This window comes from Larus michahellis, chromosome 6, assembly GCF_964199755.1.
Source record: "Larus michahellis chromosome 6, bLarMic1.1, whole genome shotgun sequence".
Taxonomy (NCBI): Eukaryota; Metazoa; Chordata; class Aves; order Charadriiformes; family Laridae; genus Larus; species Larus michahellis.
Genome location: NC_133901.1, coordinates 14,961,142 through 15,070,592, shown reverse-complemented (window position 1 = coordinate 15,070,592; position 109,451 = coordinate 14,961,142). Strand labels below are relative to the sequence as shown.

At 47.0% G+C, this 109,451-nt stretch overlaps 2 protein-coding genes across 4 annotated transcripts in view; both read right to left on the bottom strand.

The window, feature by feature from the left end:
* Positions 1 to 21,238: 21,238 nt before the first annotated feature.
* On the bottom strand, positions 21,239 to 85,362 carry RYK (receptor like tyrosine kinase). Of its 2 annotated transcripts, none has more exons than XM_074591348.1 (15): positions 84,900 to 85,362; positions 66,002 to 66,123; positions 64,171 to 64,270; positions 62,885 to 63,019; positions 60,517 to 60,573; positions 58,459 to 58,603; positions 54,781 to 54,881; positions 51,736 to 51,870; positions 48,185 to 48,271; positions 32,746 to 32,815; positions 30,694 to 30,826; positions 28,780 to 28,889; positions 27,324 to 27,483; positions 23,242 to 23,378; positions 21,239 to 22,310 (listed from the first exon to the last, which is right to left on the bottom strand). In XM_074591348.1, the coding sequence occupies exons 1-15, from the start codon at positions 85,216 to 85,218 to the stop codon at positions 22,199 to 22,201; spliced, it is 1,923 nt and encodes a 640-aa protein (XP_074447449.1). In that variant the 5' UTR covers positions 85,219 to 85,362; the 3' UTR covers positions 21,239 to 22,198. The 2 variants fall into 2 exon arrangements, with proteins under 2 accessions (XP_074447449.1, XP_074447450.1); XM_074591349.1 differs by having other exon boundaries at positions 51,736 to 51,861.
* Positions 85,363 to 108,776: 23,414 nt separating this feature from the next.
* AMOTL2 (angiomotin like 2) overlaps positions 108,777 to 109,451 on the bottom strand; it is a 7,497-nt gene continuing 6,822 nt past the window's right edge. For both annotated transcript variants that reach the window (XM_074592304.1, XM_074592305.1), the window contains exon 10: positions 108,777 to 109,451. This exon is cut by the window's right edge and continues 488 nt beyond it. The gene's annotated coding sequence lies outside the window, so the exon portion shown is untranslated.

Sequence of the window (109,451 nt, the reverse complement as noted above, 5' to 3'; positions counted from 1 at the left end):
AATTTCAAGCAGGAGAAACTCCCTGCATACTTCTGGATGCCTCATCTGTTGGGGGCGGGCTGAATCACAGTATTTGACTAATCGCACCAAAGAATCCAGCTTTCTCCAGAAAAACTCACCATGGCACAACCTCTGTTATTTTCCCTTCACCAGACCAAAAAAATAGTCCATGTATTTCCCTGGAGATGTGAAAAACTCAAAATGCTTTGCTAAAACCTCTCGCCTGGTGCATCATGTCCAACTTTCAGTTTCCGAGGCCTCAAAATCATGTAGCCAGGAAGGAAAACAGAGCAACGCCGGTGGTGCAAACACACCGAAAAGGCAACCTAAGGCAAGGCTTTAAGTAATTTGCTCCAATGGCTACTTACATGCTTTCGCACTGGGGGGGGGATGGGCAAAACGAAAGAAAACAACTCAGTTTGAGAAGTCAAAGCAGCAGATTTACCGAATCCTTCAACCCTCCTGGCCGTGGGCTTTCAGCTATATGCACAGATCTGAAATGGCTTGTGGGGCGTCCACATCCCAGGGATGATCCATGCGGAGCTTCAGGACAGTTTAGAAACTGTCTAGTTTAGCAACAAGTTGCTTTCTAAGCCAGGAAAGAAAAGAAAAAAAAAAAAAGGAAGAAAAAACACCCTTCAAAGCTACTTATGGTAACTCCTGGCATCCTCTTCTTTTGTCTCCTCACTCCCCGCTTTGCTTTTTTTTTTTTTTTTTGAGGAAAAATATTTAAGGACATTAAAGCTAGTCCTGCCAAGCCCAGGGAGCGGAGCAGCTGGTTCCAGAGAGGTGGCTGCCACCGAGCAGCAGGGCCAGAGTCATTTCCCTTGCGGGAAGGGTCGACTGCATTGACCCAAGACCTGGAGCTGCTTGGGAGCAGGAGTCCCGCAGCAGAGCGGACAGGATTTCCAGCTCGGAGAACAATTGCCATCAGGATGTGTCCTTAAGGTCACAAGTGGAAGCAGAAGCGCCGGCGGCTCAGCCTGCAAGCTGTGGTCTCCGTGCCAAGGCTCCCCAGAGAGCCCTGCCCAGGCTCCAAAGCTCGAGCGAGGCTTTGTGTGACAGACACAGAGGAGCTGGACCTGGACCATTCCTGCGAGCGGATTCAACATTAAGGGATGATCAGCTTTCCCCGGAGCGGTGAGCGCGCCTGCTGATGCACAGAGGAGGGAGCAGTCCACAGGAGACCTCGGGTGCTGCTCCCATAACTTACCCTCTGGGAGAAGAGCAGCAGAGCTGAGCGTTAAGTTGGCTAACACCAAAAATGACCTGGGCATGGCTTCCAGGGAGCATCCTGAAATGGTCCCTTGGGGCAGGACAGCGATGTCCAGAGCTGGCGTGATCCAGACGGGGCTGAACAGCTTCTTTAATGACATATAATAAAGGAAGGGACAAAACCACACCTCTACCCTAAGCCTTGAGACAAGAACAAGAGGAGAGCAGCAGTCACCCAGCAGTAGAGACAACATCCAGCCGCCCCCGTCGGTGGTCTCAGCTGGCTGGAGGGGATCAGGAGAGGGATCACAAAGGCAGGCGAGATGCTTAGGGAGCACATAGGGACCCTCAGCACGGGCGGGGGAACTGAACTTCCCAGCACTTCCCAGCAAGCTGGATGAGTAAGGTGGCATTTTCACCCCCCGATCAGGGATGCTGCCCGACCAGGCGGACCTGGGCATGAGTCAGGCCGCAGCTCCCGAGGCTGGGCCACTGCTGCAAAGGAGCGGCGTCCCTCGGAGCTGTGCCCCCCTCTTCCTTTCTGCTTCTTTTCTCCCCCCTCTCCCTCTGTGGTTTCGGCACGATGTTTTTCTGCTAAGCCTGCAAGCACACGTGTGCGGAGACTTGCCCATTCCTCCCCAAAAAGCCCCCTGAGCCATGGGATTGACGTCAGCAGAGCGCCAGCTGTCAAACAATGGAGATTAAGGCTTGGCAGGCGGCGCCCAGCCGTGCGAGCACGTGTGCCTCCCCGGGCAGGTGAGCAACATTCCCCACCAAGCAGGAACAGGCACATTGCATCAACCCGGCTGCCTGCACCTGGACACAAGACCTAACCTGATCCCCCGGCTGGGCCAAGTCGTGCCCAGGCAGCCGACGGGGCTCGGCGGTCCCTGCTCTGCATGCCCAGCAGGACACCCCCCCCCCCCCTTCCCCGGGGCGAGGACACCCCTGGGCTGGGAAGAGGCAGAGCCCTGGCGCTGGTGGCTCCAGCCCACGTGGAAGGTTAGCCGGCATGCCAAGAGATGTACAGTGCCGGGAACAGGCCCGGGGCGTGAACCCTCCCTGCTCTGCCCGGCACAGGGACAGAGGCGATGACATGCTGCCTCTTGCAGAGGTGCGGCTCAGCCCGAGCCCAGTCCTCGCTCCACCCAGACCACAAGGGATTCAGCCCCAAGGTCTGGACTGGGGCTTCTCCTGAGGCCGAGGGATGTCCGCAGGACCTGCAGTCCTGACCCACAGCAAGAGCCTGGGCATCAGGGAAGGCAGGGGACGTGGCCAGGCTGGCACCGGCTTTGGGGAGCAGCTGGAGCCTTGAAAACGGGATAGGAGCTGCTCTTATTTGTGCTTCACTGTCCCACGGTCCTGGCTCTGCAGGCTAAACCTCCCGTTCCCACCATGGGACAGGGCTACCAGGATCTGTCTTTTGGCACAAGAAAAGGCAGGAGGTTGCCCAGCACTGCTGGTGGTAACTCCTTTCCTCAGCACTCAGCTCCCAGGCTGGTCTTGACCTGGACCTGGCCAGGGCTGGAGCTGGGAGTCCTCGGTGGCTGGGACAGAGGACATGCAGAAACATCCTTGCAACCAAAGCCAAACCCAAACCGAAGAGCAGAGCACCAGCCTTCCTCCTGACCTTAACTCCTAACCAAACAAGCAAACCCAGGAGGGCACCTGAGGTTAAAAGAAATACGTTTTACAACGCCCAGAGATATGAACACACAAGGATTTGACAGTTCTACGTGAACTACAAATCCTGCTGGGCTGGTGCCCTGCTTGCTGGGAAAATGTCCCAGCTTGGCGCGTCTGCAGCGCAGGAGGTGCACCCGCTCCTGCTCCAGCAGCAGGAGCCCTCTGATGAGCTGCATCTCGCCAGGTACACAAGAAAAGGACCTGGGTCACCCCAGCCTGGGGACAACAAGCACAGCATGTCTGAGACAACCCTGCTCTGGCAGGGGGGTTGGACTAGATGATCTCCAGAGGTCCCTTCCAACCCTATGATTCTACGGACACAGACAGCCAGTATCCTGTCCCCTCCTGACGCTCCAGGCTGTGAACCCCCAGAGCCCTGGGGCAGCAGCAGGAGAGCCAGGCCTGCCATGTCTTCTCGCTGGCTCTGGGCAGGGCTCCCGTAACTCACGTTACCCACGGGAACACCCTTTGATGAGGTCCTGCCACTAATGGTGGTGACATCGCAGAGTGACGCAGGCTGGCCCACGCTTCCCCTAGGAGGAGGAGGAGGAGGGAAGGGCGGTGGGGCAGAGCCCATAGCAGCGCTCAACTGGACCAAACCCCGAACATCCTGCCCCAAAGACCCCAAGCTCTTTAGGAAGGAGGACATGCCCTTCAAGAAGCAGCCCTGAACGCCACAGTGCCCTTCCACCACAGGGTTTAAGGAGGCACACACAGCTTGGAGGAGCCATCGGTCGGTGGCTCGTTGCTCTCTATGAGTTCAGGTTGATCTGTGGGTCTCAGGGGATGCACCCCTCTCCCAGGCTTGCTTTCCCCAGCCCCAGAGACCAGGACAGGTATGAAGAGGTCAGGCCCAATCCAAACTGGCCACGTTTGCTGGAGTCCCTGCCCTACAGCCCAGTCCAGCTGGGGTGGGCTTCAGGAGGTCCACCAAGAGCAGAAAGCAGAGGTGCTCGCCAGGGCAGCAGCTGCTCCAGGGGCAGCAGGATGGGAGGGACAGCAGTTTCTCATGGGCTCCATTGACTTCTCCTTCCCAAGACTGGTCCTTGGTCTGGTGGGATGCAAGAGGCCCCTACTGCCCTGCATGTTGCACCTTCTCACGCCCTTCAAGCCAAACCTCCTGGCACACTTTGCCTTTCACCCAACCTTATCACAGGGCCTGGCCCAGCAGAGCCGGATGGGAGGGGAGCAGATGGCCTGTTCAAATCCTTCCCATTTCTTCTCCCTCAAGACACTCTCAAAGGAAAACCCTCGAGGTCATTGTTCTATTTTCACAGGGGCAAGCAAGGGCATCCAGCACGACTCACGTTAGGAAAGGTTTTGCTGAAGGCAACCACTCAAGGAGAAACGTCTGACCAGAGAGGCTCATATGGAACAAGCAACCCAAAGTCCAGACAACCACAACCACATCTCACCCACCTGCCTGGAGTACCTGCCAACAGCTGATGGGACACTGTTAATACTTCACATCATCCCCACCAAGAAGAAAACAACAAACCAAGCCAACCACCCTGTATTTGCCCTCTGCACCCATCCTGGTAGAACCCTCATCAGGAAAGGTGCTTTGCAAGTGTCAGTGGTCAATGGAGATGGTGCTGGAGTGACTCACACATGGGTGGCCTTGCATGGCGCTCTGCTGTGCCCCAGACACATCAGGACCGGTGCGTACCAGTAGGTCAGGCTGCCTTTGCAGCCCCAGACGCGGTGGCCCGGAGCATTGCAGTGTGCACGGGCAGGCAGATGGCCAAACCTCTGCCAGCCCCGCTCCCCCACCACGGCTGTCACCACCCTCCCTGCAGAAAGGGCTCAGACAAGGTCGTTCTGCAGATCATCAAGATGGCAGTTTCAACACCACGGTTTTTGGTCCTGTGCTTCTCAACCAAGGTGCTGCCAACCTGTGCCAGGAATGTCCTGAGGGCTTTGCTGAGACAACCAACCTGAAGTGTCCGTATTCAACCCCAACTTCTTTAACTGCTCGGTGCTGTGCTGCTCCTCTCCCAGGGCCTCAGTCCCATCAGGTTCCACCCAGGAGGCGGGATGGCAACAGAGATGGACGATGCCATGAGTTAACAGCCAGGCCTTCCTCTCTGCAGGACCATCACCAGGGCTGCCAGCCACCACCAGAGCTGAAGGGGTGGAAACAGCAGAGGAGCAGAGCTGGCAACACAGCCAGCTCTTCCTTCAGCCACAGAGGCAGTGCAAAGAAGCACCACGCATCTTCTGGGGTGCCAGCCCACCAGTAGCAGGTGACCACTGATGAGATGCACGATAAGGACGCCACCACCAGCACGGCAAGACATGCAGCTGCCACAATCGGCCACAAGTGGGAAAACTCAACAGGGCCATAAGTAGAGGTCCCAATAACAGATACATAATGGCAAAAAAAGACGTGGGATCAGCAGGCCTGCAGACCGTGTCACCTCTAGTGTAGGGAAGAGCAGCAGCTGCCACCAAAAGCCCAGGGCGAGATTTTTCGAAGAAGGATGCAGTGAACATGCCAACCCATCACCAAAGCAGAACTGCAAGTAAAACCCACTGTGCCCACAGAGCCACCGAGCGAAGCCCAGCCCAGCCCAGCCATGCCCTCCTGGCTGGGCTTTGGGTCATCACAAGGTCCTCAGCACCCCAAAAGACCGTCTTCCACCATCACCAGTGCATCTCAGAGGACTTTTTGTGCTCCTTGGATGGAGGTCCTTCCTGTAAAAAGACAGTGCAGGGAGGGACCAGACGACCCATCCTGACACAGCACTTCAGTAAACACAGGGCTCCATCTGGGGCGCGGTGCGGACAGGTGGCAGACAGACACCCAAACGCTGGCGCCATGTCACACAGGTCAGACATTTGGTGCTCCTCAGCCCTCCCAGCAGCTCCTCGGTTCTACCTGAACTTCTCCCAGGTCCAACTCTGTGCTTCCCTCACGCGTTCCCCACTGGGTTTGCTACCCTTTAAAAAAAAAAAAATAAAAAAATTCATCTACAAGCATTCTGTTCTCATTCAAGTTTTCCTCCATCTTCCAGGCTGAAGTTTTCCTGCTGGCCCCAGGAGATGGATCTATTTCAGCCCTGGTCAGTACATACCACTGCTGCCTCCTGCGAAGCACCAGTGCAGAGCCCAAGCCCTCACTGGGCATTCCTTCTCTTCCAAGGGCACAGCTTTCCAGGAAAAAGCTTAAGTGAAAGTCTGTGGTAACACTGACTTTGGGGGGGGGGGGGCGGGGAGTAAATAAAAATATTAATCAGCATTTCCACTAAATGGTACAAACAGGGGCGAAAGAAAGAGGAAGGAATTAATTTTGGTTTGATTCACAGGGGAGTTGCGCAACCGACTGCTGTCCTGCGCAGCTGTAGAAACCCCACGTGCGCAGCAACACCTCCATGCAGGTGAGCTCACGCTAGGCTCATCCTCGTCAGCAAATACAAGAAACCGTCACCAAACAATTTAATGGGGAGGGTGTTCTCCAGCTCTCCCTTATCCTTGAGCACAGAGTGAAACCACCCCGCTCACGCGAGCCCCATCTCCCTCCCACGGGCACACCAGGAGAGCACGGCCTCTTGTGGGCTACGTACCTCCGCAGGATGACACTGCCATGATGCGTCGGGAGGTGCCCCAGGCCCAGATGGGTGATGGAGTTGACATCTCCCAGCTCTTGCTAGCCCACATCTGACTGTCCTCGATGCTACTGGGCAGGAGTATCCCTCTGCCAGAGGGAAAGCTGCTGGCCACTCTGCGTGGTGGGGTGACTGCTGTGGTGTCTCCATGCAGGCTGTCCCACTGCCCCCTCCTCTCTCACAGAGGTTTCTCAGGTTATGTTCGCAGCGTAGGGGACTGCACCCAGCCCCCAGCCGGCCGCGGGGAGATGCACAAGGTGGTCCGGGACCTGACATGCAGAAGGTGCTGCTACATCCTTACTGCTCCAGTCCCGATGGTCCTGGAGCAGCCCTGGACACAGCAGCGGGGACAGGATACCCAATGCTGTGCTGGAAGCCTGGGGGAGATTAAGGAAGCAAAACCAGATCATCCTCTACTCTGCTTTTGTGAGACCCCCACATGTAGTAACGTGTCCAGCTTTGGAGTCCTCAGCACAGGAAGGACATGGACCTGTTGGAGTGGGTCCAGAGGAGCGTACAAAGATGCTCCGAGGGCTGAAGCACCTCTGCTATGAGAGTTGGGGGTGTTCAGCCTAGAGAAGAGAAGGCTCCGGGGAGACCTTCCAGCCCCTTCCAGTCCCTAAAGGGGCTCCAGGAGAGCTGGGGAGGGACTCTGGATCAGGGAGGGGAGACATGGGACGAGGGGGAACGGTTTTTCACTGGAAGAGGGGAGATTTAGAGGAGATCTGAGGAAGCAATTCTTTGCTGTGAGGGTGGTGGGACGCTGGCCCAGGTTGCCCAGAGAAGCTGTGGCTGCCCCATCCCTGGAGGGGTTCAAGGCCAGGTTGGACGGGGCTGGGAGCAGTCTGGGCTGGTGGGAGGTGTCCCTGCCCAGGGCAGGGGGGTGGAACTAGATGAGCTTTACAGTCGCTTCCAACCCAAACCATTCTGTGATTCTATGATCTCTGGGGACTCCCTACACCTCTGCAGCGGCAAACAGAGGGTAATGCAAGACAAGCTTTGCTCCTGGTTGTGACAGCCCTGGGAGCATAGAAATGAGGTGCCTTCAGCCTGCAAGCCCTCTCATCCTCACATCGCCCTCCTGCTGGCTCTTATCTCAGATGCTTCCATGTAGGTGGTGCTTTGTTTGGCCAGGGCACGCGGCACCATCCTTGGGGTGTGGTGGACCTGCCCCGTGGGTTGATGGAGCTGTGCCAGCTGCTCCGACCTCTCTCCAGGACCTGCCCAAGCTTTAGTCTGGCCGGCAAGCTGTTTTGTTTCGGGAGGCCCTTACCATAAAGGTTACAGCTCCCATCCCTTTATTTTCTTTAGATTGACCTCTGAGCAACATGAGCGCTTCCTTCACCAACCACATTAGCCACCTGCCTTTGTTTAAACAGGCGAGACAACGAGGCTTGGCAAGGCTGGAGCCTGCCGGGCTGGCACATACCACCCGAAGGGACGGCCACTTGTCAGAAACTGCAAAGGGGAAGTAAAATTTTGAAGACGTCAAGCAAGTTCACGTGCCTTTGGTGACACCAAACCCTCTGCAGCAGGACCAGGATGCAGCCCAGCAGGGCAAAAGTGCCCTGCATGGCCCCAGGGGAGCACAAGGTACACCAGGACTTGGGCATCCCCTGCTCCTGCCTGCTGTCCTCCCCCAAGGGCAGCCAAAGGGCTCAGGAAATTTTGTATCTTTTTGAGGCATGGGGGGGAACCAAGGGCCCAGACAAGCAAAAACTGTTTACAACTCATTTGACGGCTTTGCATGGCTCAATTACAAAATCATTTACCCTGAAGATCCCTGTTGAAGTGAATCCTGGGGAGGGTGGGCTGCCCGCAGTCAAATCCCACAGAGGATTCACAGGGTCCGGGATAAGAGACATGGCTTCGCGCCACCTCCCATCAGCCCAGCAGGATTCACACGTGGGGGCCGCGCACGCCAGCCCCTCGCTGTGCAACATGCTTTCACGGTGGGGTGGGAGAAAGGGGAACCTTGTCCAGCCTTTTCCCCCCGCCTTCATTTACCTTTAGGGACCACTTGGAGCATCCCCTGCCCACACCAGGGCAACAAGGGCTTTGCCTTCCGAGGCACAGTGATGGCGAGCTGCTGCAGGGCATCCCTTCCCCATGGCATGCGCTCAGCTTGGCTGCTGGCAGCCTGAAGCATCCTCAGGGTGGATTTCCCAAAGCAGCAGGGCATAAAGTAGCTCCAAGCCTGTCCTGAGAGCAGAAATCCTCTGAGAGGAGAACCCCGGGACACGCAGCCCCCCCAAGGAGAAGCAGCCTCTGCTGCAGGCAAGGAGACGCACGGACGCTTCTCCCACGAGTTCTGAGCTGCACCTCGCAGCTCCCGGCTGGGCTGAGGGGTTTTGCAGGGACAGACGGACACAGCCAGCTGAACCAAGTGCCTCGTAGGGAAAAAGAATGAAAACTGGAAACTGGGAAATCAGAACGGTCAAGACCAAAAAAAAAAAGTCTGAGCAATTAATCGACAATTAAAACCACTTCCTCCCACCAAATGGTATCAAAAGATTACAGTATTTTCGCAGTTCAACACCGAGCAGTAACAATCTCCTCATTTCCTGTGCTAGTGCTGTCCAAGCAAGCAGGGCCATGCTAAAGGATTTACGCGCTACCGGTATCTACTCCACATGTGACCAAAACCACTTTTCCTCTAACATGGAAAAAAAACCACCCCAAATTAAAGGGTGAAATTGAGATGTCTCCCTTACTAGAGCCCATTTTCTTTCCAGTTTTCGGCACTTCGGGGCTAGAATCTTGCTGTAGTACCTTGATGAGGTGTTCACACAAGGACAGGCCTCCAGACCTTGGGATTTTTCAGAAAGCAGATTGGAAGAAATGCTAGAAAGCATCATTTGGCAGCTTTACGCTGCGTAGTTTCCCTTCTGCTCTTGGCAGAGCCACCGCTGATGCTGTGGTGGCCTGTCACAGGTGATAACACCGGTTCACCAACTCCGGGCTCTGTCCCTGGCCCGACCTGACCACACAGGGACAGGAGAGCCAGGAAACCCTCAGGTTTCTGAGCCACAGACACCTGCCAGGAACCAACGTCAGATGAAATTAACCCAAATTGATTTTTACGGCGGTAAAAGGAGATGCTGCTCCCGGCTGAGGAGTGAGCAGCGGGTTTCTGCCTGGGCCAGCACAGCCAGGATGAACGGGGAGGAGACGGTGCATGTACCAGCCAAATACCAGCTTTGGGCATGGTCCAGCCATGGACTTGCAGCCGGCACAACAGGGGAGCCTGGGGTCTGCACCGGGCACAGGAGAAGCCCTACAGCTGCTCCACACCAGGGCTAAGCTCCGGGGCACTTGACCACCAAGGTTCCCGTTGCACCCAGGTCAGCTGGAGACACGTCTTCACCGATGCCGGCAGAGCAAGGGAGGGGGGACAGTTTCTGCCCCAGGGAGCTGTAGGAAAACAGGCCGACGCCAATTAATGTCAGATGAACTTTGCCAGGACGCAGGAACAAGCTAAAAAAAAAAAAGTGGCAGCAGTCAGGCTTCCTGCAGCTACACGGCATCTCACCGACGGCTTGCGAAGAGGAAATATACTGGTGGGAGGGATAAGTGCTTAATGCGCTCTCCCACCCATCCCTCCTTCCCAAGGCTCCGAATCTCCCCGCTGGGATTCAGCGTCTATTGAGCAGACGCACTGAGAAAGAGGATATTAATCCACTCTAAAAGCTAAACACCAGAGTTTTTCAAAACTGATCCAAATCAAGCAGAGATTTAAGGAGGGAATAGTGGTAAAAGATTCCTGCTTTTTTTTTTTTTCTTTTAATGTAGTGACGACTGTGTAAGGACAGAAACTGTGGATTCTGTAGCCAGCCATGGAGTCTGGTACCACGCTCAGAAGCGCCGCTTAAGAATACATGTAAAAATTGTTTTAATTAACTTAATTTTTTGCCTTAAAGCTCACAGATTCCAAGATTAGAGAAACACACCCAGAATGGCTCTTGCTATCCAAAGGAACAAAGGAGCTTTGAGAGAATTATGTGTTTCTATAGTCTCAAGAGACAATATCCGCAAGTCCCTTCTTGTAGAAAAACTTAGAGCTCTGCATGTACAACCCAGGCCATTAAACTTTTTCATTATTATTATTTTTAAAGGTGTCTTTTTTTTTTTTATTTAAACTTGTTTGGGAGTCATACTTAAGCTTTCCAGTATAGGTAATTGTTTGTGATGAGATGCCCTCCGCATTACATGAGCGTTACACAAGGAACAAGGGGCAACAGCTCCGCAACCAGGTGTTAGAAACAGCATTTTCGTTTCTGCCCGAAGACTTTGCCTACTTCCGGTGCTCCGAGAAACGGCTGGCTTTGCCCCTTAGCAGGAAACCGAGTGGGAGGTGTTGTGCAGAAAGGATCGGCGCGGGAAAAAGAGACAAGTTTTATCACGCTGTTAGGTAAATCCATAGTTTACCCACAGCAGGAATTGCGTGCGCATTTCTAGCCGCCCTGGTCCTCGTAAAACAGGTTGACTTACAGGGAATATCCAGAGCTCTTCACGCTCGAGAGGGGACTGCGTTCACTGCCTCCTCCGATACAGCTGCCCCAGGGCAAAGGAGATGAGAAGGCAGGTCTGGAGCAAAAAAGAACACACAAAAAAATAAAAATAAAAGAGATGGTTCCTCACTCAACAGCTGAGCTGCAGAGCTCCTCACTGCGGGACACCAGAGACATTAAACACCCGCAGGGTTTCAAGGGAAGACAGGACAAGATAAATCCACATCTTAGACAGAAGCGTCATTTGGCTTGGAAAAAAATCACCCAAGCTGGAAAGGGCTGGAGGCTGCAAGGACTCAAAAGGCTGCGTTGCACAACCCTGCCCTGCTCTTCCTCCTCTCCACCCGTCTGCTTTGACCAGGGCTGGGGCAGAAGACCTGGACCCTTGAGCTGCCCCAGTATGGCCGCTCTAAAATCTTTCATTTTGGGCAGTAATTTTTAATGTACAAGGGAATGGGATGGCATTTGGTAAGTTAATAAGAAGAGCTGAATAACAGCCTTAACTTCAACATTCACCCAAGACTAATATCAAAACTGTAATAGGCCAAAGTGGAAAGGTAAATTCTTATCACCGAGTTCTCCCAGAAGAATTAGCTCTCTCTTTTGCCAAGACTCCTTGCATATGCATAGGGCTGATACAATTTGCTCACCAAAGCCAAACAATAAAAGGAAAGATATTCCAGGGAAAGCATCACAGCACCTGTAAAGGTGAGCTGGCACAAGCCCCACTGGGAAGGGGGGAAAACAGGCAGCCCCACCACTGATTTAAAATCGAAATTCATGCAAAGGATACGGCACCAAGCATCTCTTCTGCAAGGCCACAAATCACACTGGGGGTCCACGGTGCCAACTGGAAGGAGAAGTCAGCCACAGAGATGGTCCCACCCTACGTGAGCACACCTCTCAAGATCTGGGACATGAATGTGAGGGCGGTATGTCCTGACCTAGGGAAGTCCTCCTGTTTCTAGGAAGAAGTGTTCCCGTTGCTCCCAAGCACGCCCTTCTGGCTGAGAGTCCTCGGAGATGGCAACCGAAGACCCGAGACCGGAGTTGCATGCGCGGTCGGATTGTTGTGCGGAGTTGGCACCCGCGGAGGCAGCGCGAGGGGCTGGGGAGCAGCCAACCCACCCCCCACCCCGAGCCGCACCGCTACGGAGGAGTCAAGCACACACAGCGCTACAGATCCCCCGAGGCGCAACAACTCCCCGCAGAAACCCCAAATTGCCTCTGACGTATGGTAATATTGTTTTCCCCAAATGCTGAGCAGAGCTGGAATTCGCAGTGTTTTGTTTGTTTTTTTTTTCCCAGAACCCACATTCTTTGTTATATCCCAACATTGCCAAAACAAAGCTAGGAACAGGCTCTGCAGATAGGACCGAGATCTCCCCATTGAAAATAACACGGGAGGAGGAAAAGGTGACTGACCTGAAGTAGCCTGAAGTTTAACTTGTCCCCCAAGAACAGCAGCCACAGGCAGCTGGGATTTCTGCTGGACATATGGACACCGAAAGCACCTTTGGTGATGGGGATGGCCTTGACTGACACACAAGTTGCAGCCAGCATCCAGGCTACAAAGCAGCTGGACCCATCACTCAGCTGCCAGCATCACCCTGCCCGGAGAGAGGATGATCTCAGCTGACAACAGTTTTACTAGCAAATCTCTCGGTGGGTTTTCATCACCCCAGTGTGTTGTTATGAGTTCAAGGCCAACGGTCTCCGTCTCCTCAGTCCCTTTAATAACCCGCTCCTTTGTTTCGGAGGCAAAATTTGGTAATTAATTTATGACAGCACCCTATGGCAGGGCCACTTGGAGATGCAGCACAGGTCTTCCCCCTCCCACTAGTCCCAAAGAAGCTGCCAGCAATTCCCTCTTCCCATGTTTTACTTCCCATGCGCTATTACCAATTAACAGACAACTCTACCCGATTAGAAGCTGGGAGCAACTACCAGTTTTCTTCTATTTTTCCTGTGCACAACAGCCCTGCGACAGAGGCCAGCGCTTTCTGAAGGGGTAACCACGGTCTCAAGAGTCTGAGCGGGGGACTTAACATGGCAGGAGAAGCGCGGAGCAGAGCACCAAAACGAATCCCGGTCTCCAAATCCCAGGTTAGCTCAGTTTTTTCCCCTCCTTTGCCTAGAGCAGACATGGAGTTCCCCCTCCCTGAATACCAATTTTATAGCTGATGCACTTTGCTGTCAGCTCTGCCCTTAGACTTTGCTGTATGGCCCAGGCTGCCTCACAACCCCACCATTCCTAAATCCTTCATCCAGTCAGCCTCAGCCACACGTTTCTTTCTCTTATTATGTAAAATAATTTAAAAAAAAATATATATTTTTACAGAACTTTGCCCTTAGTGATTACTGCTTCTTGGGAGCCTGAATATTGCAACACAGCTTGTCCATCAGCTGCCGGCACTTTGTTCCTGCTCAAAATCCTCCTCCTCAAAGAAAACTGGAGTTTTAAAAGCAAGAAAAAGTAAAACTAACACTATTTAATCTGCCCGAAAGCCTGCCTTTGGCTTTACAAAGCAGACATCACCAGCATGTGATGCATGGTGAAGCGCAACAACTAAACGAGCTTTACAAGAAGAACAGGGGAAGGAAAAAAAAAAAAAAAAAAAAAAAAAAGGGCTGCTGCTCAGAGCAGCTCCCAGGAAGCAGCAGCCTCCTCTCCTGCCTGCACTCCCTGCCTTCTCTCCTGCCTGCAGATGCTCCTGGTTGAGGGCAAAGGGCTCTGCTGCTTCTCCGTGCCCTCCGCCTGTCCGCTTCCCTCCCCGCTGCCGTGGCCCCAGCATCGGGGCACCCCGCCACCAAAGACTCCTCCTGGCACTCCAGCACCGCATGGTCCACACCATAGCATGGGCTGCCCTCAACTCCAGGAACATCTCCCATGTGCTTTTATCTGTTAACAGGCAAATCTCTGCCAGCCGAGAAAAAAAAAAAAAAAAAAAAGGGCATTTAAAGCTTGGATTTTAGCCCTCCGGCCAGCATTCAAACCAGGAATGAAGTCCTGCAAGCAGAACCTCGGAGCACGTTGCCCTTTTGACAACCTTTTCTTTGTTTTCCTTGAACTGCTTTTGTTTTTACACAGTTCCCCTTTTCAAAATTAAACGCAGTTTTAGTTTGGTTTGTTTGTTTTTTAAGTTGTGGGATTTTTTTGTGGGTTGGTTCCTCCTCCCCAGCTTTGCTCTCTTGTATTTACTGCATCAGCAAGGCCGGATCTCAACGCGGTGCGGTCACTGGTACAGAGCAGCTCTCCAGTAGTTTTACAGCTGTTTCTGCGCATCCTCCAGGACTGAGCCGAACTGCTTTCTTTCTGGGGGGTAGGTGTCCTGTCCAGCTGCTCCACGAAAACAGCCACTTCTGCCTCAAAAAGAGAAACTCCAAACATGACATTTACCCAGCACAAAAGCCTAAAGCACCCTGTCAGGTCAAGGTACCCGTTTTTCACTTGCTATTTGACCATCTCACGGTTCACGTACCATCCTTCTCATGCCCATCCTATCGATATTCTCATTCAAAGCCAGCTTGCTGTCTCCCCACTTCCATTTCTGCAGCGACATGTTTAGTCAGTCCACTTCCCTATTCCTTCAAGCTCTGTTTCAATCAAACGCTATTATTCCGTCTGTTCTTCAGAATCTCCTAGGGAGGTGTTGCCAACCTCAGTCCCATTTGCATCACTGAGGACAGAGAATACGTTTATTTTTCCTTCTAGAGCATGAATCATCCTCTGCACAGCGCTTTCCCTATCTTGTGGCTTTCTCTGAGCTCAAAAACAAAGCTGGGAGGACAGTTTTACTTCAACTCTCACCAGCTGAGCTCCCTTTTGGTTGAGGGGAAGGCCACAGCTGAGGGACAGCCTGCTTCTCTGCAGGCAAGGGAGCCTGAAGAACCAAGAAGTGCTCACAGCAGCGACAGAGCAGGGCTGCCTGGACAGAGATGTGGGACACAGAGGGTCTGGGCAGCCCCAAGCAGGACCTCTAGGACCAGGTAAGCTTGAAGACAGCTTTTACATGTTAGCAACAGAACTTGACTTGCATTCCACACACATGTCAAGCACATCCAGAAGAGACTCCTACCTGCTTTCACTCCAGCTTTGCAGCAGAAATGCACTCAGCATGGGGGGCTTCAGCTTCCAGCCTCCTCCGAGTCTATTCCACAGGCTGAAGCATCACAAACACATTGGAGCCACCTCCTCTAACCTTCATTTCTCTAACCCTCACCCTTGGAGGGCTATCAGCTCTTGTTGGGCAAGCATGCCTGGGACCTGCACAGAACTCTTCAAAAATACAACTAAAATACCAAAACCGCTTCTTTTGAAGGCAGTGGGCAGCTCAGCTCCAGGAGGGGAGCCCCAAGCAGGTGGGCTCTGCTGCAGGTCCCTCCCACGCAGCTGCACAACACCATAGTTCTGCAGTTCTCAGCCTGCCGCAGCAGAGGGAACGCCTGACCCGTGGGCCAGGGGACCACAAAAATGCAAGGGGGCTTTTGCCGCGGTCTGAAGAGGGGATCCGAGGAGGAAGGGGAGTCATTCTTGTGTCTGCAAGCAAGAAGGATTCCATCAGAAGCAGGCTCTCCTGCTGGAGGACAGGACGGGATACGGGGCACATGGCTGCAGGCCAAGTGACGTCCATCGGGCAAGGTGACAGGGAGCCACTGTACATACCCCCTCCACAGCTGCGTATGACTCTGGACATAGGTGTCCACGTACATCAGGACATAAATTACAGCCATTTCCATTGTCATCTACAGGATGACATGAGCTGCACCACACAGGTCCTTCTCTTACAAACTACAGTTTCAGCGAGATTAATCTTGTCTCACTAACAAGCCTGAGTTCTCAGGCCAGGGGATTGCTTGCAGGCAGCGTCAGGGTTTCTGGTTGCTTGCAAAGCGTTTTGGCTCCACATGGATGCAAGGCACGGGAAGAGTTCTTGGATCCTGGAAGGTCACTCCCAGAGATGACCCTGCTCGTCAGGGCAAAAGCTCAGGGGACGGGAACACAACAGGAGACAACACAAGAAGCTGATCTAAAACTTCCTAAGCAAAAAAGAGCTAGAATAAACTATAATGAAGCGCATCACGCTTCAGCAGGAGAAAACAAGGTGGAAGCTGAGCCTACAGATGGGACTGAGCTGAATAAGAAGCTGGGGGGCAGGAGGGAGGGAGGGAAGGAGATGGGGTTGTTTGATGCATCCAGCCTCTCCCACCCTAGGAATGCACAGAAGCCAATAGCTGAATCAGAAATACACTTGGGATAGTTATGTTGTTTAACTTCGCATTTTTCTTGGGTTTTTTAGTGGAAAAAGTGTTTCGATTTGAAGCTTTCGTAGAGCTGACATGCATGGCTGCTTCAGCTGCCTTGCAGCCCCGAGAAGGGATATCTGCTGAGTGGAGCATCAGCCTTGAAGCGAGCGCTGGTCCTGGAGCGAGTGAGCCACAATTGGTTATGACTGAGGACGGCTTCTGTGCCGTGAAAGGAAGGAGACAGAACTAACGTTACTGCCTTTTCCAGCCAAGGGAAGCGCTGACAGCAGATGGCTCAAACACAGGACAGAGCAATCAAAGGAGCAGTCAGCTGGTGCAGGAGGACACCAACACAAGACCGCACACGGGAACACACACCAAGCTTTCCTGAGCCCTAAGCCTATTATACTCAGCCCCCACCAGGCCAATAACTGACCCCCAAACCCACTGAATCTTACAATCAAACCTTGCCTTCTCCTACAGAGCCTCTTCCTGTTATCAAATAGGCAACATTTAGCAAGTGCTTATAGCAGCACTACCCATGAGACGTTGCTCCAAGGCAAGATACAGTTAGAGGTCAGGGTAGGCAAACTCCACTCCTTAAAGGAGCGAGATGAGCTATCAGAAAAAGCATGTTCCCCCGCAACCCCCAAAATATTCCCTCCCTGTAATGCCATTTCAATCTGGTATTTGCAAGGCGGCACCCTACAGAGAAGATTTGTTCTCCACATCCTTAGCAGGGAGGAAGCAGCAATTACCAAGGGCATCACCACGTGGAGCACCCAAACGCCTGCAGGAATGTCCTTATCTGGCTGCAAGAACCTGGACGTGCAAGGACAGAAAAGCCTCACTCCCGCAGCAGAAGCAGATTTCAGCTGCCAGTTCGGTTCCTTATCAGGCACTCTGTGGTTCTGGTAAGCTATTTGGATCAAACCTCACTCACATCAGTTCTCAGGAGGCTGCTAGCCTCAGTAAGCAGCCTGCCCTTTTTCTTATTTTAATTAGATTTCTTCTATTTCTTCCAATGGCTTCTCACTAAAATTCCTGCGCTGAGATCAAAGGCTACGGCTGGACTCACCTCACACCCTGCGGTAACAATCCGCCAACACCAAGAGGAGTTCATGTGACAAACAGAAATTTCTTAAACTGAGTTAAGCCAGCCTTGAACACGCGCAATTCAGCGGGCACAGACCATTTCCACTGCGAGTCACATGCCACGTTGAAAAAATACACCATGCATTAGCTAGAAAACACACCAAGGGCTGCTTCCCAGAACACTAAAGCAAGGCTTGCGTGAACACCCTTCATGCAGGTTCACTTTCACGTCAAGGTGTTATGGGCTTTTTTGGTGGGTTTTTTGGTGTTTTTTTTTATTTGGTTTTTTTTTTTTTTTAAACACTGGCATTTGTATTTGTGTGTGGCATGTGCATTTGCCGGCTCTCAAAGGCAAGCATTTGGGAGCTGGCACCATGGGACTTTGGGACAGCCAAATTTATACCTGGCCCCAAGTACAGAGTTACCCACGAGGAATGTACTCAAGCAGTATGCGGTTGATGCACTCATACCGCTCTTTTCACAGAGGACTTTTTTTTTTTTTTAAATCCTCCCCTTCTTCAAAATGATTCATATCCATCAGCTACCACAAAAACGCTCAAGACTCAATACCCTTACACAAATTCCACGGTCTCAGCAGTATTTCTACTCACTTCTGAAAAGCGCCAGCTGAGTCAAGCCCTTTCCACGCACATAGTTTAGAGCACACCACACACGTGTCTTTCCAGAGCAAATAGTTGAATACCTTCTCCCAAATCCTAGCACAAGGGCTGCCAGACAAATGCTCTGAGGTGGGGTGTCGATTCGTAGTGCCAAACTCAAGCAAAAAAAAAAAAAAAACACCAAAAAAACCCCACTTCAATAAAATAAGGTCACCTCTAGTAGAAACAAATGGCATCATCTTCACCTGCACCTCCGTTTGCCATACCAGGCTCCCCCTTCACTGAAAACCTGGAGACAGCTGCAGTGGGAAACAGAAGAGAACCTGAACTTGAATGCTGGCCAAGACAGCCAAGGAGAGTGCTTTGATCCTCCAAGGCATCTCTTGCATTCCATGGAAAAACTGCCCATGGAGCAGCCATCCTCTTCACATTGCTTCCCAGGTGCCCTCCATATCCCTTATTTAGCACCTCCACAGCTCCCAGCCCATCACTTTTGATGAATCATCTGCTCTCAGCCTTCTCTCTTACCCCTGTTCTTCCTCTCCATGATTTGATCCCCTCCTTCACTCTGGAGCCCTACTCCATCATAAGTTCTCCCAACCAACCTCTGCCTCCGTGGGGAGTCCCATGACACCCTGCACTTAATACTCAACACCTCTTGCTTTTTACCTCTTCTTGCCTACTTTTTGTCACCCAGCATCACCCCATCCCCCAAGAAAAAAAAAATCCTGGAAGCCACAATCTTTCCTGTTTCCTCTTTCCTATGACCACAGCTTTCTGGTCTTTTACCTCCTTGACTTACCTACCTGTCATGCTCCATCTAGCTCTCTCAAGGGTCACTCTCATACTGTTTCCTTTACTGCCTTAATCCTCTTTTGCTTTTCCTTAATACAGGAGCACGATAATTTCCAAAATCCACTCTCAACCCACATAGTTTACTCGTTTTTGTCTCTAAGCCCATCGAGAGGGTTACTGACAGCTGCTTCCCCAGCCCTCTCCACAACACCTCCCATAGAGTTTCAACATCAGCGCTCTGAGCGAAACAGCTCTTGCACAGGTCTCCAGTGACATCAGCAAAGAGCATTCATGCTCCAGAAGGTTGGGTGCAGAGAGGACTGGTCCACCTCCACCCTGTGATTTTCCCCAGAAACGTGATTAGGGCTTTCTCAGCTGTTTCTTTCTTCTTTAGCTCCCATCTCCTGGCTCTCCCACACACAAAACATTTTTTTCTACATGTCAAGTCCAGAGTCTGTACCTCTTTGCCAGACCCTGTTACCTCCTGTTCCGAGCCAGACATGCGGAAAAAAGATTAAAAAAAAAAAGACCATTTGACATGTTTACTATGACCAAAACAGCCATTCTTCTTTTGTCCTCTTCTTGTCAACACAAAATACATCTCCATCCAAGTCTGCCACTGGAGCTTGTATGCCTGAGGACTATCATCAACACGCTCTTGATGCCTCTCAGCCTGAAAACACAATGCCATACATGACCTTGGTAAGAAGGGCTATATTTGTATTCAGGTAACAGGTATTGATCAATCCAAACTTCAATACTGAAACTTTTCTGCGTACTTTAAGAGTAGAGGCTACCGATAACATTCTCCTTCCAGAAAGTCTGTATTTTCAGTCTTCTACCCCAGTGACCTGCTCCTCAACAGCTTTCCTAAAAGGCCATGGAGCTAAGATATATCACGCACAGCAGTGAAGAAAAATGCCAGCGTGAAAGCTACTTGCAATCTTAGATACAATAACTGCCTGCAAGGCATCTACTCTAGGTAGCCCTGCTATCAGCAAAACGCCTATCTTAGCTTTAACCCCTGTAGGTGAAGCGTGCTTAAATGAAACTAGAATTTCCAAAATTGATAGTTGTATCTATACCTTAACACCACACTAAACCACTTCTCTGTCTCTCCTGATGCGCACACTTATCTGGGAGCAGATTAGAAATAGATGGGAAAAGCTGAGATAGTTTATCGGTCCCACAGCTCATGCTGATTGAGCAGAGCCGTTTGAAGTGCAGTACATCCCTAACCCACCATACATCCCTAACCCACCTTAAGGCCACAGCGGTTAGATGTCCCTTCAGATACATACCAGATGTGAACAGATCTTGCAAGATACACGTCTTCTATGTGACAACTACAGTGCACCCAAGCGAAGCATACGCTACCCTGTGAAGTACATACAACGCACGTACCATTTTCACCCTGGGCTCATTTCCCATCTCACAGCTCTGTAGATCCCATCGTAACACAGATCTGGACACGAGTAACTCTGCCACTGATGGCTTTAACAACCAAGTCATGGTAAACGAGTACTGACTTCACGTAGTTTTCCTAGGTCAGAAAGGAAAGAGATCACAGAAGCCCACACAACCAAAGCCTTACTGCTATCCCCACCACGCTCGGCGACTCCAAAGCCAACCAAATGAGATCAGTTTCAATTCATTCAAGCAAACACAGCCTATCACAACACGAAATTTCCTTCTAGGATAAAGCAAAACTGGGTTCACTACCCCCAAATAACTAACACCAAAGGACAGAGACAGGAAAACTCCTGCCTTTTAGCTTGGCAATGCAAAAGCGCAGCCTGCGAGACTGAGAACAGACAGCACAAAGTTCTGCCTCACGTGGTACTAATTAGAAAGGATTAATTTTCTTCAGAACTCTGGAAAGAACAAAAGCTGCACATCTGCATGACACAGCCAAATCCAGCTGCTCGTACTTGCAGCCCAAAACGCTACGATTGCCACGGAGCCTGTCAGGACAATGCTCCCAACCATGCAGTTGCACAAGCTCTCCAGGTTATGGGTGCTTTACTCTGAACTGGTGTGAGACAAAAGGCAATTTTTTATGTTCCACACTGTGATAAAGTGCAACCTGCCTCCTGGTGCCACCGTGTAGAGGATGCAACCTACAGTTCATTTGGAGAACTGGAAGTTACTCTACAAGTAACTTTGTTCATATATAGAATACGAAAGTTACTGAGGCTGAATCAACGGATCACCACACGTTTTCCTGAAATACCTTGTTCAGCCCTCTTAAGTAGTGTTCAACTCAAAATAACCTGTAGTGGAATGAATATTTGGGTTGAAGAAGGCAGCAGGGCAATATTTCAAGTCTCAGGGACCAGTTGCTGCAGGGAGGGAAGCAGACAATCCACCTTGTCTTCATGCCAACTCCAGCCCAACGACAACCACCGACATGCACGTTTAATACATGGGGCAATGTGAGGGACCAAGCTTTCACATTAGATGTAATAGAAAAACATTCTTTACTCTGCAAGTGTCTTTACAAATATATATTTATATATTTAAGCCCATTTCAGGCCGTAAAAGCCCATAAAAAACAACCAGTACCTTTCTGAACAAGAGAAACTGCGACCTAGAAGTCTGAGGTGAAAGACTCCCACACGAGGGCTGCTTTGGCGCTTCTCTGAAGGCCTCTATTTAGCACATAAAACCGTCTCAAAAATCACATCAGCCTTTTATCTGCAAGCAGGGGCACCATTTTTACCCCACCTTTACAACTCTCTGTATGAGGTAAACTGGAATCACTTTTACATAATCATTTACCAGTTTAAAAAGGGGATATTGTGTCCTGAAGACCAGCTTTTCCAAAAAACATTCGTGAATGGGTTAAAAAAAAAAAGTAAGATGCCGCTTGTGGATCCAACCACAATGTGCTGTTGTCTCAAAATAGAAGAAGTTGATACTAAAAAGCTATTCCAGATACATACAAGTACAAACACTAGAGCTGGTCGGAAAGATTCAGTTTCAACATTTTTAAAAAATGGGGAAAATTTTCCTGCAGTGTGGCTTTTGCATTAATTTCCCCTGTCCTCACTTTTCTACCAGTTCCATATACCCTTAAAAAAAAAAAACAACAAACACGTGTCTGCTTTAAGAGTGCAAAGTCCATCCAAATCTCGTGTTTAAGTTCACTATCACTACACTTTAAAAATCCTGATGGCAAATAAAAAGGTCTCGATTTAACTTAGCAAAAGTGATATCTAGAAAATATTCAACATCAAGAGGTCTTACAAAAAACTTCAGACTACTAAAGCATTCTAAGGCACAGTGTTTTGGAAGAAGTGCTTTCTCCCTTTAGTGTTGCTTTATACACATCACGTGTGCGAGTCCGAGTGATGCATGGAGCTGCAGATGGATGCCATGCCTTCTCCCAAATCCGTGAATCGAATCTTCTGCTGCAGTTTCAGACATAGGCTCCCAACGCTGCATGAAATTCAGTTAGACATTGCACCAGCTGCTGAAACTTGGGTCTTTCTTCAGGATCTAGGGCCCAACAGCAGGCCATCACAGCAAACCTGCAAGGCATGAGACAGATGGAAGACGTGAGAACGTAAGCCAGGCGACCATGGTCCAAACCTGAACGTGAAAAACAGCATTTGCCGCTAGGAAACCTGCTGACTAGAGAGAGAAAAGGAACCCCGCATCTTCTGATACACGATGCTCAACAATTCCTTCAGAAGACAGACACCTGAAACGATCAGTGTATGTGCTGCAACTGAAAGCGCTGGTTTGATTTAGGACACGAGTCAGAGGCAAGCCAGGAAGCAGCAATACATATCTCATCGGAAATTGCTCTGCTATCGTAAAAGCATAGTTCAAAGTGTTTCTGTGGTAGGTTTATGGGAAGGGGATTTAGAAGAATACATGAGGCAGAAAGCAGGGCCTGTGCTCTCGCATTCTCCTGCACCGTTGGGATGACGAATAAACACCTCAAGCACTTCCATTTAACCCCATTACACACAGTACTTCTCCACAGTCTTGCTGTGAGAAAGGACATTCCCTCTACCTACAAACCTAGTGGCTTCCTCCACTGTAGCAGTCCCACAAACACTAAGCTGTGTGTCCCTGCCCATGGAACAAGATGATCTTTAAAGGTCCCTTCCAACCCAAATCATTCTACAATTCTATGAAAACCTCCAGCCCTTTGCCTCCGTCCTCCTCCCATCCCAATCAACCGCATTTCTCCCATGGGTCAGAATAAGGAAAAAGAGTTGGGTCAGGATTAAGCGAAACTCAACAACGAGTTGCATTTAATTTTAGCCTGAGTTCCTTGACGTAGGTCACTGAAGCCAAACAAATACTTTCACAAGGGTTTGTCTAAAAGGCAGAATAAACAGGCAAGGGAAGGCAAACCCGGCTCTTTCATTGATAAGGCTGGCTCAACATGCCAAAAATTACAAGTTACAAAACAGACATTTTATTCTCTTTCCAAAAACATGCACTTACAGTTCATCAGGGCAGTTGATTGGCTGAGCTATTCGATAGCCGTCCTTTAAATAAGCAGCCATCTCAAAGGGGTCGATGTCGACATACGGGGTCTGTCCCAGAGTCATCAGCTCCCACAGTGTTACTCCGAAGGCCCACTAAAAAGAAACAGCGTACAGCATTAGCAGAGCACGCCGAATTTTGGGAGCTCCTTCAGACATTCCACAAACATCAGTCATAAATAAGACTACGCGGAGTAAGAAAGCTTTATATAAATGCTATATATATACATCCACATTCAACATGACAATACTTGGTCTTGAATAGGAACAATTCAGAATCACAGAACAGGTGTTAAGTTGAACTAAAATTAAAATCTTAATGCATTAAGATTTAAGAGCTAAAAAAATCATGTATTTACCGAGTTTTACTAGTATGACATTTCAAAACACTTGACAAATCTAAGGAGTATTAAAGACTGTTTTGAAAAAAATTAATAATTTTACCTTTTCAAAACACTACAAAAATTCCTCAGAAAAGGTCTGTGAAATCCAGTTTCAGAAGAGCAGACTGAATGAAACCTTTTTTTTTTTAAATCGAAGTCAACTACATATTTTGAGTATATACTCACAAGTCGGACTCACGAGAAAAATAAAGATTTCATCTAAGTAAACCTGACAGCTGGATTAGCATTCAACACATTCAGCCGACAACACTTGCCAAAAGGAGCTGAAGGTGATGAAAAACCAATCAATCAATTCATGTGCAAGTGCAGTACAAGTGAAATGATTTACTAGCTGGTATCAAGAGACCCAAGAGACAAAACATAGATGGTGCTGATACTGCATGCTGATGATTCAACTGCTGAAGTTACAAGTGCTGCAAACATCATGATTTATTAAAAAGGGGCAGAATTCTGCAAGCCTTAAAAGATTCTTAGTTTTAACCCAAAGAAGTCCCCAACCCCTGAGCGAAGCTTTAACTAAGGGATGCTGTCAGCGGGTGCTGATAGGAAGGCTCAGAGCTAGAACAGCAGGGGCACAGATCATAGAATGGTTCGGGTTGGAAGGGACCTTAAAGCCCACCCAGTGCCACCCCCTGCCCTGGGCAGGGACACCTCCCACCAGCCCAGGCTGCTCCAAGCCCCGTCCAACCTGGCCTTGAACCCTTCCAGCGATGGGGCAGCCACGGCTTCTCTGGGCAACCTGGGCCAGCATCCCACCACCCTCAGAGTGAAAAATTTCTTCCTGAGATCTCATCTAAATCTCCATCTTTCAGTTTGAAGCCATTACCCCATCCTTCCTATCACCAGATGTGGCCCCACTCTGAACACCCATCTATTAGCAGTGCGAGAAGGAAGGGGAAGACATCCTTCTAATCTGCAGTTAAGGAAAACACCAAGAGACAAGTGGTGGTGCACCTAGAACAAAGGGTGAGTCAAGCAAAACTACTTTAAGAATAGAGCTATTTCTAATTCCCTAAATAACTGCATAAAAATGGCATAAAGAGATGCAGAGCTTCATATCCAACAGAGAGAAAAAAACCCCACAGAATTAAAATTCAACAGGAATCGTGTCTTGTTTTTCTACGCTTTGGCTGACGGATAGAACTGTTGGCAGAGAAGGAACACATTAGGAATGTTTCAAGCCAGCAAAACCATTTTGAAGAAACGCATCCAAAAAGCAAGCCCAGAACACGTGCCAATTGCGTCTGAACTGTCACCACCTCAATTGTGTGTAACAGATTTCACAGCCGATTAGAAGTTACACGCAATTGATAACTTAGATTTGGTCCTAGCAAATAGACAAAAACATATTACACCGTACTTGTGAAAAGCACCCAGGTAAAGGCAAAGAGGACATTGAGGGCAGACAGTATTTTCTACACCCAGAAAAACTGTCCATTTTTGCACCCTGCAAAACTCAGGCAGCTACGTATGCGAAGATAAGAACTATCTATTGGAAGGCGAGTTGGATTTATCCCTACATAACGCAAGAAGGAGTTCTGTGTTACAATAGCGTGGAATATATGCTGAATTGCACTAGTTTTCTGAAATGGTGATGGTACTGAGGTGCCTGCATCCGAATCAAATTCTACATCTCACTGCCAGTGTTACATAAGCTTTGATTTCCAAGTCCAGTCTTTGCAAACAGTGAACACTTTCCTGTTCCAGATTTAAAAAAAAAAAAAAAGAACCAACATTTAATCAATCCCATTTAGTATTATAAAAACACGCTTTTACAGGAAACTTCTATTTCCTGTTCTGTCTTCCAGTTGGGTATAACACAAAACCCCACACATTTTCCAGTGAGTACTGAGGTATTTCTGGAGCAGAGCTGACTCCTTCCCTTCCTTCCTTTCCCCCCCCCCCCTTTTTTTGTTTATGTGGCTTGAGCACTCGTACGGAGACCATGGCAATGAGGAAAAAGAAAACAACCAGAACTTTTCAAGAGTTTTCTGAACTAGCACATTTTAAGATGCAGATTACAATCCCTGGATGTGGCCATGTTTAGGAAAGCATCCTTACCAAAGAAAACATCCCCTTAGCAGGAAGGCACAGATCATAAGGGCAAGTGGTTTACCATTAATTAGTACTAATTATCACAGGTCTATCTTCAAGGACAAGCTCCTGTAAGCACAAGAACAGTCCATTCTGGTGCACAGGAAGTTGAGCAAGCATGGTAGAAGGCCATCATGGATGGACGGACTAAGGTCAGGCACTAAGGAAGGGAAGAAAGGGTGGAAGCAGGAGAAGGCTGCCTGAAGAGTACAGTGAGAACGCATCAGCATGCGGGGATGGAGCTTGGAAAGCCAAAGCTCAGAGTTAAACCACCAAGAAATGCCCACAGAGGAAAACATTTAGGGTGCACCACACAGACCAGACCACTGTACCAGACAGGATGCATCCAAGGGCACCAAGGGAGCAGGCTGAAGTCACTGCAACGCTGTTATCATCATCTTTGAAAGGCCACTGCAACTGGAGGAAGTTGCTGACAACCGGAGAAAAAGCACCCTCTTGAAGAGGGGGGATCTGGGGAACCATGGGTCAGGTAGTCTAACATCAGGTCCTCCTAATGTCAAGGAGCACTTCCATGCACATGAAGCATAAAAGGTGTCTGCGAACAGCCAACATGGATTTATCAATGGCAAACTGTGCCTGACTAACCTGACTAGTTCTTTGCTGAGAAGAACGTTAGTGGACACAGGGTGAGCAATGGATGTTCACCTTGACTTCAGCAAGGCCTTTGACATCATCTACAGCACCCTTATACCAAATTAGTGAGATGTTGACATTAAAGTGGCCACACTGCTGGACTCGAATTGCTGTAGTGGTCCAACTAGCAGCTGTCTACAAGCGGCACCGCTTGGGAATCACTACTCTTATCTTCAGTAACGACCTGGACTTTCAAGAAGCTTGTGGATGATACCAATCTGAGCAGAGTGGTTGACAGGCTGGAGGACAGGGTTCTGCAGAAGGACCTCCAGAAGCTGGAGAAATGGGCTGACAGGAACCCCAGAGTTCAAGGAAAGCAAATGCAGAGTCCTGCATCTGTGAGGGAATAGCTCCATGAGCTGGCTGGGGACAACCACCTAGAAAGCGGCTTTGCAGAAAAGGACCTGGGGGGCTTGGTGAAGAAGTTGAAAGCATGAGCAGCAGGCCCTTGGAGCAGAACGCACAGCTGCATTCTGCACTGTGTTAACATAAGCGTAGCCAGCAGGTCAAGGGAAGCAATTCTTCCCCTCTTTTCTCTATCTGAGAGGCTCCAACTGAAATACTCCGCTGTGGACTCTGGATCCCGTTCATTCAAATAGCAGACAAGTCCCAGTACAGATTGCTCACTGAATTTAATTGCCTTTTCTGCTAACGCTACCAAGGAGAACAGCACGCGAAGGACAATTTTGCCATGCAAGAACAGCCCGCTCAACCTTTGAAACATCCACCACCAGCGGCCAGTGCAGGAAGCAGGGCTGTAGATGCTGCTCTGGACAAATCCCTGTCAGCTATTCAGTCCCACAATTTTCCAACGGCTAAAAAAAGGGAAAGTTATCAAAAAAATACATTTACAAGATGTAAGAGGGAAAAAACCAAACAAACAACTTACCACATCACTAGCACTGGAAAATTCATTGTTAACCAGGCTTTCAAGAGCCATCCATCGAACTGGTCTGTTTTCATTATCTCCCAGGCAATGGTAGTCCATAGGAAATAGGTCTCGAGATAGCGCGTTGTCTGTAATCTTAACCTGAAGTGCATCGTCAATGCTAATTTAAAAGAACAGAAGCATTTAGCAAACTTGGCATTACAGTTTTACAGAAAATATTTATGCTCAACCATAAGTTTCAGACCTGGGATTTAGTTGGGGAAGGCTAATCACGCTAGCCACATTTCAAAGCGCTAGCGTTCTTCTAGATCAAGACACGGTTATTCTGTGATTATCAAGTATTATCAAAGAACGTATTTATTCTCCGCTAACAGATAAGCACTAGAAAAATCAGCAGTCTTAGATTAAATAAAATCAAACATTTACAAGTGCATAAAAATCCAGTTAAAGCAAACAAACTCCTTCAACTAATTCCTCCTCCTTTGGAGATCTATCAGATCAATTAAACAAATTTTAGCTATAGTACCTCTGTAGCAACAACGAGCCAAAGACCTAAGCAAAGCAAGGTCTAGTAATACCTTGCTAAAGCAACCAATATTATTTGTGGCCTAAAAGCTTGTCTCTGATCAAGCAATCTGGTCAGATATTTCTTCCCCTCAACAAGGGATACTCATTATGACTCTTGCCAGAAATAGGATACTGGCTAAGGGAAACTTCATGTTAATCAAAAAAAGATGACTCAAAAAAGCACATTGAGCCTACTGATTTTTCTCACACCTCTGGGGTGTTAATTCATGCTCTTCTGAACTTCAAAAAGTGTGTACTGAACTTCAAAAAGTTCAATGTTCTCATAAACAGCTAACCAGAACATGAGTAAGATGTTTGCCTTAACATCTGATGACAAAAACATAGGAATAACATTGTAACAAAATGGTGTTTGCTGTTTTTTCATCTTGTCAATTATTTCTTCATTTTGATGAGAAAAAATAAATAGAAACGCTCAATTTGCGTGTTGCCTGCTTTGCTGTCTCACATACCTTCTTATTTATGACATTGCTATACACTTTCATGGCAGTTCATTGCCCTCAAAATTTATAGACCAGGAAATTTCATCTCTAATCACTCTGAAGAGTTCAGAGAAATTCCTAGAAGACCTCTGCCTCCCCTCTGCTCTGGGGAGACCCCCCTGAAGTGCTGCCTCCAGCATCGGAAGGACATGGACCTGTTGGAGCGGGGCCCGAGGAGGATATTCTGCTTTCTTGAAAGCCACGCTCTCTGGTTCACCTTATTTTTAGAGAAAAGTAACTGCACCGACGATTCATCCTAACTTTTGTAAAAAAAAAAAACCCACCCAAACAGCAGTATATTTTGAAGTGGAGATTAGGTTAATCGGAGAAAGCTTGAGCTACTGAGGTAACATGGCCTGCACAATGACTCCATCCTGTCGAGTACTTACACACAGTTTCTAGCAGCCAGGTCTTTGTGAATGACCTCCCGTCTGGCCAAGTAACTCATTCCACAGGCAATCTGAATGGCCATATGTACAAGGTCCTGCTGGGAGATTGCCTGCAAAGGCACAGAAGAAGGATCATGGCAAAACTGCAAGCCCAGCGCCTGCTAGGGTCATGGCTTTGTCCTGTTCTAGTGCCCCCCGCCTCACCTTTAGTGGCTGATGCTTTCTAGCAGCTTATTACAGACACTGTTGAAAACTTAGAAACCCTCCTTATTATAAATATTAATTTTATTATTTTTTTTTTTAACATGCCAGGGCAAACGTTTCCAATGTACAACGGCCTCACTGCTCCACGGCTTGTCCTTTGATTAGTGGTGAATATAGGCAAACCCAGTCAATTTTACCCTTCTTACCATACTTTTATCACTTTCTATTTCTCTGGAAACCAGCTCATTTTCAGGCAGCAGGGCACAAACAGCGATCAAAACTCTTGTTGCTATCTACTGCTGAAAACTAGTACCAAAAGCTCCATCAACTTTTACAACTTCACAGTCCTGTATAAATTAAACCCTTGAAAATATTTATACGCCGTGTTCACTCTTCTACAGTGTTTCAGAAACTTCAGTGTGTAGGTGGCCACATTGAAGCCGCAAGACTGGGGTCAAAAATAAATCAAATACTAAATTAAAAAAAAAAATAAACTGTCTTCTTCGTTAACATGTTCTTACTAAGAAAGATACCCATGTATTATTTCAGGAAACTCAAGAGTTTGCTTTAGGTATTTGTAGAAAAGTTCCATCTTAAAACAAGTATCTAGGACACCAAACGTCCCATTTTTTGATAGTTAAGTACAGTCATAACTAGTTATTGAGAGGCAACTCCTGTTTGAAATAATACAGATTATAAATACCATTTCTGCCTAAATGCTTGGAAAGGGATATTAGTGCGTTGCATAGGGATTTATAACTCAGATAAAGCAGCAAAACAAAAAAAATCAAAGATCCTAACAGTTTATCACAACTTGTAAATTAACAGGCAGGGGGCCCTTGCTAGTTTGAAATCTGCTACATAATAGGGATAAACGCTGACCTCAGGAATGAGATTTGCATTTTGTGCTTGATTTAGTCTAAAGACAGAAGCCAAATCAAGGTGAAGTTGAAAAAAAAGAAAAGACAAGGTAATCCTACCATGAGGGATAGTTTTAATGCATATACACATCCATCACTAAACACTTACTCAGATTTTTAAAATTATGCAAAATATGTTCTCATCTAGAAACATTTTCCTTCGCACTTCTCCTAATACATATATGCAACAGGTTCCGTGAAACACAGTAAAGTTATAAACGCTAAAGGGCACCCACAGCAGGGAAAAAAAATGAAATAAAATCAGAGTTCACTTCCTTTAGCATCTAAAGTTAAACAAATTACTTAATACAAATCTACAGCAGCACCGTAAAAGTTAGACAGAAGTGCTTTATGCTTACCGTAAAATAATTAACTGCAGTAATTATAGGGATATTAATTATATCCCCAAAAAATAAACTGTAAATCTGAAATTTCTCCATACACAATTTCCCCCTGCGTATTCTGACTTAAATCCACAACTACATACCACCTTCTCTATTTTTTAATTTTTTTTTTTTTTTTTAAATAAGACGTATTGATACACCAGCTACTGCCCGAATCAGATTTTAACTCAGCTTCGTGCCCTCTGAACGTCTGTGATAACACAGGCAGGAATGTTTTCCTTGTATGAATCAAGACAAGCCCTTTGCTAGGGAACCTGCTTGCCAATTCTTTCATTATCACAACAGAACAGGTGACTACCACGACGATTTCTTTGAAGGCTCACACACACGGATGACAAACCAAGTCTAAATTTAATGGGCAACGAGTCACAGATTTCCACGCATACCTGAGGATTGTTGGCCTCCACCAGCTTGCACTGTCGCAAGAATAGTTTAAGGTTCCCCCAGTTCATGTATGGCAGCAGCACCATTGGTTTCTCTCCCTCTTCTATACAGACGTGAGTGATAGGTAGCAGATTCCTGGAAGACAGGGAGAGAAATTCCCAATTTTATGAAACTGGAATTTGATAAAAATCTTCTCAATCCCTAAAAACATTAAGTGAAAGTAATTCAACATCGAAGAAAAGCATTTAATCTTGCATTATGAATTGCAGTGCACAAGGTCTCCAAACAACTGAAGACGTAAATATTTTTTTTGTTTTTCAAATGAGATATTTGAGTACTTTCCCATTAGGAAGAACCCTCCAATTTTTTCCCCTGGTCCTAATGGGCTGAAACAGGTTTCTGTGAATACAGGTCATCATTATTAAGAAGCGATATATCCTCAACTTGGAAGCACATCATTCTAAATGCAACCATAGATATAAAATATTGTAGCTCCATAATATAGTGGTTTTAAAAAAAAAAAGGTCAAAACATCATGTTTGATCCACTTCAAATTGAGAGCGCAGATTTTTTTTAGTTTTGAATCAACTAAACACGAAATTGCACTCTAAATGCAGAAGTATGCCAGGAGATCTATCCCAGATGTTTTATTCCTCCTTATGGCTCTGATAACCCCCACGCTGCATTGCTTAAACACCTTCCTAGAGAGTCAACATCAGAATTTGTAGAAACTTGAAACAAACTGTATGTAGTTTCAATTTTTAAAAATACTGTATATCCTGTTGAAAACATATTACTAAGTCTCAATGAGCTGTTACGATTTTTAAAAGGGAACTTTGCTATTTCCCGTTCTTCCTTGACAAAGTCTGATAGCCAGGTGTCACACCCATGAGCTCTACATACCAGCAGCTTTACCTTCAACCAAGATAAAGGTCCCAGCTCCACAGGCTGTGTACAGAGGAAAAGCTTTTTGGACTTTTTTTTTTTTTAAAAAAGTTTGACTCATAAAAGGGAAGACAACAACTGATTTGGAATGATGAGATTGGGTTGTTCCACTTTATTTCAATTTTAAGTATGTTTCCCCGAGAACCTGCTACTCCTCTTAATAAAATAATCCTGAATTTTAGGCAAGGTCTTAATTACACTAATTCTTAGAAAAGCAGATTTTAAATCCACTGTAGAACTAATAATTCTGCTTGAACTGTTCTCATTTTCTTCATATTAGTACTAAAAAAAGATCAATTACCAGTCTAGGGACTTGATGATGAGTGTAGGTTTCTTCTTACCCATGTCCTTGCCAGTAATGAACATCTTTAAGGCCAATCTCAGCCTTTAATCCAAGCTGCAAAACTGCCACCAGCTCAAGCTGTTTGGGGCACCAATTTAAAAAACTTAAGCCCTTACCCCAAAAATCATGCCATTAATTCTTAAGGAATTAATCCCCTCGGTGATGTTATGAAGCCATATATCAGGACCACACGTGTGCCAGAGTGCTAAAAGCATTTCCTCGTCTCCATGTGGGAGGGCACCCCATCACCGTATTTTTCTGTGCCATGTAGGAAATTACGAACAATACAAAACAGACTAGTAAATTAGCTAAAGTGATAATCAACCTGCATCTTACCCTCATCATCACTAAGATCCCAGCACATTTAGCAACTAGTCTGTGCAAGAACCAGTGTAAACCCACACATGCCTGCAGCACCTTTTTCTGTAATAACAAAGGATATACAAAAGGAATATCCACCCCAATTTCACTGCGAGGCTTGGAACGCCAAACCAAACACTTTCCCCATTTTCCCACATGCTGCTGCTATTTTATTTTACTGACTGTATGGCTAGAAAAAAAGCAGCATATCTAGAATTCTGTATTTTAAAGTGACACAAAACTACTTTCAGCTCTTTAAGGCTTAAAAAAAACCCTTCAAATGTACCAAGTGTTGCTGAATTCTGAAAAAAATTGTTTCCTCTTCCCCTAGGAAACTTTAAGCACATGTATTTTTAGCTGGCACAGATACAGCTTTTGCTTATGAACAAAACACTGCCTAGCTTACCTGTGATGAAGTCCTCTGAGTTTACAGCTTTCGGTCAGCATCATTGTCACCTGCACCTCTGAGGCTTGATCTAATGAAAAGAAATGAAGGAACCACAGATGTAACTTTGGAAACAAACCAACATATTAAGTAAAATCTGGTCCAGAACTGCAAGTCAGTCGAGGTTATTTGAGCACAAACTGAACTTGTTTGCTTACTTTTTTAAAAAATGGGAGTTTAAAAACGTGCAAGCAAAGTTTAGGACATATTTCTGCTTAAACAAATGGGGTGAAGCGGAAAAAGGCAATAAAGCACACTCCAGGTGTTGACAGCCCCCAACTGCCTGCGCTTGGCAGTGTGGGTCACATCCTGCGTGCGGGGCCGGTGCTGCTGGAAGAAGGGGAGCACGCCATGCACTTCCCAAAAAACACAGAAGTGCTCAGAAGACACTGGTTCGCCGCTGAATTACCGGTATAAGGTTCTGCAGTTTACTTTCACATTGGAACAGGCTGCCCAGGGAAGTGGTGGAGTCGCCATCCCTGGGAGGTATTTAAAAGCCGGGCAGACGTGGTGCTGAGGGACATGGGTTAGTGGTGGTTTGGGCAGTGTTAGGTGGATGGTTGGGCTCGATGACCTGAAATGTCCCTTCCAACCCAGACAATTCTATGATGGAGACCATTTATTTGTAGATTTACTCATTTTCTTGCTCTCGAAACACTTGACTCTCGGTAACCTTAGAAATGTTTACTGTTCTCTCCCCCACCTTTCAAATAAAGCAAACTCAAACCACTGCTGGCAGCTAAAATTCAAGCATCTCTGATAACTCCAGTATCCCCCAGCAACCAGAACACCTCCTGGGCAGCAGCAGAAGTGTTGCCTGTAACCCCTTCCCAACAAATATTTTTGTGCTCGGCTTCCCCCCGCCCTGCCCTGGTGGCAGGAGGCAACAGGGAAGCTTAATGCGATGTAAATCGGAGCTCGCACAATCCCACCCTCCTCATACCTGGGTGCATTTTCTGTCCCTCCTTCCTGCTAGAACTCGTACCAGTGTGCCCAGGCAGCAAGCTAGCACAGGAGAGCACCCAGCAAAGGCCAAGCAGTTTTCCTTAGGAATTCAGGACGCATTAGGATGAATTTACATATTGCAGATTAGTCAAACCAACATTTTACTACCCTGGGAGGAAGGAGAAGAGAGGGAATAGAGAACTCATCTGCTCTTCTCCCTTTTTCATGGTCTTGCCCTCCTCCCCGTACAAGCTCGGACACTCTTTCCTAACTGAACTTCAACCCTGCAAAAGAAAACATGACTTCTGACCGACTTAAGCGTGAACGTGGTCAGTGCAAATGAGCACAAGGTAGGGATAGAAAGCGCGAAGCCCAGAGGGAGCACAGCCTCCCCCTCATGGCAACAGCAAGCTAATAGATAGGCTAACTAATAGGCTCTAACTGTAATACCTGAACTGGCATTTAGCTTTCCAGATCTGCTGGAAGAGGAGACAGCTTCAGGCACCACACAGCTCCCGCCTAAGAAGGGCTCATCAAAAGAGAAATCGCGCAACTCAAGAACCTGCGAGCCACAAAACATGGGCTGGATTGAGAAAGTTCCCCTAAGCCAGGGCAAGGAACGATATCCCAAGGCAAACTATTTCAAAGGCTGCTTTAGCACCTCAGCTCCAGAGAGATTAAAAAGGAGACGTGCCTTCCCAAAAGCATACAGACACAAAAAAAAAAAAAAAGGAGGAGATCAGGAAATGGAGGTTATCAATGCAGATACAGGTCCCAGCCAGAGGCACTGAACCCTGAGCATGCTTGGAAACCCCTAAGGACCATCGCTGTCTGCACCCTGTAGAGGCTGGGAGGATCAAGACCACTAAAACCCAAACCACAGCAGACAGACACAGAGGTGCCATTACATCAGTGACAATTATGGCAGCAGTAAATTGCGGGGTGTAAAATGGTGCATTTCCTTGTATTTGATAACAAGTACGTATGGAGGGAGGGTATGAACAGGTTTTTGCAGCGCAGGAGACATTTAAGTAATGCTTAGCCAGAGCTTCTAGTTTGCACTCCAACACTCAGAGGCACAAGAAAGAGAAGGACCTACCTACTGGGCAACGATTGCACTTGAGCATTTTCTACATGATGAATATGGTATGTTGGAGACAGACTTCCAAAAGTTTGTAAACAAGTAAGGAAACCCAAGATACTACATTAAAATAAGTGCTACGGGCATGAATGGCTGAATCATCCGACTGTTATAAAGAGCAAGAAGCATTAACATTAGAGGTGTAAAAGCATATTGTTAAGAAGTCAGAGGAGCTGCCAGCAGGCTACTAGTACACAGCTTCAGGTTTAGACGCATTAATTACTAGAACTCAAAGACCACAACCTTTCCAACCCAGCATACGGCGGGGGGAGGAAAGAGCCGACCGGCTGTGAGTTTTAAGGTGATTAACTCACTTATAAATACTCTTTGGCCTTGTGCTTGCTTAACTGGTTTGCTTTTAATTATAAGAGCCACCATGTAATAATTCAAAGCTCTACATCAGAGATTATTTAAAATGGCTTTAAAATCTACAGAACGAGTTAATCTGGTTCGGACAATGGGTCTATTCATCTCTTCTTGCTACCCCTGCGAGAGATGACACTCTTCTGCCGATGCCTTTCCCTTTCCATCACACGGGGTGGTTTTCAGCAGGTCACTCTTACGTTTCATTGTTTTCTTTCAGCTCACAGACACGACGCTACAGGCGTCGAGCGCCCAAAAGGACGATTGACTCCCATTCAAGTATATACGGAAATCCAAATCTTATCTTGTGAAACAGTCCCAGCATCCGTATTGTGTTTTCTTATCAATATTATTTCCTTGTTTTCTGTATGGAAAAAACTTACACAACACCACCACATTCAACATGCTCAGAACAAACAATAACAGTACAAGGCTAATCCTCCTCTAGCTTAAACCGGTGCCAATTTACAACAACCACACAATTTGATTATTGTGGTTTTCCACTAGATATAATTCAAAACACAATATAAATCATCACTTCTTTCAGTTACTAGTCAAAAGCGGGTTAGAAAAATACCAAAATAATGCTACTGCAACAGTGCCCACTGCAATTAAGACTTCCTTTTATGGCCGTTTTCTTTAGTTACACAACAAAAAGTACATTTAAACAAACTCTTAGTCACATTTAGCAGATTATAACCACTTTTGAGCATCCAAGAGACAGGTCTTCAAAGATTACTAAGAAGGTGATTTTGGTAATAAACCATTTTATTGTAGAGGACCTGGTGAGTCTGACTATCCAGAAAGTCCACAGCATTTCTGGCTTTGATATGAGAAATACGCGGTCCCAGAACAGAGCCGGTGACAGCCGTGACCTGGCAATTCCAGCTTGGTGAGACATTTTTACAAGGACATACTAAGGTGAATCCTACAGACTTCATTTTCCTGCCTGGGCCAAAGCGTAATCCTGTACTGAAACCACATATCAAATTTCTAAGCATTACACCTAAGCACACAGACGCGGGCATTTTATTCACAGGACTGTTTGTGCAGCCACACGAAACGAGACCCGGGGAACGATCTCGTCAAACACACAAGCATGCCCACAGGCTTCCACAGCTCCTTTTTTCTGTACTGGATCCGTGAAGTCATTTGATATGAACACAGCCACACACAGAGCTAAAGAGGGGGGAATGGGAGGGAAGCCTCCCACAGAGATAGAAAGCTCTTAGATTAGAATAGCAATTTAAAGCCAGGACAGAGGCAGCCATAGCCTCCCATACATTAAAACTGTGCATCAGGAAACAGCCCCAAGTTTAAGTCAAACACTCCAGGGCAAGGCAACAAGGGCTTGTTGCACAACTACTTCAAAGCCCTAAAAAAAAAAAAAAAAAGCTAAACTCCCCCCTGAGATATTAACGCTATTTGTGATTAAGAATACGTCAGTGCTCAACTATTCATGCAGTCGCAGCCTGATGATGGTGAGGTGTTGCCAGGTCAGTGCTTCTTTGCCCTGAAAGAGCATCATCTATTTCCACGAGGCTCCCATGCACCAAACAGCCCAGTAACTGAACGGCAGAGATTTCAGGTCGCATGGGTTAAGAGAAAGATTTAACACCCAGTAGTAATTCTAGACATTCAATTGGGACCAAAAAGGCCCAACTTTCAGGAGGTGATTAAAAGAGAGCCTTCCACTCTCTGGAGGGGTTCAAGGCCAGGCTGGACGGGGCTTGGAGCAACCTGGTCTAGTGAGAGGTGTCCCTGCCCAGGGCAGGGGGTTGGGACTGGATGATCTTTAAGGTCCCTTCCAACCCAAACCATTCTGTGATTCTATTTGAGATAGATGTAAATGCATTCCAGAACTAGGAAGATGCTTTTAAAGCACTGGTTTTACCCTTTCTGTGCCAAGACCCTGGCTGTGGAAGTCTACCCTAAGGCACAGAGCAAGAACAAGCTGGGATTTCAAGAAGCTTTGATACGGCTGCAAGTTTATCTCATGATATTACGTTATTTGTGTACAGCCAGGCACAATGGGGCTCTTGGCACTACTATTTTTATATAATAGGCTAATCTCTCCACACAATTCTGGCAAGCGCGATACGTGCTGAGGCCCTTCCTGGTTCATGGGGAGAAAGAGCACCTATTTGATTTTTACAAACTTCTAAAAGGCCATCTGCAAAGCTGCATTTTAAATCTTTGTTTACCATCACTCATCCATCGCATGAATCATCGTGACACTCATGTGAAAAAAATCCCTGGCAAGTGTTGCGATGACACTGACATTGCAGCACTTTGCTTGTTGCGAGACTGGGCACCCACAACAACTGCGGAGCATCACGCTCTACATTCACTAGGTGGTAGCATGTCAGAAAAGAGTCACTCCACACCTCAAATTACTTATCAGAGATGAAAAGCATCAATTACCTGGATATTGCAGTGGGTTACCCGATTAGCTGGACGGCTTTCAAGAATAACATTTTAAGTCAGACCTCCTAGAACCTCAAAATAGCAAAGCATGGCATTACAACATAAAGACTTCAGATTGGAGCACAGTCACTGAAATCTGTTTCTTCAGACGGAAGACAAAGCAGAATCTTAAAGGCAATATAACCAAAGGTTTCAAAATTGAAACAAGTCATTCCGGAGCCCTTTCACAGCCTACTGCGTGCAGTAACGCACAGCAGTTTCTTTCAGCACTCCTATCAGAAGCAGCTTGGCAAACACTATAGCTAGGAAGTCTAAGGCTTCCGATAAACGCGTTTCCTGACAGCAATATTTAAAAAGATGTTTTACCTGAAGCTTTTCTCACCTTCGGACCATTTGTAACGTCTCGTTCCCATGTGAACTTCCTTCTGTCTCATATTGCAAGCTAATATTCCCCAACATCACAACATTTATACAACCCATTTTCTATATGGTTACCTGTTTTCACAAAGCTCGTATTACCCTCATTATCTTTCAAACTTGTGGGCTGTGACAAATACACTGTGACAAAGTCCACAAGCTCAAGTTATTGAAGGGTGAAAAGCATACAGGCAGGCACAATGGTCACAACTTCTGTGCCCACAGGAATTGCGAGTGTAGTATTAGAACTGCCCTGGATGTTCCGCTTCAGGTAAGAAACGCTCCCAGTATCAACACATCCTTTTTAATTACTGCCGCTTCTGCCCAGCAATTCATAATGTAAAATTTCTCCCAAGGCAGAATTCAATCCTGGTTCAAAGAGAATACATGCCTGAATACTGCTTTAACCCTTCTAGACAAGTCTTTGCTTTTTTGGAAGAAATTCAATGCTCAAAGACTGTCCTGATTTCACATCTGTTGTACATGACATTTTTCATGTTGCTAGTAGGTACTTTCAGAACTTTCCTTCAATAGAAGAATGATCTGCTCACAGAATGCAAGTAGTCGTGATCCAATCTACTTTTTTATAGGTAGAAGGGGAAGTACATACACAAAAACATTTACGCTTTAAAACTTCAAGAGGCCCTACGAGTTAGACAGTGACGAGTTACCATGGATGCCAACAGCACATCTGATGGCTTTCTGCCTACCGCAGAAGTGAAGGCAAAACCCCTCGCTCCTCTTCGGCAGCTCTGCTGCATGCACAAGGGTAGGTAGCTACGGAGCCGTTCAGGTAATGGCTAGACTTCCACGCACCAACATCTACCTGCTTTACAAGGCAACCATGCATCATCCTACAGAATTCAAGTGTACGTTAAGACATACATACACAAACGAGAAGGTAAGGAGGTTACGACATAGCGCATTCTGCTGAGTCTTGTAAAAACTTCAGTAAAGCGGGATTTCTCCTCCAATCTTAGTATCAAGGCTATTTATATCAAAATATTTGTTTCCACACCACAACCGCACAAGTTTATTTTCCAGAGCAACGCAGTTCGTATTTTCAAATTCGAGCCTCATTTTAATGTATTCTGGACGTGACACCGCTAAAACAGGGAATGTTCTGGTTCTCCTACATCAAATGCACGCGCAGTTTTCACCCACAGAAAAGGGCAGAGAGAAGTACGAGTTGGGGACAGCGCTATTTCCCTGCCTAACAACAGTGCTAGCATCCAACTAGCAGCAGCAAATAGCAACAAGTCAAAGGCTCTTTGCTCAGTAACCCATTTAACTTAAGATTAAGCTGAAAGCGTAAGTAAATGAAGTGAAACTGGGGAAGAGAGACGTAACTGATTTAATGTTTCAAAATCTATTGACTGATCAAGGGCAGCAGCTAAAAAAAGTGAAATACAAGTAGTGATTTTAACTGTATGTAGACAAAAGTGTATGTAGATTATGAATTATTTTTTTTCCTGCAGAAGTGTATGGAATAGCAAACCTTTAATAAGCACAGTACTTTGGACATCAGCCTCTGAGAGCTGCTGCTGAATATATACTGAATAACTGAATATGTTAGTGTACATTGTACTATTTTAGGTCTCTGAGGATACTTTCTTAATGAACTAGGACTGAATGACAAATATAGTGCACTTTTAAAGCTGATACTCAGAAATCTGCTACTTTCCCCTAATTCTTTAAATTCAAGCGTCTTCATTCATAACTTAAAAACTTAGCTCAGACTAGAAACAGCTCTTCTTGAATTTTTGGTCATAAACTTTCTTCTACAGAAACAGGATCCTATACTCTCATTTTGGGAGGTTAAATACTTTTAACAATTAACTTAAGTGCTATGCATTTAAGGCATGAACTTAAACTTGTAACTATTTTCACAAGGCTGAGCTTTAAGAACAAACCGCCCAGAAGAGTAAATTCAATGCAACTTAAAAATGGTACCTTGGGAACAATTGCGTATGCTCCAGGTATACTATATGTCTATTATGTACAAGAAAGCCTTCAACTTGGTTAACGCAAAGCTTATTATACACATTTAAGTCACCTAAGTATGCCTACTGCTTTTTTTTTTTTTTTTTTTTTTAAGTAGTCTTGTGTACTACAAATACTCTGAGTATTTGTAGTCCTGAGATGTACCAGATGACTTCATGGTAAGGTCCTGCTCCAAGGCTTCCATCATAATCCATATTGTGTACGGGGGTGGCCCTTGAGCAGCCCCCCCTTAGATTAATAATAAATACAAATTTTAAAAAGTATAATGTTGGAGGTAGCCAAGAGTGCTAAGAGTCCTTTAGTGACCTATGATGATGTGAACAAAAGCCAAAGCATTGTTAAAGTTAATAAAATAATGAAGTCTTAAATCTTCACTTACACTACGACCTTGTTTCCAGTGTTTTTCATGGGTGGTTTGTTTTCAAACACTCCTTTGTACGCCAGAAAAATTTTAAGTGGTTAGAAAACGAAATGGAAGCAGGCAGGTTATCTTGAACAGCACCATCGGTTGTTTTTAACAAAAATGTACCTTGGCCAGAACGCGCTAAATGAGTCAGGGCTCTGCACAACTCAAACTCACTGCGTATGTTCCTGGAATAATACAATTCCATTTGTTCTGCAAAGGGTTTTCTCCTTCACAGGAAAAGCACCGTGAAACAATGTGTTCTTTACATCAAAGGTGAAACCCATGTGTTTTCTTCCTTTTCTGATACAAGATGATCTGGAAGATTCACAAGAAAGTTTATTTCACACATATAAAGGCAGAAGGGATCTGTCACTCATTGGCAGGAGATGCAATGCCACCTTGGAGAAACATGCCAACCGAGACACTTCCCGAACCTAGGCGTGATTGGGAACCTCCTATCGGAAGGGAAAGTGAAGCATTACAACCGCCTACAACAATTCTACTGCAGAGCAAGAAACACAACGAAAAAACCAAATGCCAGCCAAGTCTCTCATCTTTCTGATGAAAAAACTTACCCAGGTTGTGTTGATTCCCAGATTCCAATATCCCAAACATAGTACAGATACATATTCTTGTTCTTACTGGCAATGAGACACACATTCTTAATCTTCATCAATGTCCGTTTAAAGAAAGAACAAAGGCGAATTATCCACAGAGAAAAGTCTAAACATGAAAGAAGCTAAAACTTTTACAATGACTAGCAAATTAATACAAAAGTAAAGAACAACTGGACAGCCAACATGAAGGATCTACAGAATAAGGAACTGGCTGGATGGTCACATCCAGAGAGTAGTGGTCAATGGCTCAATGTCCAGATGGAGAGGGGTGACAAGTGGTGTCCCTCAGGGATCTGTACTGGGACCCAGTGCTGTTCAATATCTTCATCAATGATACAGACAGTGGGATCAAGTGCACCCTCAGCAAGTTTGCCAATGACACCAAGCTGAGCGGTGCAGTCGACAGGCCAGAGGGACAGGATGCCATCCAGAGGGACCTGGACGAGCTAGAGAGGTGGGCCCTTGAACTTATGAAGTTCAACAAGGCCAAGTGCAAGGTCCTACACTTGGGTTGGGACAATCCTCGTTATCAATCCAGGCTGGGGGATGACGTGATAGAGAGCAGCCCTGCCGAAAAGGACTTGGGGGTACTGGTGGATGAAAAGCTGAACGTGAGCCAACAATGCATGCTTGCAGCCCAGAAGGCGAATTGCATCCTGGGCTGTATAAAAAGCATGGCCAGCAGACCCAGAGAGGTGATTCTCACCCTCTACTCTGCTCTGGTGAGACCCCACCTGGAGTACTGTGTCCAGCTCTGGAGCCCTCAGCACAAGAAGGGCATGGACCTGTTGGAACAGGTCCAGAGGAGGGCCACAAAGATGATCAAAGGGCTGGAGCCACTCTGCTGTGAGGACAGGCTGAGAGAGTTGGGGGTGTTCAGCCTGGAGAAGAGAAGGCTCCGGGGAGACCTTATAGCAGCCTTCCAGTACCTAAAGGGGGCCTACAAGAAAGCAAGGCCGTTTGCAAGGGCATGTAGTGATAGGACGAGGGGCAATGGTTTTAAAACTAGAGCAGGGCAGGTTTAGATTAGACATTAGGAAGAAGTTCTTTACACTGAGGGTGGTGAGACACTGGCCCGGGTTGCCCAGAGAGGTGGTGGAGGCCCCATCCCTGGAGACATTCAAGGCCAGGCTTGATGAGGCTCTGAGCAACCTGATCTAGTTAAAGATGTCCCTGCTCACTGCAGGGGGGTTGGACTAGATGACCTTTAAAGGTCCCCTCCAACTCAAAACATTCTGTGATTCTACAGAAGGTATGAACAACTGACACCTTTTGCCCAGGGCTCGTGATCTTTGTATTCCCAAAGTTATTAGAGCTTCCAGAAAGCTACCTCTAATTTTGGCAGCTGACAACCCATTTTTTCTTTTAAACTCTCCTCTTTGGCACAGAGCACTGCACATAATGGAAGACGCAGGCATCCAGACACACTCTAAAGCATTAGATGATATAGCATTAAAAAAAATAAATTACAAATTAATTTATTTCACGAACATGCAGGGCATGTTACAACTTTGCTCTGGACTGCCCTACAGTTAGGTGAAAGAAAAACCTCTTCTAAGGGACCTGGAGTGAACTTCTGGCACTCAGGGATGAATTCTGCCTTCAGACTATATATTTATAAAAGATGTGGCATTGAGATTTCAAGAGAAGTGTCTCCAACTTTTCAGCCATATCAATTTACAAGCTACAGAACAAGCAGTCACTGAATCGGTTGAAAAGCACTTCAAAGACTTAATGAATGGTTCAGATGAAAGACTCCAGAAAAACTCTGTGGCGCAAGAGAAACTAGTCAAATAATGCTCAACACACAAACTCCAATCTATTTGCCTCCTGCACTGATGTTGCTTTATTAGGATAAAACTTGCCCTTTGAGAGTCTGACCTAATAGGTCAATCCCAGCTTGAGAAAATGGGGAATACAATAGATTCCTCGAAACTAGTCTCACACTCTCTGAATGGCCTCTTTCATTTCAAGAGTTTCTCAGAACAAAGGTAGGCAGGTCCAGGCTTTCTCAGTTTTTACGTATTACCAATGCCTTTAACAGCAGATCATTTCAGAAAAGAAAACAAGTACTAAGTTCAGAAAAATCAAGGCGTCTCCGTTTCAGTTAGCACTCTTCTGGTTTATAGTAATGCTCAACACCTTACCAGAACGCTAGAAAAACCTCAGGGAAGGAAAATGGAAAGGGCTACTGCAGTTACTGACATAACCAGTCAACTATCTTTGTTTTTTGATCCTTTGGGGAAAACGATCAATCCCAGGGCAAGGTAAAAACATAGGAAAAAGGCAAACTGGCAAGGCTGCAATCGCACTCTGCTTAGAGCACAAAACACCCACAAGTCTAACTATTGCTTGATCAGCACGTCAGCCACAACGTTCATCTTCTCCAGGATATGAAAGGAGAAAACTGACAGCACGTTCTCCTCCGTCCACATTATTAGGAAGTAACCCATCCTGAAAGGTTATGGGTCTTATAAATACATTAATATGAAGAAGGGACACAAGAAAGAAGAGATCCATTATGATATACAGCTGCTGTTACATCTATGGCATGACCTTTCTTCACAGGTTTTCTTAATGAGAAGTATTCATAAACCATTATTTGAATGGCACAATAACTCTTCTTTGACACCTTTCCTAGTACAACAGAGGTCGTCTTCTAAAAGACAACGTACATGAGCTGCCCCTGGCTCAAGGAAGCCTTCCAGTCCCATACATACTACCCGTTCGGATTTCTTTGGCACATCCAGCAGATAATCATGTAATCCACTAAGCTTTACCACTCTGCACAACGCAGACTTGCTATGATCAATACAGCTCGCAATGGTAATGCCCAGCACAAAGCCACTTATAAGGCAGTACAGTGGTGTTACTCTGCAGGGGCAGAGGCTTACACCCAGTGACACAGGTCATGACTAGACAAAGTTCTCAGGTTGAGGGAGGTGATTCTGCCCCTCTGTTCTCATGAAATTCCACCTGGAGTACTGTGTCTAGCTCTGAAGGCCACAGCACAAGAAAACACGGACCTGTTGGAGCGGGTGCAGAGAAGGCCCATGAAAATGCTGGGAGGGCTGGAGCTCTGTGAGGACAGGCTGAGAGAGTTGGGGGTGTTCAGCCTGGAGAAGAGAAGGCTCTGGGGAGACCTTATTGGAGCCTTTCAATACTTAAAGGGGGCTTATAAGAAAGACTGAGATATATATTATTTGTTTTTACAGGACAAGGGGCAACAGTTTTAAACTGAAAGAGAGCAGATTTAGATTGGACATAAGGAAGAATATATATACACACTTTTTTTTTTTCTTTCCCCATGAGGGTGGTGAGCCCCTGGCCCAGGTTGCCCAGAAAAGCTGTGACTGCCCCATCCCTGAAGGTGTTCAAGGCCAGGTTGGACAGCGCTGGGAGCAACCCGATCTGGTGGGAGGTGTCCCTGCCCAGGGCAGGGGGGTTGGACTAAATGGTCTTTAAAGGTCTCCTCCAACCCAAACGATTACAATTTTAATATGAAGTTCTAGTCTGGGCATAAGTCTCCTGATGATATTTGCCATGTCCAGGTGTTCTCCTTCCAAAGAGTTTCCTCTATTGGTAATTCCAGATTTAAAGCTGTAGCAAATACTCTAATATAAAAACAGTCAATGCAATGTCTTAAGTTTCTCAAGCTCTGATCCTGCTGAGATGAGGTGTTTTTCCTCTCAAGAAGGTTATTCTTCCTCACAGCACCTGCTGAAACAATTAAATTCACATTTCTCAGAAGATCTGGAACACCCCCCCACCCCCTCCCCATTATTTTCTGTCATTCAGAGTACCACTGGACTTTATTTTATCAGAGTGCTTCACTAGGTAAAACAAGACAGTTCTGGAGTAGCCCATTCCTTCTGGGGGGGATAAATTAGCTACACGGATGAAGCCTTTTTCCCTTGTTTCTTTTCCATGACCCTCAGGCTCCTCTCTTGCCTTCAGCAACAAAGATACTGAAGTCAGTTTCATAGTCCTCATACCCATTTTGCTTTTGTGGTCCTGCCCTACTCCCGTGTTTGTGCCAAACCAGCAGTGTGTGTGGTCACAGAAAGAACTACATCAAGGAAAAAAAGTCTGGTTAAGAGAGAACTTTTGCAGGTTGTTTCTTTTCCAAGCAAATCAAATTCCCAACTTATTACATGACCTAGCTGCACACACAGCTATCACAGCCAGGGTATGTAGACGAAGCTGCTCAACATTAGCACTGCAAATGAACTGCTGTAAGAAGAAATGGCGATGTTTGTAGTTATTTCCTAGCAACGTTCTGCTGCCCAAACCAATATTATTTCACAGACAACTATCAGCAAAATCTATTATAAATTCTGTCCATATAGATCCTTTTAAAAGCTGAGAAATTCCCTACAGACAACAATTATGTGAATATCATTACTCCCTTAAGACCGTGCTCCAGTTCACTGCAGCCAGCAAACTTTTCACCACGAAGGGAGGGGCTACAGAAATCAGGAGGTGTGCTGCATCAGAGACACAAGCCACCGCAAGTGAGAAATGCAGCTTTAGGAGCGGATTGTAAAGCCCCATTTTTGTAAAGCAATTAGATAATGGCGATGGGAGGCAGCTAAATTAAGATCTGTTCTCACAAGTGTTGTCATTTAATCCAATGCCATAAGAAGTAAGCACGTTTGAGTAGTGCTATACAGATGTCAAACTGCCCCGGTCACAACAATTTGGGGGCTCACAAGAGCCACAGCATTTCTCAACTCTGAATCAGGGCAGAGAACCACCAAATAACACAGAGAAGGGCATCACAGATTAAGGCGACACTGGTGAATGACACCCCAAGCGAGACTGCCTCCTCGTACACAGAGGAGCGCCAGGCTCATGTGATATGGGATAAGTCTTTTGGAAACTACATCAAATAAAAGCAAAATCACTCAGAACCATTTGGCAAGGAGGGCAACAGAAGAGGGCAGAATTCAGGAAGAGTTCCCAAAATACTGGAAAGAAGCATGCTTTTTTTTATTTAAATAGACGACATTCCTTTGTTGCCTTTATATAAAAGGACTGTTACTTTTGTTAAGGCTATGGCTACTTCAGCAGGCACGGTTCTAGCTACCACCATCATGCTAAATGGTAGACACCAACATCCTCCAAAGGGGGAGCACATCTATTTTTCAGAAGTCCTCTCTGGACTCAACAAGGAGGAAAAGTGCTAGAGAATGAAAGTGTACCTCCTCAGAGGCGCTCCTAAAGAAATAATGGAAATATATCTTGTGACTATGAGAGCAACTGTCACCCTGAATCTAGGGATGCCCAAGAGGATGTGCAAGAGGAAAGAGCAGGAAAAGCGACAGCAGCAAATCCTCACTGTTCAACCCTCCGTGAATCCCATCGGCAGAGGCACAACCAGTTGTCCCAGAGCACAGATCAGGCTTTGCTGGCTGACTCGATGCTGAGACAGATTTACTCACAGGTTACCCTCCTGCTGCTCACAAAGCACCCCTTCACTGCTGGTACCCATCCCACCATACCAGAGCCAGCTGATTAGGAGGTGAGGATTTGTTAGGCAGGAAAGGAGGCTAATTTCACTCTGCCTCTGTTGATTACTCACAGCTGGTACCTGGCTCAGAGTACTGAAAGTCAAACCTTTTAAAGTTATCAAGCATTAGAACAGGCTGCCCAGGGAAGCAGTGGAGTCGCCATCCCTGGAGGTATTTAACAGATGGGCAGACGTGGTGCTGAGGGACATGGGTTAGTGGTGGGTTTGGCAGTGTGAGGTTGATGGTTGGACTCAACGATCTGAAAGGTCCCTTCCAACCCCAACAATTGTATGATTCTATAAGTTCAACATATTTTGTTGGAGCAGCAGGTATGGTGTGGGACACTGACCTGTCTTCACTGCCAAAGCACACCATCCTGCTGGGCCTACATCAAGAACAACGTGCAGATGAAGAATGCAAAAGCACCCATGCCACCCCCTTTTTAGCTACTTTTATTCCAAATCAAGTTGACTTTAGGAAATTCCTCCCCTTGAAGTGAGCATGAATCTTTTTCCAAGTGGTTTTCCCATAAACTTTTTTGCTATTATTACAAGCATCCAATTACCAAGAATAATAGGTTACTTTCTTTAAGCAATATGTTTTTCTTAAAAAGGTCCAGAATAAATGGGCAGCAGAAAGATTCAATGACAACAACAAAAAAAGTCAGCAGCTTCACCAATCCCCCCCTTCCTCTTTAAAATTAGTATCGTTAAAAATTACTAGCCAGGCAAAAAAAAAAATTTTAAAACAAGCTGACATTCTTATAGAAGCCTAATTTTTTTTTTTTTAAATTAAGGAAGTTGTAAGATGAAAAACCAGGCGCAATAATACAACCAACTGAAATGACAAAAATAACTGGTGAAGCTGTACAGCTGTAGTACTGTACAGGGAACTCAGCAGAACTGTTGTGAGCTACTAGAGAACTCTTAAAATTATGAGTGTACAGGAAGGGATATGTGTAGGATACACATAATATATATAGGATAACACAGTTTTCATCTATACTTAACTTCTTGTTTAAGTCCACCTATCACTATTTAAATCACTCCAAGAACATATTTCTTGAACAACAAAAATACATTTTATATTTGTATAAATTAAGCTCTAAAATGATAATTCTCATGTTTCAATAGCCAAGTTCAAGGACGGCAGAAACTATGCTTTATCTTTTGTACAGCCATGTAAGTTGATAGAAGATTTTTAAGATGTATTGCAGGTGCTTTTTTCCAGCAATTTGCAAGGGGAAAGGCTGGGGATGGAAACAACAATAACATGCGAGGAGGAAAAAAATTTTTTTTTTTTTACTTAGAAGAATAATAAGCAAAAGTATTCAAGACGCAGTAACTGAAGGCACTGGTGGAGAACACACACATTTTTCTTCCATATAAGATTTCTGTTCTCTCTGGCTGAAGGCAGCATCCAAATTGCTTTTGCTTTTTAAGCAGTAGAAATTTGCATGTTTTGGAGAGGAGGGGTTTATTTTTAAAGCCAGATTTGCTACACTCAGCATGCACCACAATCCAAACAACTGGACACAATACAACAAACCTCCTTTATGTAAACGTACCTTTAACAGTTTTGACAAAAACTTGTTTCTCTTTACTGGGGTCTTTTTCTTCTATTAGAATCCCATGGAAAATGCGCCCAAATGTGCCTACAAAGAGAACATACAATTAGTAAGTATTATATGGTTAAAAATACACTGATAACATGAACAGAATTTAATATCTATTAAGAAAACACTACCTTAAAATGATTCAGCACAGCAGAAAGTTAGGAACAACGGCCGTTAAGGAGTAAGTCCCAAATGCCCTATTAAACCAACAATATATAACCCAACCACCTCTCCAGTACCAGGTAGATTCAGAACTATTTGCAGTAAATGCTGAAAGCTTAGATAACTAAAAATTAAGGGGATAAACGTCAGAGTGAACTAATGACAGCAGCAGAATCCAGTTAAATTGAGTATCAATCCTGATGATGGGTTTATTTGTGGCATTTCAGTCTGTCAAATGTCTGCAGTAAAAAACTCCAGCTCCATCCTTTTCTCGTCCAGCAGATCTGGAATTGTCCAGTGGGAATGTTTCTCACAAAGATGAAATTTTTTTGGAAGTGTTCACAGGGAAATACTGGTTTCAGCCAACCAGTTTGAAAAAAAAAAAAAAAAAAAGAACACCACAAAACAGTATCTTATTATTGAAATGTTTCACCTCAGCTGGAAGGTGTTGGGTTTGTTGGTGTTTTCTTCCAGTCTCTCCAACATTTTTCCATTCACAAAGTTTTAACGAAGCTATTACAGGAAGAGGAGCTGCATTAAACAGCTGGAGTAAGAACAACTGCAGCATGGTAGCACACACAGAATTAACTTTTTATACCACTCAGGGTGGCAACGCTTTTCTGTCACGCTATTACTGTGGCACCAACATGTGCATCATCTTCATACAGTCTGTTCATACGTTGCAGCCCCTTCCCATTGATAAGGCTGAAAGATCTTTGATAGGGATTGCCTGAGCCAGTTGTACATCTTCTGGCATGAAAGGTGGGTCTCCTTTGGTTTCTGAATACTTAACTTGGTTTCTGAAGACAGTGCAACACTTCTATTGTCTACCCTGGGACTGCAAGTAAACTGCAAGACAGGGATCTTCAAATAGATTTAAATAATCAAATGTTTAAATAATCAAATAGATCAGACATTAGGAAGAAGTTCTTTACACTGAGGGTGGTGAGACACTGGCCCAGGTTGCCCAGAGAGGTGGTGGAGGCCCCATCCCTGGAGACATTCAAGGCCAGGCTTGACGGGGCTCTGAGCAACCTGATCTAGTTGGAGATGTCCCTGCTCACTGCAGGGGGGTTGGACTAGATGGCCTTTAAAGGTCCCTTCCAACCCAACACATTCTATGAGTCTATGAAATTGTAGTCTCATTAAGAAGCAATTTAACTAGAGACTACAGGCGACTATAAATACACAGCACGTTATTTTGCAGTAAACTAAAACCCTCCTGTCTTGGTTCCTGAAGACATCATAGGAGTGCCTTAAACACATATTTCCAATACACAGATATATGTAAAAGTCAAAAGGAAGATAGCATCTTGTACTGAAACATGTTATGGTATCAAGCTATTTATCAACAGCTGGAATTAAAGAGAACGGGGAAGCACGTGAAAGCAGTTATGACTAGAAAGTAATTTTCATGCAATCCAGTATTAGACACCGTAAGACTGTAACACAGCACTTCTGTATGGTCCACGGTTTAGGATTTTCGTTTTGATTGCTGTTTTTTCTTAACAGTCCCCTGAAAGGCTCCTATCTTAGCAGGAATTATACATCAGTGTGCTATAACATTTAGAGACAGCTCTGTGAACACACTACTTCTGCCTCGCTCTCCTCCGGGCTCCTTACAGATGATGCCGTTTGTATTCCAGACCGGACATCTAAGCCATTTCTTTGCTTCACCAGAAAACAGTAAAGGTCCACTCACTGTTAACATCTGCTCCATTTGCTAATGCGTTGCTATTTTGTTAGAAATATTTATTTTTTTTTTTTAAGACACCTACATTTTTGTCTTACATTTAGTACAATACGAGCTTGAAGCGGGTTCCGAACCAGGCACTGCACAAGCCCAGCAACACAAGAGGCCCCCACGGATCCCTCTTCCTTTGTGCACTCTCTGACCTGGTGCTTTGCATTTGCCAACCGGTTACACCACAGCAGAACCATAATCTCCTAAATTAAAGTTATTAGTTTATGTTATATTAGTTTAAGTTATGGAAGCTACTTGAAGCTTATGATGAATCTCTGGCCAAGAACTGTAAAATATTTTTAAGTTCCATTGCCAGCACTTAGGAATTCTTGCAAGTTTTATGCAAACCTTTCTATTACTTGCTTCTTCCTCTCTGAAGCTCATTTGTTCTTAGGTGACAGAAGTTCAGCTCCGCTACGATCCTGAAACTAGAACTGATGATTGTTCATCAGGATCTGTCTTCTAGTCCCCTGACTACCTTTTGAAGGTTTTGACAGACTCAAATAACAGCAGGAGGCCAAGAAATAAGATCCCAGCATTAATTGGGGCCACGTCGCATTCAACAGCCATTTAAGCCGCATCTCGCAGAACGGGGCAGCCCAGCCCTGTCAGTCGGTGCTAAACACCTAAAGCTGCGGCACTGAGTCACTTCTCGTCATCGGGTGACTCCTAACATCACAGCTACAGGCAAGAGACAGCACAGAGGGACACAAAGCACACCGCGCACGCGAAGGAAGCTTCTTTGTAGAACCGACGTTGGAGCTGAGCCCAAAACTACCCCCTTAGAGATTCAGAGGCACACATTAAATGGGGAGTGTTAGCATCCTCACATTGTTTTTCAGACAGTAACGCAAAGCATTTAGCAGTTCTACCTGTGAAGGCCGAGAACCTCACATCTCTAGCTTTGGGAAGTTTGATTTCTCATGAGCCTCAGGGAATACAGACAGTGTGTCAGCAGTAAGGGTAAATATTTAGGAGTTTTTGTCATTAAAGTCTATTTCCCAAATTCAATTTCAACAAGAACCAACTAATGTTGTGCAGGAACACTTCTAAGGTAAACATTAAACAAGACAAAAGAATCAGGTAATCTCAGAATTTTTCATATCAGAGCTGCAAATGTTGCATCTGATGATTAGATTTCCAAATCCGAAGCTATTAAATTCAGTATGTTTAGACAACTGAGGTTTCTGGGGGCTTTGGGAATTTTTTTTGATTTATTTATTTTTTCTTAAGAGAAGCTCTCCTGCAATAACTTACAGAAGTGAGTTACTTTGCCACTCACAGCCCCAACTGATTACCTCATTCCTTAGCCATCTAACCCTTTCCTTTATTTAAAGGATCAGATTATTAAGACAGAGAAGCTGAATGATTTACTGAGCATGATCAGCGACTCCCCGTTCTAACGAATTCTCAAACTGCTTTCCCCACCCCCCCACCACCCCAAATGCAAACATCATTCATCATTTTTCTCCTCCTCCAAAGTTACAAAGCTCAGAAACGTCATCCATGAGTAATTTCAGAAAAATCCAGCTATTAAAAAAAATAATATGTATATACACCATGTTGTAGTCAACAAGCATCCGAGTCCTGTACGTACCTTCTTGGAGCACATCTTTTAGAGTTATCCTCTCCCTGGAGATGGCTATGTCCTTCACTTTAGCTTTTGCTTCCATTAGAGTGACACTTTTAAGATCATTCTTCTCTATCCGTAACGTAGGATAACCTGAGGAGCCAGCAGAGCCAAACAAACCAATATAAATACCCTTACAATGAGAACACAAGCACATTGCTTCACCTCAGCACCACCTACAGGTACAAAGACACACAAGCAGCATGTACTTAAAAAGATTATAAAGATTATATATTAATCTTAAAAAGATTATAGTATTAAACAACAAACACAAGAGAAGTCATGTGAATATAACAATCCACAGCAAAAAAGTCACACAGGAATTCTAGAGAGTATCATGTAATCAAGTCTCATTATTAACACCAAGTAAATAAAACTCCTCCTTACGTAATGAAGCTGATTAACACGGCACTGCACTTCCCTGCCAACGCGGAAATAAAGATGACGGCTGGAGACTGTTAGAGAAGACCTGTTGGAGTGTGGAAGATGCCTGACCCCAGCAGCACAGAACCAAAACTACCAGTGCCCTCTTCTGGCACTTCTAGACATCTAGATACACTAATCTAGTCATAAAGATCTGAGTATTTTTGCACAAGTTTATGAATCACTAGAGAAAAAGCTTGAGAATTACTTTGATGATAGTTTTTTTTTTTAATCTAAACTTTACTGAAAACAAGATTAATATGATTGCGGAAGGACTAAGAATGTTCTTCCTGTTTGTTTTGTGCAACCTTTTTTCTTCTTATATTCGTTTTCCCCTGTGCTACTAGGGGTGTCCCATAACAGCTAAGAGACATTCTGAAACAACACAGACTGAACAGATCTAACAGGTCCCACTTAGGCATAGCGGCCACCACGCTCGCCCAGGTCAGGAGGGTTTAACCATCACTATGGGCTTGGTTTGTAGGCCACCTTCATGACAAGTCCTCCTCTCCCCTTTTGCCAGAGGCTCACTAATTAGTTTCCAGGGGTCATATTCAAATTAACCAAACAGTTAACAGGACATCAACAGCAGAATGTGATCTGGGATAAGAGATGGAAAATAAAAAGGCTGGGAAGGGACGTCAGGTGGCAAGAGGGAAAACCAGCTCAAGAATTAGTTGTATGATAAGGTCTCTTCCAAACTCTGTGGAAATGACTTTTTAAAATATATACATTTATTTATATTTTAAAATCAATGATTCCACTAAATAAATTTTAAAGGCAGTTTTTTTGCAAGGGAAAGATGAAATCAGGTGGAAAAAAAGAAGACACACACGCACCCTTTTTTTTTTTTTAAAGGAGACATAGTACAATTAGAAGAAAGCCAAAACTCTCCCAAAGTTGCAAGAGTTCAGTCTTAGGTAAACACCTGCTTCCACATGTGAGGAGGAAACAAGAAAACACAGTAGGGCTGAACAGTAATCACAACGTTTGTGCAGTGCTCCCTCATGAATTGGGATCCTCTGTATCACTACTTATTGGTTGCTTTAAATTGGTCTTATTGGTTGCTTTAAAAAGAAAAGTCAATTCATTGGGGTTTTTTTGTTTGGTTTTTTTTGGTTTGTTTTTTTTTTTTTTTTTTTTTTTTTACCTAGCTCTAAATAAAGGATCTACATTGACATTCCTACTCATTAAATCACCGAACAGTCTCTTCAGGCAATTAATACAAAACTATTGAGTATTATAGGCTGAGAGAGTTGGAGGGGTTCAGCCTGGAGAAGAGAAGGCTCCAGGGAGACCTTAGAGCAGCTTTCCAGTATCTGAAGGGGGCCTATAAGAAAGCCGGAGAGGGACTTTTTACAAGGGCATGTATAAGGGGTAAAGGCTTCAAACAGAAGACAGCAGACTTAGATTAGGTATCAGGAAGAAATTTTTCACTGTGAGGGTGGTGCGACGCTGGCCCAGGTTGCCCAGAGAAGCTGTGGCTGCCCCATCCCTGGAGATGTTCAAGGCCAGGTTGGACGGGGCTTGGAGCAACCTGGGCTGGTGGGAGGTGTCCCTGCCCAGGGCAGGGGGTCAGAATAAGATGATCTTTAAGGTCCCTTCCAACCCAAACCATTCTGTGATTCTATGATTATGGAAGAATAAAAATCACTGGTGGCAGATGAAAATAGGAGCCTTTTAATTTTCACTTTCTGAAAAGCTCAGGAGCACCAGGGTACTATTTCGGCTTGGCAGTTCCCCCTCTATTGAGAAAGACAGCAATTTGAGTTTAACAGAAAGACAGTTTGTTCCTCTGGCCAGGCTACCCATTTTTTCCTCACTTTGTGATATAAATCCTTACCTCACTTTAGATCTTTTAAAGCAGGCTCTTCAGCAGTAGCTTAAGCCGATTGAGTTTGGGAGTCCTGCCTCCCTCCGAGGCTCAGCCATGTAGACCCACAGCCTCTAAGCACCACTCTTGGTGTTCACAGAGCCAGGCTACCAGCCAGTTCAGAGACCAGAGGCAACCAAAAGCCCATCACTCTACCAAAGAGGGCGGTTTTGGGCTGGCTCAGCTCCCTGAATTGTCTTGCAGCGTAAGTCCCAGCACAAGGGAAAGGCTCATGCTCAGCCCAATGAGACTGAACTGCCAAGGAACAGCACACGTGCATCTCTACACTGTCCGGCTTCCCTACAGTCTAAACAATCCCATCCCTGCAGTCTCGCCATATGGAGGGATATGCCTCCATTAGAGGACAGACAATAATTTTTTGGAGTAAGCATTCTGCAGATAATAAATACCTCCAGTAATTATAGAATTAACACAGAACATAGCTAGCATCAGTCTATCACAGAGCATATAAAACACCACCACCTTTCCTTTTAATTCACTGCTCTTTTTAACTATTTAATGTTCTTTCAAGCAAAGCTGTGAATAAAGAGAAATCATGGATATATCACCCTTGTAAAGCTCTTTCCCCCCTTCATTTCCTTTGCAGGTTGAAGCAACAAGATGAAGAGACTAATCATTGAGATCTCTACCACCAAATACTCCAGTGGTGCCCAAGAGGGTCTGTTGCAAAGGTCTGTAATTAGATTAACACTTACTGGTTACTGGCGTTGCATTGTTTGGTGTGTCAGCTCGCAAGTACTGTGTCGTCTGTGTGGAAGGTTGGGATAAACCTTGTGAGCTACTGCTGTCACTAATGCTGTTTTAAAACAAAAATGGACATGAACATGACTGCTTGCCACTGTATAGATTCAAAATTAACGTATCGAAGTTAAAACCAGAAGATTTTCCAGGCTAGACTTTGAAAAAAAAAATGGCATTTTTAAAGTCTCTCACACATTAGAATGTATTTCAGGTAGCACAAAAATCTTATCACTTTCGAGTGTGCACAACTTCCTCCTCTTTGTTTTGCAGAATTTGCTCTGTTTTCCAGTATTTTTTCCCCACTTTCGAAAAAGTCAAGGTGACAAAACATTTATTGCAAGAACCACCCTGTCATGCCAGAAACAACAAAACTGTTATATTCCAGAGAGGATATTTATGCATTTCTTTCATGGTACAAACATCCCACTGACAATCTATGACTATGAAAGTTTGAAAGCAGCAGCCTGAGCCAAAAAAAGAAGGACCCGTAACACCCTGCAAAGCTGAACTAGCTGTTTCAGCCAGCCACCTCCTCTCTGGGCATGCCAGCCGCTCGCTCTGTCGGCTGCCCTTTAGTTCCCGTGCTGCAGCAAATACCCAAAAGATATTCCCTCACTCACTGCTGCAAACAGTTGTTTGCCCTATAGCACTGTACCTGTCTCGCTCTCGTTTACAGCCCAAACTGCCCTCACCTACTTTGTCATTCCTCTCTCCAGGGATATTTGTTGCCCCTTCCAGGGCCACCTACAACCTGTTTTTGAGATATTTCCTTTGGGTAGAAGGAGCTACACATGGTGTTCAAAAGACAGGGAAATCATAGCTTAAACTGTAGCAGGATGTTTTCCATCGTATTCTCATAGAAAAAAATCCTACAGAGAGAGCTGTAATGCCTAAGAAGAGGTGAGAAAGTTTGCAGGGACATGCAGTACCTGTTACTAGCCCAGATGTCAGGGCCAGAAGAAGCTTTTTTGATGTCCCTCCCAAACACATACAAACATCCCCTCCCTTTTTTGAAACTTAAAAGCTTCTCCACTTCTGCTGACTGCATCGGGAGAACAAAGAAGAGATTGTTTTGGGGTATAACCCTCTGTCTTGCCAAATAATCAACATTCCTTTTGCTTCTTGGGCTGCTATTGAGTGCCGACCAAGCAGCGCTAGCCATCCTTGTAGGATTTTTAGACATGCTTGGTGATGCCTCAAAAAAACCAACCTGTTAGTTTTGAAGCAAGACCTCCTCTAAAAAAAAAAAAAAAAGAAATCCAAGTCATCTCTTCCCCATCATACCATAATCACAGATGCACCTACTGAATTTATTCTTTAAAACAGAATCTACTAATTCTCACAAACCAAACATCAAGCTTACTGATTTATAGCTGGCCTCCACCTCTCTCTGGAAACCTTTCTGAAAGTCATTCCCACATTCACTGTCTTCCAGGTATAGCGTTCCAGCACAGTGTTTAGCACGAGGTTAAAAGCCACCGTTGGTGGTCTCACTACTCCACTTTAACTTCCTTTAGAGTTTTTGAATTCATATTCTCCACTGCTGCCAACTTGTTACTGCTTATTTTAACCATTCACACTATTGCATCTACAAGCTGCTTCAACACAACCCACTCTCCAGCAAATTCCCCGGGAAGAAGGGTCCTGGCACAGTCACCGCACCAAACAAACGTGGAACTTGCATTTCGTTTTCCTGCTACGTCTGGAAACTCCTTTTGTAATTTGATCACCTACTGGCCCTATAGATTTCCTTGGCTGGCTTCCTGCTGCAGGCAAGTTTGAAAAAGGAATTATTCTTTTTATGCCTGTTGCAAGTTTGAAAAACTACCTTTTTGGTTGGCTTCGTTCTGGTTTTTGGGTTTAACTTGCTCATGATTGTGAGCTTTCTTGGTTTTCTCACTTGGATACTACGTCAGCTTTTTGAAGGATGCCTTCTTGCTTTTAATAACCTCCATTATCCCACTGTTAAGCCACGCCAACTTTCTTTGGCACTTTTTCAAGGGCCTTTGATAGGAGGTATGCAAGCATTTGCTCTGAACTTTCAATACAATGTTCTTAAATAGTCCATGTGCAGCCTGTAAACTCAACTGCCTGGTTTTAGCTTCCATTTAACAACCTTCCTCATTTTTATTTAGTTCTGGTTTTGAAATTAAGAGCAACAGCAGTGGTTTTGTCACCTCTGTTGCTCCTGGGAGGTCGTTAAGCCTAATGACATCATCATCTTCAATTCAGAGCCCCTTTACAGCAATGTTTTGAGCTTGTTATTCAAAACCAAATCAAAAGTTGTTTCTCTCTCACAAGTTCCTTGACTAGTTGCTACATCAAGCAGTCACTGATCATAAGTAATGCTACTGCATAACACTGGGGCTAAATTACAACACTGAGTGAGTTTCTCAGCCAAGCACTGGAACGTCTCTAATACCCACAAACCAGAGTATTAACATTAGATTAATTTTTTAGCTTGTATCTCCACAAAAATCAAGTACAATGGAGTGGATGAAAGGACACTTGATCACACTGCTAGGCTGAGACAGTCTCTCAAAAACTCAGAGATGACACTATTCACACACTCTATAAACGTAACGCTTTTCCTTTCTGAAGTAAGGCAAGCTGCCCATCCTTTAACACCTCCTATTGATTAAAAACTCTCAGTAGACAACTAGGCACAAATGAATTGAGGGAAAACTGACAAGTCATTTGTTAGATAATCAGGCCTTGAGAAACCATTATGACTTACTACGCTGACACTCCCCAAAACCCAAGTGGTCTGGGGACATCAGAGGAGTAAATGGCAGGAGGAAAACCAGCAAGAAACAGATGAATGGATAGAGAGGAAGATGAAAAGACAGAGCTCCTCTGAGGGGCTGCAGGCAGGAACAGAAACGGTTCAAGACATCCTTTCAAGAGGAGTGACCACCCACAGGCCCGAATGTTTTCCAAAGTATTCAGTTCCAAAACTCCCTGCTGCTGAACAGTTGCACCTGATGCAGAGCCTTCACCCAGCCTCAGCAGAGCCTCGCTCCACCTGCTTTCTCAGCCCCCCTTCCGCCTCCGTGTTTAATCCCCACTCAGCTGACCGCAGTGCCCTTGGGTTCACATTACAAGTCCTTCTCACACGCATGTGGCCAATTTTGTTTTTCTGGATTGAAAATACATTTGGGAGACACCCACATTTTCAGCTTTATAACCAACCAGTTGTAATCCCCAGACTTTACCCTAAGGCCAAAGTGAATCCTGGTAAATCAATCAAAATAGAGAAAACTGAAATTCAATCTCCTGTACAAGTCAGTAAAAAAACAAGTATTTTCAGTGTGCCCAGTATCTATCAATTTTTCTTTCAACCCTGACAATCCCTATAGATCTGTCCAAATTTCCCCACTGTGTGTCCTTACACACAACTATTTTGGCAAAAACCCAACCACCACAACCCTCCCACCCCATAAACACCTAAGCACCTGCATGCCTTCTGCAGTATAGCACTTAGTACAACACTGGACAGGTAGTAATTGTTACAGCTTGACATCAAAAACAGAAATGGCAAGCTACTACGAAGTGCTCACTTTGAGACCAGAACTCCCACAAGTCTGGGTAAACGTCTCCCAAAAATGCACTTGAACAGCGTGAACACGTACCTGTCATCCAACTCTATCCTTTTCATGCTGTGGAGATGCAAGACAGCTAATATTATTGCCACCAGGAATATAACAGCACAGCACACGCCTACACTGATATAAAACACACGGGTAGAAGTGGTGGGAGCTGCGTTTACAGGATCGACTGAAATAGAAAGGTGAAAAGTTACTGAAACTTTCTCAAAAAAACACAAAAAACAAAACAAAAGAAAAAACCCACAAACAAACCCGACAACAAACCACATGTTCTTAGTTTCCAGCAGGCTGACACAGCAGGAGGGCAGTGCTGCTGTCCCCAGACTTGCCCCCATGCCCTGCCACCCAGGTCTGGGAGCAGGAGCCAGCCTGCCGAGGCAGACCACGGCAACCCCCAGAGTGGACACTGCAGCTCCTGCTGCAGCAAAGCAGGGCAAGGCCCAGCAAGCCACACCATGCCCCCTCTTATTTACTGGGACAACAGGAAGGTTCCTGCTGAAGGATAAAAGCTAACCAGGAATCTCCCCAAACAGTCTTGTTGTTCCTGCTGGTTCCACCTCACACAACCCCTCAACTCTCCTCCATGGCTCCCATGCTGCAGACACAGTAGGAACATGGACAAACGCAGCCTCCAGCTCAGCTGAGCCCTAACGCGACAAGTGGCACAGACTTGCTGGTTGGGGCTGGAAGAGCTGGAGTCGCCTGCACACCAGGACACACACCAACACAGTAAATAAAACGAGACTATTGCCTCAGTGCAGCGTGATAGCAGTGCTTACTCACTGACGGAATGTACCAGAGTGCACAACTTCAGCTTCTACTCTGCCCCGGTGAGGCCACACCTGGAGAACTGTGTCCAGTTCTGGGCTCCCCAATTCAAGGATGGGGAACTACTGGAGAGTCCAGTGGAGGCTACAATGATTATTAGGGGAATGAAGCATCTCTCTGATGAGGAAAGGCTGAGAGACCTGGGTCTGTTCAGCCTCGAGAAGACTGAGAGGGGATGTCATCAATGCTCATCAATATCTGAAGAGTGGGTGGCAAGAGGATGGGACCAGATTCTTCTCAGTGGTGACAGGACAAGGGGCAACAGACACAAGCTGGAACATGGGAAATTCCATCTCAACATGAGGAAGAGTTACTTTCCTTTGAGGGTGGCAGAGCCCTGGCACAGGCTGCCCAGAGAGGTGGTGGAGCCTCCTTCTCTGGAGATATTCCAAACCCGCCTGGATGCGTTCCTGTCCAACCTGCTAAGTAACCCTGCCTTGGCAGGGGGTTGGACTAGATGATCTCCAGAGGTCCCTTCCAACCCCCGCCATTGTGTGATTCTCCTCCTGATTTTTGGATGTGATGGGTGGATTATGGCCCCCTGACCTGAGCCTTAAGGCAGCAGTGTCATCAGGGCAGTTAAGCCTCTTTCTCAAGAGCATCTCAACTGCAGTGAGTTTTAGGGCAAAACTCTGCAGTTGCACCTTGGCAGCAGAGGGCTGTCTGCTGCACTGGCCTCCAGCGGGTGCCAAGAGCAACATGGGCAGAGGGACTGGAGGCACAAAAGACAGTAGCCCTTGCCATCCCCAATTCCAAATGATGCATTGTGGAGAACAATTACCCTGGAAGAGACAACAGGTGGTAAAGAGAAAACCAAGCAATGCGCTCCAAAAGTATTTTGGCAAAAATGTTTACATTTTGGGTAGTACAGAGGCCGAGCACAATCAGTCCGTGATATTTCCAGTTAGAAGAGGAGTGAAAGAAACTACCTCATTGTATTCACTCAATACTGACATGTTAAAACAGCAAACCAGACAGGTTCCAAAGTCAAGAAAATAGATCAGAGTCACGTACAGAAACCAGAGCCCCTAAGACATGATATAAAAAGTTGTTAGGAGACTTGGAATAGGTTTTTCCTTCTTCACTAGTATATATTCCCAGTTAACACAACTAATTACAAAAAATCCTACTAAAATACTGGGTAAAGTATAAGCTACCTAGGGAGTGTTTTCATAGGGAAAGCTGTGGAAACACAAAGAACGTCACAAGTTTTTTGTTTTTTACACCTGAAGTTGTATGCTCAGAATTACTTACAGAGAGCCTTGCTGCTGTTTTTATCAGATGTTGGAGATTTTACTTCTGGTTCAAGCTCTAAACAGATGAGAGAAAACCATTAAGTTTGTTACACATTTATTATTGTAGCTCATCACAGGAAGTCAATTGCCTCATTTGTGGAAAAACAAATCTGCTTTTCCAAATACATAAATTGACTTAAGGACTATAGCTGTCTCTAGATTTCCATTTTAAATACACAGCCACTGTATAATAGTAATCACACTTAGGACACACGGGTGAGATGTATTTCACCACTAATACACACGTCCATTGAGGCCACGATTCAACCCACTGAATCCACCTACCTCCAAAAACCCTCCAGCTTGTCCACCAAAGTCCAAAGCAGCAGACAGTAGGAAGAGGAGGTGCAGAGTATGTGAGTGTACACTAAGACACTAAACAACAAAGACCTCATAGAATCAGTTACTTACAGGACAGAAAATAATTTCTTGAATGTTCCATCACTACACTGACCTTTTGGAAGAAATTCTGGCTCCAGCCTAGTGCTACTCATCCTAGGAAGAAGTTAGAGATGCAGCCACAGGCAACTGTGCCTTCTCAGCTGATCTACAGTCATGAGTGGTTTAAAACTGAAGGATGAAAGAGGTAATGCCTGATTAAATACTCATAAACATGGAACAAAAGGCACAAGGATTATACTCAAGTCCGTGTCTGAAAGCAGTCCTTTAGAAAGGGGATAAATCTTTATTAAGCTTACTACAAGTCTGGTCACTAAGAGAAGGCGTGCAAACCAAGGGAAAGCAGGCTGTGGAGACGACTTGAGCTGAACCTCACTGAGGATTTGCAGGCAGTTGAGGCAACAGAAGGGATTTCTGTGGCTGCAAAGGTGCAGTCCCACCTGCACATCCCCCTTCCTGCTCCCAGCTGTGAAGAGCTGCTTCCTCCCCAGCACAGCCCCTTCCGACTCCTTGGTAAGCCAGTTCAGCCTGATAAACTTGTCAAAAAAGTAATCTGGAAGAGGGAAAAATCTGAGAGTTTTTCTTTTTTTTTTTTCCCCCTTCCTTTTTTAAACTTTAGGAGGAACTATTACGTATGCCTTGAGCAAAACCGCTAGCAAGTTCCTGCCTATTTTTAACTTATGCACTAAATTAAATCAGAAATCCCCGGATGCTCTATACCAATCAACACACAAAGAAAGCCATTGACATTTTTATGAACCCACAGAAACATGATCTCGCTAAGAATCACTTCTGCATAATTAAGGAAGCAGCTCACACACACACAGAGCAGGTAAATGTGTGGTGCCGATGGAAACATCCTCTGCACATGCACAGCAGCTCAATAAGCTACGAACGCATAAACAGTGCTGACTTCCCCCACTTCGAACATTTGAAAAAATACCTAGGAAAACATGAAATAAAGGTAAAAGTGTCTTTCTTTCAAAAGATTATCAGCAAGACCTCCATTTCCACTAGAAAAAAAGATACACTTCAAATTAAGAACAATCCTCCTGTAACATCAACGCAAGGAACAGGAGTATCACAACATTATGCGCTAAAAAGCTAGGCTAGCTCTTTCACCCACACCTCCCAGAAGTTCATCCTTAGACACTCATACTCAAGAGAAGTGATAACTCCCCTCTGAAAAGCCAACTACTGTCCTCAAAGGCTCCAAGTAAACTGAAAAGTGCCAGAAGGAATACGTCAATAGAGAGGTGGCCATCCTCAAACACTGCCCAAGAAGAGGATACCACAGCTATTTTTAAGGATGGTACAGTTCTTGGGATTTTCCAAAACGACTTTCTTCTGATGCCTATGAAAATACTTCTAGGAAGCAGCAACAGGCGCTAGTAACGATCCAACAGCAAATTGTCCTTGCAGCTTCCCAAATCAAGACACAGAAGAGTCAATCTGGGATTTCTGAAGTCAGCATTATCTACCAAGATCATTTTGTACTCCAAGTCTAAAAGACTAACACCCACTTACATTCACTAAACAGCCAATTTTCAGTTAATTCCTATTTATAAACTAAGTAGATCTTGTTGGTAATTCTTAGAACAATTCAAATATCCAGAGTGCTGCAGTTTTGAGGAAACTAGTTTCCTCCTTCCTCTCTTGCCAGCAGAGAAAATGCTTTTTGCTATATATATATATATATCTAAGAAGGTCAGTCAATGCAGCAGGACACTTGGGGAATTTGTTCATCCATCAGCTTCTGCTTTTACCAAAAGTCCCCATTCGTCTCTAAGAGCCAGAATTTTACCTGGTTTCTTTCTATCCTCTCCAACATTCACTCTCAGAAGCTGTTACTCACATACCTTCCCATCCTTTTTCCTATCATAGTTTAACACTAAAAGCTTTCTAATATTTGAAACTTAATATCTTACTCTTGTAGCACATTTTCCTTCGTTTGAAGTTTAAAACTGTGATGTTTTTTGATGAATTTGTTGTCAAGTTGAGCTGCATTAGTATTGTGACCTCAGAGTCAAGTCTACCAGTGCAGGAGAGTTCGACACGAAACACTGCAAACAGAAAACAAGGGGGCATTGCAATTAACTTTGAGCACTTCTCAGATGTTGTGGTGAAAGAACATTTAAGCGAAAGGGTCTTTTAAAATTGTTTATAATGTAAACTTTTAAACAACTTTAAGAAATGCTATTTTAGTCTTCATGCTTTGGAATTTCAGACAACTATTAAAGGCCATAGCTTTCAAATTAATTTATGCAAGTTATATTACAAGTTTACAGATTACTAAAACTGTATTTGCCAAAAAATGATCATTAGCTTTGGAATTAAAAGTGCTGTCACAAGAGAAAACGCCATTATCACAGGAAGCCAGAAAATTTTGTTTTCCCGTGTTGCCTTTTCAAATGTTATGAAGGTTCTCTCACAACCATGAAGTTTAAATATTTGGGTCTCTGCAAATCTTACTGGAAGCAAAGCTTAAATTAATATGACATTATTTACTTCCTAGCTTATATACCACTACTATTTATGCCAACAGAGCAGACACAACAAGCCTAATCCCCCAGTGTCTGCTTTCACAAAAGAGTGGTACAAAACCAAAACATCAATATATATATTTCATTGCCCTTTGACTATCTAACAGGGTACAAAGAACCACAGTTGAATGAGCAAGGAGCAATGATCATTTGCACATTGCCTGAAACAAAGTTTTCTGCTATAAATGCTATGGAGGAGCTAACACGTATTCAAAATAGTTTTCTCAGTTGTAAACTTGCCATAAACACTTTAACATATTAACAACTACCACACACTTTGAAATGTCATCTCTATAGGCTAGAGAAATTAAAAGGCATGGATTTTAAAATCCATGCAAATGCTAACAATTACTGTTGAAAGGGAATGGGAACCTCGCATGTGTACATACACATAATAAAATCACATTTCCTTTACAGGAAAATCTCTATCCTCCAGTAAACAAGGGGAGAAAAATACGACTCTCAGACTAATACTCTCAATCTATAATACCCTTTTAGCAGTGCCTTAACTGTTGCAGAAGGCCTGTGAACATATGATCTTTAATAGAGAACAAAACCTATTCTCTTACACGACACTACACACATTTTGGGGGAAAAAAACCCAAAGTACCATCAGAAGGCATTATTAGTATCAGCACTAGCTGTGCATTTTTAGGGGGTGGGGAGATTACCTGAAAGGGTGCGAGGAACTTCTCCTTGTAGAGAAATGTTGGCCTGGGGCATAGCCATAGCCATGGGATTATCTACCTGAAATCCCAGTTTATACTCAACCTGTAACAATAGTGGAGAGATAGAAAACACGTAAGAAATCTCTACAGTAGCAAAAATATATGCTACATACCTTTTCATAATTCGTCTTGAAATTAAAACACTGTATCTTATTTTAAAGAACGCTGGTGATTTTAGGTGCCCATATTCAAGGTTTCTTAGATGAAGTCTAAATATCAGACTTTTGTGGCAGTTCAAATTAAGAAAGCAAAAACAGAAGCCACTCTTGAAATCATTCTTGAAAATTTGGGGCAGAATTTAAAGTGCTACTCTATTAAAAAAAAACCACAACACCATAAACTTCACTTACCGATACTTTTAAACTTACTCGTTTAAAAGACAGTTTGTTAAAGCCATAGGAATTCAAGTAATTCTCCCCCCCTCTAGTCAGTTTTATAAACTACACAGCTAAAATTGCTTACAAACCGTTTATTCAACTATAGCCCAAATTCTGTTTCCACTTCAGAAGCTGATTCTGCAAATATTCGTTAAAAAAAAAATGTACAGGACCTATTGTAACTAAGTCAGAGACTCGTTTTGGAAGTTTATCCTATCCCTCCACACTCAATTGAATGAATTTGGTTTGACTTTGTTTGCCCCATTAGTTTCTTTTTTTTTTTTCTCCTTTCTAAAACATAATAGGATGCGTTTATGTTATCAATTTATTTTTCAGTCAAGGTGCTACGGGTAGAAACACAAGCCAGTTTCTGGGCTCCTATAAACTGCACTAGACCCATCCTACAGAGCTGGCAGAGAAGACGTCGAGTGGGGCAATCACGATAGCGGAAGCAGGGCTACGCAGGCTCAAAAATTCCTATTCAAAATTCACAGCCAGGCCCAAGGAAACCCAGGGCAGGGACGGTGATGCAGGCAGCTCACAGCTGAAGTTGTAACAACAAGGAAACTCCTTCAAAGGTCCTATTCAAATGGCAAGTGACTGAACTGCCTGTGAAGGTGTAATACAGTATCAAGTAGGACTGGTTTGCACTGTACCCTAGTCAGTTGCAGGCCAAATTTCACATCTTGTAAGAAGTTACACCTCAAAGGGAAGAACACTGACAGAAGGAATCTCCTACTGCAGTCTTTCCTACTTAAGGACAGAAGAATAACCATCACCCAAGTTTAAAAAAAAAAAAAAAGAATGAACATCTGGCAAAGACTAAACAGATCATTTCATACACAAAAACAAGTTGTTAAGTAACTGGAAATCCTTCAAAATGTAAGAGCATACACAATCTTTATGACAGCTGTTGCTGCATGCTCCAGCCATGGTAATTAAGTGAAATAAAAATCCCCTTCCATTTAATCAGGGCTTGGTAATAATACACTAGATGCTACTTTTATAGGTTTTTCTCATCTCCAAACATATGTTTCTAGAAATCTCTAGCATACAAGTGCTCTACATTTGATTTCCAGAGGCTTCAGTTCACGACTGCCCCTTCTGTGTTCAATGCACCACCAGCAGAGATTCCACAGCTTGTATATACATAGCTTGCATAAGCAAGAAGCATAAAACAGTTCAGAAGCAGCGCTTAACCTTTCCAAAACAGGAAAGGAACAGTTTGCATACATGCAATCTTAACTTACTGCCTGCAATCATATAAATAATTCTTTTGCACCTAGTATATGCTAATTTCTGCAAAGACAAAGCCCACTAAGTTATAATAGTGGGTATTCACTACACAATACGGGTCAAGTATAAAGTACTCAAACACCAAAGTCATGCCTGCTTACCTTGGATTTTGCATGCCAGCTGAAGTTAAGATTGTTAGTCTCGCTGGGTATCAAGAGGTTGAAGGACAATGCATAGTGATTAACCACATCATTCCTCACGTAAGACAGCTCTGCATCAAGACCTGTAATGAGAAAGAAAAGAGTAAGACAAGGAAAAACAGGACCAGCGGTAACACACCAAAACAAACAACTCCCAGTACCACCAGCTCCGCTTGTATTTGAATGTTTAAGCAAATACTTCGAGTCCATGAACTCAATTACAGGTTTGGAGATCAGTGCTTATGCACAGCAATGTTAACAAGAGTGCTTCAAATTCTTAAAATGCAACAATTTCAGAGAGATGCTGCAGGCTAATAAACAGGCAAAAGTTGGAATGCAATGGAAGGAAACACAACTTTACAGACAATCCTCCAAAACAGTCATCACAGACCCTCCCCTGCCTGCTTCGGGGAATTACAGGTCCAGTTTTGCTGTTATTTACAACTGTGTACACTCAAGCCAAACTGCTTTGGATTATCAGCTTGCTAATTGCAGGTAGATCTTCCTGGAACAGCTCATTTCTCGAGACTGAGACACATAAGCACTAGGGAATTAACTTCAAGGTAATTAGACCATAACACAAAGCACACAGTCAGATGAAGAATGACATTTGTATACCAAGTGATACTAATATTTTATATGTCTACCCTTTCCTTTCCGAACACTTTAATAAGTCTAAAGAATCAAAAGACCCACAAAACTATTTATTACAGAGCACTAAAGTGCATTTTCCTAATTGAGACACGTACTCTGACATTAAAAGTATTGAAGCTGCCATTATCTTTTGCTGCACATATTCCAAGGTCACCCTGAAGACAGGGTAGGACCCTACAGTTTGCCCGGGGTGTCATTAGCAATTAGTGGTAAAGGAAGCACTACAAGTTAAGCCCCTTCCCTGCAGCTGTAAAATTAATCCCACCTCCGTAACCTCAGGACAAAACCATATTGTATTTGTAATCAATCCCATTTTTGTCTTGTCTCACACAGCTTTTCCTCCATCGCTCCCAGGTAAATGCTATCCAGGCTCAGCAATATATCAACGCACTAAGAGAACAACTGGGCAAATCAGACACAGGTGCACACTCCAAGCTGATCTATGCAGAGGGAACTGAGTTCCGTTAAAAGATTCACTGTACAATCGGGAACGTAGACAATAGAGTTATTTTTATTATGGCTAGAAAGTCAAGAAAACTGGAGAGACTGTGACTGGCTCCGCGACGACAGCATTTAAGGTATCCTGAAGTTATTCCAAGAATCTAGGGAATCATGAGAGGTGTGGGTTTCGTTTTTCTTTTTAAGAAAGAAAAAAAGAAAATCAAAGATAACTATTAAACTGTGTAGTCAAGCTGCATTTGAAGAAAGGGAGAATTAGCTCAAGAGAAATAATTCTTCCTATTTAGTGCAAAGACTGGGCACAGATCAGTGCAAAGCGATAAGTGTTCTCTTATGCCAGAATGTGATTTAATCCACCTTGTTTTCACAAGATACAGAAACACAGCCAAGACATTCTTCTTTATTCTTCTTGCTGTTAACCACTTTTACTCCCTGCTGGCTCATTAGTGTCCTGAAACTCCATCAAAACCCAAGAGTGTATATAATCACAGATACTGGAGGGTGGCGAGGGGGAGAACCCTAGAGACTGGGTGCATGAAAGGAATCAACAGAATGGAGTAATCCCAGGGAGAAATGTTCTCACGCAAGGTCTTGAACAGAAAAAGATGCAGGTGATGCCTTAAATGCTGAATATAATCAGGCTGGGAGATTATATTAAAAAAGAGTTAAACCTTTCTTCTCCAATCTGTCCATATTTCCACTCAAAAATAAACAGCAAATGCAAAAGCCTATCCACCAGTAAAATAGGGAGGAGGGGGAAGCACACACACACACACCTTGAAACAAAATAAGACTTTGAATACACATAAAAGAACCAGCAAACTTCTAAAATAGCTTGCCCAGATAATTTTTACATGTCTACATGTTTACACACAAAATCTCCCTCAGATTTAAAAAACATGGAAGGAGCCCGGAGAAGATCTCACAACTATCAGACACGGGCCATTAGAGCCGATCAAGGAGATGGGAAGCTTTCTGGGTGTAAACTTATTAAGCAAAATATTCAAATCAAACCCAGTGAGTACAAATTATTCCAAAAAAAAAAAAAATAAGGAGGACAAAAGGATTAGCAGGTGTAACAATGAAATTGGAACAATGAAGGTTTTGGAATAAGAGAAACCTCTTGCTGATAAATGGTCACACCAATAATTAGAGGCTCACGAAAACACTCTCAGAACTTGTAACACCATGAAATTTTCAAGGTGATAAACCCTGATTTAATATAATCTTTGTAGAGAAAGTGGTCACAGAAAACAAACGGGTACACAGCAATAAAACTGCATGTTGTGAAAACTGGCCTTTATAAAAGTAACGTAAGAGGCTATCCTAGCTGAAGCTGTCAAACAAATAACTTGATGTGCAAAAATATCTAAAGGTGTACAAAACCAAATTACCCTACAGAAGATCAATCTTTAAGCTTGAACAGTGGTACAACACTAAGTAATTTGATTATACAGACCACTAATGTTTTAATGCCTGTACTGCCATAAAAAGCTGCACTCTAACAAGCATTGCTAATTATATGAATTTCAACAGCACCATGCAAGAGCAGCGTGAGAATCAATGTCAAGTCTTATTACTTCAAAAAATTATGCTCTAATTAAAAGACTGACACGTAAAAATAATTTAAGAGGTTTTGTAGTATAGCTCCTGACGCATAAAAAAAAGGCAGAAGATTGCCTGGCTTAGTATTCTGTTTCTATCAGGGGTTTACAGAAAACGCCTAGGGAAGAATATAAAACCAAAATACCCAGTGACACTTTACCAGTAGATCCTCCGTGCTTCTGGTATCGGTGGATCTTCCTAAACTAATAGATAGTATCTTCCAACAGCTTCTCACTAGATTTTCTTCTATGATTTTAGATAAATGCTTTCTCAACCCCCCGAAACTGATAGATACGTACTTGGGAAATGTCAGTGTTTGAATACTGTGTGGTATTTTTTCCTTTTAAAAAAAGCACAGCTAAGAACCTTTTCCGCACGAGACAAGCAAGCTCCCATCTCCCTACCTCCAATCCACCACAGTATAGTTTTGCTTCCAGACCATCCTTCCATCCTTAATTTTTCATCCCCTTGCTGCCTCCCCCGCCTCAATCACAAATTCCTGAAGCACTCTGTCTATATAATTTATCTCAATCAGGCCAGCAAAACACACAAAAAATTGCAGTTCAACCTTGAAAGTCAAAGAAAGCACTTTGCCTGTGCCGCGGGCAGGCAGCCAGGCAGGAGGTGTGTTCTGCCAGACACGAAGGAGCCCAGGATCCGATTGCCAGCGATGTGCTGCACCACATCCCAGATGTAAGGGAGGGCACTGGGAAGGTACGTACAGATAAGGAATAGTGCAGGACACCACAGCAACGCCAGAGATGTAGCTCACTGATCGGTCGCGTGATCCAAGTATTCTTGATGCAGGCTGCCATCGTTCATTCACTGCGTTCCTGGGCTTCCTCCGTTTTGGGAGTCTTCCACTTAAAGGAAGAGAAAATTCCCCATACCCACAAAAATTGCCTGGGCAATGATGCAGCACCACATGTGTTCAAGAGCTCCAGGGTGAGTGGACTCCAGATTTCTACAGTTAGTACACTTTAACCAAGATACAATACGCTTTTCTCAATGCCACGCAGGTTGCACATGCTAAATCCTCCCCAAGAGAAGCCATAGCACAGCCTGCCAGGCTCCAACAGCCCCATGCTGCTGAAGACAGGGGAGGAGTGTACACTGCAAACACGCTGGGCAGATATCACCCAACGCCTCTCTTCCTACAAGTTCGGATCAAGGGGACAACGATCAGCCTCAGTGGAGCATTAAATACTTCAGTTATGTTCACTGAGTATTGGCTGTGAGCTACCTCTATTCAATGAGATACTTCGTTCCTTGCTATCTACATACCTTTTTACACACAATGAAATTGTGCCTCCTCACTGCTCAGATTTCCAGACTATTAAGTGCTATTATTAACTGTTCCTGGAGTAGCCATTAAAATGTTTAAGGAGTTTGCAGAAAACACTTTAGTCTCCATTACCACGATGGTTTCAGTCTAACTCCAAATTGCTTTAATTCTGCATTTCACCTTTTTCTTCAGTCATGCATACTTACACTTGCCTTTAAACCTGCAGCAAGCCAAGTTCAAGGAGTCAAGCTGTCACTATGCAGGGAGGAAAAAAAAAAAACACAACAAAATATGGGGGAACACCCTTCAGTCAGTTGAACTCCCTGAATTAGTGAGGATGCTCAGGAGCACCCCATACGGAAGGCAAGACTGCAGCAGCACTAACTTCGATGGAGGTTAGGGGTTGACCTGCTGGAGAGCAGCTCGGTGGAAAGAGACCTGGGAGACCTGGTGGACAACAGGGTGACCATGAGCCAGCAATGTGCCCTTGTGGCCAAGAAGGCCAATAGCATCCTGGGCTGCATCAAGAAGAGTGTGGCCAGCAGGTGGAGGGAGGTCATCCATCCCCCTCTACTCTGCCTTGGTGAGTGCACATCTGGAGTGCTGTGTCCAGGTCTGGGCTCCCCAGTTCAAGAAGGACAGGGAACTACTGGAGAGGGTGCAGCAAAGGGCTACCAAGATGCTGAGGGGACAGGAACATCTCTCTTACAAAGAAAGGCTGAGGGATTTGGGTCTCTTCAGTCTGGAAAAAAGATGGCTGAGGGGGGATCTTATCAATGCTTATAAATACTTAAAGGGTGGGTGTCAGGGGGATGGGGCCAGGCTCTTTTCAGTGGTGCCCAGTGATGGGACAAGAGGTAACGGGCACAAACTTGAGCATAGGAAGTTCCACCTAAACATGAGGAGGAACTTCTTTACTCTGAGGGTGGCAGAGCCCTGCCACAGGCTGCCCAGACAGGTGGTGGAGTCTCCATCTCTGGAGACATTCCAAACCCGCCTGGATGCGTTCCTGTGCAACCTGCTCTGGGTGAACCTGCTCTGGCAGGGGGTTGGACTAGATGATCTCCAGAGATCCCTATCACTCTGTGATCTTGTACTGAAATAGTACTGTTACCTTATGCAGATAGTCTAGGCCTTTTTTCAAAGCATGCTTTGGGCACAGGTAGCTTTGAAAGATGGTGTCAAATCAAGCAAGTCACTGTCAATACACAGCCGAAACTAGCAACCTCAATTCTTTACTTCTTTTTAAGTGTGTAAGTCTCTTTCAAACACAGTAGCAGCATCAGATGTAATCAGCCTACCTAGCAGGTTGGTGAGGAAAAGAAGATAAAAACAAGGTTCTTTTTTCCAATTGTTTTGGATTTCAAGAATGCTTAGTAAACTCTACACTAAAGCCTACTGAATGGCAGGGGGAAGGAAAACGTAATTCTGCAAGACATCAGTTCCTCCTAAGGTTACCTCCTAAGGTGTTCAACACTTTTCGTCACCTTGCACTTTATGCAGGGCAAATACACCATCATCCTGGACCAAACCCACATTGGTACGTAATGTTTTATGTCACACATGGAATGATAAAAGCAGAAAACAAGTGGCTGTAGAAGAAAAACGCAGATGCATTACAAACAGATAGAGAAAACAGACAGGTCTTCAATAATCATTTTCTAGGCAAAGCAGTAAAACAAAGAAAGAAGTGGAGAACCTTACAAAGAAATACCAAAAAATTGTTGGGTTACAGAAACTGCAGAGGAGGAAAAGAAGCTTTTCAGAAATGCTTCTATTGGTTTAAGCAGTAATTGGCAATGAACAACGCAGTTTTAAAACACTGGCTGCAGTTTTGCTTTGGTGACCTTCCTTAAACAAGTCCATCTGCAGACAATGCACAACACTAAAGGATGTAGTTTCTCATTACTTGGACTTGACTAACCTACACCAACCCACATGAAAACAGTAAGACCAATGCTTCGCTTTGATTTCAAGGCAAAAACGCCACCCTTTTACCCAGGCAACCCCTAAATCTCATTATTAACTTCCACATCTCTGTGCCTCCCACCCTTGGATGCAAACTTGAAAGAATAAATTAAAATTGAACACAAACAAAAAGGTAAATTTAAGCAGCACCACAGAGAAAGTCTGTCATTCTTTGCACTGTTTAACATAACAAAACATCTGAAGAAGCTCAGAAAGGAAGGGGAGAGGCCAGTTTTCATTCCCAAATGCAAGAGATGCTGAGCAGCCCTTGTGTTCACGACAAAATTGGATCATGTCAGTCTAGCAGCCTAACAAAACACTTCTTTTCAAATGCCCTTGTGTAAATGCAGTCTAGCTTCAACTCTTTTTTTTTTTCTTTTTAAGCACAATCTACAAAAGAAACTTGCCGCTATCAGCATGGGAAAAATTAGATTTTATTCTTATGAAGCAAATCTACCCTACAATGTGCACTAGTAGTAACACAACCTCCTTAAAGACGACACCAGTATTTAGGCATCTGTTATCCCAGGTAACAGACTTCAAGTCATCATAACAATTCTGGAAGATTACGTCTAAAAATCAAGAATGAACATGCAATGTAAGAGTTGGATGAGATTGCTCTTACTGAAATAACTGCTGGCTGCAATATGAATACAAGCCCTAGTCTAATAGCAACCTGGTAACGATAGCTGACATAACTGGCTCCCACAGCTGCCTATGCAACCCTCTGGTAGACTCCTGTCTCTGTACAGAAATGACTGAAATTAGCGCCTGTTTTCTTAATACACTAGTCTGTAATTTGCAAGTGTTTCTTCATAAGCAGCTGAGAAATCTCTGCAGCACCACGTCAAACTGCCACAGCCCTCACACAGCAAGCCACTCCCGCTCCTAACTCACAGCCACTGAAATAAATTGAGAAAAGTTACACAGTTAAACAAGTTATTATCTTTATATAAATATTCTATTTGTTCAGAGGTTTATGTGCTCCAGAGAATGATGCCTCCACTCTCGAGCAGCTCATCTGGGTTAGCCCTCTGGCCAGACCAGAAGCTTCCACTCCCGGCTGAACATCCACATGAAAGAGCACAAACCTCAAGCTTCAACATTCCTTCACCACCATCCACTTCCCAGGTCCGGGCAACCCACCCCATAAACATACATGATTCTCCCAGCACTGGACAATTCTTCTTTGTTTGAGTGTATTTAATTAGTACAACAATCAGCTTACACAGAGCTGAAACGACAACTGGGAGTTTGAAAAGTGAGGAAATCAAATGCAAACTGATCCACATGTATCAATTTCATTTAGAAAATAGCAAAGTACTGGAAATGTAATACTAAGTATCTAAATATATATATATATATATATACACACACACATAAACTTATTTCTACATATCCAGTATATACAACATCGAATGTGAACTTTCCTTTAATAAAACAAGTAACAGATTATAGCCTTCTACTTGCAGTTTTACTTAAGTTTTCCACAATGCTACAGTCTGCCAGTTGTAGCTGTTGGTCAGGAATTTGGGCTGAAATACTTGCTTTTAAACGTCTTACAGGCCATGAGTCTCTGGAAAAGATGACTGATGAAAAATATCATGGGAAAAAAAAAAGAAAACTTTAAATCTTAAGTAACACAGAGATGATGAAGAAACAGCTTTTCACTCTTAACACAGGCGCCAGAGAACGTCAAAGGTTTGCTCAGCGTCAAGCTTGAAAGACAAATCAGCAGGCACAAATCCATCAATACTTACTAAAACGCTTTCTGCCTTTTGCTTAGAAACATTTCTTCCCCGAGTGTTGAACAGTCCTTCTGCTCAATGCCCACCTTGGGGGGGGGGGGGGGGAAACACCACCAAGAATCCCCCAATTTTTTTGGGGACAACTTCCTACCTCTACATGAAGTTCTTCATTGCCTACATGCATCTGTCTCGCCAAAGAGCTCTCTCATCCACTTTTCTAAATTCCATTCTATGCTCTGCTAGAAAGAAGTGTCTTATAATCCAGTACCATAGACCCTGAAAAGGAAAAAGCCAAACCACAGTACGGAGTGCATGGAAAACAGACTAGAAATAAGATCACAGTTTGACACATCACTAAAGCCTACTGGAACACGCAAACTCTGTGGCATTGAATTAAATCCATTCTCACCTCCACAGAAAACCTCTCCCACCAGAGACTGATGCCTCATTGCAACAGCACGGTTGCTTTGCAAGCTGCCCTAAATCCCCCCAGCAGCAGAGAGCACACGGACTGTGATTATTTACACAAATGGCTTTGTTACCTGTGCGGAGATAACTTTTCACGAGCTGGAGAAGGAATACAATATGCAAGGCATTCAATTTGAGGAGATACTCAACCTAACTTCAAGACGATGACGACTACATCCTTGAAAACCAACCAAGACTCCCTGCCAGGAAATCTTAGTAGGAAGCTTCCCAACATTTAGCAAACAAGAGGAAAAACTCTTAGCTGAGACCTCTCATTAAATGCTCATGAATCTTCACTGACGCATCACCCGCAATTCACCTTATTGATGCCGTTAAATAGAATTTGCAAGTTCAACACCACAGGCAAACGGGATTTTTCTCACCGAAAGCCTTTCTGAAAGTCACAGAACAGACTTCTTCCCTTTTACAGGAAGAAGCTTCCCCTAGGAGGTGGCACTTGCTGAAATAAAAGCGTAAGGAACTTTGCAATATTTAACTCCATCCATGCTAAAAAGACGATGTTCATTGTTCCTAGGACCCAACTGCTTACCCTTTTGTTTGTCTCTGAACAGCAGCAACAATTACATTTCAACAGCCTGCCCGCTTATTCTTCTCTCCTTCAACTACAGAAAAAAAAAATCTTTGTTTTTCTGATAGGTAGGATATAAAGACTGCTGTGAAAATGGTTAGATGACACTCACCTTAACGGGGGGGGGGGGGGGGGGTGGGGGGTGGGGGGGAGGGGGTGGGACGGGAACACGGACACAGGACACCAACAACACATGTCTTACCCTAGAGCAGAATACAAGTAAACTCCGCTCCTGAGAACACCACCTAAATGAAATTTAGAGAAGGCTCCCAACAAAACCAGCTAAGTTTTATGAGCAAATTAAACAACTTTATTCTTAGCACAGGGAATGGTTATGTTCAATTTTTATTTCGTAAGTATACCTATCAGTAATGGCAAATGTCTCTTAATTATTGTAACGTGAAGTTTGATGCTCCTTTTGAATTAGAATGAAAGTAAAACATTGAGAATAGAAAACAAAGGTTCCATCCACACAAACCACAGTTGCCCAAGAGCACACACCTCGAAATAAGTAATTTCAGATGAAACACTTACTAGCATCACAAAGCTTTTGAAGTGAACTGCTGTAATCTGCCCAGCCAAAACTCAATCATCTAAACCAAGATATGTCAGATATCACTTGGACTTGCAAATAATGAGAATTTGCAGTATTTTAGTATCACCTACCCACAGAAGTGGTGCCACTAAAACAGGTCTATTCGCTTCTGTGGCAATCTCCGCACTCAGGAAAGCCACGGGAGCTCAGTATGTTTTTCTTTTATTAGGAATTACTCTACAAGGCCATCAAGTAACTTCATAAAGGCTAAAACAGTTTTGAGAAGATAGCCATCTTTAGTTTATCAACCTGCTCAGCTTCACTGGTAACGCTAGCATTATGCATTCTGAGCAGCTGCAGCTTTTCAAGCCTACTAAGCCGCAGATCCAATGCTTACGTTACTGCGCTTATCTTTCCCAAGCAGCACGGTGAAATCAATATACTGGTTAATTTAATTACAGCTATTCAACACCCAGTAAGTGGCAGCAAAATTCTAAAGCATCACATTAGTTTCATGCTGTTGCTTCCGCTCCCAGATCTCTAAAGCAGTCAGTGCAAATATGTGAGTTATCCGCTTGAAAGAAGGACAAAGGCAGAGATGGAAGAGAAATAATGCATTTGAAGCCTCTACCATCGCGCCCTTTGTACCGCCACAAGGCATCTTCAGAGAGTGTTAGCATTCATTCTTACATGGGATCTGCTGGTGCCGCTGCCATTCAGGGGGGAAAAAAAAAAAAATCAATTCATCAGGCACAACTCATTAAACGCACTTCACCCTTTACACACTCCCTGCTTTCACAGTTGAATACAATTTTAATACTGCACACTAAGTTATTAGAGGAATAACTGCAAGAAAAGTAGGAGCCTTGGTGATATTTCAGCATGTATAGTTTTGGGCAGGAATTAGTCATCAAGCAATACTGTTTTGCTAGAGCTCAGAACAAATATGAGCCAAGATACATTTGGAATTTGCCTCATTAATTCAGCTTTTCCAGTATCCAAACACAACTCTGAATAGCAGAAGGGGAGGAAAGAAAACATAAGACTTCCCCAAATGCTTTATCTTTTAACGTACCCACAGACCAGTGTACAGTACATAGCTCCCATTCTCAGGAAAATGCTACCCAGGAATTTTTCATGCCTGTAAGCGTGATCCTTATCACTTGTATTTTCCCCTGCCTAGACGGTGTTTAGGAGCACTTTCAGTCCCTGCCTTCCTCTCGGTACCGTGAGCCCTTCTTGCTGGCTTTTCTCATGCATGCAGGAGCTCTCTGCCTCCATTTCCTCTCTCTTGTTCCCATTCTGTCCACACACTGGAGGGAGAAAGAGAGCATGTATTCAAAGAGGCCAAACAATCAACAGTGATAAATACGATGCTGCCAGAGAGAACACAGGTGTAAAGTCAGAGCAGTGAGGAATGCAGCTTTGGGATTATTTCCCCACCCCCCCCCCTTCATCTCAGTCTCAGAGGTCAGATTTCTTCCAAGTCCCTGACACATAAATGTTACAAGAGCCACAAGCATTTATCACTAGACAGACCTTGGCCTCTGGGGAGCTGAAATGGCTGCTTCCTCCCAGGGCTGAGCGCAGAAGAGCCACAGGAGGAAACGAAGCCGCCTGCTGCCCATGCAGGCCCTCCTGAGCGGCCAATTTGCAGAGGCAGATTGCTTTCTCGGGGTAGGATTCAGATGGAGACCCCAGCATTTCTAAACGGTGTGATAAAGCAGGCTGCAGAAATCAACCACCCACCTCAGCACCGACAAGTGGGTCAATACACACAAGGACTTAAGTATTTCCCAGACTTCCCTCTTAAGGGCAGTCACACAGAATCAATTATTCCAAAGCAATCCTCATCCGGGCTAGAGGCTGCTCCGCTGGCACCACTCTTGATGGCCTTCCATAGGCTATTTCAAACTTCTAGAAGCATATTCTTCTGTGGGTTTGCAAGCATTACGAATATTGCAGAGGATTTATATGACTACACGCATCTCCGAAGAAACAGCTATCCACACGCTATTTGAACTTTGCAAATTAAAAGTGAGGTAATAGAATGGAAAAGAGCAGAGGAATCCCAAATGCAGCTTGTTCTCATAAACCTCCAAACAATATTGACATGAACCATGGTACTTGGTAAATCAGACGGACAAGCATCCAAGCACACTGAACAGCCCCAAAATGAAAACAGATTGCTCAACTCCGCCATGCAAGTAACTTGTCACAACCTGCCGCAGCTTGCAAGCAGCCAGGTGTTGCTGCATGCGCCCCCCAAACGCCCCGCCAGTCAATCCTGTCCTTCTCCAAAGCGGACCTGAGCCGACATTCACCTGAAATGCTAAAAAGCCCATCTAAAAAACACTAGTCATGCACTATCATTAGACTAAAGGGCTTTACAGGGCAAGGTAATAAAATAATTATCCTAAAATCAGCACTTCCGATTAAGTGGAACATATCAGAATATTTTCAGGCCATCATCACCTAATCTAAGTCCCTTTTGAATGGTAAAATGAAGCATTAGCATGCAGGTTTTTGCACTTCTGCAAAGACAGGCATGTGGCGCACAACACCACAATACTTATTTTTGCATACAACGTGCAAAAATTCATGTTTTTCAGAGTCTAGAAAACAAAGATTTAAGAACGTGTATACAACAGAACCAGATTCTGAACGCACCACATAGGTCACACACCACATCGACACTTGCGTCGAGACCTTAGGGTAGCCAAACATCTCTCTGCTCTTCAGTGGACATCTCATTCATCCTCCTGCAGCTACACAGAGGCTCTTTGCTGTATTTTTTCTGTCCTAAAGAGGTACCATGTACAAGCACCTGTCACAGTCACCCATCTCACATGGAAATTTATCTTGGGTGCTCCTAACAAAGCACTAGCTCGCTGTGGTGGTCTAGGTAGCGATGCTGTCAGACAGGCACAGATAGGCTTCTAATAAGGCCCTGAAGCATTTCAGGAATCACAGCCTTTCAATAATGTGAACATCCAGCTCTTCCCAGCACACTGATTTTCAGCTCCCTTTCATAACAAGGACAGCTATTTCATAACAAGGACAACTAACCAGGTGACAAACAAAGAAATAAAGAGGATTTCCAGTCACTACAAGCGCAGTGCAAGTGCCATAAAGCACTTTTGACATGAACTCCTGTTGCTACCTCCCCAAAATAGTGACATTAAGAAAGCTGAAAATTCAAACACCACTTGATCAACCGCTGCATTAAGTAGATGAACAGTCTCCATCTGAAACTCACAAAGCTGCATTTGGTCTATAATTTATCAGGGCTCTGCTCAGCCCTGGCAAGGGCACACTTGGAATACTGGGTCCAGCGCTGGGCCCCCCAATACAAGAGACACGGAGCTACTGGAGAGAGTCCAGCAAAGGGCCACTAAGGTGATTAAAGGGACAGGAGCACCTGCCCTATGAGGAGAGGTTGAGAGAGCTGGGGCATTCAGCTCCTTGGAGAAGAGAAGGCTCAGAGATGTTATCAATGTACGTAATGATCTGAAGGTGTGTGCAAAGAGGACAGAGACAAGCTTTTCTCAGTGGTGCCTGGTGACAGGACCAGAAGCAACAAGGACAAACCAAAACATGGGAGGGTCTGTCTGAACATCAGGAAAAACTCTTCTACTGTGACTGAACACTGACACAGGTTGCCCACAGAGGTGGTGGAGTTTCCATCCTTGGAGAAATTCAAAAGCTTTTGGACATGTTATCGGACAACAAGCTCTAGGTGGCCCTGCTTGAACAAGGGGTTGAGCCAGATGATCTCCATTGCCAACCTCAACCACTCAGAGTCAGCAGTATGATTTAAAAAACAAACAACCCTATGCTATAATAGATTTTGCATCAGTTTTGCATCTTATGACCAGACAACTCATTTTAGTAAGCTGAACACTGGCTTCAAATTAAATTCTATAGAACATGTAAGAGTCACACAAGTGTTAAATTAGTTTAGCTCTGTAATTAAGCAAGTGCAAATACAAACCTAACAGAAGATGCCATCCAATATGATTACTCAGAAGAAACTCGGCCAAAGAATATTAAGTTCACAAACTCAATGCAAACATTGTAGGACTTCGAACTTCAAGATTCTCCTGCAATTCTAGTTTAGCCCCGCCTTATATATGCATTACGACAGCCCTTAGTTATGTGATAATAATACAGCAACTGACATCATTTACCTGGACCTGAGCAAAGCCTTTGACACTGTCCCACATGACATCCTGGTCTCCAAGCTGATAAAATATGGGATTGATGGACTGACAATTCAGTGGACGAAGAACTGGCTTGATGGCCATACCCAAAGAGTGGCTGTCAATGGGTCCATGTCCAAGTGGAGGCCAGTGACAAGCGGAGTCCCTCAAGGATCAGTACTGGGACCTGTCTTGTTTAACATCTTCGTCAGCAACATGGACAGTGGCATAGAGTGCACCCTCAGCAAGTTTGCCGACGACACCAAGCTGTGTGGGGTGGCTGACACACTGGAGGGAAGAGATGCCATCCAGAGGGACCTTGACAGGCTGGAGAGGTGGGCCCATGCCAACCTCATGAAGTTCAACGAGACCGAGTGCAAGGTCCTCCATCTGGGTTGGGGCAATCCCAAGCACCAATATAGGCTGGGCAGTGACTGGCTTGAGAGCAGCTCTGAAGAAAAGGACTTGGGGGTGCTGGTAGACAAGAAGCTCAACATGAGCCGCCAGTGTGCACTAGCAGCCCAAAAAGCCAATCGTATCCTGGGCTGCATCAGGAGAAGCGTGGCCAGCAGGTCGAGAGAGGTGATTCTGCCCCTCTACTCCACTCTCATGAGACACCACCCGGGGTACTGCATCCAATTCTGGGAGCTTCTACTACAAGAGAGATGTGGACATGCTGGAATGTGTCCAGAGAAGGGCCACGAGGATGATCAGAGGGCTGGAGAACCTCTGCTATGAGGACAGACTGAGAGAGTTGGGGCTGTTCAGCCTGGAGAAAAGAAGGCTCCGAGGAGACCTTATAGTGGCCTACCAGTATCTTAAGGGGGCCTACAAGAAAGCTGGGGAGGGACTTTTTAGGATGTCGGGTAATGGTAGGACTAGGGGGAATGGATTAAAACTAGAGATGGGACGATTCAGACTGGACGTTAGGAAGAAGTTCTTCACCATGAGGGTGGTGAGACACTGGAAGAGGTTGCCCAGAGAGGTGGCGGAAGCCCCATCCCTGGAAGGGTTTAAGGCCAGGCTGGACGGGGCTCTGAGCAATCTGATCTAGTGGGAGGTGTCCCTGTCCATGGCAGGGGGGTTGGAACTAGATGATCTTTAAGGTCCCTTCCAACCCTAACAATTCTATGATTCTATTTTTTCCACCCGGGACTAAAGTCTCATTTAGCATCCAGGCTAGGCCTGTCTCTAAAAAGAACAAGAGCCATGTGATGAGGAGGGCTATTCCACAGCTGAAAGGCATGTAGTCTACAAAAATAAAAAAACCTTGAAAGAACAGAAAGAATTGTCCTCACTGCTTAAGCACCTTGTTGCTGCTGTGAACAATTAGGTGCTATCTCACGAATGCTGCAAACGAACTGCCTGCAACGCAAGAAAAACTGCTTAAACCAAGTTTTCACAGGCAGCTATTGATTCTGGTTCTTGTATGCAGAGGGCATAACCCAAGGGCTCCTGTGAGGCTGAGCTGTAGAACTGCCAGGAACTCGCAGCTGAAGGTCTAAGAGATACACCATGAATGCATTAAGTGCTAAATAATGTTATGTACTTTAAATAGACCAGATCAAATCCTTAATTATTAAAACTAGCTACCTAATATTAATGGATATGTTTTACTTTATTTTTTAAATCTTAGTTCACTACCTGCAGAGCAGGGTGTACACGTGCCTTTATATCACAGGATCCTGTGAAAAGCAGATCAATGGAGCATTTCATCATTAGGCGAACACCACACACTGATTTCACAGGAAAATTTGAATGAAGTCACTAAATCAAGGACAGACCTTCTACTGAATAACTCGTCACTGATTTAACACCACCTGCCCTCTGAGTTTAGCATCACAGGGCAGTCGCTGGAAAAAAGTGATATGATAGGTGGTGTTATCATGCCTATATAGTTAGCCGCTCCATAAGACTAACACTTCCTTCAGATTTATGGACAATCTTTTTTGGGCCTGCGCACGTGAACCAACTGCAAAAAGCTATGGATCATGGTGCCGAGCGGGTTCGCAGACACCCCTAAAAAGGGGTTGTGGTGCTCTGGATGTCTCTCCCCAGCAAGGTGCACTTCTCTCCCTCCTCCCTATCACCCTGTACCTCATCCCTGCTCTCACTCCAACACCCCTGGCTCCCGCTGCCATCACTGAATTCATCTTAACCAAGCCCCCTTGACCAACTCCTTTCTCTCTTTCTACCTTTATCCCACCTATCACTGAATCCTGCCCGGTGTGAGTGCAATCTGACACATCCAAGTATATGAAAACCACAATTTCAACACCACCGGCTTATAGTTTGGATGGCTGTGAACATTTTCCATGGGAATGGCAAGAGATATTTCTGACAGAGGCACCATCTGCCTGCCACATAGCGAATTCTGCTTTCAGACAGAACTCTGCAGCTTTTCAAAATAAAAATCCATCTCACACGACAAAATGAGCCAGTTTTCTCTAGTTTTCTTCTCTGTAAAGTTCTGAAGATTTCAAAGCAATTTCTCCTAAGGCAGACACATGGTCGGAATCACACAGCCTAACGGTGAAAATCTGGCATACAGGAAAGTAGTGGGCAGTTTTCACTATAAACCATAGTATCTGTCCTGCTTCCACGCCACAGAAAGAACAGCAGCCACAAATAATCTTAAGCAAGTCACTATTTAATTTACAAGAGCCACAACCTAATTAAAAACACAGGCCACGGTTCTGCAAGACATCGAACTCTGGTTTTGAGGAGAGGAGAAGCTCTGCAATGTGCCACTGAACTGGCTCAGCCTCACTGGTGGAGAGACCATGATGGGCACGGCCCTGCAGACCTTACACCAGACCCTGTGTGGATGCTGTAGGCTTGCACGAAGGATGCACCATATTACCATCCATGGCTGATTCAACAACTCACAATCGCACACTTATGTTGTTCCAAATCAAATTTGCAATCTAAAGATGTATGGGGGCGATATTAAGAAATGTGAAAACACAACACAGGCTGTGGTAACTCTGTGTAACATTTGGGTTTATGAGCACTTCAGAAAGCCTCAGAGTTTTCTGTTCAACCACAGCAAGACAGTAGAGGAGACAGAGTTTGTTTAGAAACAAAAGGTGAAGGAAACTAGCTGCTAGGTTTATATTAGCACCTTCACAAGCAACATCATTTTCCTATCCGCTGTGAATGACTATCCTAGCATCTTCTGCACCACAGCCTTCTTCAAAGAAGTAACAGAAGCTGAAACACCTCCCTGCTCCTTGAAAGTTCATGCACACCAATACAAGTGCTTAAAGCATAAACTTGATTGTATGTAAACACAATTCAGATACTACAAAACTGAACATTTTAAAACAGGGTTTTTTTGTTTTCATGTGTGTGAAGAACTGTAACAAACATGTCTCCCTTTGGACTTTATTCTGCCAAAGGAATATATCGATTCACTGGAGATTTGATTGCCTGTGACTAGGTGCCTCACTAAACTACACCTTACCTACAACAGCGAATACATGTAAAGGATATCCCTAAAGTTAAATCTGCTCATGGCAACAACACAAGGTAGATCCTGGAAGCTCAGTTTACAACAGATTTCTTGTGATCTGAATACCACCAACTGAAAAAAGTGCCAGTTTATCTCTGCATTAGATGCCAGTTTATCCAAGCCTTTGGGGTCACAGAACCAGAACAGATCATTAAGTGTCAGATAGATGAAGTGATGTAAACCAGCTACAGACGGTTGAGTAATAAGTGACTTTAGCCACGTTAGCAACAGACACTCATAAGGGAAGTTACAGGAATCGATTTAACTTAAAAAATTATAACAGCAGATCTTCCCTCCTCAGTTGCTACTTAACGGTGAATAATTACACTAGTGGACCACAGAAGTCTAAGCAAATCCAACTAATACAGATTTCAGGCACTAGACTCGGGACAGCTCAAACCTCACCATTCCGTATTTCCAAGATTAACTATTTGTTTAGAAACTCAGCTAAACAGGAAGCCCGACATTTTTATCCTCTATCTATAACGGAACATCAGGCAGCAAGCACATGCAATGTAAAAATGACAGCAACAGAACGCTAATCACCAGAGCAAGCCATAAGGGAAAAAATGTTTACAGAGTTATTCAGTCCCTAGTCCCCTGACTTCAGTCAGCTACGTGTACAGAGTTCAAATTATTTTTATTTTGTCCATTTGATGCAAATAAAGTCTTTGTACTGCTTGTTTTTCAGCCTACAGTGATATAGGACACTTGCTGAAAAACAAATCACTGGGGATACCAACATACTTGTTTTGAGACTCCAGTCACTAACTCTAAACAAGAGCCTAAGCAAGCCAAAACCTACGGAAAACAAATCTGTTTAAATCAGAGACCTTCCAAACGCTAAACTACTGCGAAAGCCTTCCGCAGCGGGCCAGATGGGGGACTTCATGAACTGTCTCCAAGTACTTGCGCAGCAATTGTCAGCCTGCCTAGAAATTAAGATTCCTTTCACACACGCACCCAATTATTGCCAGGTCTCCTCTCTGCCCTCTGAATGTCACTCGCCTCGCTAATTAAATCAGGGGCCTGAACTCACCGCTTCCAGGGCTTACCCTGCTCCCACGGGGCACCACCCCCAGTCACATGAACCAAGGGAACCCCTCACCATCAGGGTAAAGCCCTTTTCTTCCCTTAAAACCCCAGCCACACACACATGAGGCAGCACACAGGCTCTTTCCCGAGCCCTCAGGCTCCTCCTTTCCACCCCAAGACCAGCCCTCACCCCGCAGCCGCTCACCCAGCCCTACAGAATCCCACACGGATCCCTGGATTCACCCAAGCCCACCCCGGTACTGTCATCCCCATCCTCTCCTGAGACCCAGGTCCTTCATGCCCACTCGCAGCCCTCTCCATGCTCCCCCGCGCCCCCAGATCTGCTGCCCTCGCACCAGTCCCACAGACATCCCCATTGCCTCCTGAACCCCCACAGTCCTTCAGTCCCGCTGACAGCCCCCCAATCCTTCTCCAGACCCCAAAACTGCCACCCCAACCCCACAGCACTCCCCTCAGACCCTTCTGAGGGCCCGGACCCCCAACACCTCCTCAGTCCCACAGACCCCACACCCTCCCCCGGCGCTGCAACCCCCTCCCAGCCCCACAGACACCCCTCCATCCTCTTCCAGACCCCTAAACGGCCACCCCAGCCCCACAGAACTCCCCTCGGCCCCTTCTGAGGGCCCGGACCCCGAACGCCACCTCCGTCCCATAGACCCCCCTCCCCTCCTCTGGCCCCGCAGCCCCCCACCCCCACAGACCCCCGTCCCACCACGGCCACCGCCCTCCCAGCCCGCCCCGCCGCCGGGCCCGGCGCGGCCCCGGCCCGCACTCACCGATCAGCCGGCGCACCTCCTCCTCGCTCAGGTAGAGGCTGAGGCTGGGCCCGGGGCCGGCGGGGGGCCAGTCCGGGGGCCCCGCGGCGTGCGGGCCGGAGCTGGGGCCGGCCTGGCCCTCGGCACCGGCAGGCAGGAGCAACAACAGCGGCAGGAGGCGGAGGAGATGGCGGCGCGGGCCCCGCACCCGGCACCACCACGACGACGGCGGCGGCGGCGGCCGTCCCGCGCCCGCCTCCCCCGGCGCCGAAAGGGGCCGGCCCCGCCGCCGCCGCCGCCGCCCCCCGCCGGGCTGGCGGCCCCTGCGCCCTGGCACCATCGCTCCGCGGGGAGGGCGGCAGGCAGGGACCGGGGGTGGAAGGCCGGGCCGGGAACCCCCCGCCCCGCCGGGCCCCTCACACGCCGCCGCCACCCCCCGCCCCGCCGCTCATGGCTGCGCGCGCCCGACGCCGCTGGCGCCGCTTCCTCCGCCGCGCCGCAGGCCCCGCCCCGCGCACGCGCGGCCGCCCGGCCCCGCCCCTCCCCCGCCGCCTCGGCAGCCCCCTCAGCCCCGGCGCGGCGGGAGTGGGTGGGTGTCATCGCCTGTGCCGGCTGTCGGGTGTCCTGCCCGGCGTCTGGTACGTTCTAGTGCCTCCCGGTGCCGTTGCCCGATGCCTGGAGGGCCTCCGAGCCCGTCCTGAGGGAAGGCTGGAAGGGGGTGGCCACCCACCCCCCCTGAGGTAGCCTCGCGCTCGCCTTTGGCCACCTCCACGGTCCCCTTCTGCTGTCACCCCTGACCTTCCAGCCCTCACGGGCTGTCCCGGCCATCGACCGAGGCCTGTCCCACTCACCCACCGCCTGCCCGGCCGGGGGCAGGCCCGGCGGCTGGGCCCGTGGGGTCTCCGCCACAGGGCTGGGCAGCCTCTGCCAAAACATCCCAAAAACAGATACCCTGAAATAACTGGTGCTGGTCAGAAAGTTACCCAACTGGAAATACTCCTGGAACAGCATTTTAACTTAATAAAATCTCTCTTTTTGGTAATATTTTTTTTTAAACTTCACATACTGATGTTATACTTAACGTTTTAATCTGCTTTTCACTTCTATCTTGCACTTACACTCCTTTCAGAGCTGAGGAATAGCAGCAGCGTTTCATTTTGCTGTGACAAAGGAGGGCCTTTGATCTACAAAGGATGGCTATTCCACTCCCAGCCAAGCCGTTGCTGCCTATAACAATCCTAAAGTAAAATCTAAACTGTAAACACGTCTGCTGTTTCGTTATAGTATGAAATGCCAGCAGCAGTGCTGTATGACAGCTGATGCACTTTGAAAGAGTGCAATAATAATCAAGTCAAATGACAAAAACAATGTTAAATTCCAGCATGAGACTTCAAATCTCCTATACAAACATTCCTGACCTTTTCCCAAAATCCTCCTCTGCGCAGCATTTCAAAAGTGAGTGTTTCTGGTGCAGTTTGGCGCAAAATCCCCGTTTCAAGGTGTCCACCTTTCCCCGCAAATGCCAGACCTCTGCTGCGATAAGCTCAGCTAGTGGATTTGGTTTTTTCAGAACTGATGTCCAATATAAATGCACCTGGTCCCTCACCCCTCCGGGCTGGTGATGGATGGAAGAGCCATCTCCATCACCACCTTCCTACCTGCTTTCCAACCTGGCTGCTTTGCATCTCCTCCGGACTCCCCGAAGAGCAGCAACGGCTTCGGTCTCAGCAAATTCATCGCTGGCAGCTGCCTGCTTGATTGAAATTTTCAGCAGATGTTTCGCAATATTCATTTACGACCGTTAAATCGGTTAATAGCTTTGAATTATACGCTCCCTTCTGACCTGCCAGGAGGAATTTTGTACCTACGCGGGACACCGTGACAGGAGGACACTGCAGGATAATTGGCCAGGGAGGGTTTTTAATCAGTGAGTCTTTCAGCTCACTGATTAAAGTAACCATAAGAATGGAAAGCGTATAGGAAGTTCTGCTCTTCTAATCACTGTGGCGAAAGAGAAATTGCTTGCACACCTCCCCACAATAAACATCACTTACTTAGCAGCGTGAGGTGTGAAAAAAATAAAACGGCAAACTGAAAATGCAGTTGCAAATTACATGTAAGTCTTTAGTTGGGAGGATGTGGACCAGCCTGAACAGCGCTTGTTCCTGGGGGGGAACCCTCCGTACCACAGGTTCTCCACAGACCATTTCCTCAGTCTCTAAACACAGAGTCTGGGCATGTGTGTTTGTTTGTTTTTCAGATTAAGTCTAAATTTCGGCCTACGGGTATTTTCTAATGCACCTCACTTAGGCACTCATGGACAGACAGGCAACTGGCATGTCTGAAGTGACCAAAACCAAAACTAAGGCTCACCTTTGGCTTTGGACTCCTGAACTGCCTGATAGAAATCATCGCAAAAGCATTCGCAAAACTAATGCACTAAATGAGCGTGAATTTGCACCAAGCTCTGTTTGAGAAATGCAGAGGTTGCAAAATCAGCCTGTTCCAGCAACAATCCTCGTTTAGTCTCTTTTTAAGGACAGTTCACGGTAGCAATAACTAACCGTGTTGTGAGAAGAGAGGGCTGTTAACATCCTAATAGTGTAACGGTCAAAGATAATTGGTGCAGTGTTACCTCTTCCACTTACCGTGTTTTCTCCGGCAGAGCCGCTCTCACCTGGGTTTCGACAAGGGGCACCCTGGAAAGCCCAGAGCCCAAGCAAAATTTTGGTGGCCTTCTCTGGTGAAGTTAGCAGGCAGCTTACGTGCCGAGAAGCTGTCAGAGCCACCTGAGCCCAGGCATGGATTTATCACTTTGAGAGACCCCTGCTTTGCTCCCAGTCTTCTTGGAGCTGTGGGGGAACAGCAGGAACTTGCTGCTGCTCTCGGGAGGTCGGGTGAGCCCAGCGAGACCGAAGAACGTGGCATCAGGCAGGAGATGAACAGCTCATTTTTTCCTAGGGGCTTGTCAAAGACTTGGCAGAAGAGACGGGGAAATGCAGGCACTCCCCAGCTCTCAAACAGCCTGTGACAGTGACAGGCCCCATAGGAAGCCCCACCTGGTCACTGGTTTCCCCATAACCCATTTTTGGGCTGCCATTCTTCGCTAGGAACAAGGGGGGCAATGTGCACAGAGCCATCCTGTCCACCGATAATGTTACTTTAACCTTACCCTCCGTCATCCCTGCCTGGGACACGGGGAAACGCTGTTCGGCAGAAATGTAATATTCAGCAGAAGGACCCACGCTAGATTATTTTACTGCATTTCTTTTTAGCGAGTATGTAACTTGCCTCCTGGAAGTCACTGGCTGATTTTAACAAAAGGTCACCAAAACCACATAAACTAAATGCAAATAAACACATTCTTAGGATACGTCTGCCAGCCTGCACACAGCCGCTTTTAGGGCTAAAGTCATTACTGCTGTGTCTGCTCCATTATGCCCATGAAGCTGATTGCTTGCTGAGCCCTGAAGTTATAATTAAAATGCAGTCTGCTACACTTAGAAGAATCATCAGGGGTATTAGAAGTCAAATGAAGGTTTCACGGATGTCAAGAAACATATTTGAAAAAGGTGAAAAATGCAACTCGCGGGCCAGCTCAAATGCTAAAGATCTTCTGTTGATTTTTTTTGGCTGCACGGACTATTTTTGGCAGGATCGAGTTCACGGTCTTTCAAAACCATTCTGGGTAAGATTATATTGCGAGAGGATACACAAAGTCTCTCCGTGGAAAGCTGCTAGCAATAGCTGTGAATTCGTGGCGCTCGCATGGAAAAGTTTTGCTTGGCTGGGCGGTGGGATGCATCACTGCTTGTGCTCTGAGCGCGATTGTATCAGCATTTACCACCGCCACGTCCCGAGGGGCAGGGAAGAGCTGGTATTCATTTCTGGATGTAAAACAAATCTGCAAAAGCAAATAGCTGACAATTAATGGCACTGATGAGAATTTGATACATTAGAACCTCATGGAAAACATAGGATATAGGGATATTTATGTGGGTGCTGGAAGATGGGAGACAGGGCTTTGGTAACGACTGCTCCGTGTCCGGACTTGCACTGCTGCGATAAAGGGTGGCTTTTCCCACCTCCTCTTTATGATTGTAAATGACTGTGTAACATTCCCTACAGAGGAGAACCGGCCCCTTCACGTAGACAGAGGAATGAAGTCCTTCTGCCTCCTTCAATCAGCGTTCCCACATTTTTGCCTTCAAACGGTTTCTCCTCTTTGCGAGTACCAGGTGACCTCAGCGCCTGGATGGCTTCCAGCAAAACTGCACCTTGGCTACACGGCCCAGCAGCTTCGGCTTTCAGTCACTAGAAATGGGAAAAAGGGATCTAGGCTTTCTAAGCTATTTAGAAATTTAGCTATTTTTATTTAGGCAGCTTCTAAAGGGCTCTGTAATGGCAGCAAGAACCCCTTTCTGTGGGCAAGGACACGTGTGTACTGGAGGGGGTCCCACTTCTTTCATGGAGCAAGGTGCCCCAGAGTTTCCAGTTCTCCTCTCCCATCTGGGCGGAACAGACTGGGGGCTCACTGCTTTTTTTCTCCCACATTTTTAAATTTGCCATCCGTTTTCCCACAGCCCAAGGAGGAGAATGAGGGAATAGACTACATATCGAACGGGATAAATAGAGAGATGGATTCGCTCCGATCAGCAGTCACCTACAGACTCTTCCAGGGTAGGGAAAAGCTGAAATTTCGAAGTTGAAAGCATACAGAACTGCCCCACATCCCAGAACTCTTTTTACCCCATCTCATCAGGCATAAACAGGAGGCAGTAGCTGGGAAGGCTGGTGTCCTTGTTCCTGGAATAGCAGAGACCCAGCACTGAAGCACATAAAGAGCCTCAGACTTCCAGCTGGCTCTCTTTTGCAACGGCCTTCTACTTTTTCCTTTTTTAATTTCTAATTGTGTGCGCGGGTCCATAAAGCTGCCCTTGAGAAGGAAGGGCTGGCTGATCAGTCACCGCAGCACTGGATCCCGTGGGCTGAAATACGTAAAGAGAGGAAAAGTCGCTCGCAGAGCAGCAGAGGGAAATGCCATGTGCAAGTTCCTGGAAATGTAGCATATGATGGAAAAACCATCCTGGGAACGTTAAGCTAGCTGCGAGCTGCTATGGCATTAAGCGAGCAGAGGTTGGGGGAAAGCAGAGCGTCAGAATACGATTTCAGCCTGTGGTTGTTAAGGCACATGCCATTCCTTTGTTTGCCTTGTAAGGGGAGTGTTGCACGCCGCAAGATTGCTAAATACGAAATAAATTATATGCGTTCTGGGGTCGGTTGTCTCACCTCTTCCCAGGACACCCAGGGGATGCTGGCTGTGGTGTGCATCATCTGAAGCGTTTTCCTTGCCAATAGATGCCAGGATTTGGGGCCGTTTTAAGGAGTGGGTTGCACAGTGAGGCTCGTAATGCTGTTACATTTCGTTCTGTGCTCAGGCCGTTGGGGCTTAATGCTCAGGTGAGAGTTGATATCAGGCCAGGACAAGGCCAGAAAATGACAAATAAAACCATTTGGATGACAAAAATGAGAGAAAATTGGAAAGATGTCTGCTGGAGGGAGCAGAGGCGGCAAGCAGGCAGCTGAACCTGGGGCCTCCCTCCTGGCAGAGGGATGCCGGACCTTGGGAGCTGGCAATGGATCCTGCCAGTCCCAGCTCGGTGGGAACAGTTCCCGTTTTACAGAACACGCCAGCTCACCTTGGGTCAAAAAGGTATAGCTTTGTCCGGTGTCCTGGTCTGAGCAACACAGGACTCATTTCTCTTCTAATGCTTGGGAAAACTGCACTTTTAGAAAACTCTGGTGTCTGAATTTGTGAAAATATTTAATTTCTAGCCAGCTCTGAGGTGTGGGTTTCAAGATCTGAGTGTTTTAGATCTCACCAGGTGCGGCGATGAGGAAGAGCGAGACCCGGGCTCTTGACCCAAGCTGCCAACAGGATTATTTCATACCATGAACATCACATTCGATATAAATTAGAAAGTTTGATGAGGAGTTTTTGGCTCTTCTATGATGGCGGCAATCCCGAGAACTCCTTGCCCCGGTGCCGGAGCCCTGAGCCCTTCCCTTCCTCCCGACGCCGCAGCACTCGCAGGGTCCCACATTGGCTGTCCCTGCTGGGAGAGCACGGCTTCTGCTGATGGAATGGACTGGGAATAGTCCTTGTGTATTTTTTATTGGTATCAGGATCAATACTGGTTCTTTAGTGTTCTTAATGTTAATTGTCTAGTCTTATTCTATTAAATCTGTTTATACTCAACCCTCGGGTTTCCTTGTTTTCTCCCGATTCCCCTTCCCTGGTGGGGGGGGTTGTTGGGTGAGAGAATAATTGTCTAAACGACAATAAATTGCTGTGGGTTTCTCAAACCATAACAGAATTCAACTGAACAGCAGTTATAAACTTATGTGGCCACATTTTACAGATCATTTGTGTAAGTTTTTCCCTGTGCTCTGTCAGTTTGAGCTGTTTTATGGTTTACCAGGGTTTTTCAGAGCCCACACACAATATAGGAATGGAGATAATTAGTTGTAGGAGTCGCTGTATCCTATCCTTCTTTTACAAAAGCACAATTGGAGAATTTGCCCAGGAAGTGGAAAATATTTATTTGACTTCCTTTCTGAGAAAGTATTAAAATCCCCCTTTTCACTAGGATAAGTTACTCCACATGAGAACCAGAAAGAAGTATTGACGAACTCACCCAGTTCACACTGAATCCCACTCCCTCTACAAGAAGAGGCTGCGGAACACCTGGATCCATCGAAGGAAGGAATATGAGAAAGCATGACTTCACCCTCCCATCAGGGTTCAGATTGCTTTGGGGAGCAGCGAGTTTGAATTTCTTTAGGCTGCAGAGATCGGGGACCCCTGTATCCCATTTTCTGGCCAAGTGGCATTAGAGTTCTTGCAATGTCCCCAGCACTAGCCAAGCAAGTGGCTGGGAAAGAGTGAACCCTGCTCATTCCCTGCTCCCAGGGGGTGAACAGACCCTTTTGCTAGCAAGCGTTTTGGGCTCTGGATCTTGCGTGGATGAAATCTCTTGCCTGCAATCCCAATTCAGATGCCTACAGTCTCCCGCTAACTCCAAATTAGCAGTTCTGAGGTGGATCCTACTCAACGGGAGGAATATTTGGGAGATTTTTGGCTCTGCAAACACAGCAGAGACAGCAGGGCTCCAGCTCCGGTCTGTGGGCTGGGCACCTGTGGTTAGATTCTGCAGATTGGGTAGTGCCTAAATTATTGCTGTAACCAAATATACTGGACCCTGGGGAATGCTAGGTGATACTCATGAACTCACTGTGGGCAACAGGAATCTTCCCGTGGCTTCTGATGGCCTTTGGACCAGAGCAGAAGGTGTTCAAACTTGCCATCACCTGCCCACAGGGATGAAGGAGCATACTGGTATTGAATTCCTCAACTGGACATGGCACCTGAGTCACTATTGTGGCCAAAGGTATCCGCTTCTCTTCCCAGCCCCAGGCAATACTGTTATACCTGAAACTCAACTGGACACCTTGTATTGAAGACAAATATGTTTTACTTCTGAATAACAGATTCCTGTATCTGATACATTCTCACACAGATAAAAATAGATCAATTTTAATCATGCTTACGTTGCAGATCCCATAAGCCAACTATTTTAATAGATTCTTTCTGAGTCCTTTTCTTTGGGCTTGGAACGTACTCAACACCAATAAACTGGAAGACTTAGCAGGATGGTTTGCCTCATTAAAATGCTTTGTGCTTTTGACTCTATTCGGTGCTTTCAGGGCTGCTGTGTTTTTATAGAACCTCATCTTGAATATGAGGTAAGGGTCGGGAAAAAGGCTGTGGAAAGACAACCTTGTCTCCTCCCAGACAACTGTTCCGCCTGGATATTGTCAGAGTCCCCGCTGGACCATTCGTTCTCCAGCGGCTCATGCCACTGGAGAAATCCTGTATACCCAAAATTCAGTGAAAACTCCTTCTTTCAAAAACAACAACAAAAAAAATCCCAAACATTCTTAAAATGCTTTTCATAAAATATCCAGTATTCCCACATTTTAAGGCCCGAGGGTCAGTGAGGAGGGGTCCTGTAAGCAGGCACTTGCTTGGGCCAGGTCTTGCCCCGTCTTGGACAACAGCTCCCAAGAGCGGAAGAGAAGTGATCTGCAGGATCCTCGCAATGTTTTCACCAGCTCGTCCCTCTGCTGATTAAAACTCGGTCACTGTTGTGACAAAAATCCCCAGCCAGGCATTTTCTAGACGAGGTGATTCAGCAGCAAGTCACTGACCTCATGGACTGCAGAAACGGGGAGAGTTTCTCTGCTGGATGCCTCCATTCCCCCTGAGACGTCTCCCTTGGGATCACCGTGATCAGCCATTTCTCTCGCATAAGTAAAATGAGTTCCATTTCCTTGGCATTTCCCTGTAAAGCGGAAGCCTGACCTTGAATCGCTTCCAGCATTTTGCATTTATTTGGCTTCTTTATTTCGTTGTGGGCGACAGAATGGGCCACAGCATCCAGTGACAGGTCACACAAGTAATTCCGGCTCCTGTTTCCTACGGGAGGCATCTCCCCATGGTTCAGGGTGAGGGTTAGGTCAGGTGGAAACGAGCCTTCTGCTGCAGGTGTGGTGCTTAACATCTCTTGAACGGCACTAAAATCCAAAGGCTGTTCTTGAAATACCATCTACAGGCGTTTTTATGGCGTGAAAGCCACACAGAAAATTTACAGTCATGCAGTTCAGTTTCAAGACTGCCTTTATTTTGGTAACATTGGCATCTTACAACCCATGTTAATAATCCCTCCTGGAGAGGGCAACAGATTTTCTATCCCTAATTTATAAGCTTTGTCTCACACGTGCCTTAAAGACGCGTTATTGTGCGCAGAATGAAACCAGACAAGGAGAAATGCTCCGGAATGAATCATGCAAAAAAGCCCTCAGCTGGGAACCATCATTGCCACACCAAGACATGGGAAATCATTGACTAACTGCAATTTTTAAAGAGCCCTCCTGATATCTAATTAATATTTGCAGCAAGGAGGATGCTATGAGCGGGAGATTCTTGTGTGGTTTTTAAGCACTCGGGATCAGATGTCTCCTGCACAGAATCACAGAACGGTTTGTGTTGGAAGGGACCTTAAAGATCATCCAGGTCTACCCCTCTGCCCTGGGCAGGGACACCTCCCACCAGACCAGGTTGCTCCCAGCCCCGTCCAACCGGGCCTTGAACCCCTCCAGGGATGGGGCAGCCGCAGCTTCTCTGGGCAACATGGGCCAGGGCTCCAGCCCTCCCAGCATCTCCGGGACCTCCTCTGGCCCCGCTCCAACAGCTCCGTGTCCTTCTGCTGTTGGTGCCCCAGAGCTGGAGGCGGCACTGCAGGGGGGTCTCCCCCGAGCGGAGCAGAGGGGCAGAATCCCCCCCCTCGCCCTGCTGCCCACGCTGCTGCGGATGCAGCCCAGGGTGCGGGGGACTTTCTGGGCTGCCAGCGCACATTGCTGGCTTGTGTTGAGCCTCTCAGGGCTGCTGTCAGTCCATTCTCCACCTTGGGATTGCACTGACCAACATGCAGGACCTTGCACTTGGCCTGGTTGAACTTCATGAGGTTGGCACAGGGCCACCCCTCCAGCCTGTCCAGGTCCCTCTGGATGGCATCCAGTGGTTTTAGTGCTTTAACCAGACAGGTAGAGGAGCACTGTGGCTGTGACCAGGGGTGACAGGTCCTTGCACTGGAGGGTTAAGACAAGAACCAGCTGCTCTGTCTCCACCAAACCCTCTGCCCGAGGCTCCTTTCCACCCTCCCCAAGAGCGAGCTGCACTTTGCAGACACCGGCTCCCCCAGGACACCCCCGGAGCGAGCAAAGAGGCGGGATATGATGTTCCCCCCCACAAAAAAAAAAAACCAAAACCCAGGGTTCGAGCCGGAGCGGCGGCCCGGCGGAGCGGAGCGGGACGCTAGGTGTCACTGCCCGCCCGGCATGTCGCCGGCGAGCGGCCACCGCCTCCCCCGCACCCGGCCCCGCACCCGCAGCCCTGGGCGCTGTAACGGCCCGTCTGGGTGCAGGCACGGCTGGGGAGCGCTTCCCCGCCGGCGTGGTCCACGGGAATCCCCGCCACGAGTGCCGGCAGCACTTCGGGGTGTTGGGTGCGTCCTTCTGCCGTTCCACCTCCAGCCTGGCTAAGCCATCCCTTTCCCTGGTTTCATCCCTAGGGAAAAAGGTTTCCTCCCTAGGGCCACGGAGACGCTGCGAGGGCTGAAGCCCCCTCTGCCGTGAGGACAGGCTGAGAGAGCTGGGGGGGGTTCAGCCTGGAGAAGAGAAGGCTCCGGGGAGACCTTCCAGCCCCTTCCAGTCCCTAAAGGGGCTCCAGGAGAGCTGGGGAGGGACTCTGGATCAGGGAGGGGAGCCATGGGACGAGGGGAAACGGTTTCAAACTGGAAGAGGGGAGATTTAGATGAGATCTGAGTAAGAAGTTCTTTGCTGTGATGGTGGTGGGACACTGGCCCAGGTTGCCCAGAGAAGCTGTGGCTGCCCCATCCCTGGGGGTGTTCAAGGCCAGGTTGGACGGGGCTTGGAGCAACCTGGTCTGGTGGGAGGTGTCCCTGCCCAGGGCAGAGGGGTGGACCTGGATGATCTTTAAGGTCCCTTCCAACCCAAACCATCCTGTGATTCTATGAAAACACTCCCATGGGCACCCAGCTCTGGAGAGGGGCTGTGGCATGGGGCAGCCGGCCCTAGTGCTCCCAGGGACTGTGGCACCCTCATTCCACACCCATGTCTCAGCATTAACACCAAAGTTGGGGAATCCTGCGAGAGAGTCAAGATTGCTGCACAGCCAGCTTCCTCCCAGGAGATACGAGTAGAGCCAAAGGGGCCACAACATTGCAGGGTTTTAAAAACCCACTGGGTTTTGGCACGCCTGTGGCTCCCATGCGAGCCCAGATTGGCACCGCAGGGGCAAATGAGCCAGACTCGCATCATCTTGGCCAGAGCAGGAACTCCAGGCTCCCGGTGCCCTGCATTGCCTCAGCATGAGGAAGGGATGCTTTGCCGGAGCGTCACAGACAAGGAGCAATGCCTCGCAATCTGCATGCCGAAACCTGCTCGTAAAAAACTGCCCACAGAGTGGTTTTAAATACCCAGTGCACCGATATAAACAAGTCCCTTCAGGATCGGAGGAACTCGGGCTACCTGCTTGCCTACAGGTTTGCATCTCGCCTTCACTCGATGGGTGACAGGGAGGTGTATCAGCGAGTCCTGCCCCAGCTCAGCTGTGTTCTCATGCTGGAGCCAGCCACCGGCCTGTCCTTGCTTAGCCTCTCCAAGGATTTTTATCTTGCTCGTAGTTTTATATCCCACATTACTTTGCTTGCCAGCTCTGCCCCGGGTCACGCTTGCTAGAGGTACCCCTGCTGCCATCCTGCCAGCACCTGGAGGCAGACTGCCTTCTGCAGCCAACGTGGATGGGTTTCTTCCAGCACCTCTCCAGTGGTCCTAGAGCCCAGGACTAGCTTTTAATAATGTTTCTGAGCAGCACGCAGTGCCGTTGAGCCCCAGCTGGTGCCAGGAGTCATGGTTTAAATAACACACAATAAATATTAGAATAGCCTGAGCTATGGAGAACTCCTCAGACACCAGTTTCTAAGGATGATCTAATGCATTTCTTGGACTCGCTAGTCCCTCTCATTACTCTTCTGCATTTTTTCTCCCTGCTATTTTTCTTCTTTTTTTTTTTTTTTTTTTTTTTTTTTTTTCTGCTTGGGTCTCTGAAATATGCAGCCATGGCAACAGGCTGGTGGAGCGAATTCCCCGGGTCCGCCCGCGTGTCCTTGGGGTCTGGCGGGGAGCAAGGGGGGTGAATTCCAGCCATTCCCTCTCGCCGGGAGCAGTGTTTAGTAAACACACGCCAGCACACACGTGCTAACCCCGGCCACATGCTAACCCCTGCCCAGCTCTGCCACACGTTCCCCCAGCACAGTAGAGGCTTTTCTGTGGGCTTAGCACATCGCCCGTCCCCCCAGACCGAGCAGCACCCCCTTCTCCCCGGCACCCTTCTGGGCTGGCATTTTTTGGGAGCAGCGTCGGGGAGGAATGCAAGCCCCTGGCGTCGGGACAGGAGCTGACATTCCTGGCCCTGGGCTGAAGAATGTGGACATAGTGTCCGCTCCAAACTCCAGAGCTGGAGTTCATTCACCCCACGGCCCGGGCAAGGGGGACGCTGGGATGGGAGCGGGGCTCAGCTCTCGGTGACAAGGCTGCGGTAACCCGGGGGCTGAGGCACTCCCCCATCACCTCCAGGCGCTCGAAGTATCTCCCCATACGGACCATGTCTTTCTAAGGCACCTGGGGAATTGTTTCTCCTTGTTTTGGTGGCTCCGTGGCCTGTGCCCTTCAATCTCCAGATACGTCAGCCTTTTCTTGGAAAAATCAGGAGAAAGTGAGGCCGCTGGATGGGCTGGTTTCAAGGCAGCTCTAAACCCAGGCAAACCCATCCTTGGCAGGCCGGTGGCAGGGATGCTGTGGACAGGCAGCAAAGCGGGGACCACCGTTGAGGAACCAAGCACCCTGGTTTGCTGGGTGTTAGTTAAAGACCTGGAAAAAGCCATGCAGGCTGAAGGTCTCATGAGATTTCCATCAAGCAAAGCCGACCTGCTTTGGCATCTGTATTGTGGCAGAAACCAGAATTGAAGGTAAATTCAAGCCCTAAACCCATTGCTAGCTTTCAGCTCATCTTTCTAAGGCAAACACAGGCGTTATAATTCCCCCTGCCCCCCCCGACACACCCAGGCGAAGGCCGGCGAGGGCTATTTATACACTTTATAATGTTACACACCGCTTGGATTACCACATGGCATCCAGTTTGTTTGGAGCGGGATCTCGTGAACCAGAATAGTTTTGCATTAATACAGTTCTCACCAGTTCACAGGTTTGAAATCAGATACAGCAGAGTTACGTGCCATTTACTTAGACTGGATTGTACGGGGCTTTGTGGCTTAAAATAACAAAATCTCAGCAATGACCGTGATACAACGTGGTTCAGGCAGAAAGATCCCCACTGATTCACCACCCTGTTACGTCAGCTTTACGACACCAGGGAAATGATGCGCATTCCACCAGTTTTCAAGGATGACGAAGCCCTGAGACTGCAGGGAAGCTGAGAAAGTTGGGGAGTTTCGAAAGAATTTGCGGAATTCTCATTTTTGAACAACACCAGAGTACGGGAGGAGGGTTATTCCCAGCCCCTGGGAAACTGGTTCAAGATGAGATGGACAAAATGAAAGAAGGTATCACAAAATCCACCTTGGTTGCATGCCCGGGGCAGGGGGGGAGTGCAGCAATGCCATCCCAACCCGCTGTGCTGGGGTTGGAGCTCAGCATCAAGCCCCCCGTGCGGGACCGCAGGCTGACCCGGCATTCCCGGGAGGCTCCTGTACCTCCCCGACCTGCCCCAGCTTCTGGAAAGTCTCCAGGTATTGCACAAAAGCACCCGCGGTTGGTTGCAGAACCTGAAGGAAGAGGCAGCGCTTGCCTCGGCACGTTGGAGCAGGCCAACACTTTCTAGTCGTGCTCTTAAAGTCAAGCTTGGGGAGCATCCAGGGTTACCCAGCAAATTCTTGCTGCAAGAGGGAATACCGACCATCCCTGAGCCCTTGATGTGACTGTGGGTAGCATAATCAAGCCCCTGTCTTTTCGTTGTCGAAACACGCTGTCAAAACACAGGAGGAGTTGACCCATGTCCCTGGCCACCTAGGACAGGAGGACGGCAGGGCTGAACTGCAGAGAGACCCATTACCCCAAAATGACATCTTCAAGGGACAGAAAAGCCCAGAAAGCAGCCCCACTGCAAAGGCCATCTGCCCCCATTCCTCCAGCAAAGGTGGGGGACAACTGAGTTTGTTTTGGGCTGACAGTGGGAAGAGTCAGCCCCAAATGGAGACGCTTGAGAAGGCTTTCAAGGGTTAAGCCTCGTGTTTGTTTTGCAGTGGTAGAGCTCACCCTGGCACGCTGCTGCTGCTGCTTTGTCATCCCAGGATTTTGTTCCCTGGCGTGTAAGCAAGACCTGACAGTCAGGGAGATGCACAGCTGCGCCTCGGTTGTGCAATGCAAGGCAGCAAGAGGGATCCACAGTGCAACAGGAGCCTGTACGCTCATGATTCCATTCTTAAGTGTTTGTGCCGTGGTTGTGCCAGGGATCCCTAGATCTAGCACCAAAGATCCCTAGGTCTAGCACCAAGGATCCCTAGGTCTAGCACCAAGGATCCCTAATTCAAGCACCAAGGATCCCTAGTTCTAGCACCAAGGATCCCTAGATCTAGCACCAAGAATCCCTAATTCTGGCACCAAGGATCCCTAGGTCTAGCACCAAGGATCCCTAGGTCTAGCAGCAAGCATCCCTAATTCTGCCACCAAATATCCCTAGGTCTAGCACCAAGGATCCCTAGGTGTAACACCAAGGATCTCTAGGTCTAGCACCAAGGATCCCTAGTCCTAGCACCAAGCATCCCTAGTTCTGGCACCAAGGATCCCCAGTGCTGGAGCCAGGACAGGTTGTGTAGCTGGAGATACTCCAGATGGTTGAGAGCTGTTTTCAGTGCTCTCTCCCACCTGCCAGAGCACCAACCTCCAAGGGCCAGTGGGAGTGGAGATGGACTGTGGAATGGAGGTTGGTGTTTGGGCCACTGGAGTGGAGACTGGTGTTTGGTGGAGCATGAACAGCATGTGGTTTGGAAGGGCTAGGACTGGTTCTCCTGCCTGGAAGCAACCAGAAGCCAAGAGGGGTGATGTGATGTCTGACTTGCTTTGCCATGCAGCAATGTTTTCTGCAATCCCAGCCTCCCAGGTGAGCCCTCCTGCTCCCCATGGTGCGGCGGTCCCAAGGGTGATGTTCCTTCCCCATGACTCCCATGTCAAATGCCCACAAAGCCACCAGCTGCCTGCCCAAGCTCAGCTGCAGCCATGACCCTCTCTTGCATGGGTTGTCCTCTCTCTTGCAGTCCTCTTGGACCTTGCAAAGCCAACGTGGGTTCTCCTGCCTTCGCTGCCTGGCTTCCCTCGCGGCTCCATGGCAGGGCAGGAGCTCACCCAGCAGCACTGCCAGCAAATGCCTGGCATAGAAGAGGAGGACAGCCAGGATTACACCCTGCGAGCAGCGATAAACAGAAAAGCAGAGCACACACACTAAAAAAAAACGTCTGCGACTTGCAATCTGGTCTTCCTGACCAGACCAGGTGAGCTCTGGCGCTGGGCGATGCTGAATCCCTGCCAGCCCACCATCCTCCCCCAGCCCGGTCGGCCTCGGAGCCAACTGGACGTGGGGCAGAAAAAGAAACGGTGCTGATTAAACAAGCCGTAAAACCAAGCAAGACGAGGAGAAAAATGAATGGAAGAGAAGCGAGGACCAAGATGAAAATACAGGGGCATTTGGGCAGAAGCCAGATGTGGTTGGGCCCCAGAGAAGGAGCCTCCTGGGTGCTGCAGACACACATTTAACTCTGCAGGGACACAACCCAAAATAGCTGCCATGGGGGAACGTCTCCATGGCGGCTCTATTCCGGGATGGAGCCGCTCCGGGTCTGGCGCTGGGGGCAGCCGCTCAGGAATAGCCCCGGCTGGGCGTCGCTGCCTGGAGAGGACCTCACTTGCACCTCCAGCATCTCCCTGCCCGTCTCCAGCCAGCCTTCCTCAGGGTCCCGCCTGCCAGTTTTCCGGCTGATTTCATTTTCTTAGAATTTCCTCTGTTGGTTCCGTTTCTTTTTTTTTTTTCCCTCCATAATTCCACTTTTTTTTTTTTTTTTTTTTTGGGACAGCTGGAAAAAATAATATGTTTTGGTTACCCTGGCAACACGCTCCTAAACTTTTGGTGGGTCCAAGACATGCCAGGAGTTCCAAGACGGCCGGTCAGGGTGGCGGGGTCTTGCCCTGGCTCCCCGAAAGCTCTCCGGCGGGTCCAGGCATCCGTGGCCATGACCTCCCCTCCGCACCCACCCCCCTTTGCCTGGCAAATACGGCACTGACTACAAATCGCTGGGGCACGCCATGGAATCGCAAAGCTGGGCTCCGCCGGCATAGTGTTACTTCATGCTGGATCCTATGCAAGGCGGGGGGGGGAAAAAAAATAAAGGGATCGCGCTTTCAGGCTGTAAAAATGCGGGTGGGAATATTTTCCAGCCTGTGTCATTTTCCGCCGAGGCCAAAATTCACATTCTGCCTCTCGCTGTTTGTATTTTTCTCCCTGAAACTTGGGGTGGGTTTTTTTTGGTTTGGGGTTTTTTTTTCATTTCAGGCTCTGTAACGCCTTTTCTCGCCCCGCTCCCCACGGCTTCCAGCCCGCGGTGGTGGGAGGGAGCCTGGGGGGGCCGGTGGCCAGGCTCCCCGGGGAGGGGACAGTCAGGGAAGGGGGTCACCCCGTGTCCCCCCGCTGGGCTCTCATGGTGGCTACGGTGTCCCCGTCTCCGCTTCAGCGCAGGGGGGTGCAAAAACCCGGGGGGGGGCGGGGCGGGGAAAGCACGGCGGGGGAGCGAAGTGCCAGGTTTGGCTTCCAAGTGTCAACTGGAGATGAAACACACTCCGACTTTCGCCACAGAAGAATTAGGAAATTCAAGGGAAGTGATTCTCCCTCCCCCCTGCCCTTCCCCCCCCCCTCCCCCCGCCCTGGCAAAATTTCAAGGAAACCTTGTAGGTGTAAAATTCCAAGCTTTGGGAGTTAAAACTTTCCTTTGGCCTGAAGCTAGTTGTTTCCCCCAAATTTCAGTATTTCTGTGATTTCCCTAAGGATGAGAACAGTGAGAAACGGGCACCTTCTCTTCGATCAACCAACACAAACTTTTATGTGCTTGTTTTTCGGAAGAGTTTTAGCTCTAAAGTGGAGAGGGAAGTAAAATTACGAAGAAATGTGAAATGCCAAATGTCCAATTTTTCCTGGAAGGAAGAAGCCTTTTTTTTTTTTATTAAAAAATAATAATAAAAAAAAAAGAAACGAAGCCATTTCTGTATGGGAAAATGTTTCACTTGTTGCTGCGCGGTGACTCAGCGCTGGTGTTAAGACCTGGGGAATGAAGTTCGGTGGTTTTTAAAGGCTTTCCCGGCCCCGAGCGATGGCTCCGACCGCTGCCATCCCCTGCAGCTGGGCATCGCCTGCCCATCCCGCCGAGGAAGGGCCGAGAGCCTCATCCCCCTCCCAGCCCCTTCACTTCCAAATGAGCTTCCGACCGACCGCCGCGATTTTGCTCCGTCCCCTTAATTGATCCCCAGCTCCCGTGGGATATTTGACACCCTTCGGTGGGACCTGCAGCTGGATCCAGCCCCGTGTGCTCCTGCTGCTCCCACCGGGAAGGTGTGCCGGCACCTGCCACCAACCTCTAAAACTTTCCCGCTGTGGCAAAACCCAACGAGCAACTGAGAAAAAAACACCCTCATCAGCTCTCGGAGGATGCTCAGTTCCTTTTCTTACCAATTTCTGCTTGAATATTTTAAAAAATGAAAAGCTTCAGGAAACAACCCCTGCCTGGTGCGAATCTGGGCTGCCAAAGTGTCACGGTGATATTATATATTGATCAAAATAAATGAAGAAATAAAAAGGTATCTTGGGCCACGGACAACTCAAAGACAGATGCGGGGGATGTGAATAATGTTTAGCTAAAAAACCACATGTATTTCACTCAATAATGTTTCTTGCCCCTCTCCCCTTTGCTTGCGCTGAGCCGCTGATCCCAGGGGACGTGCAGGATGTCAGGGATGCTGATTGTTGTCCTGTGAAACAAAACTCACCTATAGCTGTCAAGGAAAGAAGAGATACATAAATAATTTACACACATGAGTAGGATAATGGGTGTCCAGCATCCTGTGAGTCCTCCAGCGAGCCAGCGGGATCTGTCTGGGTGCTGAGGGACCCCCATCCCCACGGGCAATGGCAGCTCCACTCGATGAAGTCCTGAGTCTCCTGCTGTGACTTTGCTCCGGGTGGGGAGGTGACCTGGGGTCTCCGGGGGTCCCTGCCAACCTCGGCGATGCCGGGATTTCCTGCGAGCCAGCTTTTCTCCTGCTCTCTTGCCCAGTTTTTACCGCTCTCATGTCCCAGAGGTGGGACCTTGCACTTGTATCTCTCCAGACATGGAATCACCCCCGTCCCACTTGCTGGCACCTTCTCGTTACCCCAAGGGAGCTGTCGGTCCCCAAGCCTTTCATCCGACACTCGCCTCGACACGTCCCTGTGGATGCTCCTCCAGCTGGTGTCTGGAGCCCAACCATCCTGGGGACCCACCGTCCCGCAGCTCCCGCCCTGGTGCCTTCCCAGCACGGACAGACCCCCCTGCAAAAGCCCAGCGCTGGTTTTCCCCTGGGGATGCTGCGTGAGGATGAATCCATCGGCTGTTCATCGACCATCACCACCACCGTCCCAACCAAGCCCTAGCTCCAGCGGGAAACTTGAACTCGATCCAGGGGCACCATTGCATATTGGCATCAAACCACCAACGGGCGAGAGGCACGGCGCGGATCCTGCCCGTCCTCCGCATCCCGGCTGGCACCGACCTCCTCTTCCTTGCTTCCTCGCTGCCACCCATCTGGGCTGCTCCTCGGCTGCCGGAGCATCCGAAGCATCCTGAAAATGTTGCCAAGATGAAACAACCTGGGGCGGAACGTGGAGCATCTCCTTCCTCCTGGGGCAGGCAGGCATGCAGCTGAGCATGGGCTTGTTCCCTGCCTGCAGCCAGCCCTGGCCCTACATCCCTCCCTGCGGCCCCGGGTACGGCCCCAGACCCACGTACCAGCACTGGGGCGGCACAGCACCAACCCATTTGAAGTAACGTAAACCAGGGGAGGGAAAGAAGCTCCCCAAAAACCCAACCCATACACACCATTGAGGAGCTGGAGGAGCTGGTGGGGACACGGGAGCCCTGACCCGTCCCATGCCACTGGCCACCAGCTCTGACCTCCCGCAGACCTGTGGGGGCTGAAGCCCAGGCTGGAGAGGGGCTTTCGGCCACGGCCATCCCCTGCCTGGTTCCCTGCCCACCACGTGCCCACCTAAAGGTCCTGGTACCAGGTCCAGGAAGGGCTTTTGGGGATCACACCCCCGAGCAAAGGCAGAGGAACGCCTACGGGGCTGCCTTGTGGGAGGATGAGGAGGCAGGAAAGGGGAAGAATGATTCCCAGCCCTGCCAGGGGACCTGTGGGGCAAACTGGGGAATACCTGCTGCCTGCAAGGGCTGGATAGCCGGGCTGCTCTTGCGCTCCCCTCAGCTGCCTGCGTCATCCCAGGCCACACATCTTCCAGCCCACACGGGCACAAACCAAGGAGCACAGGCAGCATCCCGCATCCCTGACCCAGCTGCCTGCGTGGGCTGCACTCTCAGAGCATCCCCATCCTCCTCAAGCATCACCGGCCTCCTCGAGTATCCCCGGCCTCCTCGAGCATCCCCAGCCTCCTCGAGCATCCCCGGCCTCCCCGAGCATCCCCGGCCTCCTCGAGCATCCCCGGCCTCCTCGAGCATCTCCATCCACCCTGGCCAGGGCAGGCGATGGCCAAGGTGCCCAACAGGCCAGATCCTGCCCACCACCGCCAGCCCAGGGCTGCTCCAGCACCAGACTTGGCCCCAAATTCACCCGCTGCCAGCCGCGGGGAGCAGCAAGAGCGGCAGCCAGAGCACGGCTGGGGAGCGGGTGTGAGCGGGGAGAGACAGTGAGCTCGTCCGCCTGGTTTTTCAAGGTCACAGAGGTGGTGGGAAGGAAAGAAAAGAGAGCGAGGAGAAAAAAAGTTGACTCAGAAACCGCAGGGAATTTTTTGCCTTTTTAGAATACTGGGAAGAGAAAAAATAGCCACAGTTATTCAAAGCATCCGGGATAATAACAGCCTGTTTACTGTTTGCATGCAAAGATGGCAGGCAGGCAGCACAGCGCAGGGACAAGGAATGAGGAATTTGCCGCGCTCGCGCCACGGCCTGACCGCTTCTGCTTATCCCAGCAAAGCGCTGGGCGGCTCTCTCTGTGCCGGCCGGGGACAGGAGCCCGGCATCCCGGCCACGACACCCAGCCGGTCCCCACCGTGGGCCTGGGAGGGACCTGGGGAGGATGGAGAAGGGTCTCCTGGTGCTGGAGGATGCTCGCGCTGCACCGGAGCTGGGCTGATGGAGCATCCCGCAGGGAGTCCCGGCCACCCCCATGAACACAAGGCCGTGCATCTCCCCTTGATAACAACACCCCGTGGGTCCCACCTCCGCTACACGCTGATGCTCTGCAGGGAGGGGACATCTTTGGAGCGGCTCGTAATTGCAATGGGATGCAAAGCCCGACGTGGCAACTTTGAGGGGGAAGAAGTGTTGCACCCCAGCAGGAGAGCAGGGGAGAGTCCCCCAACAAGCCCTGGTCACAGAGAGGAGCCGGTGGGCTCAGGGAGCTCAGGGAAGGCGGTGGGGTGAGGGAAGGAGGAAGGGGGAAGGGAAGGGTTCGGCAGGCCCGGCGGGGAGAGCTTCATTCCTGCCGGCCTGACGAGCAAGCCGGGACTTGAGAAGGGAGAAAGCAGGGCGGTTTGCCCAACTGGTTTGCTGGGAAGGCGGCTGCAGGGCTGGCCCACAGCGTTGCCAAACTTCCCCCACAAGAATCGGGATTATTTGGAAGGGGAGTGAAATTCCCTTTCTCCCAAATCCGGCTGGGGATTTTTTGGCTTTTCGAAGAGATGTTTTCCATCCTAAGGAGGTTGTGATGAGCTTGTCTTTCCCCATCCAGCTCTACCGTTTGGCAAGTGGAAAAGGAGCGGAGATGCAAGAGGAGAGGGCGAGGAGAGACCAGGGCCAACAAAGGACCTGCCAACCTCTGAGTATGCTCCAAGGACCAAACTCCAACCTCCAGGCTCCAAAGAGAAACAAGGAAAAGCAGGAACCAAAGCTGCAGAAATGCTGCTGTGGAGTGGCATCAGAGGAATGAGATGCTCCTGGATGGGAATTGGACTTAGAGGATGGCCATGGGGCCCCAACAAGATCCTCAGCCTTGTCCTTGACCCTCTGTGACCACGGGAGGGACAGTAACTTCCCCAGTAGCCCACAGGCCAGACAAGCCATCTCCCTTTCATCTGTGAGAGAGCTGCTGCCCCAGGACAGGGTGTCTCACTCCAAGCCACCGGGGTGATGGTGGTGGCTTTCGGAGCAGAGCCCGCTGGCCCTTTTCCATCTCGCCGGGGCTGCGGATGTAGAGCCCGCAGAAGATGTCGCATCCAGGCGCCAGCCCGGCCAGCAGCTTGGCAGACAGCTCCTGTCACCCTGTCTTAGGGTAGTGGGGACAGGGGGACGCAAGGATTGTGGACACGAGGATGTAGGAACGTGGCGATGCAGAGACCAAGGACACAGGGATTCAGGGATACAAGGACTGAGGACACAGGGATGCAGGAACACGGGGATGCAGGAACACGGGGATGCAGGGTCACAGGGATGCAGAGATGAAGGACAAAGGGATGCAGGGTCAGAGGGGTGCAGAGATAGATCAAGGACACAGGGAAGTAGGGATGCAAGGACACAGAGATGCAGAGATCAAGCACAGAGGGATGCGGGGACACAGGGGTCAGGGATGCAGGGATGCTGGGACACAAGGATCAAGGACACAGAGATCACAGACAGAGGGATGGGAGCAGGAGCAGGAGGTTTCGTTCCCACATGGTATTTCAGCTGAAACAACAAAAGAGTCACTGACAACTGCACCACGGTGACAAGGACACGTCCTGGCCTGAGCAGGAACCACGTGGGATAAAGGACTGTGGGTCCCAGCGACGCTGATGGTGAAACCCAGTGAGACAGTGCGGAAAGGGCAGAGGGAAATGCCTGTGACGACAGGGCGATAAAGCGGGTGATAACGCACACCCACGCCAGCCTTCCTTGCACCAAGGCGTGGAGCTCCATCAGGCTGTTGCTCTGGCTGGAAAGCAACCCTACCAAAACAAAGGAACCCGGGCACTGCTGCCGCATCCTCGGGGGTGTAGCAGGAGGAGCTGCGACCTCCTGCCCCAACCTGCCAGGCTCAGGCATCTTCTGCCCATGGCCCGACTCCTGCATTTACAGATGGGTTCTGAGGTTTTCCTTTCCCTTCCCAGTTTTTTTGCAGCTCTTCTCTGTCACCTCGCTATACAGTGCTGTATTCCCCCATTTTCTGGCTCCCGGAGACTGTGGAAGCCCTGGGGATGGGGGTCCACAGGGCAATGGGCAGGAAGGAGGATGGCCAAGTGGTGGGCAAAGCTCTCAAGAAAAGCCCATTCCCTGAATCCCTGGACCCGGAAAGCTGCCTGCAAACAGGCAGACCTGCCGGGAGGCCGCTCTGCATCCGGATTCGGGTAAATAAAGCATGGGGTGTGAGAGCTGCGGTATGCCAGGAATGTTGCAAGCCTTCCCGGGCGGCTGCCTGCAGCTGTGGGGCAGCAGGAGCTGGGGGAGGCAGGGCAGGTACGGCCCCTGGCTGGGGGCCACCAGGACCCCCTGGCATATTCCCAGCAGCAGCAGCAGCTCCCCAGGAGCTTCCCACCCGGTCCTCCCCCATCACTGGTCCCGTTTTGGGGGTGGGGGGCAGAAGGGTCCCCTCCAGACATGCCCTGTGCACTGTACAGGGGGAGCTTGTTTCCCTGCTTGCCAAACCCAGGAGGAGCCACGGGTGGAAGGAGGAGCCCAGCTCCGAGCTTCCCATTGCTCTGAGTATCTCTCTCCAACCTGCTCTTGCAGGGATGGTGACCTGTCCCATGGCCACAGGAAGCCACAAATTTTCAGCCACGCTCCTTCCAGGTTCCTGGATGGGAAGGGTAGAGCTGAGCTGGCGTTCGGCATCGCAGTCCCACAGCGACCGGTGATCCTCAACAGAGTCCTAAGCCACCTACCAGGGATGAGTTGGCAGGAAAGCTAGTTTCTTATGCCATTGTTCTGCATAATCCGAGCTGAACCCCATCGCAGAGATTTGCACAAGGTCCCCTGGTCCCCAGGGATGGCAGAATTTAAAAAAAATAATGGGCTGCCAAGAAATGCCAAGCGATGCACAAAAGGGAAAGCTCCAGCCCAGCCGGTGATGGCTCCGGCCAGGCTGCCAGCACCCAAGCAGCCAAAGCAGAGTCCTCGGGGATGCTCCCTGGGAAGCATTAATGCGACAGCTATTAAAAATAAAAGGCAAATGACAGCTGCAAACAAAAAGCTCACGGAGGAAGGGCTGGGGAGCAGCATGGCGTGGTTGTGGGAGACTTAAGGGAGCCCCAGCTTGAACACCAGGAGAACTTCCGGTCTTCCAGAAGACCAAGGAGCCAGGCAGGGTGGGAAGGGCTTGGAGGTGGCTGACAAAGCCAGGGGAGAGGTTGGGGACCAGGTCCAGCTGTGCTTGAAGACGTGGCCATCAAGGACTCTGCATGGCAGGGGCTTAGGAGGGCAGGACCAGGTCTTGTGAGGAAGAGGAGGAAGATCCCATCAGGACAGAGTCACTGGAGCCCTACACACAAGAAAGAAACTACTTCAACATTTCTCAGCAACTCCATCCTTTTCCCCCAACGAGGCGGGGGAAATAGGACCTCAATGGGATTTGGGGTTGATGATCTTGAGCGGTTTTTCCTCCTCTCCCAGACAGCTGCATCCCAACTCGCCGCCCTGGGAAGCTGTGAAGGGCAGAGATTCAGCCAGGAGGTCACCAGCCCCAGACCCCTTCCCCCCACCGGCGCCTCCATCTCTCCCCATCACATGGGAAAAAAGAGTATCTGTGGGTCAATATTTGGGGTTTTTTTATTAAAATATTGTTATACCAAGTGGAATGCTACAGCAATCTCGGTATAGGGCGGCATAACGAAACAGCCAGGTTTACGTTTAAATACTTAAGATAACTTAAAACACACAAACAAGAACTCGTTGTCTTTGGCAGGGAAAAAAAAACAAAGTTCACAGCACGAAAAAAACAATACTTAAAAAGAAATACCAATATTAATATAAAATATATTAAGTTGTGGGGTGTGTTTTTTTTTTCCTCTTTCATAATTTTTTGTTTGTTTGTTTTCCACTTTGTAAACAATGCACGAGAACCGAACGCATTTTTTACGTGTCTGGGAGAGAAAAATAAAAAATGCAGTTGTCCAGCAAATGCATATGTTTGAAGAAGAAAGAAAAGGGAAAAAAAATATATATATTTACACAAAGGGCAAGGACGGGAAGCATCCGAGCTCAGAGGAGCGAGACGTCGGAGCTGGCTACAGGCAGAAGCCAGCTGCTGGTAGCCGGGGGATGTGGCGGCGGGATGAAGCCAGGAGAAGGGTGGCGCGTCCCACCGCCTCCATCAGCCGTCCTCAGTTCACTCCGAGCGTTTCACCTCCGGTTTCAAGGGGATTTCTCCTCCACCTTTCATTCCCTCCATTGGCATTTTCTCTTTTGCTTCGCCACCACCCCATCCCGAACCCTCGCCCGCCCATGATGAAAACCCCGAGGCGGGATGCAGGTGATGGATGCAGTGATGGATGGAGGTTTGGGGCTCCCGGCGCTTGGCTTGGCCACATGCATCCAGGCGGACAACGGGAGCCACAGAGGATCCCTCCCTGCTCTGCCCTCTCGCAAAGACATCGGCTCGTGTACAGTTTGGCAAACAGGGAGGGATTTT

Bases quoted from the DNA above. Each gene is read 5' to 3' on its own strand.
- RYK (XM_074591348.1), bottom strand. From the start codon at position 85,218: ATGGTGCCAGGGCGCAGGGGCCGCCAGCCCGGCGGGGGGCGGCGGCGG. The intron at 63,020-64,170 runs GTAATCTCCCCA...TTCTGTTTGCAG, and splicing joins AGTTCCTCGCACCCTTTCAG to TGTTTCGTGTCGAACTCTCC. The intron at 22,311-23,241 runs GTAAGTGCATGT...CATGCCTTGCAG, and splicing joins ATCAACTGCCCTGATGAACT to GTTTGCTGTGATGGCCTGCT.